At 45.4% G+C, this 144,179-nt stretch overlaps 3 protein-coding genes across 4 annotated transcripts; 1 reads left to right on the top strand and 2 right to left on the bottom strand.

Annotated features, from left to right (window-relative positions):
- Nucleotides 1-35,969: 35,969 nt before the first annotated feature.
- On the bottom strand, nucleotides 35,970-59,394 carry CUNH8orf89 (chromosome unknown C8orf89 homolog). The gene is given in 6 exon segments (XM_052717896.1): nucleotides 35,970-36,391; nucleotides 38,032-38,068; nucleotides 38,070-38,088; nucleotides 41,981-42,122; nucleotides 44,570-44,736; nucleotides 59,121-59,394. Coding segments are annotated over 5 exon segments (474 nt in total). The 5' UTR covers nucleotides 44,697-44,736; nucleotides 59,121-59,394; the 3' UTR covers nucleotides 35,970-36,242.
- A 7,846-nt stretch (nucleotides 59,395-67,240) lies between these two features.
- Nucleotides 67,241-70,458, bottom strand: Rpl7 (ribosomal protein L7). Of its 2 annotated transcripts, none has more exons than XM_052715833.1 (7): nucleotides 70,341-70,458; nucleotides 69,542-69,650; nucleotides 69,144-69,310; nucleotides 68,649-68,786; nucleotides 68,448-68,557; nucleotides 67,632-67,841; nucleotides 67,241-67,297 (listed from the first exon to the last, which is right to left on the bottom strand). In XM_052715833.1, the coding sequence occupies exons 1-6, from the start codon at nucleotides 70,352-70,354 to the stop codon at nucleotides 67,633-67,635; spliced, it is 747 nt and encodes a 248-aa protein (XP_052571793.1). In that variant the 5' UTR covers nucleotides 70,355-70,458; the 3' UTR covers nucleotides 67,241-67,297; nucleotide 67,632. The 2 variants fall into 2 exon arrangements, with proteins under 2 accessions (XP_052571793.1, XP_052571792.1); XM_052715832.1 differs by lacking the exon at nucleotides 70,341-70,458 and adding an exon at nucleotides 69,751-69,818.
- Nucleotides 70,459-71,899: 1,441 nt separating this feature from the next.
- Rdh10 (retinol dehydrogenase 10) lies at nucleotides 71,900-99,492 on the top strand. The gene is made up of 6 exons (XM_052715831.1): nucleotides 71,900-72,304; nucleotides 73,797-74,032; nucleotides 94,328-94,426; nucleotides 95,494-95,639; nucleotides 97,930-98,061; nucleotides 98,156-99,492. Exons 1-6 carry the CDS (start codon nucleotides 72,016-72,018, stop codon nucleotides 98,277-98,279), a joined length of 1,026 nt encoding a protein of 341 aa, XP_052571791.1. The 5' UTR covers nucleotides 71,900-72,015; the 3' UTR covers nucleotides 98,280-99,492.
- The last annotated feature ends 44,687 nt before the right edge of the window (nucleotides 99,493-144,179 follow it).

Below are 144,179 nucleotides of genomic sequence, written 5' to 3'. Positions count from 1 at the left end.
GTCTTAGGAGAGGGAAAAATAATAATTTGGGAACCCAGCAGTGGCCTGTATTCCAGCAGAATTCATTTCTTAGGTTTTTGTGACAGATCCTTGGATAGGAGTGCTATGTTTTAGGCTATGTTGAAACCCATGACCCTTTACAGTTGCTGGGTAACAGAAGCACATGGATGGTGTTTGCTACTTTTGTGAAGAAAAAAACCAAAAACAAAACTCACCCCTGCCTCCATATAACTCATCCCATCACTCCCTCATCTCAAATAAAATACTGTTTTGTTTTGAAACAGGGTCTCTCGTGTAGACCAGGATGGTCCTGAACTTTCCATCATCCTTCCTCCACCTCCTGAGTGATGAGATTATAGACGAGCACCATAACATCCAGTTTGTGTGGTATCGGGGATGGAATCCGGGGTTACCTGCAAGGCAAGCACTCTACTAACTGAGCTACATCCCCAACCCTTACAATATCATTCTTGATTCCCTGAAGTTTTTTTTTTCAAAAGTCCAAACATGACAATATTTTTTAACTTCTAAACTTTCTTAACAAGTGTAAGTCTATGTACAATTCAAAGGCCAAATGAAAGAAATGTGAGATTTGTGATTTATTTTTAAAACCCAAAACAACACATTATCAGGGTTAAGGAGAAAGGTCACTACCAACAGAGGAATCTGATGGGCCTTGCTACCATGTTTCTTCAGCCGCATTTCTCTTACTCAACAAAGCGAATCTCCTCTGACTAGCTGGTGGATTTCACAACAACACATGCAGAGACCAAAGCAGGAGTCTGTGCAGGGCAGCCGGTACCCATCAGAGCAGGGCTGTGCGTCTCCTCAGAGGAGGAGTGAAAACCACTTCAAGAGAAGCATCTCTGTGTCTGTGTGTCTGTCTGTCTGTATCTCTGTCTCTCTCTCTCTCTCTCTCTCTCTCTCTCTCTCTCTCTCTCTCTCTCTCTCTCTCTCTCACACACACACACACACACACACACACACACACACACACACTGAAAAGCTTACTAAGATTTCAGTGAGATGTCCCTGCACACAGCACAACAGCAAGATACCAGGAGGGCTCATTCTCATCTTGTGGGATAGGAAAATCAGAATTTCCTTCAAGAAATTTAACTCTCATGAAAAAGAGATGTTCTTGCCCCTGCCTAGCAGTAGCAGGCTTCCACTTGGCATCAGAGAAAAGAACCTGGCCTCAGATTCTAGAAGCAACTAGAAATTCTACTCTGCTGATTGTCAAAGAGAAAGTAGAGTTTCATTATCTCAAATTTAACTTTGGATGAAATAGCCGTGATGGCTAATACGTTCAACTTTACAGTATCTCAAGTCATCTCGGAGATAAACTTCAGGCACTCCTGTGAGGGATCATCTAGATTAGGTTAACTCAGGTAGGAAGACCCACTTTAAACGTGGGTGGCAGGTTGGGGATTTAGCTCAGTGGTAGAATGCTTGCCTAGCAAGCACAAGGCCCTGGGTTTGGTCCTCAGCTCCGAATTAAAAATGTGGGTGGCATCATTCCCTGGGCTCGGGTCCTGAACCAAGTAAAAAGGAGAAAGCAAGCTGAGCATGGGCCTTCAGCACTCTCTGCTTCCTGACTGGATGTAGTGTGACCGGAGCATCCTGTTCCTTCTGCCACACCTTCCCCACCCTGGTTGACTTCCCCACTGGAACTGTCCCCAAATCAACCCTTCCTTCCTTAAGTTTTGTTTTTTTTTTCAAGTATTCTATCAGTCACATAACAAATAACAAATGACTAATAACTAATAACTACCAAATAAAGATTAAAATCACCCTCAAGGGACCAATAAGGGAGTCTTTCTTCTTTGTCCCTGACCACTGCTTCTGTGTCTCCTTCGAGTTCCCTTGTCCCTTCTCCATCCTATGTGCAATGTTAACTGTCCCTGGTTCAATCATGGACAGTGCTCTGTTTGTATCCCATCCTCGGGAATCCCATCCAATCCCAAGACTATCAAATTGAACCTTCACAGGTAAGTTGTCGAATCAGAATTTCCCTGTGTCCTGAGATCGAGTATCTACTCCTGGTGATTAGATGCCAACTCTTGATCTAGAACCTCCCTTTTGACGCCAACACTTGATCTAGATCCTCCCATTTTGCCCCAGCTTAGTTTCTGCTGCTGTGATCAACACCCTGACAAGTTAGCAAAGAAAGGGTCTGCTTTAGATCACAGTTTACAGTCCATCGTTGTGGGGACATTAGGGCAGAAACTTGAAGCATCCAATCACATTACATCTGCAGTCAGGAGCAGAAGGAAATAAACACATGGCTGCTCACTTGTACTCAACCCCTCTATTGTCCAGGATCCAAACCGAGGGGTGGTTCCCACCTCAGTGAAAGCGATCAAGACAATTCCCCACAAGCCAACCTGATTGTCTTCATTTGCTTTCTATTGCTGTGATAAATGCCATAACCAAAAGTGACTTGGAGGAAGAGGACTTATTTTTCACCTCCCAGCTCATAGCCCATCATGAAGGAAAGTCAGTACAGGAATTCAAGGCAGGAACTGAAGCAGACAGTATGGAGGGATGCTACTTACTAGCTTGCTCAGCCTGCTTCCTGGGCTTTTAATGAATATTTTTTCATTTTCTGAAATTAAAATATAATTACATCATTTCCCCTTTTTTTCTTTCCTCCCTTCAAACCCTCCATGCATGCCCCTTCTTCCTTGGCCTCTGTTTCTTTGTTGTTTATATTCCTAATATATAAATACACATGCATGTAATATATAAGATTTCAGGGCTGACTCCTTGGTTACTGGATAACCAATTATGGGGCCCTTCCCTGGAGAAGACTATTTTTTCTGCTCTCAGTATTCCTTAGTTCTCTCTAGTTATTTGTCTAAAGTTGGGATACCTAGTTTTTAGTTACCGTTTTAGTTTTAGTTGTTCTGTGAGGAAACACCATGACCAACGCAACTTATAAATAAAGCATTTACTGGGGGACTTGCTTACAGTTTCAGAGAGTTAGTCCATGATCATCGTGCTGGGAAGCAGGCAGGCATGGCACTTCAGTCGTAGCTAAGAGCTTTACATCCTGATCCACAGGCAGCATGCAGAGAGGGATACTGGGCCTGGTGTGAGCTTTGAAACCTCAGGGATACTCCTCCCCCAACAAGGCCACACCTCCTAATCCTTGGCAAACAGTTCGTCAACTGGCAACTAAACAGACAGATATATGAGCCTATAGGGACCATTCTCATTAAAGTCACCACAGGACATCCATGTCAGTGGGTGTCTTAGTGTCCTTGTTTGGTTCTTGTTTAGGCAGCCTTATTGTTGAGACTTCATGGGTGTAGCTTCCCTGACATTTCTAGAAGACACAGTCTTGTAGCAGACTTCCATCCCTCTGGCTCTGACAACCTTCCTGCCCCCTCTTCCATGATGTCCCCTGAGCCTTAGGTTATGTTGTAGGTGTATCTGTTGGGGCTAAGCATAACACAAGCATGTGTTCCCTGCATTTTGATTGGTTGTGGTTTTCCATGATGGTCTGCATCTGTTGGAGAGAGAAGTTTGTTCAATGAGGGGTGAGAACTATATTTATCCTTGGGTATAAGGATCAGTATTTAGAAGGTAGCTAGAGAGTATGCTGGTCTAGTAAAGCAGGGGTTGTAGTTTCTCATACAAGATCATTAGCCTCAGGGTATTGGCTAGCTTTCCGACACCAGGCATGATTTCCCTCTTATTGAACAGGCCTTGAGTCCAATTAGAGAGCTGTTACTTAGTACCAAGGTATGCACGGCACTGTGTCCCACTTAGGGATATTGTGCCATGCTGGTCATTCCTGGAGTTCACAGGTACCGCAGTCGGGTAGGACCTTAGCTGCATCCCTTCCTTGGACGCCTACAAGGTGCCTTCCAGTACCATGAAAGCTGATCCTCAGGGAGGGGGCTTTTGGGTCAGATCCCCTGGGCCCTGTGTCAGAAGTGCATGGTGTCTTCAGTGACAAGGACTGTCTTTCCACCTCTAGGAGGTAACCAAGGGTCATAGCAACAAAAAGGAGCTTTTCACGTCTGGTTTTGAGGTTTTGGTTAGATGGTTTTGTTAGATGGCTCTTGGGAAGAACATTGTCAGCCCAGATGAGAACATTTCATTTAAACTACATATCTGTACACATAGACTTACATGTATTATATGTGATTTTGGGGTAAATATATAATATCATTCCTTACAAATTTTCAGGCACCCTTACTGTTATTTACCCCTCTGTGTATCCTCTCCTTACTAAGTAAAGTGTCCCCAGAGAACATGTGAGCTGGGCAGTGGTGGCACATTCCTCTAATTCCAGTACTCAGAGGTAGAAGCAGGTGGGTCTCTGAGTTTGAAGCCAACCTGGTCTCCAGAGCCAGATCCAGGGCCACACAATGAAACCTTGCCTCAAAAATCCAAAGAGAGAGAGAAAGAGATAACATGTGAGGTCTGACTGTTTGCGTCCAGGTTGCCTCACTCAATATGTTGTTTTCCAGTCCCATCCATTTATCTGCAAATTTCTTGGTCTCATTTTTCTTTACTGAATAGTGTGCCATAATGCATATTTACCACATTTTCAGTTAAAGGACATTTAGGCCATTTCCATTTCCTAGCTATTGTGACTAGAACAGCTGAGGAAACATCTGTAAGATAGGATGTCCGGTCCTTTGACCATAGGCCAAGGAGTGGGAAAGTTGAGTCACATGGTATATTTATTTTTAGTTTATTGAGAGTTCTCCACATTGGCTTCCTGAGTGGCCAGGCCAGTTTGCAATCCCATCATCAGTGCATGAAGGTTCCCTTCCCTCCAGCATCTGCTGCAATCCCACCATGAGTGAATGAGGGTCCCTTCCTCCAGCATCTGCTGAAATCCCACCATGAGTGCATGAGGGTCCCCTTCCCTCCAGCATCTGCTGCCCATTTCTTTGTTGATCTTCATCAACGTGAATGGAATAAGATGAAATCTCAAAGTTGCTTTGATTTTTCAGCCATCTTTTCATACAACTCAGGACCACCTTCCCGAGGGTGGCACTACCACTCATATCAATCAGTAATCAAGAAAATACCCATAGAATTGTCTGTCTACAGGGAACGGATGGGGCCATTTTCTCAGTTGAGGTTCTTCATACCATTACCTTGTGTCCATGTTGATGGAAAACCAACCAGGACACTGATCTAGACAGTCCCTCACTGAGGCTCTCTTTTGTGGTGATTCTGGGTCATGTCAAAACTAAGAGTTAAAACTAACCACCACACGCGTCTAGCCTAGAACCTCGGCTCCACATTCTCTCCAGGTCTGTTTTCCTACCGGTAGTATTCAGTCCCGCGCCCAAGAGTCATTAGCTTTTCCTGCCCCTCATTCCTTTCATCAGTCCTTCGTTAAGTACTCTTAGTTTGCCTTTAAAATGTGCCCCGGGGCTGGGGACGTAACTTGGTTTTAGAATGCTTGTCTGCCATGCCCAAGACACTGGGTTTGATCCCCGGTACCCCATAAACTGGGAGGGGTATATACATGTGTCATCTAACACTCAGGAGATGGAGGCAAGAGCATCAGAAATTCAAAGCCACTCAGGACTACACAGCAAGTTCAAGGCTAACCAGGATACATCAGACCCTGTCTCAATAAATAAAACATGCCCCAACTCTTCCCTTCTCCTCTTGTACCATCTAGTCCAGACTGCCATCCTGTCATAACCAAACTCCTGCCTTTCTAGCCCCTCCTCCCACTCTGCCTCCCTAGAATGCATTTCCCGTGAAACAGCCAGAGGCAGCTTTTGAAAATATGAATCAGATAATATCCTTTTGTGGCTTGAAGCCTTCCAGCAGGTTCTGTTTCCACTTAGGTTGATGGATGCCATAAGAGAACACAGATCCCCAGAATGAAAAAAAAATAGCAGGGCATTTGCAAAATTGTGGTTCTCCAAGCTCACCAAACAATTGAAGCCACAAGGCAACCAAGTACCCTGAACTCCAAAGGCTGGTAAGCCTAAGAGAGAGGGGGCTCAAATAGCATTTCACCTTTGGCCATGAACAGAATGAAGAGTTGGCTGCCATGCCATTCTATGATCTAAATTTTAACAGGGTGGTTGTTTTTTGTTGTTTATTTGTTTTTTGTTGTGTTTTGTTTTGTGTTTTGTTTTGTTTTTTGCTTGTTTATTTTGAGACAAGGTCTCACTATGTAGTCCGGGTGGACCCAAAACTCATTCAGTTTAAGACTAATGGCAACCCTCCTGCCTCAGCCTCCTAAATTCTAGGATTACAGGCATGAGGCACTATCTTGAATTAACATAAAAGTCAGTGTCAGTGGGTGTAGCTAGAGTTTTCCTGCCTGGCCCACAGTCAGGACAAATCTCTCTCACCTGCCACTCCCACAGCTGCTCAAACCCAACCAAGTAAACACAGAGACTTATATTGGTTACAAACTGTATGGCCGTGGCAGGCTTCTTGCTAACTGTTCTTACAGCTTAAATTAATCCATTTCCATAAATCTATACCTTGCCACATGGCTCGTGGCTTACCGGCATCTTCACATGCTGTTTCTCATCATGGCGGCTGGCAGTGTCTCTCTGACTCAGCCTTCCACTTCCCAGCTTTATTCTCCTCCTTGTCCCGCCTACACTTCCTGCCTAGCTAATGGCCAATCAGTGTTTTATTTATTGACTAATCAGCAACACATTTACCATACAGAACATCCCACAGCAGGTGGGTGTCAGTTTGAAATAAGTAGAGTCACCAGATGCAATGGATGGGAGCTGTGCTCCGCTGAAAGCTCTTCCCCATTGACCTCTCTCAGATGCCCATAGGAAAGGTGCAGCAAGAGTCAGAGACCAGTGGACAGTTCAGTGGGACAGACAGACCCGAAGCCCAACTACAGCCAACATCGTCAGACTGGATCTTCTTCACAAAGTAAGACCCAAACATGTGCAACTTAGAAAGACATTTTATGAAATGTGTTTGGATCTTCATTCACAAAGAGACATCAGTTCTTTCTACCATGTGGATTGCGGGCATCAAACCCAGGTCTCCAGACTTGGTGGCAGGTGCTTTTACCCACTACACCATCTCACCTGCTTTTGTAGGTTGAGTAAAGTGGTTTCTAAACGTCACTACAGTCTTACTGTTTGCTTGTCCAGTTAATCATTGAACAAGGCCAAAAAGGATATGAAAAGGTTGATGAAATATTACCTCTCCCTTGATAGCTCTTAGAACAACAAAACAAAACAAAATGATAAGGTAAGTGTCGGCAAGAGTGTGGAGGAAAAGGAACTTTTCTATACTATTGATTTGAAAGAAGGCTGGAATTGCCATTAAAGAAAGAAGTATGGATATTGCTCAGAAAATTTAAAAGTACCAGATGACCCAGCATCACTGACTGGCATACAACCCAAGAAAGCAAAGGTTGCCCGTCACAGAACTGTGACTACAGTGTTCATTTCAGACAGGATGTAGAAGCCGCCTAACCGTCCACTGGTAGATAAATGCATAACAAGTCATGAAGAACGTACCTTACATGGATATATATTTATGCACCTACGTGCCATGTTGTTCTACTTTTGAAAATGAGATCTTGCCATTTCAAACAACATGGATGAAACCGATGGACATTATGTTAGATGAAATAAACCAAATGCAAAAAGAAAAATGGGTTCGGGGAGCAGTGAGCTGGTTCAGAGGGTAAAGGGGCTGAACAAGTCTGACGACAGAGCTTTCATAAAGGAGGAAGGAGAGAACCAATCCCACAAAGCTGTCCTCTGACATCCACATGTGCACCTTGCCTGTGTACACACACACACACACACACACAGAGATAGTGATAAATTTTTACAAAAGTCTAGGAGAAATATTGGGGGTTTTTGTTGTTGGTTTTTTAAGATTTATTTATTTACCGTGTATATAGTATGCCTGTACACCAGAAGAAGGCACCAGATCTCATTATAGATGGTTGTGAGCTATCATGTGGGTGCTGGGAATTGAACTCAGGACCTCTGGAAGAGCTGCCAATGCTCTTAACCCCTGAGCCATCTCTCCAGCCCAAGGAGAAAATACTGTATCATCTCCCTTATTTGAATAAACTAAATAGTAGGCTCAAAACGTAAGAACAGAAAGTAGATAGTTGCTTACCAGGATAGAGTAGGAGAGCGGGGGCTGAGAAGGTATATCAAAGGGTTCAAAGTCGCACTTATGAGTAATTCTAAAGTTTAATATAGCAAGGGTACATAAATAACCATGCTGCATGGGGGGAAGGAGGGAGGGAGGGAGGGAGGGAGGGGTTTACTGTAGAAATTTCAAGAATTTAGGAAAAGCAGAGAATTTGAAAAGGCAACTTAGAAAGCCAGCCCTGCGTGACCTCCGCACTCACGTAAGGCTTCAATAACCAAGACACTGTGGTATCGGTGTCACACACAAAGTGATCAGTGGCTGTGAATGCAAGATCCAGTGACGGACTCATACAGATGTACACAACTGATTGTCGACACAGGTGCAAGGTGGGGAAAGAGAATCTTTTCAACGCATGGCGCTGGAGCTGCTTACTTTCTTTTATCCCTTCTGCTGTCGCTAATTCACTTCCTCTTCCCAACTCATCCCCTTTCTGGTTCCGTGACAGCACAGTAACAGGCCCGATCTTGTACAGACCTTGTGCAGATAGCCATGCTCGCTACGAGTTCGAACGTGTACTAGCCCTGTTATTCCTGGAAGTCAGCATTCCATGTCACTCCACTTCACCCCTTCCTCCAGCTCTTGCATTCTTTCTGACCCTTCTTTCATGCTGGCACCCTGCAGGGGGTGACAGAGGTGTCCCATGTACAGCAGGGCACTCAGCAGTCATTCATTCTCAGGACTCTGGCCGGTTATCTGTCTCTGCACTTGCCAGTGAGCACTGCAGAAAGAAGGTTCTCTGAGCAGAGCCGTCAGTGGCGCCAAACTATCAACCCAGGTGTTCAGGAGGCGATCTGATGGGCACACCGTGTCCGTTTAGCAAACGGGCAGCAGTGGCTTTCCCCCACTAGAGCTTATGACCTCCCTAGCCACAGGCTCTGACTGCTTTAGAGAACCAAACCTAAATTCCCTCTGAGAGCAGTTGATCACCCAGAGCAGACCTGCCATGACAGCACCAGTGCGCACATCTGGACCAGTAGTTGGTGCTGTTGCATAGAGTCCGCAGCTGAGGAAGACAGTTCTCCCCAACAGGCTTCATAGGATGTTCAAACACTCTGAGGGTTAACCAGCTGGGAACAAGCCTGTCCTAGCTTGAGTTCTCTTTGCCCTGCAGCCAGGGTTTGTGGTGTCTTCAGAAATAGTTTCTTACCGTTTAAGTTTAGTGGGCCACCAACACCATGGCAAGAGCCTGTAGTGTTTGGGGGACTCAGAGGCCTTCCTGATCAACAACTCATATGGAGGTGGCCTGCCCATACACTGGGATTTTAATTTAATAACCTGTGGCCTCTGACTCAGCTTCATTCCACCCACTGAGGAGCCTCTATTCAAGCTCTCTTTTAAAGAATTATTTTTGCATTGGCTTACCAATGATCACATTTCCTGGCATCCTTTTCAGGCATCATTACTTTTGATTGACCCTCCTATCCCTCCTGGGCCCCATCCTCCTGCCTCCTCTCTCTGCTAAAGCTTTTCTACCTCTGGTATTCCTCCTTCAATTTTCCTGTCACACGCATCCCACTGCCTGTTAAGGAATCTTTTTCCCTTCTCCTGAGCTCCTTTCTAGTTTCTCTGGCTCTACAAAATCTCCCACATAAATGCATATGCATAAATGTAAAAATATGGGATAGACATATGAGGGAGAAATATAATGTTTGTCTTTCTGAGCAGGGGCTACCTCATTTAGTTTAATATTTTCCAATCCCATCCATTTCCTAGAAATTGCATAATTTCATTGTTCTTTATGGCTGAATTAAATTCCGTTGTGTAGATGTACTACATTTTCATTATATGTTCATCAGTGGACGGACATGTAGGCTGACTCCACATCCTTGATACTGAGAACAGAGCCACAATAAACACTGATGAGCAGGGATCTCAGTGGTAGAACACACAGTCTTTTGGGTTTATGCCCAGAAGTGCTATAGCTGTATCTTGTGGAAGTTCTGTTTTTCGTTCTTTGGGAAACCTCCATGATGATTTCCCAAAGATGGTTTCCATAGGGACTGCACTGATTCTATTCCCACCAACAGTGAGTGTTCTGCTTCCCCCACCCTGGCCAGCATATGCTGCCGTTTTTTTTTTTTTTTCTTGCTGACAGGTATTCTAACTGGAGTGAGATAGAATCTCACTGTACTTTAATTCACATTTCCCCAATGGCTAAGGATGCTGAACACACACATGTAGCTAGAGTTTTCCTGCCTGGCCCACAGTCAGGATAAATCTCTGCCACCCGCCAGTCCCACAACCGCTCAGACCCAACCAAGTAAACACAGAGACTTATATTGGTTTCAAACTGTATGGCCGTGGCAGGCTTCTTGCTAACTGTTCTTACAGCTTAAATTAATCCATTTCTATAAATCTATACCTTGCCACATGGCTTGTGGCTTACCGGTACTTTACATCTTCCTTGTCCTGATGGCGGCTGGCAGTGTCTCCCTCACCCAGCTTCCTGTTCTCTCAATTCTCCTCTCTCTTAGTCCCACCTATACTTCCTGCCTGGCCACTGACCAATCAGTGATTTATTCATTGACCAATCAGCAACACATTTGACAAACAGACCATCCCACAGCACACGCACACACATAATATATGTCTGTCTGTCTGTCTGTCTATTCTGTCCCATTGATCTACAGAACATCTAGGCTGGTTTTATTACTGAGGCTCTGAAGTATAACTTTGTGCTCCATGTGAATTTTAAGATTTTTCTCTATTTCTGTAGAGTGATTTTTTTATTTTTATTAAAATCCCATTGACACTGTAGATAGATTTAGGTAAGATAGCTATTTTCACAGTATTGCCATCTCAATCCATGAGCGTGGGAGGTCTTCCCATCTTCTGGTATCTACACCAGCTTTCTTCTTCAGTATTTTAAAGTTTGTGTCATGGAGACCTTTCACTTCCTTGGTGTCTTATTCCATGTCCTATTGCTGTGAAAAGACTCTGTGACCATGGCAACTCCTAGAAAATAAACCATTAATTGGGGCTTGCTTATAGTTTCAGAGGTTTAACCCATCATCATCAAGGCAGGATGCATGATGGCACATAGGCAGGCAGCAGGAAGGAAGAGACGCTGGGCCTGACTTGGGCTCTTGAAACCTCAAAGCCCACCCCTACCCCTAGTGACACACTTCCTCCAACATGGCCATCTATTTCAGTAAGGTCCCACCTCCTAATCATTTCAAATTGTGTCACTCCCTGTGACCAAGCATTCAAATTTATGAACCTATGGGGGCCGTTTTTATTCAAACTACCATGCTTAGTTAGATTTATTGCAAAGTATTTTTTGAGATTATTGTAAATGGAATTGTTTCCTTCATTTCTTTCTCAATATGTCATTGATAAATAGAAAAGCTACTGATATTTCTATGTTAATGCTGTGTCTTGCATCTTTGCTAAAAATATTCACCAACTCTAAGATTTGGGGGGGGGGAGTCTTTAGAGTCTCTGATGTATAGGACCATATCATTTGCAAATGAAGACATTTTGACTCCCTTTCCTAATTGCATTCTCTTTATGGTTTGCTTAAAAGAATGTGTTTGGATAGGGTGTTCTGTAGATGTTCATTTTGTCTCAATAGTTCTCTGTTTACTTTGTGTCAGGATGACCTGTCTGTTGGTGATAGTAGATTACCACAGTCACTCACTATTACTGTGTTGGGGTTACTCTGTGACAGCCTATCTAGTAGTATCTGTTTTATGATAGTGAGTGCACCTGTGTTCAAGGGATAGATGCTTATAACTATAACGTCCTTTTGACGGATTGTTCTCTTAGTATTAAGTGACCTTCTCTATCTCTCCTGACTAATTTTGGTCTGAAATACATATTTTGTCAAATATTAGAATAGTGACACCTGCTAGTTTCCACTTCAATTTGCTTGGAACACCTTTCCTATCCTCTCACCCACTAGTGTCTGTCTTTGATGATGAGTCATCACTGTCAGAAACAGCATGAATCCTTTTTGTCTTTGTCTTGATCTGTACTCTTTTTTGAGACAGGGTTTCAGTCTATGTCTTTTGATTGGGGAACTAAGGTCATTAATATTCAGAGTTATTATTGGAAGGTGAATAATATTTCCTGTTATTTCATTGATTTTGTAGTGTTTGATATTTTCCTGATTCTCGTTTATTTACCTATTGACCTAGCACTTTTTTCCGCTAGCCTCTTTAATACATCTATAATTCTCTTCAGCCCAAAGAATTCCTCTCAGTATCTTCTGTAGAGCTGGACTGGTGGCCATAAATTCCTTATCCTTCATCATGGAATCTCTGTATTTCTCCATCAGTATGACAAGCAGTTTCTCGGAGTGCAGTGGTTTGACTGGGCAGCTGTGTGTGGTCTTTAGTCTTTCAGAACTTGAAATGCATCATTAACGCCATTCTGGCTTCTAAAGTTTCTCCTGAAAGATTAGCTGTTGTTCTCATGGGCCTGCCTTTCTATGTGGTGTTCTTATGTTTAATGTTCTCACTGTCGGTTTTCGCACATTTTCTTTGGTCTATTCATTTAGTGTTTTAACTATAATGTGGCACAAGGAGTGCGGTGGTTTGAATGAGAACGGCCCCCAGAGGTTCACATATTTGAATACTTGGTCCCCAGTTAAGAAAACTGTTTGGGGCCGGGCGGTGGTGGCGCACGCCTTTAATCCCAGCACTCGGGAGGCAGAGCCAGGCGGATCTCTGTGAGTTCGAGACCAGCCTGGGCTACCAAGTGAGTTCCAGGAAAAGGCGCAAAGCTACACAGAGAAACCCTGTCTCGAAAAACCAAAAAAAAAAAAAAAAAAAAAAAAAAAAAAAAAAAAAAAAGAAAACTGTTTGGGAAGAATTAGGAGGCATGACCTTGTTGGAGGAGGTGTGCCAATGGAGTTGGGCTTTGGGATTTCAAAAGCCCATGCCAGGCACAGTCTGTCTCTCTATCTCTCTGTCTCTGTCTCTCTGTTTCTTTCTGTCTCTCTGTCTCTCTCTTTGTCTCTCTGTCTCTGCCTACAACTTATGGATCAGGTTGTAAGCTCCTAACTACTGTCCAGCATCATGCCTGCCTGCCTACAGCCACATTCTCCACCATGATGGCCATGGACTAGCTCTCTGTAACTGCAAGCAAGCCCCCTACTAAATGCTTTCTTTTATAAAAGCTGCCTTGGTCATGATGTCTCATACTGAAAATATTTTCTATGCTTTTAGCATGGAGTTCTTTTCTTTCTTTTATGATCATAAGTCATCAATTTGGTCTTTTTGGTGGCATCCTCCAATTTTTTCATGTTCCATTCATTTTGGGGTTTTGTTTTGTTGTTGTTTATTATATTATTACTGTGTGTGTGTGGAGGCAGGCTTGTGCCACAGCTCATGTGTGGAGGTCAAGGACAACTGTGAGAACTTAGTTCTCTGCTTCTGGACTTGAGGCAGCGCTGCTCTGTGTACCGTACTCCAGACTGTCTGGCCCATGAGCTTCTGGACAATTCTCCCATCCCTGCCTCTCATCATAGGAGTTCTGGGATTACAGATGCGTGCCACTACATCCATAGGATCTGGGACTCAAACTCAGGTCATCAAGCCTGCTCAGCAAGCGCTTGTAACTGATGAATCACCTTGCTGGCCCTTATTCATTTTTTTAAATTTCTATTATTGTTCTTCATCAAATGTATCAATTCCTCTTCCTTGTCTTCAAGATCTGATAGTTTGTTCTCCCCATGATCAATTCTGATTTTTATTTCTTTATACGTCATTCTGATTCTTCCTCCTCTCTCCCACTCTCCAGCCCCTGTGGGTTCTCTTCCTTCCCTAAATAGTTCCCGCCATTGGTGAAATTATTAAGGCCACTCCACATAGTTAAAAGGGAGGTTTATTTTGTGGGGTAACTCACAAGTGAAGGGATAGTTTACAGGGTCTGGGAAAGACGCAGCGCACTCCAGCGGTGTTCTCTGGAGAACTCTGCTCGGTCTGCCTCCAGCGTCCAGGGTCCAGGGACCAAGAGAGCCAGCACATCGGGATCTCAGGTCTTCAGCATCCTCTCTCAGCCCTGCCTTGTAGGCGTGACCGTTACCGAAGCCTCAATGGGGGTTGGGACTTCCAGATCAAAGCTGGAATGGCTACCCACTACACCCCACTCTGCTTTTTATTCTATTACTCTTTCTTCTGGCCCCCTCTCTACCTTCATAACCTACACACACACACACACACACACACACACACACACACACACACACACACACACTTTTAAATCTAAATTATGCATATGAGTGGGAACACGTGTTTTTCCAGCTTATTCCATCCCACATAATGATTTCTAGTCTATTCTTTGTTGTGATTTCATTTTTCTTTATGGTTGAATAAAATTCTGAATTTTATTTCTCTATTCATCTGCCAGTGTGAAGAGGACCCTGCAGATGTCTAGGGCAGGGAAGTGAACCACAAAGAATTAAGAATGAAAACTCAGTTCTAATTGACTTCGTCAACCTGGACCAGACTTGGGAGTCTGATGCCAGGAGGTTCATTGTCAGCATATTTAAAACATAGTACGATTTTGGGGGAAGTTTCCAGGCAACAATCATTTCAATTCTAGGTGCACAATAAAGCTTAAGGGGTGACTACATAGAAACTCCTTTGCAAAGTACATATAACCATGGGGTGTCGGGGATGGTTCTGTAGCACCCTAGAATCTAGTGTGGTCTCTGACCATGATAGCATAGAAATCATCAAGCTATAAAGTACATGTGACATCTTCCCTAAGGATAGGTGCTATTAACTGGGAGCTAAAGATAAAGGTCTAGGAAGGGAGAGTCTGGAATAAACATATTGGAGAATTTGAGTGAGGTCTGCCTCTACAGCAAAAGGTGGGTATGATGTGCTGCCACAGATAACAAAAAAAGGTCAACAGGTAGCTAACAATATCCACTCCCAGCCTTCTGGATGGAAAACGGTATTCTTCCTTTGAGGAGAGGCCCCTGTGTGTTTTTTCCTGGCTCCCTAGTGCCCTGAGGGCACAAGGACCTCTGTGCCCCCAACACCAGTGGGTAGCTGGGCTGGTTCAATTTCCTGGCTACTGTATGGCAGTCCTATTCTGCGTTTCTTGAGAAATGTCCATGCTGATTTCCACAGTGACTGCAAGTTTGCATCCGCAGTGAAAAGGGCCTTCTTCCTCAGTATTCACTGCCATTCACTTTCTTTCTTGTTTTCTTTTCTTTTAAACATACTTTAAACCTTGTCTGCATGCTCTGGCTGCAGCTGAACTTCTTATACATGCATCAGAGAAGTCAGCCTTTGAGTCACTTATCACTGTCCTCTCTCCTCGTCACCGGTCCCATCTTCTAACACACAAGGGTCTCCAAACATTAACTCCCCTCCCAAGTCCTCTGCCTTCAGGTAGCACTGGTAAAGGATACAACACTTACCCTTTAGCCAGGTCTACCTCTTAATATTTCAAATCTTCTCCCCTGACCGATCCTGGAATAGTCCCCATCTCACTCTTGATTGAGACCCTAAAGGAGTTACTACCTTATCCTATACGTATACATGATGGCAGCTCCTTCCTACATGAAGGAGTATGCAAAGCAGGATACACTATCACTTCAGACATTGTAGTGGTTGAGGCACAGGGCCTTCCAGCCCAAACCACAAACTAACAGGCCCAATTAATAGCTCTTACATCTTTCAACTAGCAAAGGGACAGTCCCTAAGCCTTTATACAGACTCCAGGTGTGCTTTTCACGTTCTCTTGTCACATGCAGCTACTTGGAAGGAACGTGGCCTACTAACAACAAAAGGAGGATTCATAACCAACTCAGACCAAATTACGGCCCTACTAGAGGTTTCTCATCTTCCCACAGCCATAGGAACTGTCCACTGGCGATCGCACCAAACAAACAATTCCATTATTTCCAAGGGAAACTGAGCTCATGAGACAGCTAGAGCTGAGGCTCTTGGTCCCTCTCCCATGGCACAAGACATTATCATTTTATAACCCACATTTTCATTACTATCCCCAGACACTCAACAAATTCTATCTTATCTGCACCAGATCTTTCACCTTACTAGCCAGGCTTTGTTTTACTTTATTGAAAACCTATTTTTAGCCTACCTCTGAGAATCTATTCTATCTAAAGATTATTGCTGCTTCTCACTGGAGGCAGCCATCCTCTTTGAGTCTTCATTCCCAATAAATCTCTTGAATGACATTTGTTGTGTGGTGTGACATTTTCGTGGGAGTGGAGCGCAGCTGTAATAACTTTCACTGGAGCATAACAGAACTGTAACACTTTCTCTGGGGAAATTTTCCCCCAGCTGAGCAGAGCTGTACTACTTCCCCGGACCTGAGCAGAGCTGTAACACTTCCCCGGACCTGAGCAGAGCTGTAACACTTCCCTGGACCTGAGCAGAGCTGTAACACTTCCCTGGACCTGAGCAGAGCTGTAACACTTCCCTGGACCTGAGCAGAGCTGTAACATTTCTCCAGAGCTGGAGTAGAACAGAGCTGTAACAGTTTCACTGGGGAACCCCTCCCCTGCCTGAACAGAGTTCTTACACTTGCATTGGGGAAACCTTTCCCTGGAGCGGAGCTGGAAGCTACTATACTTACAGTGATTTTGTGGTATTCCTTGGCTCCCATACCTTTCCATATGAGCTGCAATACTAACAGTTTTTTTCCTGAGCATTTATTGTCATTTGTTTTCTTTTTAACATAACTTTTTATTGATTCTTTGGGAATTTCAGATTATGCACCCCAATCCCACTCATTTCCCAGTCCCTCCATATCTGCCTTTCACCCTTGCAATCCCAAAAAATAAAATATTAATTAAAAAAAAAACACTTTGATCCTCTGTCTTTCACGCCTCTCCACCACCTCTTCATTTGTCTTCGTGGCATTGGGAGCTTCAGTGGACATGCAGTATACCCTTTTGTCCAAGCAGCTTTACTTGCAAATGTTCATCGAATGAGTTGTTGGTCTGGTTCAAGGCCTCTGGCTTCTGGTACACCATCAGTACTTGACCCTCACTGAAACTCCTCTTGAGTCTCCTGCTGTTGCCTGAGTCATGGAGATCCTGTGGCTGTGGTTCCACAGGACCAGTCCCTTCATAGGTTCCAGCTGCCCTATACCAATATCTACCCCATCTATGACTGGCTGGAGAGGATCATTTGTTTTCTTGATGATGACAATTCTGACTGGAGTAAGATGGAATCTCAAAGCAATTTTAAAAATAAAATGTACTCAAAGCCAAAGAAAGAATAAGTGGGCAGAGGCAGGTGGATCTCTATGAGTTAGAGTCCAGTTTGATCCACAGAATGGGTTTCAGGACAGCCAAGGCTGCCTCAAAAAACGAACAACAACAACAAAAAAAAAGAATAAATAAAATACAGTTTCATCAAAATCACACACACACACACACACACACACACACACACACACACACACACACACAGAATTTCTTCAACATCAAAGGAATGTTATGATTTTTGACTTCAGTTTAATTTGAAAAGAAAAATGTAGAGAACTGAACTGAATCTCTTGCATCTTTGTGTGTAGGATATACCTAAGGACTAGAAAACAGACTGAAGTCAATTCAAAATTATCTAGAGTCATCATCCACAGGTTGTTCAGAAAGAACCAAAGTGCACTCTTCTGTTTTCTTTCTCAAGAAAAGGTTTCTCTGTGTACCCCTGACTATCCTAGGGCTCACTTTGTAGACCAGGCTGGCCTCAAACTCACCAAGATCTGCCTGCCTCTGCCTCTAAGTATATGTTTTTTAAATTATTTGTGATTTGCATTTGGCTTTCAACACTAACATCATTTGAAAGTTCTGCTTGTCTGTCAATATATGACAAACAGCTGTGATGTCTCTCAGTCACCATTTCCTCATTTCCACATGAGCAAACAGGATCTGGATTTGTTTCACAGTCTCATCTCTCAACGAAATCAAAACCTGACTGATGAGTTTGCTGGCAAATCTTTAATGTGGTGGACACTACCTTCTGTTGGTTTTTTTTATACCAAGTTTTGTTTGTATTCTTTGTCTGTTTGTGTGTGCATGTGTTGGGAGACGGGGCACACAGGTCATGGAGCACTTGTGGGGGTCAGAGGACAGCTTGCTGGAGTGGGTTCTCATCTTCCACCGTGCAGATCTAGAAAACCAAACTCAGTTATTTGGGCTTGGTGGCAGTCGCCTCCACCAGCTGAGCCATCTCAGCGGCCTCTTTGGCTTAGCCTTTAACCACATCTCTCTTCATTCACTGTGAGTGCCTACAAGGCAGATCAGGTTTTCCCTGGAATACTTCATGGAGACCACCTGCTGCCAAGTCCAGAAACAGACCACAGATCCTACCCTCTCAGATGCTGGGGGATTATTTGCTATGCCGTGGATGCAGCAAGGCAGTGTTTCAGAGCCCTGGCTTTGGAAGAGGAGAATGTGAGTCTGAATCCCAGCTCTGCCACTCACATGTTGTGTGAGCTTGTGCAAGTGACCTGACCTTTCTTAACCACATCTACAATATCAATGCCATATTTACATTTATCTCATTGGGCTAGTGGGAAATTAGATTAGATAATAGATATAAAGTATTTTGCATCTCACTAACATGGTGAGATGCAAATATATGTATAATAATATGTTATTATATTATAACTTAATGAAGAGAAAAATTTGATTGCAGAGTTTTTATTATAATTCACTTCTGTTTGTATTTATAACAAAAGTACATATGATTAATTACCATAGCTTTCTTTTTTTGTTGTTTTGTTTTGTTTTTTCGAGACAGGGTTTCTCTATGTAGTTTTGGTGCCTGTCCTGGATCTTGCTCTGTAGAACAGGCTGGCCTCAAACTCACAGAGATTCACCTGGCTCTGCCTCCCGAGATTAAGGGGATTAAAGGCATGCACTACCACTACCCGGCTACCATAGTTTTCAACAGAATTATCAACAGACATTTCTAACATCACATTTTGTTTAGGTCACTCAGTGCCATAGCTTGCAGAAAAGAAGAAGTAAATAATTATTTAGCTGAAATAGGTCTTAATTTAGCCTAGAGAAGGACTAGAAAGGATCTTCACAAATGAGAAGAATTAGTTCTTGAATTAGCTTATCAGTTATTTTTGTCAGGTGGTGCTTAGATGTCTATAAAAATTATTTTATTTTTATAGCATTTTATTTATAATTTCTTTACACTATGGAAGATCTTCAAAGAGCCAGATATAGTGGCTCACCTTTCTGATTCCAGTGCCCAGGAAACTGAGGCAGGAGGACTATAAGGGTGAAGCTAGTCTGAGCTACATGGTAAGAGTCCCTCAAAAAAAAAAGTATAAAACCAACAGCACACCCCCTATCATTTTATGACAGATAGAACAAAATTAAATTTTAATCAGTAGTGGTGTGAGCAGCACCCGCTGTAGAGTGGACAGTGTGAATTGATGTGCTCTTGCCCCTTTGTGCTTCTCTGTATGCACATCATGACATTTGTATGCACACACAGAGACAGAAAGAGGGCTCAGAGGAGATGCAAGCACCCAGGAGTCAGACCATTACTTTTAACCAAACCCATGAAACCTTAGTGCAACAGAGCCTTCTAGACTAGGTCTTTAGATGTGCAGAGGCTGCTGGGCCCATCATTGCTTGAATTAGACACCCATCTTACCACTGGCAACTTCTGGATCCTGTTCCTCCATGTTCAGAGGTAAAGAGGTGTTTTGACACCCCTCCTAACAGTTCGGAATGTATGTTTGGCTAAGAGACTTGTTCTCACACCACAATGCCTTGGAGAATGAACCCTTTTCTTTGGGGTTCAAGAAATAGATCTTTTTCAAACTCTTGGGCTGTTATTATGAAGCACGTCCCAGATGAAAGCCAGCGAGCTAGGCAACCTGTGGTTCCCTCTCTCAGTCCCCTGGCTCTTCCCCGCCTTCAGATGGAGTTAGGTGTCAGGAACCCAAGGCTGTGCAGAATTCAGCATCTGTGAAGACTGGGTGGGATGCAGCACAGAGCACGCGGGTATCCCAGCCATGTTCTCATGACCCAGTCACTTTGAGGAAGCCTCACTGGCTAATGAAGAACAGGGCTGACCCTTCAACCTGACGAATTCAAATGCAATTTGTCATCCCATGTCCAATGAATCTGGCTGTGTGTAATCATCAAGAGTATGAAAGAGGAGCATTGAGAAACCAGAGGCACAAAGTGGCGGCAAACGCACAGCGATGTGCAAGTACCAAATTCCTCTTCCAAGTCATGAACAGCCCTGCGGTTCCTTGGGCTGTGTGGACTCCACTGACACAAACAGGTCAAATGGGAGCTTCTCCCTAGGGTTTGGAATGTTTCTCAAGTTTGTTTGCTATTTTCTCCTTCTTCCACTCACCATTAAGCCCTGTGGTCCAGTTACTATGCTCCCTTAGTGACCATGGAAGGAGAAGGTTTGAACCGCAGCAACCTCTCTCTAGTTACTGAAGCTTCTTTCTGAGAGGCCTTCCCAGCAGACCCGGAGCCAGGACAGAGCATGTCCCCTGCAGAGACTCTGAGAAGTGGGTCATATCGTCCACATATCTCGAACTGTCTAAGGACATAGCCTGCTGGCTCCAGAAGCTATTCTTTTTGCATCCAGAGAGTTACTGACTGCCTCACATGACTCAAAAGAAAAATAAAATCCTTGCTAATCGCCATGGCTCAACCTGCAATCACAGATACTTGACAGTTCTACATGTCCATTGGAAATCTGTCAACTGTGACAGATTCAGAGCATCCTCACACATTGCTGCAGATAATATACCACAGTGTGCGTGTGTGTGTGTGTGTGTGTGTGTGTGTGTGTGTGTGTGTGTGTGTGTGTGTAAGCATTGTATGCATATGAATGTGCTTGAATAAGTGCATGTGGAGGCCAGATGTTGACATCAGTGTCTGCCTCAGCTGTTATGAAGCAGAGCACTCCCGAACATCGCTGCAAATAATCTAACCAGTGGTTTCTTTTGAGTGTGTATGGGGGGGCGGGGCGTCCTTTGTGTGTATGCATGAATGTGTGTGACCATGTGATTGTGGAGGTCTGATGTCAAATCCAGTGTATTCTTCATCTGTTCTCTGCCGTATTTTTTGAGACAGCTTTCAATGAAACGGGAGCTCACTGTTGTGCTAGGAGGGTTTGGCAGTATCAGGAACCTGCCTGTCTCCGGCCCTGTTGCACCAGAGCTACAAGCGTGCTGCCACACCCAGCTTGTCTGTGGGTACTAAGATCTGAACTCAGGTCCTCATGCTGTATAGACAAGCATGTTATTGACTGAGCCTCTCCTCAATCCCAAGTAATCCACCAGTAGGTTCTTTTGCACAAACACAATTACTGATGGACATCACCTGGATGGCTAGAGCAAGAAACAGAGACCTATGGATTTGACCCATTTTATCTTTTTTTCTCTTGATGCATTTTAAAATGTCTTCCCTTACAAGGTGAAGAAGATGCTCAAAGATCTCAGCTGAGCGTGCCAGAAACACTTCAGACACCACAGTGAGTTTTTATCTTAGTCAGGGTTTCTATTGCTGTGATAAACACCATGACCACAAATAACTTGGGAGGAAAAGGTTTATTTTATCTTACATTTCCAGGTCAGGGTAGGAACTCAAGCCGAGCAGGATCCTGGAGGCAGGAGCTGATGCTGAAGCCATGGAGGGGTGCTGCTTAGTGGCTTGCTCCTCATGGCTTGTTCACCCTGCTTTGTTATAGAACCCAGGACCACCTGCCCAGGGGTAACACTGCCCACAGTGAGCTGGGCCTTCCCTCATCAATCAAGAAAATGTACCATAGGGTTACCCACAGGTCCATTTGGTGGCAGCATTTTAACTGCCACCAAATTTAACATTTTAACCAATTTAACTTCCCTCTTCCAAACCATATCTTGTGTCAAGGTGACATAAAACCAGCCAGCACAGTTGTCATTAATCTTCTTTACAGACAAAAGGAGCACCAGCACCTCCTAGGGGTTCTACTCTAGTGGAGATGTATTCGATAAAGTCTTCCAGCAGTGGTTCTCAACCTTCCTAATGCGGTGACCCTTTAACACAGTTCCTCATGCTCTGGTGACCTCCAAGCATAAAATTATTTTTGTTGCTACTTCATAACTGTAATTTCTACTGTTATGAATCATAATCTGTTTTATGATGGTCTTAGGTGACCCCTGTGAAAGCATCATCCGAGCTCGGGGTTGCAATCCACAGGTTGAGAACCACTGTTCTAGTCTAATAGAACTGATAGGACGGATATATATTGCACAGGTTTGTTATTTGATTAGCTTACATGGCCCAACACTGACTGTCCACATGCTAGAGAGGCTGGAATATTATGGCTGTAAAATTAATAGTTTAAAGTTAAATACTAGACCAGGACTAGATTAGTGCTTGAGAGACTGAAACAAGATTAAGGGTTCAAGGCCAGCTGGGCTGCATAGCAAAACCCAACCTCAAAAAAAAAAAATATCTAGGGCCAGAAAGACGACTCAGCAGATAAAGATGCTTGCTGTCAAGTCTGATGACCAGAGTTCAGTCCCCAGGACCCATGTGGGAAAAGCAGAGAACCAGCTCCTACATGTCATTCTCTTGCAAGTGTGTGCTATCAGGCCCTGCTTTTTAATGTGGACTGTGAGGATCCAACTTGGGTCCTCATGTGTGCATAGAAAGCACATTCCCTCAGCCACCTCTCCAGGCCTGCATTAACCATTAAGTGGGTTATGTTTGCATCTATAATCCTGGTGTTTTGTTTAGGGCTGACTTCTCTTTTGCTTCCTTTTCTTGACTTTACTCCTGAAATTCCAACAAAAAGGCAAAACAAACAAACAAAAGACCCTGAAGCTTTATATAAAAGGGAAGAAGCCTGATGCATGTAGCTCTTCTAGCAGCTACCACAGAAATTTTGAGTGGAGAGAGATGCCCGGATCTTGGACTTTGCTTTCTGCAGCTACAGTGGGAGGCAGGCAGCAGAATCCGGCTGGCAGTTGGATGGAAGGCACTAACCCCTCCCTAAAAAGAATGGAGGTTCTTCTGCCTCTAAGTTCAGGTTTTCCTCAACCTTATAAAGACCAAACAGAACTTCTCCTGCCTTGAGACCTGATGACTGCCAAACTCTAACTGGATCTGAGCTATTTGCCTTACCATGCTCTATGATGCTCTATGCCATGTTATGATTCAGTAAGAATGCTTCACTAGATACTGAGCTGATTCTCCGACTGTCTTTCTGATCTCCAGAATGGTGAGTCAAATAAATGTCTGTTCCTTATAAAGTACCTGATCTTGGGTATTTTGTTCTAGCAACAGAAAATAGACTGAGACCGAAGACTTTGGCAGGTGAATTCTGGGAGTTCTGAATCAATCAAGTCATATAGCACTGTCATATATATATAGAATGGAGTTTTGAAATGTCGGTTAGAATGCAGATTAACCATATGGGCTTTGAGGTCAAATCCTTACTCTGAAAATTGCTAGTTGTTTAACTTTGGTCATCTGGAATATGAAGAGGTAAAAAAAAAATCACTTGAATAATAGTACCTATTTCTCAGGGGTATTGGGAGACTGATATCCTTCATGCAGCATTGGCTGCATGGTATTTAATTTTTTAAAAAACCCTTCAAGATGACTCTACCCCACCTCTCAGGAATTGAACAAAACCTTTGGAGTATCAAAGGTAGGGTAAGAGCAAAAAAAAAGAAAAAAGCCACATGAATAAGAGTGTAACTCAAGAGGGGCTGATGGGCCACTTTCACTCCATTCCTGTAGGGCTGGGTGGGATTCAATTACCAAGCCTTGGTTTTGTGTCCCTTCTAAGCAGAAAGGATGTAATTTTCCCAAGATGAAAGAAGATTGGTGCCTGCTGATAACAAAGACTATGACAGACCACCTCGGCGTGTCTGTGGCTTCCCAGACCATCCTCAGGAATTCAGATTAAGGGATCTGCTGCACAGGGGTGGTGCTGGAGTCTGCTAGTGACAGTTATGAGCATTCCAGCACTCACTTTGCTAGACTGGCAGCTATGGTTTCTTAAATTGCCTAGCAGTCTATAATTTCACTCACTTTGAAGTTTAATTAAAATGTTAACATAGCCCCCTACATTAGTCATTTTTATAGTTCATAGATGATTTATTTCAGTGTGTGTGTGTGTGTGTGTGTGTGTGTGTGTGTGTGTGTGTGTGTGTGCCTGTGTAGGTGGGGTACACAGACATAGACAGTCATGCTAGCATAAGCCCCAGGCCAATATAAGACATAACAAAGAAGGAGATCAACTGTTCTTAGAAATAGCATCCAAGGTTGACCTCTGGCCTCTGGACACACATACACACACACACACACACACACACACACACACTTGTTTCCATACACACTTACAACACATACACACAGTGATCAATGCAGCTGGGTGTGATAGCTGAGGGATGTAATCTTAGCACTCAAGAGGGTGAGACAGGAGGATTATCACAAATTTGAGGACAGCCTGAGCTACACAGCAAAACCATATCTTATGAAAAAAAATGTTTTTGGTATTTTAAGACAGGGTTTCTCTATGTGGCTCTGGCTGTCCTGGAACTTACCCTGTAGACCAAGCTGACCTTGAACTTAGAGAGATCCAATTGCCTCTACCTCCCAGGTGCTGGGATTAAAGGTGTGCACCACCACTGCCTGGCATGAAAATAAATTTTTGAAGACAAAAATAGTTAAGATGAGCAGGTATGATGGCATATGCCTGTAATACATCTGGGGAGGTGAGGCAGGAGGTCTGTTCCCCTCTCTCTCTCTCTCTCTCTCTCTCTCTCTCTCTCTCTCTCTCTCTCTCTCTCACACACACACACACACACACACACACACACACACACACACACCATAAGCTAAGCTAGAGAGGTGGCTCAGTGGTCAGTGGCTAAGAACACTGGCTGCTCTCATGGTGAGCTCTCATAGAATGTCTGGGTTCAGTTCCCAGCACCCACATGGTGGTTCACAACTCTCTGTAACTCCAGTTCCAGGGAATCTGAGGCCGTTTTCAGACCTCTGCAGGTACTGGGCATATATATGGTGCACAGACTTACATTTAGCCATTCATACAAATTTATAAATGGAATGATAGTTAAGATTATAAATGTTATGTTTTACATACATTTTCATAATAAAATTTTTTAAAGGTGTCAGTCATGTGCTATGTGATCTTAGCACTAGGGAGGCAGGGGCTGGAGAATCAAAAGTTTAAGGCTATCCTCAGCTACATAGTGAGTTCAAAACCAGCCTGGATTAAATGAAACACTATTTCAAAATTTAAAAAAAATTACAGAAACATGATTTATATTTGGGGAAGGAAGTTTTTTGAAACTATTTTAAGCACATGTGCAAATTGTCTAATTTATAAATCAAGTTGTAAAATTATTTAATCTGCTAAAAGTATATTTCTATTAGATGAAATCCTATTCATGAGCCAAAGCTGATGTTGTTCTGTTCTTCGGTCCTCTTAGTTGTCATCAAAACAATACCCAGAAAGCCCAGGCCTTAAGTCTGTCAGCCACATCAGAAACTGTCAGCTCAGGCTAGGGTCCCTGAGGAGTCATCTTACCACAGCCAGACTTTGGTCTCTTTTCATGTGCACAGTGCTGAAGTTTTTACTCAGGTTCGTAGAGTTAGGGGGAAATGCAGGCAGGCTCTAGTTTCAGATAAAAACATAACATGAGCAAAGCCCTCTGGATGAGTCAAAACGCATCCTCCCAACACATACCTAGTTGGAGTCCATGTCAACTTCTGTTCCAAGAACTGTAAATTGCGCCTGTGGCTGGGAACGCATTCATTTTCTTTGTTTAGCTTAATACCCCGTGGGATCATCAGGTACCAATGCCATGCCCATAGTTCTCTAAACAGACACATCCATCAGGGTACAGGCTATAAGCATTTTGGAAACGCCATACATTAAGAAGCAAGAACTACTGGAGGAATCACAAATATTTATTGTAAAGCATGTCTCAACTCCGTTCTGCTCAGCGCTGCCTGCTGACATCAGTTACACAACACTCAGAGCCCGTTCAAGGAGGAACCCGTTCTTCATGTTTCCAAATGCAGAAAACTGCCCTTTGCCAGATAGTCTCTGGTCCCGGGTCTCTCTGTGCGTTCAGCTCTGTGTTCAGCGGCTGGTTCTTGTGGAGATCATCACTCAGGCTTCACCGTGGACAGACTTTCAACTGGAGCTGGCTGGTGGGAGACACTGGCAGGAGGTAGAAAGAGTCGGGGATTTATCGGCTCAGTGAGGCACTATCTCTAGTAACCCTCTTAACGACAGCTCTCCTCTAGAACACCAGTTGCACTGGGTCAGCTGACACTGTCTCTTTCTTCTTTGACTCTTTGGCCCAGGGAGTAGTAACAACTTTCTGTTCCTTATTCTCTGGATATGTCCAGTCTTATATGATTCTTAGTAACTCTGTCCATAACCCCTCTTCATTTGAGTCATTTCCTAACAGGAGCTTTACCAAACATGACCACGCCACATTCTTTTCAAAATTGTTTCATTATATCCCCTCCCACCCCACCAGTGTCTGTGTGTGTGTGTGTGTGTGTGTGTGTGTGTGTGTGTGTGTGTGTGTGTGTGTTACAGCACCATGGTATCTATGAGAAGCAACTTTCTGGAGCTCTGTCCCGGGATCAAACTCGGATCATCAGGCTTGGAGACAGGGCCCTTTATCCACTCAGCCATCTCACTGGCTCCAGGCCATTTTCTTTGTCCACCCTTAGATGCATGGATTTATTCTCTACATAAACTTTTTGTTCCTCTGTGCACATGTATGGTAGATACTGCCATGTGCTCTCAGAAAACCTCACTGGAGCGTGTGTGCTCCAGTTGCTTACAATGCCTGCTGCAGAGCCCCTCTCCAGGAATTTCTCTCAGAAGACAGCCACTTTGTTCAGGGTCTCACCCCTCAAGAACAGTTCACATCCAATGATCCAAAAATTGATTGGTGTCAGTTGGACAGCGGTTTTATAGGTGAACTCTCCTTGTTTCAGGATGAGACAGTACTAAGGAGATTTTCAGCTCCCAGGGTCCTTGTGGAATCGATGAGCCATCCTTCCCCAAGGCTGTCCTGGCACATCATTTTCCTTCTCCGGCTAAGTGCAATGAGTGACAGCACCCCCATAAACGTCCTGGACACTCAGCTCCAACTTGGAGTCTGGCTCTTCAGTAACTCTATCCTTAGACGGTGCTGAGTAAAAACCAGAAAATGGTCTCCCGTGCCGCTAGTCTTCGAAGACCACACCTGTCAGCCAAGAGCAGGTCTCCTTCTGCCAGGTGCTAACCAAAGGCCGCCCGCTGACTTCGCCTTCTTGGGTCTCCCAGCTCTTCCTTGCTCCTCAGAAAGCCCGCTAGTGGGTCCTGTGTTCACGCTACACAGAGTTCAGTGTCTCATCTGAACTGCGTCGTCATCAATGGACTTCCAGCTCCGATATTTGGTGAAAAATAATAGAACTTTTCTCAGCCCACACCATGTGTTAAGCATAATAGAACATATTGAGAATACAGCAATAAACAATCATTAGTATCTGCCTTTGAGGAGTTCAAATCCCAGACATACCACAGGCTCTTTAAAAGACCTGAGAAGAGCCGGGCGGTGGTGGCGCACGCCTTTAATCCCAGCACTCGGGAGGCAGAGCCAGGCGGATCGCTGTGAGTTCAAGGCCAGCCTGGGCTACCAAGTGAGTTCCAGGAAAGGTGCAAAGCTACACAGAGAAACCCTGTCTCGAAAAACCAAAAAAAAAAAAAAAAAAAAAAAGACCTGAGAAGTGACCAGAAAGGGAGAAAGAGGGTGGAAAGCGAATAGTAATGCCTGAAAGTATTCTCCTCTTTGCTCATAAAAGGAGGAGAGCTCTATCAAATGCCCCTTTATTAGTCAAGAAAGATAACAATGACAGTTCTCACTGGCTTGGCTACAGGGAGGTTATAGAAAGCTTGACCAGGGCATTTTCAGTGACGTGATTGGAATGGGTTGAAAGAGAAAGGGAGTTGGGTCAGAGAAGCAGAGGCCCTGTACAGACCACACATTGGAGGAGGTTTGCTGTAAAGGGGAAGAGATGCAGTAGTGCATCCCAGGGGCTGTGTGTGTGTGTGTGTGTGTGTGTGTGTGTGTGTGTGTGTGTGCTTGCTCAAGACGGATGCAGTAGTGCATCCCAGGGGCTGTGTGTGTGTGCTTGCCCTTGCACTGAGTTTTTATACTGACAGAAATAATTAAGAGGGGAAACTGTGGGGCTGGGAAGATGGATTAAGAGCGTTTACTGCTCTTGCAGAGGACCTGTATTCAGCTTCCAGCACCCACATGGTGGTTTACAACCCCCTGTGTACTCCAGTTCTTCCTGGCTTCCACAGGTTCCTGCACAAACATGGTGCACATACACTTAAGCAGGTACGCGCGCACACACACACACACACACACACACACACACACACACACACACTTTTTTACATTTTTTTCTTTTTCTTCTTTTTTTTTTTTTTTTTTTTTTTTGAGAGACAGAGTTTCTCTGTGTAGCCCTGGCTGTCCTGGAACTCACTCTGTGGACCAGGCTGGCCCTGAACTCCCGGAGATCCACCTGCCTCTGCCTCCCAAGTGCTGCCACCTCTCAGGGATAAATCTTAAAGTAGGAGATGGTGATAGTTTAGGAATACAACTCCTGGAGATAAACTAGAAATGCAGACGGTGTTTCCTCCAGATTATGGATCACATAGACAAGCACAGGGCCAGATGGTCTCTATCTAGTTTGCTTTAGAAATAAAACAAGAAAGGTCATAATCTTGGAATGAGAGGTTAAGGAAGGCAATCACTTGTAGGGATGGTGTGAGAAGAAGGGAGCTGACTAGGGATTATACAGTTGGATTGTTGTGAAGATTCAGTAAGACAAAAGATGAAAAGCATTTTGCACAGTATTCTGTGCATAATGAGCATGCAAAAAAAAAGAACAGTACTTATTAAATCAACCTGGTAATGATCAAGATGCCTCTGAAGAGGCATCCACAGGAAAATATGTTAACTAACCCTCGAGGCAGGGAATTAAAATCTGATCTTAACGAGGGAAAGAGGAACATGCTAGCAATCGCTTAATGAACAGTATGTGCTAAACCATTCTACAATTAGGAATAAATTAGCCAATGCCTTTTTTGTAAATAGTTTTATTGGCACACAATCATACCTATTAATTGACAGTTTTCTTGCTGTAATGTCACGAGTTCAGTGGTTGCATTGAGACTGGATGGCTCGTCAACCCTACAGTACTTACTGTCTCCACTTCAAAAAAAGTAGATTGCTAATCTCCGACACAGAATTAGATAAAGAGTGATTGTAGACCTAAAAAACACATAAATTGAAAACAGTAATGATATCATTACAGAATTAAAATTAGAAACAGCGAGGAAGCAGAGCTGGAGGCTAGATTGCTGACCTAGAACAATGCTAAGATAATCAACAATGAATGGGATGGAAAAGCCCACAGATTAAAGCAATCAGAAAGAAAATCGAAAATATTCACAAATTCCTTTTCTCCCTCTGCAGATATTTAGAACAGATGAAAGTGATCCCAAATAAGGATATTTTGTGCCTGTCGGGGAAAAGGGGGACTTAAAACCACAGAACAGAAAGAGTTAAAATTTCATGGCTGCAGGAGAAGATTTCCCCAAATGAAGAAAGGATTGAATCTGGGACCTTGAAACAGTCCACCATTCGTCAGGGGACTTTGCTCTGAGACTTGCTACAGCGAACTATTCTTACTTAGCTTTAAGAACCAAGAAAGTCTTCAGACACCCAGGCAAAAGTGACAGATAGGGTACAAGAGATTCGAGGAGGTCATTGACTCCTTATGGGGAGTCTGACGTGGTGTTATATGCCTGTAATCCCAGCACTTGGGAAGCTGAGGCAGGAGGATCGTGGGTCAAGGTCAGCCTGAAACACACACACACACACACACACACACACACACACACACACACACACACACACACACACACACACCCCGAGCATTCTGGGAAATCACCAGTGTTAATATTCTGATCCCGCCCCTTGGGGCAGCCCTGAGTCCTGACATAGAAGCCTCTTCTTAAGGAAACACTCCGCCCCTTTCTCTCCTTCTTTTCCCCCTACGAGGTGTGCATCCCTCCCTCCCTCCCTCCCTCCCTCCCTCCCTCTCTCCCTCCCTCTCTTTCTCTGTGTCCCCCCCACCCCCGCTACGAGGTGTGCATCCCTCCCTCCCTCCCTCCCTCCCTCCCTCTCTCTCTGTGTCCCCCCCCCCCCCCCCGCGCGTCTCTCTACCTCTGTATCTCTCTGTTATAATAAACTCTCCACGTGGATCAGCGTCTGGGTTGTGTCTCCCTGGCAGCCGCCACTGCCGCCATGTGCACATGGCACCCAGCCCGCGCTGCATCTGCCCAGCATGTTTCCCTGCTCGCCCGGACAGTACTGTGGTAACTCCCAAAGCGGCATCTGAAGGAAGGAGGCAGAGGGATCGTACTGGGAAACTTGCTGATTTATGCCAGGGAGGGGAATCCCTGAGAGAGTCTCCGTGGGAGAGCATGCTTCTTCATGCATACAAAACTGAGAGAGAATTTAGTATTTTAACAATTAGAAGAACACTTCACTGTCGTTGTGGAAGAAGATTAAGTCAGAGTGACTCCTTGTAGTGTTCCATTGAGAGCCTGACCTGAAACATATCAACAACTTGAGGGATCTCAACAGTCCCTAAAGGAACAGCCAGCAATCCCCTCAGGAGCCCAGGGGCTTCCCTCCAGATTTCCCAGCCAGCAGCTAACAGCACAGGAAGACAAGGAAACAACACCCATGGAGTTCTGGAGGAGAGAACAATGCTTGAGGAAGAAAAGGGCTTATTTCGGTCTCTAAATATTTTCCATAATTTCTCAACCTAAGAAGAGTATTTCTCTTACCTAGCTACACACACACACACACACACACACACACACACACACACACACACACACACACACGGTGCACACACACTCATGCCAGCACACACATATACACATAAATATAATAAATAATAAGTGGAAGAGGGGAGAATGTGATGATTTAGGGCTTCAACTGCTAGAGAGAAAATGGAGAGGCAAAGGAGTTCTCTTCAGAATGTGTATGGGCGATCACAAGGGCAGGGACAGTTTTTCAAAATTACCCATGTCCAAGGGGGCACCCCAAACCAATTGGCTCACACTCCGGGATGGTGCCCGAATGAGCGTAGCTCTCCAAAGTTCACCCAGTGACCCTGAGTGTAGGAGATGCTGACACAGGCCACTTACAGAAAAGGTGGTCCATCCAATACCCTGAGTGTAGGACATGCTAAGGCAGGGCTATTGAAATGGTCCATAATCAGCATCCTTAGCATCACCTGGGGTAGCCTTTTTGCATCAGAGACACTCAATCCCACTGCCACAGGAATCTGGAGTGTAAGAAGTTCTCTGGGAGATTTGGACCCATGTGTCAGTTTGAAAGTCCTCACAGAAGGATCTTTTAGAAATGAAGTCTTAAACCGGGCGGTGGTGGCACACGCCTTTAATCCCAGCACTTGGGAGGCAGAGCCAGGTGGATCTCTGTGAGTTCAAGGCCAACCTGGGCTACAGAGTGAGATCCAGGAAAGGCGCAAAGCTACACAGAGAAACCCTGTCTCGAAAAAACCAAAAAAAAAAAAAAAAAAGAAAGAAATGAAGACTTAGCTGGGTGGGGGTGGTGCACACACCTGTAATCCCAGTATTTGGGGGCAAAGGCAGGTAGATCTCTGTAAGTTCAAATCCATCATGGTCTATATAGTGAGTTTCAGGCCAGCTAGGGCTACACAGTAAGACCCTGTATCAGAGAGAGAGAGAGAGAGAGAGAGAAGGCAGGGAGGGAAGGAGGGAAGGAAATAAATTCAATTAACATAACCACTCTAAATCCAAGATATTTCATCTGGAGAAAGCATTGTTTTTTAGTGAATATGTTTACTGGGAAATCAAAATTACATATGAGGAATCTGCTGGATTTTAAAAGGAATAAAGAAAAGAAACTGAGTCTTCTTAGAAAAATAATTTGGAATCTTCGTTGACTAGAAATTTTTCCTCCAATGGAGTGTAAAGAACTTTGTTCTTGGGCTGGAGAGATAATGAAAAGGTTAAAAGCACGTACTGCTCTGCCGGAGGACCAGAGTTTGCTTCCCAGCACCCAGGTCAGGTGCCTGCAACGCCAGCTCCAGGGATCCATCACTCTCTTCCGGTGTCCTTGGGCACTGACCTCACATAAGCATAATATACACACACACCATACTTAAACCCTTAAATGAACTGTTTTCTCAACTCCACTTTCCATCCTAAACATTATCATAAGGTTCAGGTCCTCAAGGTTGGAAATGGTGCCGCTTACTCTGGAGGGAGTTTCCAAATCACAAGGACAAAACACTTAACGTTCATGGTGCCTGCAGTATTAGAAGTGAGTCTCTAGGAGCTGGAGAGATGGCTCAGCAGTTAAGAGAATTTGTTGCTCTTGCAGAGGACCAGGAGTTCTGTTCCCAGCACTCACATCGGGGATCACAACCATCTGGGACTTCAGGTCCAGAGGCTCCAAGGCCCTCTTCTGGCCTCCTAGGGCATTACACACAGATGGTGCCCAGCTATACATGGAGGCAAAACATCCATATGCATTAAAACTAAATCTTTTTTTTTTTTTTTTCAATTTGGTTCTGATCCTTCTCTAAGTCCTTGGTTTGTCCAACTTGGATGTGCCTTGTGCTTTCTGTGTTCTAAATACATACTAGTTTTCCTCAAAGTTTTATCAAGTACAAAAGGTAAATGTGGCCGGGCGATGGTGGTGCACACGCCTTTAATCCCAGCACTCAGGAGGCAGAGGCAGACAGATCTCTGTGAGTTCGAGGCCAGCCTGGGCTACAGAGTGAGTTCCAGGACAGGCTCCAACGCTACACAGAGAAACCCTGTCTCGAAAAACAAAACAAAATGAAAAACAAACAAGAAAAAAGTAAATGTGATCTAAAGTAGTAGAGTCTGTAATTTTTTTTCAGCCTAATGAACCTGTTTCCTCATATGCTAATGGTACATGCCATTATCCCCTGCACTTGGGGAGGTAAAGGATGAAAAAATCAGGAATTCAAGGTCATCCTCCAACCTCATTTCAAGTTTGAGGCCAGCCTGAGCTACATGAGACCTTGTCTCAAAACAAACAGCAAGAAAATATTTAATAAAAATCATAAGCTAAATTGGATTCTAAGGCTAAACAAGTGACCAACTACTATTAGTCCATCTCATTTGTTAAAAAGAAATAATAGAGGCTGGAGAGAGCTCAGTGGATAAGCATGCTTGCTATTCTTCAAGTGGACCTGCGTTTGGTACCAAGCACCCATGTCGGATGGCTAACAACTATATGTAACTCCAGCTCCAGAGGATCCAATGCCCTCTTCTGTCCTCCAAAGACTCCTGCTCACATGTGGCATAACTCCCCTACAGTCCCTATAATAAATAAAAACAAATCTTTTTTAAAAATTACCAAAATATTCCACTCTGGAACTGGCTTAAGTTGAATTCTTTCCTAGGGAGATAGGGTGGTGCGGACATAGTATCTATGTAAGCCATCCCAGCTTCCCATTCCACAGGCATGAATCCGTGATATCATATTGTCATGATTTGAGACAGCTATTTTTGTCATACCCTAAATTTTAATCAATTAAACCATGACTATATATGTTATATATTTATAATATTTAATATAATATATACTATCAGCTAAATTTGAGGTTGGTTGATTGATCGACCACATAGTTGTAGTATTTGGCTATATTTATTACTATAGTTCACTACATCTGCTGTGATAAAAGGATGGTCCTGTTGGCCTCTGGCAGGAAGAGGATACTCAAACCATTGTGATGTGTCTTTTGGTATGATAAGTTGAAGATTTTTTTAAATTATTATTCCTAAGAGTTTATGTATATGAACTAGACCCTAGGTGGGTAGAATCCCAGTTCTCCCACTTCCTAACTCGAGACTCTCTAGATACTTGTTGGAAGTGTGGTGTTTTGAATAGGACTGGCTCCCATAGGCTCAAATATTTGAATGTTCCATCTTCAGGGAAGCAGAGTTCCCTGAGAAAGGTTAGGAGGTGTGGCCTTGTTGGAGTCAGTGTGTCACTTGGGGTGGGCATGGCTTGTGTCTCTTTGGGCTTCAGAAGCCCAAGCCAGGCATAGTGGCTCCCTCTTCCTGCTGCTGGTGGATTTGGATGTAGAACTGTCAACTACCTCTCCAGCACCATGCCCACCTGTGTGCCACCATTATTCCCACCATGACAGTAATGGACCAAGCTCTGACTGTAAGCCAGCCCTGGTTAAATGCTTTCTTTCCTAAGAGTTGCTGCGGTCGTGGTGTCTCTTCACAGCAACAGGACCCTAAGGACAAGAAGAGTACCTGAAAATTCAGACTCTCCTTTCTCGTTTCTCTGGGGTTTCTGGCAACTTTGGACTCATATAGCACAAAGGACTGAAGCTAGGCATCCAGGCCTTTCAAGTAGGTTTACTACAGCCTCTGCTTGATGGGGTCACACAACTTGGAACTGGCCTGGAGCCTGCAGGCACGTGAATTCATGATGCCTGCTCTGTATGCAGTACGTGTGCCATCCCCAAGTGGACAGTATGCCTTGGCTCATGTTTTCTCGGCTTTCTAGAACAGGCTGTCTTCCATGGGTCCCATATTGAAGGCTCATTTCCAACACTATGTCTTCCACAGGCCCTCTCTGACTGAGGACTACTGCCTGGTCTCTAAACTCCTAGGAGACTCAGTGTTCTGCACTCTCCAGGGCCAGCTGTCAGCGTCCTAGATTTTCGTGTAAAACCTTCCAGTGTGCAAACACTAGCAACTAACTTGAAGTCAGTTCATGTGTGGGCCAAAAATAATTAGAAGCTCAAACTGAAGCTGGCTTCATGGGAGCACGTGTCTCCATTCCTCAGGCTTCTGGAGAAGGGTTTCTCTCTTGAGTTAGACTTTCTTCTCCATGAAGATGGAGTAAGCTTTTCCTCCTCCTCCTTTCCCCTCCCAGATCTGTCTATCTACATTGTGGAGAGACTCTGTTCCGCCTGGTAGGAAAGGTCCTGAGGTGACAGGTGACCGAGGGTAGTGGGTACTACCTGCGTGTGTTCACCTGCTCCGTTCTAAAGCTCAGCACTGGGAGGTCCATTGTTGTCTCCCAAACAAAGGCAGGATTACCCACCCAGACTTCATCAGCAAACAAAGACAAGACTTTCCTCTTTATCTGGTTGAATAGTTTCCACACAGGAAAAAACCCTTTCATTGACCCTTTCTTTAAATAAAAACAAGTTTTTATTTTATGTGGATGTATGCCACAGCTGTGGAGGTGCCTGCCTTTGGAGGGAGTCAGATCCCCTGGACATGGAGCTACAGATGATTGGGAGCAGCCTGGTGTGAGGCCGGGCTTGGGCCTCTGGAAGAGCGGCGAGCATTCTTGCCAGCTACTGGTGCCTTCTAACGCCAACAACACTTACTTCCCTTTAATCTGTTTTCTTTGGTTGTTTGGTTGTTTTGAGACAGAGCCTCACTCTGTAATCCAGACTCAAAAATCCTTTGGCCTGAGCCTCCTGAATGATGGAGTTTCAGATGCATGACACCATCCCTGGATTCTTCTTGAATCTTCTGTGACAACTAGTGAGGTCCATTGGAAAGATAAGTCTCAAAAGCATTTATCAAATTAGATCAAAAGACATATAAATGTGCTTAAAACTTGTACAATATAACTTCTATCATGCATATATTTGCATAATTCAAATGTTTTTTATGGAATTTAGATCAGTGGGCAGAAAACTGAACTAGCACACACAGAGATTTGGGTTCAATACCTAGTACCATCTTTATTTAAAAAGTAAAATCATTCCATTTTAATAATAAAATATCCATTTTCAAGAAAAAAGTAAAATAAAAGATGAAACGCCATGTTCAACAAAATACAAATTATTCCATATATAACATAAAATATTTATTTGCTATTTACATTTCCATTTGTATTATTATATCACATATCAAAAGAGAATGAAAGAAAGAAAAAGAAACACGGCAAATGTGAGCCACGGCCCGGGGAGAAAGCATGGCGTGTCGTGGGACCCATCAGCAGTCTCGGAGATCTCGCTTCTTGCCTCGCTTGGCCTTCTTGTGTGTTTCCTGGCGAATAGTGTCATATTCCAATATGGCCATTCTGGAAAGTCTCTGTAGAAACTGAGAGGGCGCTCCTGTGAAAGGGTCACTGAAGACAGAACCTGTGAGAGAGAAAGTCAGCTCTCACAACTCAATTCAGCATGCACTGTATATGATGAGGGAGTGAGGTTCCTTCCACTGATGCCCATGAAACCCTACCGAGTCTTTGCAGGCACACCTGGAACACCTGGAACTTTCCAGAAAGGCTAATGCCTACTTCTGACACAACTAAAGAATGGAAAACTTTTGAGTATATGGCTCAAGAAACTTTATCACTAATTTTGGTTACCAATTACTTCAAGAAAATGTTAAGAGCCTATTACAGGGCTCAAACACCAGCCAGATGTGTCTATTCTGTCACGTGCCATACGCATTGCCTCAGACACTATACCTCCAAAATCTAACAAGTACAGGGAGGAGGCCAGTAAATGCAGACGCCTGAATTCCGAGAAAGTTCCCTACAATCTTGTAGATGTAATTAAGTTACCTGACTCAGCAGAGGTTTTGATGTCTACTCTCAAAAAACAAATTTCTAATCAAGTATATCAGAAGTGAGAAACTGGGAATGTCTGATTCTAAAGTAGCAAAGGACAGACTCCCCTCCAGATATGGTAGAAATACTCAGCAGTGCTATGGAAAGAAACTGATTTAAGAGTCAGGGGTTTTTTTTGGCGGCGGTGTGGTGGGGGGGGGGGGCGCTAGAGAGATGGCTCAGAGGTTAAGAGTACTGACTGGTCTTCCAGAGGTCCTGAGTTCAATTCCCAGTAACCACAATGGTGGCTCACAACCATCTGTAATGAGATCTAGTGCCCTCTTCTGGCCTGCAGGCATATATGCGGGCAGAACACTGTAAACACTGTATACATAATAAAAAAAATAAATAAAGAGTCAGTTTGGGGCTCTAAACAATTGCAATACAGATAGTTGCTGTAGTGAAATGTGTTCAGTACACAGAAGAAATTAATTTAAAAAAGAATAGAAGATAAGGATAGTGGGGCCTGGAGAGATGGCTCAGCAGTTTAGAGCACTGGCTGCTCTTCCAGAGGACCCAGGTTGATTCCCAGGACATGGGAGCTCACAACTGTCAATAACTCCAGTTCCAGGGGGATCCTCGAATGCCCTCTTCTGGACGCTTAGTGCACTACACACATGGTTCACAGTACTACTACACAGGCAATCAAAGCACCATATACATAAAACAATAGTTGTTTTTTTTAAAAAGATAAGGATAGCATGGAACTTTCTGGGAAGGTGGTAAAGGGTTCAGTACTACATTCACATTTTAGTCTGTGGTAAGGAGCAGGTGTTTCTGAAATAGGGGGGGGGTAGCGTGATTAAGCGTCAAGGCTGCATGCTTCTTGTTGCAGTGTTGAATGACTTTAAAACTCAAAAATTTAAAATAAGGTAGCCAGCTTGAAGGCTACTAAGTGGCCCAGGTGAGCTATGTTTCGAGGCTGGTCTGGGTCCTGAGACGACAGAGCGTGTGTAATGAACCTCAAACCCCCCTAAATTTACAGACTAAGCAAAGCTTAACAGAAGCATTAGCAAGCGAGGCATGCAACCGGGTGCTTTGTAATGGCAGTACTCGGGGGACTGGGGCAGGAGGATAACTGTGAGCTTGAGGCCAGCCTTGGGCTATGCAGGAAAACCCTGTTCAAAAAAGCAGAGGTGTGGGGGAGCAGGCAATGGAACAATGGAGTACCTTTTGACTTCTCCTGAAGGGCTGGCACGGTGCACGGGCTCCTTGGTCTTCTTAATCCTAAAGATTACGGATGGTCATAAAAATGGCATATAGTGACCCACAGGCTGTTGACTTTGAAAGACACAAGAGGCAAATAGCATAGCCTCAGTCACACTGACTGGCTTCTTACGTTTTGTGTGGCTCAGTTTGTTTCTGTGCGGGGACAAGTCCCATACTCCTGCATCTGGTAAGCCCACGATGTGTCCCACTAAAACTCACCTTGTCAAATGATATCACATGGGGACAAAAATCAGTGGCACAGGGAGAGAAACAACTCCACCATCGTTAACCCCAACAGTGGGAATGAACCAACCCAACGGTAGATTTCCTGATACATTTCGCCAGTAGCTAGGCACTGAGTGTAATTCTTCACAGGCGTCTGTGATAACTGTAAGTAGTCAGGACAGCAGCTACACTAATGTGTCTGGATGTGTTAGATGCAGATGCCCGGATCCCATATTTTTGCACTTTTTCTCATCAGTTACCATGATCTGAACTTTTGCTATAATTCTGCACCTAAAGGAATAGACTGGCATAACAAATTACTAGGGGAAATGGGTAAAGAATTGTAAAGATTCCACATTTCATATAACTATGGTAAACTTTAATCTTTCACCTCCTATGATGCTATTGTCAGTTACATTCCTTGGTGTGTTTGTGAGAATCACTGAAAATTTCTGTTCCTCATTAAGAACATTTGAGAAAAGATTAGACATTTACCAGAGTTTTGGAGTCAAATATTCACACATTGGGGGGCCAAAAAGAAGGTAAGAAACTGCACAAAACAAAATAAATGGAGTATTTCCCAAGTATTTGCCAAGATTGTTCTTTCACAGAACGATATGACAACATGCAGAGAGGAATAACACATACAAGGCAACTTGGTGCATCCTCACTGGAGTGGCTGAACTCAAGGCATTTCAATGAAAGGCAAGGAAAACAGCGAACATTTACCATTTGCCTAGAGTTCACAGACACCATGTCACTTAGTCCCCACCACTCCTCTTTATATTATGAAGAACACTAGCCAGACTGTGACGAAATGTACTCAGATTATTCTTCACCAAGAATCAGATTCACAGCTGTCAATGGAAAATGTCAGAAGTGATTTCCTGAACAGCCTGATCACAAACGATAACCAACATCAGCTGAAGTAGGAAAGAAGGTAAAGATTCTCTTTCACTATCTCTATTTCTGCCTTCTCTTTTTGAGATTATTGTCTCATGTAGTTCATGTAACTGTATAACTGAGGATGACTTTGAACTTCTGAATGCCCCTGCCTCTACCTCCTGAGTACTGGGATGGCAGGATGCTCTACCAAAGTTTATGCAGTGCTGGGTATCAACTCAGGACTTCAGGCTTGGTAGGCAAATACTCTACCAACTGTACTAGATCCCCAGCCCCGCCTTTTACATTTTGATTCTAGAAAATCTGTTTCAGAAAAATATTGAAAGTGCTGACAAACGCTATATGTTTCCTTGTGACATTATTTACCAAATCAAAGATGTCACAGGAACTTACAAGTCTAAAGTAGGAAATGGTTGGGTAAACCACAGAGCAATGTATGGACAATAGTGTGGCTAGCAAGTCTATGTAAAGTGAAGATTATATGACATGGTAAGTATCAAGCTCAGCAGTTGGGGGGGTGGGGGGAATCGCTGGGTTTGGATATTTTTTTGTTGTGATTTCTTGTGTTTTGTTTTGTTGAGACAGGGTCTCAGTATGAAACCCTTGTTGGCCTGGAATTCACTTTGTAGACCAGGCTGGACTTGAACTCACAGACACTTGCCTACTTTGGTGATGTGATTAAAGTCTTGTACCATGATGTCCTGGCCAATAATAACTCTTAAAAAGCATAATAAGGGGCTGGATAGCTAAGAGCAAAGAGTGTTCCTCCCCAAACTTACATCAATCTGTGGGTTGCCAACACTTCTGGCCTCTTTGGGCACCTGAACTCATGTGCGCGTGAGTGTGTGTTCCTACAAACAGTCTTTGGGGAAAGGGGCAGAATGAAAAGTACAGAGACACTAAAATCACAACTAAAATAAAATCCATGAAAATGAAGTATAGAAAAATACCCTAGGCTGGGGCAGTGGTGGCACACGCCTTTAATCCCAGCACTTGGGAGGCAGAGCCAGGCAAATCTCTGTGAGTTCGAGGCCAGCCTGGGCTACCAAGTGAGTTTCCAGGAAAAAGCGCAAAGCTACACAGAGAAACCCTGTTTCAGAAAAAAAAAAAAAGAAAGAAAGAAAAGAAAAGAAAGAAAGAAAAACAGAAAAAACACCCTAAATTGTGTTTCTTTTTTGTGTTTCTTTTTTTCTCCAAATTTTCTGTAAACTTGAAAAATTTCCCCATCATCTAGATAGATATCTTCCAGTATTTTTTCAATTTATTTATTTATTTGGATATAAGGTTTCCCCACATGTCTCATCTGTGAGAGAACTCACTAAGTGACTGAGCAAAATTTGGGACTCCCCTGACTCGCCTGAGTTCTAATATTACAGGCATAAGCCAGGGAGACTGGCTGACTTCTCAATAGTATCTTCTAGTTACCTACTTATGTTGCCACAGTTAAGTTTGAGAGTACTTAACAGCAATCTGATCTGGTAAACTTAAGAAAGAAAGCTGAGAGCTGGAGAGATTGGCCCAGCAGTGAAGAGCACTCGCTGTTCTTGTAAGAGGACCTAGATTTGGTTCCCAGCACCAATATGGCAGCTTACAACTGTCTGTAACTCTAATTCCAGGGAATCTGACTTTATCTCCTGGCTTCTTCAGTCATGCATGTAGTACACAGACGTACATGCAGGGGAAACATGCACACATATAAAATAAAAATATTTTTTAAAGAAATAGAGTTAGGTGTGATCCACATGCCTTTAGTCCCAGAACTTGACAGAGTATCAGGGGTTCACAGAATATTCTGCTCCACTGTGAGTTGAAGGCCAGCCTGGGCTACATGAGGCCACGTCTCAAACAAAATAACAAAGCTAAGGCCGGGAATGTGGCTCAGTGGTAGATTGCTAGCCTAGCATTCACAAAGCCCTGGCCTCAATCTCCAGCAGCTCAAAACCAAACAGTACCAGGCATGGTGACACACACCTTTAATCCCAGAACTTGGAAGGTAAAGGCTGGCAGATCTCTGTGAGTTCAAGGCCAGCCTGGTCTACAGAGTGAGTTCCAAGCCAGTCAGGGCTACACAGTGAGACCCCATTTAAAAACAATTGAAAAAAAGAAATCTAAAATCCCAGTCTTGTATGCTGTCTGTGGGTAAATGATTATAGTTTTTTGTAGTAGCAAGGTCATACAAAACTGTGTGCCAGGTATGGTGATTTGTGCCTATAACAAACCAAAAAACCCACCCAGATATATATCTGTATATTGTATACCTCCTTCAAAAAAGTTACAACTCAGATAATGTTTCTTTTCTATAAGACGAGCAAATGAACAAGAGCTAGTCTGTGGTGGCTAATCTCGGTTCTCAGCAACCTTAACTGCGTGTGTGTCTGATCCCCTGGAGATGGAATTACATGAGGCTGTCCATGTAAAGCGCCTAAAGAAGGTACTAAAAGTCAAACTCTAGTCCCCAGAAGAGCAGTGCACACACCTAACCTCTGACCCACCTCTCGAGGCTGGCTTTGTCCCTGCCTTATCCTCCAAGAGTGAAACAGTGAAAGGCGCATGCCTTTAATCCACCACTCAGGGACACAGAGCCAGGCAGATCTCTGTAAGTTTGAGACCAGCCTGGTCTACAGAACTAGTTCCAGGACAGCCAAAGATACAGAGAAACTCTGTCTCGGGGGGGGGGGGGGGGGGGGGGGGGGAAGAACTCTTCTTTGATTAGTATGTCAGAGTTATCTTTACTTACAAATAAATACTCAACCAAGGGAGTCAGATGATTCAGGTCACCTACCTGATTGGAGGGATCTCCGTCTCAGCATGCAGCAGGTGCTTATGAATCTCGAGTGTAGTTGAATTTAAGTTCTTTGGGCAACTTGGCAATTCTGGCAAATACGGCATTTTGAGACATTCTTTGGGCTCTTCTAGACCAAATGCTATGGGGCGTTGTGATAAAAAAAAATCACAATTCTCTTGGTTAAATGCACACTTCTTCTACCACTTACTAAAATGCATAGTATTGCAAAGGAAATCGGGCACAGAGGAAAGAGCAGGAAGCTGCTGCCATTTGCTCTCCCAGGAGAATGACTGTCAAATGCAGCCAGACTGACCACGGGGAGGAGGAGACTTAGAGGGTGGATAAGAATGGGAACAAGGAGAATCAGGCATGTTGCCTCATGCCTGCAATCCCCAGTGCTGGGGAAGCTGAGGCAGGAGGATTGTAAGTTCAAGGCCAGCCTGGGCAATTTAGTGACACTGGGTCTGAAAATAAAAAGCACAAAGGGATTGGAAAGCAGCTCAGTAACAGGGCTTGCCAAGTGTGTGCGAGGCTCTAGGTTCTGCCCCCAGAATCCTATCTGCCCTTCCCCAAAAAAACAAAGATATGAGCAGTAGCAGCAAAAGAAAAGGTGTCCAGCTGCTCCACTGACTCGTCTGTTTCATTTAATTAGAGTCCACAGAATATTTAGATAAAATCACTTTCAATATGTCCTGCTTTTGTGTAAATAACCACAAAGCAGAAATTATATGATCTGAAATCCTACCCTTAGCATCGATTTGAATTGAATTTTCTCTCCACGAAATTCATACCAAATCCATAAAAACCAACACAAAGTGTCCAGATTGCTCCCACTGACTCCACAGGTTTTTTTAATTGTTTTGTTTGGGTTTTAGGGTTGGTTGGTTGGTTGGTTGGTTGGTTGGTTGGTTGGTTTGGTTGGTTGGTTGGTTGGTTGGTTGGTCGGGATTTTAATCGAGACAAGGTCTATGTAGCTCAGGCTGGTTTTGAACTTGCAACAATTTCCCTGCCTCCCAAGAGCTGGAATCACAAGTATGCTCAACTATACTTGGCTTTAGTTGTTTTCTTTTCTTTTTCTTTCTTTTTTTTTTCACGTGGGTGGGAGTGTGGGGGTGTTTGCCTGTGTGGAGGTCCAAGATTTACTTGGGTTCCTTCATCAATCCTTTTCACTTCACGTACTAAGGCAGAACCCAGAAGAACCCAGAGCTGTCAAGTTAAACTAGTTTGTTCTGGTAATTACCACTCTCTTCTCTGGTGTGCTGGATTACAGGAGGGCTGCCATTCCTACGGACCTGTTCATGTGTTCTGGGGACCTGAACAAGTGTTTTACTGGATGAGTTCTTTCCTCATCCCCAAGTTAAGAAATCAAAACACGGCCGGGCGGTGGTGGCGCACGCCTTTAATCCCAGCACTTGGGAGGCAGAGGCAGGCGGATCTTTGTGAGTTCGAGGCCAGCCTGGTCTACAGAGCTAGATCCAGGAAAGGCGCAAAGCTGCACAAAGAAACCCTGTCTGGAAAATCAAAAAAAAAAAAAAAAAAGAAAAAAGAAAGAAAGAAAGAAAAGAAATCAAAACAGGGGCTGGAGAGATGGCCCAGAGGTTTAGAGCACTGGCTGCTCTTCCAGGGAAGAGGGTTCCTTTCCTAGCACCCACATGGCAGCTCACAACTGTCTGTAGCTGCAGTTCCAATGGATCCTACATCCTTTTCTGGCCTCCGCGGGTACCAGCTACCACCTGCTACACAGACATACATGCAGGCAAACACTCATATACATAAAACACAAATAATAAACACATCTTAAAAAGAAATAAAAACGCCGGGCGGTGGTGGCGCACGCCTTTAATCCCAGCACTCGGGAGGCAGAGCCAGGTGGATCTCTGTGAGTTCGAGGCCAGCCTGGACTACCAAGTGAGTTCCAGGAAAGGCGCAAAGCTACACAGAGAAACCCTGTCTCGAAAAACCAAAAAAAAAAAAAAAAAAAGAAATAAAAACAAAGGCATTAAACAGAAAAGGTAGATTAAGAGGCTAAAAGCTTAAAGGTGACAGTGGCGCAAGCCTGAAACCCTAGCACTTGGGAGGTGGCCACAGGTAGATGAGGAATTAAAAGACCAGCCTAGACTACAAGTTCAGGAGTAGCCTGAGGTATGTAAAACCCTGTTAGAAAGAAAAATAGCAGAAAAAAGGTAACTGTTTGAAATCTATAGCTGAACATTGTAGTGCATGCTTATAGCACCAGAACTTGAGATGCAGAAGCAAGAGGATTTCAAAGATTCAAGGTGAGCTCAGACTACGTGGCAAGTCCCAGGCCAGGACAGCATAGAGAGGCTGCCTCAAAACAATTGAAAAATGTAAGTAATAAATAAAACAATTTTAAAACATAAGTAAATAAATAAAATGTGTTTCCATTGCTCACAGAATATTAATCTTAACTTGCTTCCCCTTCCCCTTCCATAAACTTAATATACTAGCCCAATATAAATGTCTAGGAGTTCCATAATGTCTCTTGACTGCTTAAGGGAGAATCGGATGTAAATCCCAGGCATCCCTTCTGTTTCTCCAAGAGAATTACAACTGAAATGAAGTTACCTTTCCTCATCTTCTGGGTTTCCAAAACTGCTTTTCTCCAACTACTCTCAAACAGAAAACAGTTGTCCAAGGAATGTCTACTGACTTTGGAAGCCTCAAATTTGATCTCAGGAGATAGTATTGCCATTTTCTCTTCCTTCAGTAGCCCGGATGAGAAGGACACGCTGCTACTGGGCAGGGGAAGCAAGAACACAGGCATTTCTTGTAAATATCTTTTCTCATATTACCGTGAAGACTAAATATTAACACACATTTACTATAATGTGGAAATATGCATTTTGGGGGGTTTATTTTGCTTATTGAAAGTCTCACTATACAGCACTTGACTAGGTTGGAACTCACTATGTAGACCAGGCTGGCCTTGAACTCACAGAGATATGGCTGCCTCTGCCTTGAAATGCTAGGATTAAAGCTGTGTGCCAACATGCCCAGCATAGTCTTGGGATTTGAAAGCTAGAGAGTTTTAAGAATAAAGTTTGCTATGTTTTAAGCATTTAAATGAATGTTTTCATTTGGTTGGCATTTTGAGACAGGGTCTCAACTTAGGCTAAAGAGAACTCTGCAAGGATGGCCTTGAACTTCCGATCTTCCTGCCTCTGCCTCCCCAGAGCTGGGATAAGAGGAAGATACTACCACTCCCAGTATTTTGATATCCTTGGAACCTCATAAGTGCTTTTGATGTCATAGGATGTGGCCAAAGAGGCGAAGGCCAAAGGAGACCACTCTCTGAGTGACAACCATGAAAATGACCTTAAATGAAGCATGAAGTCACTGACAGTTTCCAAACTCCTCAAAGACGTTCAGTTCTCCAGGCATGTTGGCACACACCTTTAATTCCAGCACCCGGGAAGGAGAGATAAGCCAATCTCTGTGAGTTTGAGGCCAGCCTGGTCCACATGGTCCACATAGGGAGTTTCTGGACAGCTGGATCAACATAGTGAGAGTCTGGCTCAAAAAAAAAAAAAAAAAGACTCTTAGAATCACAATCCAGACTCCATTCTAAGAATTTCCTTTTTATATACAGAGCGAACCGGATAACTTTCAGCTTCCAGCCAGCCTCCTGCTCCCTTTCAACAGCCCAGGAAGTGAGGCAGAGACTTAAGGCTGCTTTCTTCCGGTGGCGGAGGGAAGACAGGGATGCTCAGATGGACTTCCGAACATCTCATACTGGAACGGCCTCCTTGAGGCATTTTATCCTGCTAAAATGTTCTTAAAACTGGATTTTTCGCCGGGCGGTGGTGGCGCACGCCTTTAATCCCAACACTCGGGAGGCAGAGGCAGGCGGGTTTCTGTGAGTTCGAGGCCAGCCTGGTCTCCAAAGCGAGTACCAGGAAAGGCGCAAAGCTACACAGAGAAACCCTGTCTCGAAAAACCAAAAAAAAAAAAAACTGGATTTTTCTAGAACATCCACACACTAAATACATGAAGACCCATTACACTAATCTCTAATCTCTAAATCTATGTTTGACATTTTTTATGATAAAAGTTTGTTTGAAAGTCCACATTTGAGAACCTGGTATTGTGGTGAAAAGCTTTAATCCTAGCACTTGGGAGGCAGAGGCAAGCTGGGAAATTCAAAGCCAGATTGGTCTATATAGCGAGCTCTAGGACAGCCAGGAAAAGAGAGAGAGAGAGAGAGAGAGAGAGAGAGAGAGAGAGAGAGAGAGACTGTCCACACAATGTAAACTGTAATCCCAGGAGTGGAGAGGTAGGAGAATGGGAACCTTAGGGTCATCCTTGGCTGGCTTGAAGCCAGCGTGGGTGGTATAAGACTGTCTCCAAAAAGCTTTTTTTTTTTTTTTTTTAATAAAGAAAGAGAAATAAATTTAAAAATACAAACTGAAAAATAATAATCCAAATTTGCAAATATCTACAACTTCAAGAATGTATTGGTATAATAAAAAACAAAACACTAGCCAGGCATGGTGACATACACCTTTAATCCCTGCACTTGGGAAGCAGAGACAGGTGGGTCTCTGTGAGTTCAAGGCCAACTAGGTCTATTTAGAGAGATCCTATCTCAAAAATAAAAAACAAAACAAACAAACAAAAAAAAACACCCTGCACATTCCACACCACACATGTGGAGGTCAGAGAAATATCTGTGGGAATTGGTTCTTTCCTTCCATTTTGTGGATCTCTGGTATCAAATTTAGGTTATTAGGCACCTTTATCTGCTAAGCTGTTTTACTGGCCCAAACCAAATGCTTTTTCTGATGTTTCTCATAAACACAATCTCTACCAAGGCAGGCAAGCAGAGGAAATAGATTGATGCCCTAGGATCCCCATTTGCTTTGGGGTTATACACATACATCCTCTTGTAATAAGACAGTAACTGACTTCCTTCCCTTGCATATAACTACACACACACACCCTCTCCAAACAATGCATCTAGTGACTTCAGAAGCCACCCCACCCCCAACCCCCACACATACTCCCACCTCAGAAGTTTTCAAATTTGGACAGTTTTGTTCAGGTGTATTCCCAATGTATCTGGTATGAAGACAGAAAGGCCAGTCAGACCTGAACTAGTTTTGGGTGCATGCATAGTAAGGCAAAAACTGTCTTCTAGTAACTTTACAGGAAGGATCCACTATTTACCATCTTATGCTTATGCATAATTGGGTGTGTATATGATTAAAATCAGACGCATTGTGAGGAAGGACATGCCCAATGGAGAAGTCATTACATAATCTACCAATCAAAATAGATAACCATCAAGAAAAGCCCTTCAGTAACCAACTCCTTAAAAGGAAGCTCAGAACAACAGTCAGGGCCTTTGTCACTCATGTTGTACCATGTCAGTCTTGACAGAGTTTACTCCTACAGCTTACACTGCTGCTTTGCTCTGAAGAACGTCATCTCACTTTTGAAAATATGTCTGAGCTCTTATGTTCCATTCTTGGATAAGAGGCCAAGAACTTGGAATCACCTGACCCAGGCTTAATATGATGGTCTTTATTCATCCATTTCCTGCAAATGACATCATTTCATCTTCTGTACATCTGGCTAACATTCCAATGGGCCACATTTCCTTTATTCATTCAGCCACTGCTAGGCTCCCAGGCTGATTCAGTAACCTGGCTGAATGCATAGTGCCATAATCAGCAGAGCATTGCAGGTATCTTTAGTGTATGATGGCTTTGATTCCTTCAGTTATACGCCAGGTATGGGTGAATAGGGGGAGCAAATGCATCCCTGTATGAGTGAGCATTCATGACATGAGCACAGCCATGTCAAGGACCCTAATACCTCCGACCTATGGGAATGGCAAGGCCTTCCCCAGATCCCTGTCTGGATGCTGACCATGTGTGCCGCAGAATGCTTCTTCATCCTGGATGACTGAAGCCTGAGACCACTTCCCTGCAGAGACCTCCTACTGAGATCAGCTAATCTACCCATTCAGCTGTAAATACCAGTAGCTGCTGATTTGTCTCACATAGCCCACCCCATCCCAGTCCTGTCTGTAGTTTCTTCATTCACTGTTACCCCAGTAAGGTCAATCATCCCAGAGCTGTGCCGATCATGGAAGGTAGATACTGTAGTAGTTCTATTTTAAGTTTATTGAAAAATTCCTGGCAAACCTGTTGGATTTCTGCTGTACTATAATATCTTGCTTTTCACCTCTATCAGTTTATATCTTCTCTCTTTCTTTTGGCTAGCTTGTCTAAGGGTTTGTCAGTCTTGTTAGCCCACTCGCAGAACCAGCTCCCTGTCTTACTGGTTCTTTGTATTGTACTCCTGGCCTCCACTGCACTGAGTTCAACTCTGGATCTGTATTCCTCCTTTCATTCTACTGGTTTGGGGTTGTTCTTGTTTTTCTAAGACCCTGAGATGCATCATCAAGCTATCTGAGAACTCTGTCTTTTTAATGTAGGCTCTCAAGCTGTACATTTCTCAGAACTGCCTTTGCTGCATCTCACACGCTCTGGTAGAATGTGTCTACATTTTAAATTTTAATCTAGTAGCTTTTACATTTTTCTCCTTATGTCTTCAATGACCTGCTCACTCTCCAGAAAGGTATTGCTATCTACACGTGTGTTTATGTGGTTTCTGTAGTACAGATTGCTGTTGATTCCTAACTTCATTTCTTTATGATCTGATAAGGTGCCAGGAATTATTTCAAATGTTTTAAATTTCTTTCTTTCTTTTCTTTTTAAGACTATTTATTTATTATGTATACAGCATGTATGACTGCAGGCCAGAAGAGGGCACCAGATCTCATTACAGGTGGTTGTGAGCCACCATGTGGTTGCTGGGAATTGAACTCAGGACCTCTGGAAGAGCAGCCAGTGCTCTTAACCTCTGAGCCATCTCTCCAGCCCCCTTAAATTTCTTAAGACTTGCTTTGTGGCCTAAAAATAACTATTTCAGAGATATATTTTTGAGGAAATTTCCATAAAATATGTGAAAAAATGTGTATGTTGCAGTTTTTGGATGAAGCTTCATAGAGTCTGTTAGCGCCATTCATTTATCATCTATAATTTATAATAATCTATAATCTATCATATAGTTCATCTCTGCAGTTCCTTCAGTGATTCACCTCCCCATGGGGTGTTTCTGGGCCACCAACATATTGGTAAGAATAGGGTATTAAAGTCACTCACTATAACTATACTGGGGCCTCCATGTCTCTTTATGTCCAATAATTTTTGCTTGATTGTGATGTTCTAGTTTTCTGTTTGTTTTGTTTTATAAAATTGGTTACATCAACATTTGGTGCATACATATTTTCACTCATTATATCCTCCTGATGATTTCCCTGTAGTACGATGAAGTGGTCTTGTTTCTTCTAATTTTGCCTTGAAATCTGCTTTATTAAATATGAACACAGTTCATTTTGCTTCCTTCCAGATTCCAATTGCTTGGAGTATTATTTTCCATTCCTTCAGCCTGTGTGTGTGTGTGTGTGTGTGTGTGTGTGTGTGGTGTGTTTCTTACAAGAACAAACAGTTGAAAGTTGTTTTTCAATCTAATTAGCCAATCTATATCTTTTTTTAAAGATTTATTTATTTATTATATATGAGTGTGTAGTAGAATATTTTAAGGTGTGTTACTTTTGTTCCTATTTCATTTGTTTAACTCTGTGAAGCTGTGTTATTGTGCCTGTGTAAAACACCTGATAGTCTAATAAAGAACTAGCCAACAGCAAGGCAGGAGAAAGTATAGGTGGGGCTGGCAGGCAGAGAGAATATATAGAGGGAGAAATCTGGGAGGAGAGATCTAGCAGCCAGAGAAGGAGGACACCAGGGGTCAGCTACCCAGCTATACAACCAGCAACACACAGAGTAAGAGTAAGATTTACAGAAGTAAAAGAGTAGGAAAAGCCCAGAGGCTAAAGATAGATGGGCTAATTTAAAGCTAAGAAAAGCTGGCTAGAAACTAAGCCAAGCTAAGGCTGGGCATTCATAATTAAGAATAAGCCTCCGTGTGTGATTTATTTGAAAGCTGGGTGGCAGCCCCCCCCAAAAAAGAGCAAAACCCTCCAACAATATGAGTGCTTTATCTGCATGTATGACTTTATGCCAGAAGAGGACATCAGATCCCACTACAGATGGTAGTGTAGAGACCCACAGAGGCTTCCTAGTGAGACCTTACTCAGGGTCAGAGAATCTGAGCTTGCTTTACCTAGCAGGGTTAAGTAAGGAGACTTGGCCACAGGCGTGTTTACCAGGTGTTTGAAAGAGTCTATACTTGGCTATACCGTGTGCTTTGATCTTGCAAGGGGGAGGTCTTTTGCCTCTCCCCTTGGCATATTATAAAAAGCCCTTTTGCATAAAGCTCTGGGTGACTGGGTATTGATCCAGGGCCCTCCTGAAGCTATCTTGGGTCTCTGTCTTTCTCCTTGCTGTCTAGGTCTATCTTTCTAACTAATTTTCTAATTCCTCTCTCCTCCACCCAAGAACCCTTCAAAAGGTGGGAGCAGGTTGGAGCTGGACTCTCACAGACTCCCACAGTTGTGAGATACCATATGGGTGCTGGGAATTAACTAGGGTCCTTTGGAAGAACAGCCGGTGTTCTTAAATGCTGAGCAATCTCTCCATCCAGAAGTCTGTATCTTTTAATTAGAGATATAAAACCATTTACACTTAAGGTTATAATATAGAAGTGTGTCCTAGTTCCTATAATTTTTATCTTTCTAATGTTTGATGCCCTTCATTTTTTATTGCTTATCTGTTTTTCTACTGGGATTTATTCTTTCCTGTGCATTCACACTTATAGTTCTCTTCTGAAATGGAACTACAGGAAGTTATGAGCCACCCAACAAAGGTTCTGGGAAGGTAACTTGAGTCCTCTGGAAGAGCAGTGAACACTTAGTGCTGAGCCATCTCTCCAGCCTTTGCTTTTTATTTGGGGGCAGGGTTAAGTTGCTCAGGCTGGTCTTGAACTCACTCTGTAGGCAGATAGGCCTCGAGCCCATGATTTTCCTACTCCAGGTTCTCAATTACTACAGATTCTTTTTCTTTATTCTTGTTTGAATCATTTAACTCATGAACTTTATCCTCAAGCCCCCAAATTCTCCCTTCTTGATTTCCTCTATTGGTGAAGCTTTCCACTGAGTTGTTTTAATTTTGACTTACTCAGCTTTTCTTTCTTTTTTTTTTTTAAGGTGTATTTATGTATTATGTATATAGCATTCTGCCAGCATGTATGCCTACATGCCAGAAGAGGGCACCAGATCTCATTATAGATGGTTGTGAGCCACCACGTGGTTGCTGGGAATTGAACTCAGGACCTCTGCAAGAGCAGCCAGTGCTCTTAACCTCTGAGCTATCTCTCCAGCCCTTACTCAGTTTTTCATTTCTAAAAACCTGTTTGTTTTCTTTTCAAAAATCTATTTGTATTGAACTTCTTGTTTATATCCTATATTATTTTCCTTAATTAGTTCAGGTCCCCCTCCACTTGGAATTCATTGATGTTTTAATTTTTTACATTTTTCATTCGTGTGTGTGTGTGTGTGTGTGTGTGTGTGTGTGTGTGTGTGTGCATATGGAACATGTGTGGAGATCAGAGGATGATTTGCAGGGATCAGTTCTCTCCAGGAATCAAACTCATGTTGTCAGACTTGGCAGCGAGCACCATTACTGCTGAGCCTTATCTCCAGCCTCCACTGGTCTTTTAAACAGTCATTCGGAGGTTTTTAATCCAGCATTTCATCCATTTCAATAACTTTGGAGCCAATTTCTAGAGAATTATGAATTTTCAGAGGAGTCATCTTGCCTGTTTTTTTTCATGTTTCTTGTATTTCCATGTTGGATGGATATATTTCCATTTTTATGGGGTAACCTTTTTAGGAAGAGATTTCCTTTGGTGAGATATCCTACGATGTGAGAATGTTGAAGTGGTGAATATATTTCCTAATGGATTTAATAGTATAATTTCCTGTTCATGTATTGGTTAAGGACTAGTGTATTTTCAAACAGTACATACTATTTAGAAAGCTGAGGGTCCTGCTTTCTCTGAGGTTCCAGAGGAGTGGATCCAGAAGATGTAAACACTGGAATACACGGGGCCCTCCTCCTTCAATTACAGCTCTATCTTGGTAAGAATGTGTGTTCTGAGGATGTGGGTTCAGTCTGTGCTGTGGTCCTTATAGAAGCAGGGTCCATAGACTTTTCAGTTTTCTCTGCCATTGCCAACACTGAGGAGCAGGTCTTCAGCACAACTGTGATCGCTAAAGCAACAACCCTCCATCTTACGCTAGGCATCCATCTCGGTACCCACTGGCTGTCTCTGGCTCCAGTCCCGGAAGATAGATTCCCAGGGACTCTGACTTAGTGACCACCCACTCAGAAATGTACGGTGAAGACCATCTCCTGGTTATGTTGTGACTGACTGCTTCCTGGCTTCTGTAACCTGCTTGTGCAGACATTCAGGTTGCCCAATCTTGGCAGAGCAAAACAACTCTTTTTTCTTTTTTCTTTTTCTTTTTTCCCAAAACAACTCTTAGCTTGCTTGTGCAGATACTCAAGGTCTTCTTGTGGGTTTTGCCTTTAAAAATCCTTCCCTCGACGGGCGGTGGTGGCACACGCCTTTAATCCCAGCACCTGGGAGGCAGAGGCAGAAGGATCTCTATGAGTTCAAGGCCAGCCTGGTCTACAGAGTGAGTTCCAGGACAGGCACCAAAACTACACAGAGAAACCCTGTCTTGAAAAAAAAATCCTTCCCCCAGGGTAGAGAGATGGCTCAGCAGTTAAGAGCACCGGCTGCTCTCCCAGAGGTCCTGAGTTCAATTCCCAGCAACCACAGGGTGGCTCACAACCATCTGTAATGAGATCTGGTGTCCTCTTCTGGCCTGCAGGCATATAAGCAGGCAGAACAGTGTATACATAATAAATAAATCTTGAAATTAAAAAAACAATCCTTCCCCCACCCCCATTCTCCCAGCAATCTTAAATTTATCTCAGAGACGGTTCTCCTGCTAGGAGAAATCAGTAAATCCTTTAATCATGATTAGATTAAATCTACGGCTTTTTTCCCAGGGGTTGGGAACTCCATAATACACACACACACACACACACACACACACACACACACCTCACACATACTCACACACACTCACACACACCACGATTACTTAGAGCCTGGTCCCTGGCTTGGGATTTTTATCATTTCTATTCTTTGAGTTTATGTATTTGCTTAAGTTTGAGCCAAGGAAGGTTATGTGCAGAGCAACACGTACTGACTCTCGGCTGGGCTGGGTGTGGACCCTCAGCAGCACAAACACAACATCCACACAGCACTCTCCAAACACTGTGGGAAGGAGAAAACCAAAACAGTAACAGCACATAACAGTGAGCCAGACACAGAAATACAGTAATGACCAAGCACCAACTACAGCACCCACAACTCTAAGAACCACAGCAACTGAAAAATGGTGGAGAAGTAGTGTAAACCAAAGGATTAGCATAACGATTACATTTTGTTATGATAAAAGGTTGTTAGAGGGAAGGGGCTGGGGAGATGGCCCAGCGGTTAAGAGCACTGACTGTTCTTCCAGAGGACCCGGGTTCAATTCCCAGCAACCACATGGCAGCTCACAACTGTCTGTAACTTCAGTCTTAGGGTACTAAAACACCAATGTACACAAAATAAGTAAGTTATTTAAAAAACAAAGAGAGTGAGAAAAGCAAAAATTTTAATCAAAACATAAAAATAGGGGAAAAGTGGAAGTGAAAGGCTTGATCTTGTTGAGGGATGGAGGAAAGAGAGACAGAGGAGAGGCGATTTCAGCAGGAGAGGAAGAGAAGGGTAACGGGAGAATAAAAAGAAAAATACTTGCACTTATATGGAATACACACACACACACACACACACACACACACACACACACACACACACACACACACACACACTCCAGTTAACCAGTCAGCACATACAAAAAGCGAACACACCCCGAGGTTAAAAAAACCGGAATGGTCATGCAGGGAAGGACAGTTGTTCACTCTGCCAGTCCGCACTTCTTCCCACCTCTTCTTCGACTTTGAGCTCCTAGGAAAGAAGCATGCTGGGGGACAGACATGCTTCTCTTTTTTCAGGATCTGCTTGCTGGGACCTTCTCAAGATGGCTCCCACTGCAGCGCCCCCTTGCGCTCTGAGAAGCCTTGCACTTCTCCAGCGGCCGCACACAGGGCAGCAAGACACCCTCTTTATGCTGACTCCTGTGTGTGCCAACTCCTCAGCACATCTCCCCGTTGCCTCTCTGTTGCTACTCTCAGGAGTGTTGCTGGGCCCAGAGGGGCTCAGAACTGCTGCTGTACACAAATATGCCATTAACTGCATTTGCGTGTCTCCTGATTGTGGTTAATTTCTTTACATCACTTGTAACTTTTCAAGCGTGACTTGGAGAGGCGCTGCCTCCAGGAGTCAACTGTTGCTTAAGCAATGGATACTTTGCTAAACAGAGAAGTTTCCCACTGACCGCTGCCTGGCCTGGGGTTTCAGAGTTACAGGCACAATCAAGCAATCTTCTTGGGCTGCAGTCTCTAACTATGTAGCAGTGGGAATTCTGGCCCCAGGGCTGAGCTGGTCTAGCTTAGAAGCTCCACCCCTCAGCAGCTCACTTTCTTAGCATGGCTCAGATAGATGGCAAGTTTTCTAGCAGCTTTCACAGGTCAATGGCAGTTTGCAGTTTGTCTTCTCATGGCACTTAGGAAACTCTTTGTCAAAGAGGGATATGCTAGTATGAATTTAGTCTCACATGCTCTTCCTTCCCACGTGACGTCAGGGTTCAGTGATGAGATCGGTGCCCCTTTCCCTGAAATTAACTTCTGTAGCCATTAACTATAGATGAATGAATAAAGCAGAGGAAGTCAGTGTGACTTCCAAGATTAAGTCATAAAAATACAATACAATTGCCGCCTGGATCACTGAGGAAACACTCGTGAAACTTAACCACCACTTGTGTGCTAGCTGGATTTAGATAACAGTGAAGTGCTACTTAAGGCACTTAAGGCAGAGCCTGGGTTCTAAAAACTGGAAGAAAGCTGCCTGTTGATAAATACACCTGCCTTGGGATTGTTACAATGTGAGCAAGAACAACTTCTATTTATAAAAGTAAACAGCATATTGGGATCTGTATGTCACCATAGCTGGAAAACTGCTAAAACAAGTGATTTTCTTTTTCTTTCCTTTGTTTGTTTTGGGGTTTTTTTTGGGGTGGTGGTGGCTTTTTTTAGAGACTGGGTTTCTCTGTGTTGTTTTGGTGCCTGTCCTGAATCTTACTCTGTAGATCAGGCTGGCCTTGAACTCACAGAGATCTGCCTGGCTTTGCCTCCCCAGTGTTGGGATTAAAGGTGTGTGCCATTGCTGCCCGGCCCTTTTCGTTTCTTTCTTTCTTTCTTTCTGTTTTTTTTTTTTTTTTTTTATACAAGATCTGTCTTACTATGTCACCCAGGATTGCAGAAAAATTCACACACCTCCTACCCAGCCTCTCCAGTCCTGGGATTACAGGTGTGCATTGCTACCCTGCTAGGAAGCTACTAAAACAGTCTAGTGAGAATGTAATTGACAATGGACTGAATACTGACATTCTGACCGGGAAGAGGGAGTTAAAGGTGACTGTGGCTGTTAACTGGGCACAAGAACCTGACCAATACAGAGTCCAAAGAGACTGAGCTGGAGTGGAGGTTGACAGGTGATGAGAAACACTGTTTTACAGAAAACAAGTACAGAAGGGTATCCAGCGGACATACACAACCTGGAACCACTCAGTAGAAACTGGGGGTAACTGGTTTGGAGACAAAAGGTTAAAAACTATCTATTTACAGATGAGAAGTAAGGCGTCACTAAAGTTGGCAGAGGAGATTTGAGAGAGAGAAGAAAGTCGGAATAGTTTTTAAGATATATGTGGGGTACGAAGACAAAGAAAAGGAGGAGGAGTGATTAGAGAGACAGACAACCCAGAGCATCATGGAGACAAGGGGCCATATCTGAGTGGACAGGAGTTAGTGTGGAGAAAGACATAATACGTACGCCTCCAACTACCCAATTGCCCTGGTATGCCCCCCATACCAGGCCTAGGTTTTAAGGCTCCACTTGATGGGACCAAATAGGTCTGAGGTTTAGGCCTGAGGAAGAAGTTGCTGGAGATGGACGGGTTCTTAGGGATGGACCTATGCCTGTCTTCAGCTCTCTGCCTTCTGCCTCAGGCTCAGGAGAAATTGACTGAAGCTAACCAAAAGTTGGGCTTGCTGCGTGAGTCACTGGAACAAGGCTTTGAAGCCTATAAAACCCAGCATTAGAGTAAAGTGAACCCGGCTTTTAGTCTCCACTTTGCCTTCTGATAGTTACAAACTCATAGGGTCATGCCTCTGCCTCTCATAAGGGGACAAAGACTGAATTTCTAAAACACCTTTGAGCATCAGGCAGTAACATGTAATAAGCACTCTGCGAACAGAAACTATGATTTTAGTTATTTTTAAATAATAATAAGTATTTTTCCCTCACCACAGCCTGCTGATACAAAGGTAAACCTGCATGATGGTACAGTTATAATTGGGAGGTAATAGGAAGAGGATCAGTTCAAGCGACATAGTGAGTTCAAGGCTAGCCTGGATGACATGATACTGTCACACACACACACACACACACACAAAGAAAGAAAATGCAAATCAATACAACCTTTTTAAAAGCAAAATTCTGTCAAAAATTTTAATGTACATACATCTGACTCAGTAGTTCTGTTTCTTTACTCCCTCCCCCCACCATGTATGTGGCAGAGAGTGGGGAGGTCACATATGCCACAGCATGCATGTGGAGGCCAGAGGACTGCCCTGTGGAGTTGGTCCTCTCTTTCCTCTGTGAGTTTGGACATCAGGACATCAAGGTTGTGCTGGAAATGTCTTCACTTGCTGAGCCATTTCCCAGTCCCCACCCGACCCGTAGAAAAATGTTCACTGTTGTGTGTAGCATGAATCTTCTTTTTTAAAGATGTATTTATTTATTTTGTATACAGTATGTATGACTACAGGTCAGAAGACGGCACCAGATCTCATTACAGGTGATTGTGAGCCATGTGGTTGCTGGGAATTGAACTCAGGACCTCCGGAAGAACACTCAGTGCTCTTAACCTCTGAGCCATCTCTCCAGCCCCCTGTAGCAAAAATCTTAAGAGGTCTTATTAATAAAAAACAAACCTGGAGCCAGGTATTGAGGTGATCGCTGGAAGATCAGAGAAGCAGAACAAGCCACAGCTATCTCACCTGGCCAATTCCTCAACTGATCCCGTTTCTTCAGACTGGAAGCCTCTGAGTCCTCATCCAGAATGAATCTCAGCTGAACTGTGCTGCTCAAAAGCCTAAAAGCTTAACCAGCTCTAGTTCCTGGTTCTCACACCTTAAATACCTTTCTGCCATCACTTCCTGGGATTAAAGGCATGAGTCACCATGCCTGGCTGTTTCCAGTGTGGCCTTGAACTCAGACGGATCTCTGCCTCTCGAATGCTAGGATTAAAGGCGTGTGCTACCACTGCCTAACCCCTATGTTTAATATTATGGCTGTTCTGTTCTTAGACTCCAGATAAGTTTATTAGGGTGTACAGTATTTTGGGGAACACAATATCACCACAGTTGTGTTGTTTGTAAAAAGGGAAAAATGGGAACCATTCTCAATTGGGATTGTATAGGTTCTACCATCCATGGCCAAAACCAAAGTTAAAACGGTGGAAGACAGAAGAACACTAAATGTATTAAAAAGTAAAGGAAGTGGTAGCAAATAAGGAAAACTTTGGGTCCTTCTCACATCTCTGCTGAGTCAACAAGAAGCCCTAATATGCCATAATGTAATTTCAAAATCACAGATAACTTTTTAAAAAGGCAACAACAAAAGTCTTATGAAACATTCTTGTTATAGAATATTATTTTAAGGTGTTACTTTTGTTTGTGCTGTGGAACATTTGCTTTAATGATGCAAAGATGTGTTGCCTTTTTTTATGTTGCATTTGTTTAACTCGGTGAAGCTGTGTTAATTTGCCTGCCTAAAACACTGGATGGTCTAATAAAGAACTGAATGGCTAATAGTGAGGCAGGAGAAAGGAAAGGCAGGGCTGGCAGGCAGAGAGAATATGAGGAGAAATCTGGAAAGAGAAAAAAGGAAATAAAGAAAAAAGAGGATGCCAGGGGCCAGCCACCCAGTCAGCCATGGAGTAAGAGTGAAAAGTAAGATTTACAGAAGTAAGAGAAAGGGAAAAGCCCAGAGGCAAAAGTTTGGTGGGATAATTAAAGAAAAGTTGGCTAGAAACTAAACCAAACTAAGGCCAGACATTTATAATTAAGAATAAGTCTCCGTGTGTTATTTATTGGGAGCTGGGTGGTAGGCCCCACCAAAAGGCAAAAACAACCAACAACATGTTGGTGTACCAACATGGGGCTAAAGTAAAAGAAAACCCAACGTTATTCTAACAGTTAATTAACAGGGACTACACATGCACACGTGCATATAATCCAAGACCTGGGGTTCTTTTGCTTCTCCGAGCACAATGGCCTAAGACCATTTGTTTGCCAAGTTGTTTGCATTTGTCCCTATGGTTTCTCTGACGTTTATGATTCCAAAAAGGCTGGACAACCAATGTGGGCAACCAGTACATAAAACAGTCTACCTGCCCAGCACAATTATTTCCTAGTATCTTCAGATTCTAGTGAAAATAAAAAAATACACCCACAAATATGAGCACATCGGAAATTATACAAGACAGGGCTGGCAACGTAGGGAGTTCTGGTCCATTTAGTTGAGACTATGCAGGAGAAAGGGGGACACATCTCTGCTCCCAACCTTAGGTTTAAGCTCTGGAAGAAGTGGAGGGCAAGCCTGGAAGGGTGTGTCCAGTATTAAGAATACTCAGGGTTTCTTCCTCACTTCCTGCCATCTTACTCCACAAGTGGAGCATGCTTGGTCAGGTCCCCATGCCCAAGCCATCCTGCCGAAGTGCCTCGAGAGCAGCTTTGGAGTGGCCCACGTGGCTCTCTAGGAGACGTTCAGTTAGTTTCTCCTTAGAGGGAAGGAGCCCTTCCTGCCTCCAGCCTGGAGCCCCGACTCGACTCCCTGAACTCACCGTCCCCGCAGCTGCACCGAGGAGATGGGCTTCTTCAGGTGCCGGACCCAAGGCACCAAAGTGTGCTGCTCGGCCAGCGGGGGCAGCGGGCAGCGTGGGAGCCAGCGGCGGCCTGGCTCGGACCCGAGCCCTCGGCCCAGGCCAGCGGTGTCGCGGGACTGTCCGCCGCGGCGGGGCGGGGCGGCCCGCAGCCTGCTCGCACTGGCACCACTCTCCGGGCGAGCATGCTCAGCGGCCGGCAGCCCGGCGACGCTCGGAGCGCGGCCGCCGCTCGGCACGGCCCGGTCCTGCCGGAGCCAGCGAGCGCTTGCAGCCGTGGCCCCGCCTGCCCGGTGCGCCGTTGGTTGCTAGGCGCCGGTAGCCTGGGGCCGCCCCACTGAGCTCGGCGGGTACAGCAGCTAAAGGACCTAGCGACAGGGTACCGGGCCAGGGTGGATGCTGGGATGGCTAGGAGAGCAGGAAAAGGACATGGCGTCAGGGTACCAAGCCAGGGTGGATGCCCGGATGGTTAGGAGACCGTTTACACTGTTGCTGCCTCTGGGTCACTGCTGAGTGGAGAGCTATGCCGTCTAACACTCTTCCTAGGGTAGGAGAGAGAATGGACCGTTGGATAAAGTGGGGAGTTTGGCTTCTTAGGCCGCTGGCACATCGGCTGATATCAGCCTCATTTTTCAGATTCAGAGTAACTAGACTCTTTCAAGTATTTTGTGAAAAGGGTGTCCTTTCCCTACCTTGGAAATCTAGCACCTGCACCTACTCAGTAAGATTTCAATGTCTCACTGCTCAACACACAGGATAACAGTCCTCAGGTCCTCTGGTTAAGAAAGCTAACTCAAATTAGACCCGGACTGTAATACTAAGGTAGATAAAGCTAACCCCTCATCTGAAACTAGGCTCAGTGGAGCTGGGCATTTAGACTTTTTGGTGGATACTTTTCTTAGCACGTACAAGGCTCTGGGTTTGGTGCTTAGCACCACATAAAAGAGGGCATGGTGGCATATGCTCTGTAATCCCAAACCCTGTGGTCGAGGCAGGAGGATCAGTTCAAGGTCATCATGAGTTCAAGGCCAGTCTAGGATACATGAGATCCTGTCTCCAATAAACACATGTGTATACTTTATATAAATAAAAGTATTGGCAAAAAAAAAAAGCTAATGAGACATATAGAAGACTGGGCTGCATATTAACTTAAGGGAAGAATTTAATGGGTAGAAATTAAGAGAAAACATGTCTGAGTCCATTTCAAAACCAATTACAAATTCAGTTCCCGGGTTGCAAAGTGGAGAATCACATAGAAGAGATGATATGGATCAAACAATATACCAAGATTCAAATGTTTCTTTCACGTGTCCTTTTGGCTCCTGCACCATACAAACTCTGCCTTTCCCCAACTGCTCTTTTCTGGGTATCTAAAAATCTCCCTTAAACGTTTTTGCTTGTTTTCTTAAAGTTCTATTGCTAAGAAGTCCAAGATCCAAGGGAAGGCAGGGTCAGTGTTTGATAAGGGCACAGTCCCTTCTTTCAAGAAGGCACCTGGAACACTGCATGCTCCAGAAAGACAAATGTCAAATGGGGAGGGGCAAAAAGAGATCTATCATATTGCCCCCAGCCAATTTATACGGCACTGATCCCATCCGTGAGGACAAAGCTCTCAACCTAACCACCACAAGGTACAATCTTGTACTTCTTGATGTTGTTGAGCATTAAGTTTCAACATGAACACAAACATTCAAAACACAGAGGGAAACAGAGGGAGCCAAGTCTAGAAAATGTACCTCATACTATTTGCCAATGACATCATAAAATCCAGAAAGGCCACATTATTTTACAGTTTTACCATCTCTCTTTGAAGTCTTTTAAAGTGTGTGTGTCTCCATGTCCACGCACATGTGCGTATGTCTGAGTGCAGGCATGTTTGTTGGTCAGAGAACAAGCATGGCTGTTGCCCCCCTTGTTTGAGACAAGGTCTGTGCTGTCCACACCAGACTAGCTGGCCCTGAGCATCTGTGGATTATTCTAACTGCCTCCCATCTCCCCTTAGGAGCAAAGGTATGGCAGACATACTCAATCCCGACCAGGTTTATGTAGCTGGAGAATTTTGCTCCAGCTCCCACTGCCAAGTCCTGCCAGTTCCGGAGCCCACTTATAAAACAAACACACAGACTCTTACATTATTTAAACTGCTTGGCCATTAGCTCAGGCCTATCATTGTCTAGCTCTCACTCTTATATTCAGCCCATTTCTATTAATCTTTACTTTGCCACGTGGCTCGTGGCTTACCGGTACTTTACGTCTTCCTTGTCTTGGCGGTGGCTCCAGCCAGTCCCCCTTTCCTTCCTCCTTCCTCAATTCTCCTCTCTCCTGTCCCGCCTATACTTCCTGCCTGGTCACTGGCCAATCAGTGCTTTATTTATATAAAGCGATATCCACAGCAGGTTTACATGCGTTCTGCCGCTTCCAGACCTCACACTTGGGCAGCAGGTAATTAACCCAGAGCCATCTCCCCAGCACAAGCCTGTCCACATCCCAGTCAGAAGAACTGACAAAGGGCAAAATGTGAAAATAATTCACAGAAAAGTGGCAAACTCACATGTTTACTTAGACTTTTTTTTTTTTTTTTTTTTCCAGAGCTGAGGACCGAACCCAGGGCCTTGCGCCTGCTAGGCAAGTGCTCTACCACTGAGCTAAATCCCCAACCCCTAGACTTTTTAACAGAATGGAAAATGCAATTATATTCTTCTAGCCAAAAAAGGTTTTTCTCATTTGTTTAAAAGCAAAACTATGATGCTATTTAAAAGGTAAAGGGTACCTAATACCTTCCACATACAGTTGGTATAAATATCCTAACAATTACTAACATGTAATGTTTGATGACAAGTTACTCATGGTGCACACCTGTAATTTCAGCATGTGGGAGGGAGACTGAGGGAGGATTTTGAGTTCAAGGCCAAGGCCAATCTGCATTTCACAGCCTTTCTTCTCTCTTTCTCTCTCTCTCTCTCTCTCTCTCTCTCTCTCTCTCTCTCTCTCTCTCTCTCTCTCTCTCTCTCTCCCCTCTCCCTCTCCCTCTCCCTCTCCTTCTCCCTCTCCCTCTCCCTCTCTCTCTCTCTCAAGTCAGAGACGGTGAGATGGATCATCGGGTAGAGATACTTTGCAGGGCCTGATCTGAGTTCCGTCCATCCATGATCCCACAAGATGGCAGGAAAGGAATCGCAGGTGTTTTCCTCTGGCCTCTCCAGGCACACTGTGGTATGTGAATAACATACACATATACAAAATAAATACAATATCTTAACAGTAAATTAGGGGCCAGCAAATGGGTAGAAGTGCTTACGATGCAGGCTTGATGAGTTAAGTTCAATCTCTAGAATTCTCATAAAGGTGAGAAGCAACTCCACAAGATTGTCCTCTTCCCGAGATGTGCGCGTAACACAGTAACTTAAATTTTAATAACTTAATTTAATGGGAAATACTACCTATTAAGACTAAGCAGTCCACAATTATTTCATCTCGTGTCTTGGGGACAGTATCAAAGCGATCTGTACCCCAACTTCCTTTATAAAATTTTCCAATTTCTATAATATGAACTGTGTTCCTGTAACATGCTGTTATGATGTCCCATTACTCCTATATAACTGTCCTACTGTTACATATATATAGTATGTGTATACACACACTTAAACACAGATGCACACTTCATGTTCACCTTATTATCCTCTACCACAAATACCCTACAACCACAATGCGCCAGCTAACTGGAGGCCTGGAATTTCAAATGCTATTGTTCTAAATAAGTTGATTCACTGGATCTTCAGCAGGCACTGGGGACCTCGGCAGTGCTAAGGCAGTCCCAAGGCAGACAGATCTGTCCAGGAGGTGCTGGCAACCTGAGAGCAGTAGGGCCTGTGTTTGAGGGAGACCTGATAGCATTCAAGAATATGGAGTCAGAGAAGTCGTTTGGGGAAGAGAACGAACTGAGGTAGGTAACACTGGATGTTTCAGTGCTCGATCCTGGGACGGGAAATGGCTTTTCTCGGCAAAAAGAAAGTTAGGGGGCTGACACTGGTAACTGGAACTGATGGCTGCTTCAGCAGTTCAGCTTTATCAAGTTTTTTAGAGAAAGATAATCTAGTGTTCACTTGAAGGCAGGAGACTTGGAATCTTCCCACAAAGCTGTATTTCCTATGTATTAACTGTTTTAAACCAAACCAAGTTTATTTTCTCTGTGCACATGCACGTGTGAGGGTCAGAGGACTTCAGGAGTTGGTCGGTCCTCTTCTCCCACTCTGGGGAGCAGACTCAGGCTAGGCAGCATGAGACTCAGCCTGCAGAGCTACCTTGCTGACCCAGCCAAAGGACTACCAGTGTCATGTCTTAATCCCAACAATGCAGAGGAACAAAAAAAGCGTGTGTGCGTGAAATCTCTCTGGGGTGTTGCAAGGAAATGGCTTTTTTCTAACCTCATGTAATTGAACCAAGAAAGACTTGTCAAGTTGACTTCATGAAGGATTTGAACTTTTCCAAGAGTGGCCAAACACCCTTGCTCTGCTTTATAGAGTAGTAGCATCAATTAAAAAAAAAACAAAACAAAAACTAAGACATGCTTGGACAAATGTGGCAGCATTCTAGGTGATGCACCATAACATAAATGTGACAGAAGAAGTAGCTGCCAACAATGCTTAGTAAGAACCCCAGCCACATGCACCGAATGAATTGGTTGGCTTTTGGAAACCAATTATGAACAATTTCACGTTTTCTTTTGAAGTATGTCTTGGTGTTTCTACTGACGTGATAAGCACAATGACCAAAAGCATCATGGGGAGGAAAGGGTTTTCAGGCAGGAACTGATGCAGAGGCCGTGGAAGAATCCTGCTTACCAGGTTACTCAGCCTTTTTAAAATATAAAAACCACCCTGAACCAAGTGCCCCAAGGTGGCACTGCCCACAATGACCTAGGCCTTCCCATATCAATCAAGAAAACGCACCCCAGGCTTACCCAGAAAAGTTTTTAAGATAGAGGATCCCTATTCTCAAAATGACTGGTGTCAAGTTGACAAGAAACTAGCCAGGACATACATTTTCCTTGTTGACTTCAATTGATTGCTAATCTATTTAAAATCTTTAAGTCAGTTAATGAACGTACAGAAAAGGGTGTGTGAAGTGGCTGCAACGCCCTCAGGAACTCTAGTGCTACTCTACAATGGTTAAGCATCAAGCCTTACACTGGTGGCTAGGAGGAGCAACTAAGTCTCAGATGTGCCAAATGCTTCAAAGTTAGACTAGGGACGGGTGTGGGGTGGACCGTGGGCCCTGTGCTTCAGACTCAAGACTACAGCTGACAAGGTAGTTTGGGCATCCCTTTGTGAAATTTCCATGCTCCAAATCCTGGAGCCTGTGAACACCATACAGAACAAGACTGCAGATATATTTAAAGACCTTGAGATGGAGAAATTATCTGGGTTTTTTCCAGTGGCTCGATGTCACAAGGCCCTTAAATAGGGTACAATGAAATGGCTCAGTAGGTAAAGGTGCTTGTCACCAACCCTGATGACCCAAGTTCAATTACTGGTACCTCCATACACACAAAACAGAGGCAAGTTTAATTTTAAATATTTCTATGCATGGGTGGTTTGTAAGTGTTTCATGCTTGATACCCTCTGAGAGGCCCCAAGACTGGAGTTACATACAGATGGTTGTGAGCTGCCACATAAGTGCTGGGAATTAACTAGTGTCCTGTGGAAGAGCAGCCAGGGTTCTTAACCACTGAGTCATCTCATCTATTTTACAAATGAGGGAAGATGTAAAGGTAAAATCAGTTTTCATTTTAAAGGCGATTACTTTCCTTCAGAAGGATTGTGGGTCTGCTGACACCTTGACTGGGATTCCCATCTCCAGACCTGTTTGTCCTGTCTGCTGGATGGATGTGCAAAAGCAGAAGTTATGTTGTTTAGTGTTGGACAAGCTAATTTTGTGTCCAAGCTACACTACCAAGTAAGTAGCTTTTTAGATGACCACAAATACTTAACCGTCATTACCCTATGAGGCTATATACAAGAATTTTCCCCATTTGACAAGGGAGACTTCCTTAAAGCAGAGTGCACTGTCCAATAGCACACATGGAAACTATCAGTCCTCATCTCCAGCTCGGTTTGAGGAAGGGTGCCCTGTATGCCTCTGTGCTGGATACTCCGGACCAGGGGGTACACAAGCTCCTGGGGCCAGGGTGTGTGTGTATGTGTGTGACTCCCATCTTGCTGTAGGAGTGCTGAGATTATGTACCCCATTATACACAGGGATTCCTAACACTCAGGTTGTCTGTCTAGCGTGTGTGCCACAGGTTTTTTTAACCCCCCAAGCTACCTCCCAGGCTCCAGACTTCAGCCCAAATCAGTGTGGAGATGGGTTATGGACCCATCAATTCTCATCCTAAAATTCAGCTACAACCACAAATGACCTGTTAAATGTACTAGGAAACAATGGTTAAGTCCAGCAAGTGCAGAAAACACAGGAAACTGATCCTCGACACCAGTTTATCTGCTTATCTTAGTCACAATGGTTTTCCTGCAGTTCCTTCATCTTCTCACTCACTGGTTCTGTATGTCTGATTTCTACATGCAAACCCATCCCCTAACACATCTGCAGAAAGAATGTAGTCCACTTCTTCATCTCAAGCATTCCTTCACATCAACTTATGCCTAACTTGCCCAGAGATTTCCTAATTTTGGTGATAATGTAGGTTCATATATTCTTAAAAGTACACCAGTTACGATGGTAAGTTTCTGTGAACATATAGCTGCAAACGGTGGTACACACCTATAGTGACAGCACTCAGAAAAGTTAAAGCAGTCTGGACTATATGCGCTCCAGGAAGAGCTATCGAAGACTATCACAAGATAGCTCTAAGATTTTGATAAAGGCCACCACCTACTAGTTTACTGTATTTATGATTCTGATTGCTCAGAGGCCATTCATCACCCTCATTATTCCCCTAAAACTTGGAAACCAAGGAGGCACCAACAGCTGAAATGGGCCGACTTCTCAAGATAGTTGATTGACATGCCAAGACAGACTATAAACTCTGGCTCCACCTGTTCACTAAGACAAACTGAGCAAGGGGCATGGCTCACTTCTCAGCTCACAAGAGCCTTTTAACTCCACTCACAAGCACACAGATGAGCTTTCATACATCTTTTTTGAGACCAGGTCTCATTATGTACCTTTAGCTGGCACAAATTCACCTGTCTCTGAAGTGCTGGGATTCAAAGTGTGTAGCATCACATCCAGATTAATTAAGTCATCTATTTGACAATACACTCAAGACTTTTGGTACAACTAATGAAGACCAGAAAACATTTACTGTGTGATATATTACATTCTGAGGTAGGTAGTTAATAGCTGCTGGGTGAGGGGGAGTCATATCCCTTAGTGGTATAACTACTGGTAAACTGCCTTCCGTGAGGGCACATAACTCTACATTCTGTGTGCATACAGGCACCCGAATTAAACGCAGTAGCAACACACACAAAAAGACATGAAAGTACAAGGATCTACGATAAAGGGGTTTAGTGTGAGGGGATGAGACATCACACGTTAAAAAAAAAAAAGCTTTTAGGTTCTGTTCACCAATCTCACGGTAACTGCTTAAGATGCTCTGAAATAATGTCTATATATATTTAAAATATACACTAAAAAGTACTTTTAACTCATGCACTTAAGATCAAAAGCTAAAAATATCAAGATGGAAGGGCTAGAGATGGCTCAGCAGTTAAAAGCAGTGGTTGTTCTTCCAGAGGTGGGAGCCTCGGCACCCACATGCAGGCAAAGCATCCATACACATAAAAACTAAAAATTAAAACAAGATGGGATACAAAAAGAAAAATGTATTCAGCTGTAGGCTGCCAGGAAAGCCAAAGCTGGAGACATGGAACTTGAGCAGTAAATGTCTAGCACACCAAACTTTCCTAGAAACCACAAATGCTTATCAAGTTTGACTCATTTAGCATAACTTAAAAGTAAAAAACATAACACAACTGTTGATCTGACTTAATTTTTCATATTCTAGAATTTACTACTAGTGGTAGGCCTGAGGCAGGCCAACAAAGACTCCAACACATTTCAGCTTGCCAGATGTGACTGTTTATTAACTGACCAGATTACAAAAATACCACGGGCAACACCTGAAAGGGAAAAACACACACACATTAGAGACTACCCTCCACGCTACAAGTCAACATCAGCTGTAAAGGATCATACTTCACTCAAGGCAGACAGATTCCCCCATATTAAAACTCAACAACACACCCAGTCAACATTTACCAGAAACCATTCAAGATTACAGGGCCTCCCTTAAAACTATTTCTCAGCCAGGCACAGTGGCACACACCTTCAATCCCGACACTTGCAAGGAAGAAGCAGGCAGATCTCTGAGCTCTAGGCCAGCCTGGTCTATACACTAAATTTCAGGACAGCCAGAAATATGTAGAGATCCTGTCTCAATATACCATCTCTCACCTTAGTTCATCCGTCTAATAAGCCTGTTTATCTGGTCCTCCCTGTTGCCAGCATCTCCACCTTCCACAAAATGGGTTGTCTTTTTCTTCATTCCGCCTCGTGGAGAAGATAATTTGAAAGGCCACAGGAAGTTATTTGCTTCCTTGAAGCGTTTTCCAACTGTATAGATCTCGTGAATCAGATCCTCCATGCAGATGATGCCGTACTTACCTGAAAAAAAAAAAAAATGAGTCTAAGATCACCAAATGTTAAAAAGCACTCAACAAATACCATTATAGGCAGAACTAAATGATCAATCAGATAAAGAAGGACAAGCCAGGCATGGTGGCACACACCTTTAATCCTATCAGTTGGGAGGCAGAGGCAAGTAAATGAGTTCCAGGCCAGCCAGAGACACAGGGAGATGGAGACCTTGTCTCAAAAGTAAAGATGTGAAGCCTCCTTCCATTTATTTTTCTTAAAACCATCAAGGATTTTGGGGATCATGCAAAGATTAGTCACAGAGGCCAGGCAGGGGAAATGGCTCAGGAGATAAAAGAGCTTGCTGCACAAGAGTAGTGACTGGAGTTCACAAACAATGAAGCATCCCCCAAAACAAGAGGAGTCCAGTGGCCTGTGTGTACATGCAGAGACAGGGGATTGTCTAGGTCAGAATGCAACTCTAGTCTCAGTAAGACCTAGCCCCACCATGTAACGCAGTGACATCAACTTTAGGCCTCTACCCACATGTATACAAATAAAAGTAAAAACACAAGTGTGGCCAGAAAATATGGCCTTGGTCTAGCATCAACCCCTACCCCTAAAAGCACGACCTACCAAGAGATCGAGCAATCAGCGAATTATCTGTCAAGGCAATTCTCTTCTTATGGATTTTGCCATAGCCGCGCTTGTAGATGAGCTCATTCACCGACTTCAGGTTGGGGTACCTGAAGTAGGAAAATCAGGAAGTGATCAGTAAGGACACAGCCACTCAAGTATCAAAATTCATGTAACTAACCTACTCAACAGAAAACTCACCCCCAGGCAATGTAGGGTTCCACAATCCTCAGCATGTTGATTGAAGCCTTGTTGAGCTTAACAAAGGTCCCGTTGAAAATCTGACGAAGACGGAGAAGCTGCAACACCTTGCGGACCTTTGGGCTTACACCATTGATACTGCCACAGAAAGAGACCAAAAATGTTCATCCAGCTTTTACTGTAATTTCAAATAATAACAGGAGACTAAGCCACAACAGACTGTACACAGGTCCCAATAAATACTTACCAACTTGCCTCTAGCTTTGAATGCCTATCTCTGTTATCAACAACCTGTGCTGCAGTACTACAGTATATGGTAAACTCTTAGACACCTGTGGACACCTACTCCTACCGTGCCATCACAGTGGACAGCTTAGGTACAGGCCTCACCAACAAACCCTCAACAAATCCCTGGTGCCCCTTTCCAGCTACATCTACAACACTGTCAATGTCTCAGCACCAGTGCTCCCAGAACGTGATTCCAAGTGCACTTACCCTCGGATTCTGATGACAAACGCCAACTTGGGCTCTGCAGGCACGTAGAAGTTTCCGGCTTTCCTTGCCATCCTAGCCATCCTAATCTCGGTCCGGTACATCTGCCTGTACTCCTTGTGATAGTGCTTTGCCTTCTCATAGATAAGCTTCCTCCTGGCCTTTCGCAGCTGAAAGCCAATCAACGTTTATTCACAATTTAGCTCCCAAGCTCAAAGAGCTAGAAAACTGTCTCGCCAGTGTGGGACTTCTTAAAAGACAGATATTCCAGAACGACCCACCGGTCATACGACCACGATACAGCCCCTTTAGCGATCGTTTGTTACAACAAGGAAGCAGATAAACCTTACTAACATCTCACTCCATTCTCAGTCGCGACCAAGGGCCCAAAGTTTACTTACTGTCTTCAGGGCAAACTTCTTCCGAAGGCGCTTCACCTTCAACTCTGCGAAATTCCTTCGCTTCTTCTTGAGGGTTTCTGGCACAGCAGGAACCTTCTTCTTCTTCTCCCTGTCATTAGCAAACAACATTGTTAGGAAGTCCAAGACCTCCCGGTGCTGTATCAAACTCCTCAGGTACTCAGCACTATGGCGGTACAACAGTCACTCACTCTAACCACTGGCATCTCCGCTGTTCTAGCATGTCCTGCTTTAAGGTGCCCATAATCTTCACCTTTAAAACACGCCTTACTTAAAGGCAAGCACATGACACTAAGACGTATGCCTACCCCCGTCATCAGCCCTGGCCTCTAACGCTCAACAGTCACAAAAAGTTGCAAAACCGTACTGCGGGAACTGCTCCCACGCACTTTCAGGGCAAAGGCTCCAGGGCTCTAAAAAGCTACCCTGGTTCAAGTCTCAAGTTCCACATGCGGAAGGTATCGGCCGGTAGGCAGACGCCTAAGGCAACTCTAGCCACCAAGGCACTTAGTTTCAGGGTCCCTCGAAATACACTGCCCCGGAGAATGGGCCTCCGCCCAAGTGTCGGGTTCCGCACGCATCCTGCCCTGTCTGCTCCTGGGGCTTCCGAGGCCTCCGCGCCTTGGCCATCCACAGCCCCCTCCTGCTGTCACGCAGCGTCACAAACACTCAGAGAAGTAGGCAGTGGTGCAGGCTACAGTCGGAGACCGGAAAAGGGGAACGAAACGGCTCTACTTTCGGGGATGGAGGAGGATTCCGGAGAAGTGGAGAATCTACTTACGGCACAGCCTCCATGGTTCCAGTCGGAAAAAAAAGAGAGGAAGTTGGCGCATGCGCGCTGTCCCCTTAAAGGACCGCGAGCGCGAAGCCCCAGGACTTATAGCTGTCCTAAGATAAGCCAGAAAAGAATCTAGAATTGAGAGCTCACTTTGCAGGCGCAAAATTAACAACAGTCTGACTTAGTCACTGTCAGTTAACTCCAGGGTAAAACTCACGGGAAAACAAAAGCACTGAAAACATTTTTTTAATGAGCACAACGCTGACACCTTGTCTGCTCGGGGCTTAATTCCCCCAGGTTGCGTTGACAACGTTAGGCTCAGGCTCCGCGGAATCGTTGGACCCAAAAGCCACGTCCATGGATGTGAACTACAAGTCCCAGCATGCATCACTCCCCAGCCCACCGGGCTGGAGGGCGACGTTGACCCGGCCTCTGGGCAGCCTTCTTGGCGTTGATTCCCGTTAGGCTCTCCGGAGTCTAGGGGTTCACGTCCCCAGCGGCTAGCTGAGCTACGAAGTCACTGTCGGCCACCTCCGCGGGCTCTCTGCCGCCCGTGGCCACGCAGCCCTGCAGCCCCCACCTCGGCCGCGCTGCCGAGGGCCTTGTTTCGCCCGCCAGTGGGGCTGTCTTCCGCAGCGCCTGATCGCAGGCCGCGGAGTCCACAGTCCCTCGGCTGGCGAAAGTGGCGAGACCGGCAAAGAGCGATGACCGGACGGTCCGAGGAGGATGGGGGGTGCGCTGGCGACCGCGGGACCCGGCAGGAGCCAGCCGCGGCGACCCACGGCAGGGGGCGTGAGCCGCCGAGAGAGACGCGACGAGGGCGGGAGGCTTCGGCCACGGTCGTGGGAGAGGGGCTTGCCCTGCTCGGTGGGGCGGCCAGCGGGCGGAGGGTGGGAGGCGGGGGAGCGGGGCCGGGGGCGGGGTGCGCCCGGGGACTGGGAGGGCCGAGCGGAGGGAGGGCCGATGCCACTGCAGCGGCCGGCGCTTCCCGGCGGTGGGTTATATAGCGCCGTGTGTGGAGCGATCTCAGAGCCGGCTGAGAGCGCTCCGACTGGCGGGCGTAGCTGCGCGGCGGAGCCCGGTGCCCGAGTGACAGCGGCGCGAGTGCAGGGCAGGGGACCCGAGCCGCGCTGGCAGCTCGAGCGGTTGGCAGCCCTCGCGTGCGCCCCACGAGTCGCCCCTTCCCGGCGCTGCCCGCACCGCACCCTCCCGCAACTTGAGTCAAGTTGACAACTCCGGCGACCCGAGCCACCCGCACGGCGCACCCCTGCCCTGGGAGCAGAGGGAGCCGCTGCAGCGGCGCAGGGGACGATCGGGCGGCGGCGGCGGCGGCGGCGGCGGCTTGGCCATGAGGGCAGCGCGCGTCGCCTAACTCGTGGCTGTCAGCGCCGCTGCAGCGGGACCGGACGGCCGGGCGATACGGGGCAAGCAAGCGGCCGCCAGCAGGAGGCGCCGAGCCGGGCGGCAGGCACAGCCCGTGGCCACCGCCGAGCCCGGGCGGGACTGGCCCCGCGCGCACTTCAGCCCCGCGGCAGTTCGGGGACGGACGGACTCGGGGTGCAGCCTTCGCGTCCCGATCGCGGTGACAAGCGCTCCCGGGGCCAGGAGCTGGGTTGTCTGGCTCGGGGAGAGTGAGGTGGTCACGGTGCTGGGCTCGTGCGGGACCCGGGGCGTCGCGATGAACATCGTGGTGGAGTTCTTCGTGGTCACTTTCAAAGTGCTGTGGGCGTTCGTGCTGGCCGCGGCGCGCTGGCTCGTGCGGCCCAAGGAGAAGAGCGTGGCCGGCCAGGTGTGCCTCATCACCGGCGCGGGCAGCGGCCTGGGCCGCCTCTTTGCTCTGGAGTTTGCCCGGCGCCGGGCGCTGCTGGTTCTCTGGGACATCAACACGCAGAGCAACGAGGAGACCGCAGGCATGGTTCGTCACATCTACCGGGACCTGGAGGCGGCCGACGCCGCTGCTCTGCAAGGTAAAGTGCCCGTGCATTGTTGGGTCAAACCTCCCCGAACCCGGGAGGGTCTCCACACACCCCTGTCATGGGCAGCCCGGCTCTGCAGGAAAAGAACACCCCGCTGGTCTTCTGGAAGGCGAGTGGAATTTGCCCCCTTGATGAGAGAGCACGATTTTCCGTGTTATCGGACTGGAAGTGCGTTAACCCCAGTCATGTAGGAGAGCCTGTTTCTTAGGCACCACGCTGGGGTTTCCTAAACTCTGCGAGTACTGGAAGGCAGGGGGGACCTTGCTACCACCACGGGTTTAGATCCGAAGGCAATCTCCCAGTCTAACTTGCATGTGGCTTGATGGGAAGCTAAAATGTCTTTGGGAAGTTGTCCCCACGATGGACTGAAGCAGTTATCTGTTTCTGTGAGGTCTGAGCAGCTTAGGCTGGAGCTCTTTGGATGGTTTCACTATAACTTTAACTCCGGGAAATTATTACATTGTTTCCCCATCCTTAAGTAAATGCTTTAGTTACCAACCCTAACCGAGAGCGAGTCCCTTCCTCCTGAGAAAGGGCTTCAGTGATTTCTGATCTTTTGTAAACTTCTTTCGTGGTTTTGGGGTACCCCAATCTGCACCTTATGTGCTTAACGACTAGTTAGCATCTGAAAAAAAAATGTAAACCTAAGTGGAGATCATGATCAGCTCTAGATACCGGTCTAGGAAATTTGATGGTGGCTGGATTGCCTTGGGCTCTACTGTCATTTGATACCAAACTTACCAGAACCTGTGTTTTTATGTGAGGTTCAAAATGTTACGTTTTCAAAGCTTGGGTTGAGAGACAACAAATTTGAGCATTTGTGCTCCCTGCCCAAACCTAAGAGAAAGCAATATTCATTTTTAGGAAAGGGATTTTGATTTTATATTGTTTGAACTCCAATGTGGTAAACTTGCATATTAACTTCCAAACTCCATCTGTGAGATTAATTCTTAGGGGAATCAGTTTCAAGACAAACCAGTGACCTCTATTCTTTCATGAGAAACTTCTCATTCATTTCTTGGCTTTGAATGAGTTCCGATTGTTGCTTACAATTTGGATTTGTGAGCCTTGGAGTGACTTTCTGTTTTGAGGGTAGAGCTCTAGCCACTGGCTTCCTCCTCCCCACCCCCGTCTGAAAACAGGAATGTGTAATGTGTGTTATTCTCTGGGCTGAGATCAGTTCTTTGCAGGTGTCTAGCTCCAGCAAGTTGATCCCATGTGGTCTGCTTGTATTGGACTTGCCACAATTACATGACTTTCCCCTAAGCAAGGTTGTCCAGTAAATTGCTGTAATTCCCAAAGACTTTCAGGGGAGGAAGGCAGCTGTAAGCTGAATTATTGGCAAGCATTACAGTGTTAGAAATTTGAAGCTCACTGTAGTGTTGTGGCTTTGTATGATTTTTGTCCTACTGCCTGCCATGTGGCTCACTTTTTGTACCCCTTCTCTCTTCCATTCTCCCCTCATCTGGACTTCGGCTGACAGCTGGGAATGGTGAGGAGGAAATCCTGCCCCCATGTAACTTGCAGGTTTTTACCTACACTTGTGACGTGGGCAAAAGGGAGAATGTCTACCTGACAGCTGAAAGGGTCCGTAAGGAGGTCGGTGAGGTCTCGGTCCTGGTCAATAATGCCGGTGTGGTTTCTGGACATCACCTTCTGGAATGTCCGGATGAGCTCATTGAGAGAACCATGATGGTCAACTGCCACGCACACTTCTGGGTAAATATAAATGTCTTTGTTTTTTATTCCTGGGTCCTCAGTGAGAAGGCAGGGAAAGAAAGACTCGTGTGCCAACGTGAAGCCATTGCACTCCTCCACCTCTCACGGGTCTGTGGTTAGTTGAAGCTGCTCCCCTTCGGTATTCCTCAAGAAGGTAGAACTTGACTGGTGAACTAGTTTGAAAGATTGCTGTAAAAATAACAAGAGGGAGGATAAGCCCTGGCTTTGTTTATTTAGCTTCTGTTGAGTTTATAAAACCCTGGTTCTTATGAATTCATAAAGTCAGGTTAGGCTTCCAAACTACTGCTCAGCCACATTTTAGAAAGTGCCAGAAATTCTGAGATCAGCATCTGTGGTTCACTGGGAGTGGCCAGGCCACCCTAGCAGCTACTTAACATCCACTGGGCCATGCACATTGTTCAGATGGTGGACATCTCAGGATTGTGTCAGCTTATCTGGGGCCTCAAGATGAGTCACCTTGAAAGGACCACGGAGAGGGGAAGGGGATTTATGAGGCTTGGTGAGCCAGGGATTCAAACAATCCTGCAGCATCCAGAGAGAGCGAGGGGTCTTCTGTTCCCAACTTTTTAGCTGAATTGTCAATAAAGGTAGATGAGACACTTGCATGCTGTGTTGATCCATTTTATAGTTTTTTCTTTGTATTTCCCTTATGTAGACAGAAATAATCCAGTAAAGAGAGGTGAGGAGAATTAGGAGGGAGCTCAGTGGTAGAGGGCTAACGGAGCATGTGCAGGGCTGTGGGTTATACCCCTGCACTAAGGGAGAAGGAAGAAAGGGCAAGGAGATAGGATTTTATCCCCCCCCCCCCCCCGCCCCCCCAGGCAGAGATATCTTCTAATAGAACTCAACAAAGAGCCGTTTCTCCTAAATAGGTCACATTAAACCTCATTAATTTTTTAGCAACTGCTTAAAAACTTAATCTGGCTTCCGAAGTGTTCAGGTATTGCTTGTCCAGTACCAAGGCTCTTCTCTGGTCCTGGATGAAGCTTATCCTAATGTTTTATTTGGAAACGTGAGCTTTATATAATTTATTTCCAAGCTTCTGGAAATGAAGATGTGAATAAGCTGAACTCACTCGTTGAGTGAGGAGATCACCGTGTAGTGTTTAGGGGATTGAGCACACACATGTATATGTACATGGGTGTGCAAAACAGTGGGTGTGCAAACAGACAAGACTTTGCTGCTGAAAGAGCAGACATCGAGTGTCACAGAACTGACACGGGCGAGTAAGGCCAACCGAGTGGACTTGGCAGGTCAATTCGTCAGAATCCTGTGTGTTTATAATTCTGCGTTAAAAAAACTCCCCAGGCCAGGCGTGGCCTCAGCTTTAACCTCAGCACCCGGGAGACAGAGGTAGATGGATCTCTATGAGTTCAAGGTTAGCCTGGTCTAATAACATAGTGAGTTTCAGGCCATCCAGGGCTGCCTAGCAAGACCCTGACTCCAAAACAAGCAAACTAAAATAGGATCAGCATTTGATTAGAAAAGAAATTGCCGGAAGAGCAGAGTGTCCGTATTTGAAATCTCTGTGGTTGAGCTGCCACAGAGATTCCAGTTGATTTCAGTTACCTTGTCCGCCTTGAAAACATGCGCATCCATTGGGAGATTAATATTAACCAGACACTGATTTTTTTCCCCTCGATAACCTTGGAGGTGACGCAAGATTTCCTAACTGTGAACTTCAGCCTTCACCAAGCTCCCTCAGGCTTCACCTTCTTGGCTATTCTCGCATAATCATTTTGCTAACTATAAAATTTTAAACGTATCCAGGTTTTTGAAGAACCGCACAGCCTTCAGGTAAGTACGGACCACATAACAGCAGCATATCTTCTTCAGATATGAAATAAGTGTGGATTTAATGTTAAGAAAGACAGTCCACAGCCTCCTGTGAAAGGGTGCAGACTAATCTAGTACAGCATCTGGCTTCTTTCTAACCTAAGGAAGAAATCACACCAACTCTTCCCCTAAACCCAAATTCATGTGCCAAGGGTGAGCTGCACCTTCCTACCCTCTTCGCTGAGCTTTGGGAAGTTGCTTAACTACACAGTTTAGGGAGTTCTTGGAAGCCTGGTTGGTAATGACATCACTTTGTATTAAACTATGGGAGGCTCCTGAATTCTCCAGCTGTTTTTCCTCTAAGCATCTAAACTGAAGAATTTATTTTCAATATTGAGTCAGAAAATTCATTTTAGTGTTGGAATTTCTGACTTCTTGCCAAGACTTCACAAACCTTTGGAGAAGCTGAGAGTTAGCAACTGAAACATAAAAGAAGGCTGCTTTTAATCTTTACGGTGGTTGCTGTGGGGGTTGAAATAGTATTGCTGAGCGCCACTGGAACTCAGCTTCCCTTCTGGTTTTCTTAGTCGAAAATGTTAGTGGTGGCTTTTCCAAGATGTATTGCCTTGGCTTCTACCATTCTTGTTTCAGGAGAAAATAACCAGTGTGTCTTTTGACTGTGCCTGGGCAGGGAAAAGAAGTTGCCCCATCCAGTTAAAATTGTAGATCCGCTGAGCGAAGAGTACATTCAGCTGTTTGGACAGATCCTCTTGAGCCAGACCCTTAAGTAGCCGTCAGTGTCTGTTTTCATAGACTAACAAGTTGTGTGTTGACCCTGACTCAGAGTTCAGGTCTTGTTCACGCAGGCTGAACGAGCCTAACGTGGGGCTTGCAGCTTGGGCGCCCTTTAAGCCTAACGTGGGACTTGCAGCTTGGGTGCCCTGCAAGCCTAACGTGGGACTTGCAGCTTGGGTGCCCTGCAAGCCCCAGCTACTGCTCTTCCTGGCCAGCGCTCCCTCCTGCACTCCTCCTCTTCAGGTCTATTTCAAGATGGTGGTGTGGGCTTCCCTCCCACCCCGCCTTCACCGGTACCTGGGATTCGGGAGCTGTAAGGAGCCTTAGCATTGCCTCTTTCAACACCCTGTTTTCTGGGCTCTGCACATGCTAGATGAGCACTTTACCCCGAGCTCACACCCCCCCCCAGCCTCATCCCTTTTTTTTCCAGTGAAGCTGCAGTTAAATGAATTATGTAAAACTTTTTTTTGTTTTTTTTCCCTTTCCGCTAACTTTTTGTGGCATATATTGTCATTTTGTCCTTTGGTGCATAGTAAGTGCTTTTTGAAATAACTTTGTCTACATTGTGCCTTCCATAACAAAGTTGATGACAGATTGATGGTAGTTTGTTATACCTGACCCCCCACACACACCCCCACACACACCTGGAACTGTATTCTAACTTAGTTAATAAATATTTGATCATATGTAGCGGGCTCTGCTTAAATATTTAGAAGGTAACCTATTCAGAGAGCACTCACATGGGTCCATGCTGTAGGTTCTGAAAGGGGAAACATCATTCTGGACTAACTCAAGCTATCGACTTCAAATCAGAGCTGCCTTCCATTCATTGTCTGTATCTCCTTTTGTTTCCTACCCTCATTTTTCATTCCCCTGCCCCACCTCTGTACTCTTTTTTCCTTAGTGTGCTAAGCCCAGTCCTGGGTGTAAGGCTCAGGCTTTTAAGAAGATAGCTGTTAGTGTACCAGTGTGAATCAAACACACATTGAATCCATGGCAGCCATCATTCATTGTCCCTGTGACTCAGGCCTCAAGAAGAGAGCCTGTATTGCTGTCGCTTCCTGCCTGCTGAGCCACATACACTCCTGCAGGCAGGGAGGCTTTTCCATTAGCTCTCGTGTTTGGCACAGCCCTCTGTCAGCCATGACACCAGCCTTCAGAGTTGGTCTGTCCCTAGCAGATCTTCCAGGGGCCTTCTCTTGGTCTCCACTCAGGAAATGAATGATGTGGGGGGAGGCTTTAGTCAGCCTTGTCTGCTGTGGAATAAGACCACTGAGAACAAGTGCATGCTGGCATCAAAGTCCTTCACATAAATGCTGTCTCAGTGAGAGGCAAGAACTTGAAAACACACTCCATTCTACCAAGTATCGTACTAGCCTGGCCTCCCCACACAGTGACTGCAGTCTCACATTTCCCCAAAATAATTAACTCAGCTTCACTTACTGTTTTTTTCTGGAGAGGAGTAGAGTCTTAGTTCGTTTCTGAGCCAGAGTTTATCTGTAGGTCCTTTTTAACCAAGGAGCTCTGTTTGGCCTTTATCAAAATGGCAAACTGATCTCTTGATTACCCAAAAGAGGAAAGCAGAGGTATTCAACCCCAGGCCTTTTATGTGCAGAAGAAATTCTCCATGGTAAAGGACTAAATCTGTCAGATCGCTAGTCAGTAATTTACTTCTATTGATATGGTAGTCAGACAAGATAATTGGTAGTTAATTAATAGACCACTTAACTTAAAAGGTTTCACAGTTTTAAAATACTAATTACTGAATTCAGCATTTATCTATATCCAAACGTCTAAAGTGTATTTAGTTAAAATCCATCCAAGAAAAGTAAAAGCCCACCAGCTAGATCAGAGTAAGGCGGCACTTAGCGACATTAGTGTGCTACCGCTGTACCTAATGTCTCCAGAATGGTCTCTGGTAATGAATGTTTGAGTTCTTACGTGATGTACTGCCTTTTAATCTTCTATGCTGTGTTCCTGTATTCCCTGACTGGAGAAATCTAGTTTGGCTTAAGCTCTCTTAGGCTTAGAATTTAATAGTTGTTGTTGTTGTTTTCTAAAGTACTCATAAAATTATTTGTCTAATGCTTTCTCCTTCATACTATAATATTATAAAGCTAAATCTTTTATAGAATATCACTTTCCTGTTTTAGAGTAACTGCTGAAAATGTGGAGTTTGTAACCTACTTATAAGTATGCCAGAACTGGCTTCTGTTACCCAGTCCGTGTCCTGTGCGTAACTGTGTGAGAGCACAAGAAATCAAGACAGTGTCTGAGCCGAGGTCCAAGTTGGCATACCTTGTCAGGTTCCTGTGGTAGTTGGAAACTGACGAAACATCTCTTTAGATTGGCCACTGCCTGGAGGCATGTACGACTGTACTTTGTACACAGAAAGAGATCACATGCGTATTGAATTTTGAATTTCTATGTTTGATATATGCTGGGCCCAAATCTGTTGCTCCTAAAAGTCAGATTTTACAACATGATAAAATGTACTTTTCGTTACTGGTGTAAGGTGGGAACAAGATGCTATCTCATATCAAAAGCTCAGCCCCATCTTTAATACAGTGTGATCTGTGCCTGCTTATCAGACTTATTTAGGAAACACTGCTGGGTGGCCAGTTCCTTCACTTCTCAGCTGTCTGGACAATGAATTAGCAGTGCTCCCTCATTGCCTGATTGATACTAAGGGAAGCCTGTGTTCTCGCAGAATATGGCCTTCATCACCTCCTCGACATGCAAAGGTGTAGGCACCTGCTCCCCTTCCTCCACCCTTAACATACTGGCTCCTTAGTGTTGTGTGCTCACACCAGTTCTCACTGTGTGTCTATCTAACTGGGTGATCAGTCTCCGTTGCCTAACTGATTTGTTGGCCATTAGCAAGCTCATGCGACTCTCTCTTGGCTGGCCCCGTGTTCCTGTGAGGATGCTAAGCTAACTCCCTCTTTACTCCTTTCTCCTGGCGAAGTCACCAAGCTTGACAGCACTTGTCTAGCCTGTGCCCATCCATGAGCCACCAAGTCCTCGTTGAACAAATTTCCACTTCATCCTCATGCCCCTGTCACCTCTCACCTGGACTCTAAAGAGCCTCCAGACTTCTTTCCTGTGTCGATTTGCTGCCCAACCCAGGTTATCTAAACAGTGTTGAGTTTGAAATATGCCACTGAAAGCCTTGTGTGACTTTCTTGCTTACAGTGGGAAGTCGAAGGTCATTAGCATGGTGTCTTGAACGGTCCAAAACTGATTATCATCTGTCTTCCCAGTTCAACACCTTTTCTGTCCCCTGGTACTCTCTCAGTCTCAGCTGGACCAGATGCCTCACTGTCCTGAGAGCCCTGGGTAGCCATGCTTCACTGAAGTGCTTCTGCCACTTGAGAAGAATTTGTTTTATTGGGAGACAACAAAAGTCAAATCGTGTTTTTCAGAAAATGTCAAATATGATGGCTTATGCCTGTAATCCCAAATTTTAGGAGACTGAGGCAGGATTGTCGTGAATTAGATGCAGTCTGGGCTGCAGAGTGACTCCATGTCTCAGAGAGACAGACAGATGCACGTCACACCTGTGAAAGAGAAACAACGCCAAGTAGTGTCTTTATCTATAAGATGGAGGCCCTCATAGACAGTCCCCAAATTCTCGGTTCAAGGAATGGCCCCTTGTTGTTTGATCCCACGTGACTTGTGCTGTTTATCTCCATTCCTTGAAGCAAAGTTGGTATTTATTCTCTGTGCCTAAGAGTTTCTCTACCCAGGGCTTTCTTCATTATCTGCCCAAGTAGAAATTAATCTAGAAGACGTGTAGAGTGGGGCACTCTTTAACCCACGCTGATGCCCACACTGAGTGGCTTTTTCAGAAAGGCTGAATGGAGAGTGCCCTCGGCACAGTTTGTAGCCATTCACAGGACTGGTTCCTGGGGAGCGGGAGGAGCCACAAATGCCACAGTTAAACATACAGCCGCCCACAGTCTCTCGCTTTATTCTTTCCCCTTAAATTTGTTTGTGGTCCAGTTGTTTGTGAGCCATTCAAGACCTTTGCAAATTCCAATGGGTTGATTCTGTGACCTTAGTGAATTAATTTTCTGACAGTCAGAAAATTACCGGCAGCACTTTAATAATCTTACTTGAGAATTAGAAGAGTTTTAAGTAGGAGTCCCTTTTATTTAAGGCTTTTCTTGGGATAAGGGATATAAATAATAGCAGAGTCACCTAAATTTCTGCCTCAGTTCTTTCAGAAACTAAAAGGAAGCCTCTTGAGTGGAGGCAAACGGCCGGCTTGCCTTTCCTCAGATCCTGCTTTGTGGGTGAATTTGCAGAGGCCATGCTTCGTTTATTTACTTGTTTTTGTTCTGTTCAGTGATAAGCAGGAGGCAGGTGACTGTGGTACACATGGCCGCTGGCCTTGAGAAAGTCCGTTTCACTGGAAGTCCAGAAACAAGAACAACCCTTGATCAGAAACATGAAAGTTCCACAATAACCATATGATAAGGTCAAAACAGAAGCAAAATATGGATATAAAATTACCTTTGGGCTAAATATATATGAGAAACTTAAATAAAATTTGTGTTTAGACTTGAGTTCCACCCCCAGGACATCACATTTAGCATATGCAAATATGGAAAAAATCTAAACCCTTCTGGTTCCAGGCATTTTGGATTAGGGAAACAGCCTGTACCCAAGATGTTTTTGGACCCCCAAACTGTACTTTGCTAAAGTTCCACTAGGGGGTGTCATGGCAGGGCAGATTTATATCTTATTTCCTACAAACATAAAACATAACTAGATTTTCTCTAGGAGAAAGGACCCTTTGTTGTTAATCTTTAGAGTATGGAAAAAAAAGAGAGAGAGAGAGAACGTCTTAACAGTCACCAGGAATAGGGATCCACCGCCTGCCTCACTTGAATGAGTTAAATCCAGTGTTTGAGCCTCTAATTCCCAAACTCAGTCTAAAATGTGTTAATCTTGTTTGGATTAATTAGTGATTCCTTATCTCAGAGGGCAATGCAGCATGTTAACTATTCAGAGAGCCTTGCCTTCTGACTTCTGTCTGCCATCCGGAAGCTCCTTTCAGACTGAGTCCGTCCCCTGCCCCTCCCCCCACCGTCCCCCAAGCATAATTAGCAAATAACTCAAGGAATGGGAGCTTGGACTTTTTTCTCTGAACATATAGAGTAGGAAGGTAGCATCAGAAAATGCCCCTCTATTGTGACTTAACCTTGGCTGGCAGAGCATGGCCTCAAGATTTAGTCACACTTCCCGTGGCATACCTGGCCGACCAGTTTCAGTGACCTGGATCTCTGGGTTTGTGCAGGCTTCCACATCCCCACTTTCAAGAAGGATTTCACCCACGGGAATGCGCTTCCTAAGTGTGGACTGTTCATGAATTCCTTTTTTCATTTTCATTGTATTTATCAATTCTCTTAAAACTCAAGTGCACACCTGTCAGGGCCCATTTTCCTAAATGCTTGGAACCTAAAATTAAGTGAACAGGGAGAAGAGGAATCTCCTTTGGAAATCACAGAAGTGTCAACAAATGCAGCTGGAATGTTTAACAAGTGAGGGCCATTACTGGGGGACAGTGAGTGCTGCCACACCAGCCCCTTACAATGACAAGACACTCAGAACAAACTCACATTTGAAAGCCAAACGTTCCTTGGTCTGTGAAGCTTTCTAAGCTCATGCAGATGCTTTTGCTGCTTGCACAAAATGAGGATTTGTTGCTTTTCCTTCAGATACCTTAGTGCTGGAGCTTTTGAATATTAACGAGGTTTGGTTTCTTAGTGTTATTCTAAGCAACAAGGCTCAAAATAACACTTCCCAAATCAGTGTAACTGGGAAAATATTTGTAGTGTAAGTTATGTAAACACATGGGTATTTTGAGGACAAGTGAAACTTAAAATTCAAAGCCTCAATTTTCCCACCTGCAAATTGTAATTAGCATACTGCCCCCTACTGATTTCTCAAGGGTTTTTAAATGGGACGCTTCTAAGGTCTCTTGGGAAAGAAACATAAAGGGTCATTGGTGTGATCAGTTCTTTTAAATACTTCTGCACAGACTTGTAGTAAGGTATTTTTAACCTGTATTCAAGTATTTTGGTTCACATTTAAAACAGTTGTTTTCAGCCCTCAATCCAAAAGGACTGAAGAAAAGAATTAGAAGAGAGGTGTTACTGTGAAGTGTTTCTTCTGCTTCCCAGCATCCTCTGGGATTCTGGAAGAAAGGGGCCAGGCGTGTGAAACAACTGTTCAGCAGTGTGAGCCACAGGCTTCCTCTGGTGCTGACAACCGGGGTTTCAATCCAGAGTCCGGGCTGGTGCTGTGCGGCGGGCAGGGAGGACTGGCAACTATATGTAGTAAGAACCAGGAGGTGCAGGAGCCTGAAGAAAGAAGGAAGCAACCCAGCCGAAACAGACACCACTCAGCCCACACAGCCTGCAAACAGACCCTTAACAAGCCTGCGTCCGTTCACTGTCCTTTCTCTGTGGCATTTGAACACACTGGCAGAGTCTTCATCAACACGGAGCGGCTTTCATTTGAGCAAGCCTGAGTTAAGTAGGACCATTATCCTTTCAGTGGTGGGTAGAGCAGCAGTCTCAAGGTCTCCTGCAAGGCAGGCAGGCAGGCAGGCAGGCAGGCGCTAGGACCCAGACCCTCTGCCGAGAGCTCCAAGTTAGAACGTGTTAAGTACTTGTTCAAAGCTCTTGTACAGTAGATTTTCCTGTGACTCACTTACAGTTTTTGCCCTCTAGTATAATGTAAGAATCTTCAAATGTGATTTTTATTAGCATGATAAGTTTAGCAATAACTTATTAACCCTAGCTAATATCCCCAGAAAGTTTGCTCTATAAATTAGACATGCATGTAAAATTCTAGACTGAAGAATCAATGTCACACTAGAATTTTATTATCAAAGTCCAGCTCCAGGCTTTTCGGTGCCCTTTCTGTGATTTCCCATGTCTATATTGGAGGCGGCCAAGATCTTGGAGAGTCATGTGGTTGCATCCTTGCTCACCCAGCTTCCTTCCTGGTTTATGTCAGCATTGCTAACTGGACCTGAAAGGATGGCTCATGAGAAGGCCTCTTCTACATGGACAGATGAGCAAGGCCCTGTAAGTGCGTGGTGCAAGATTTCAGTCACAGTGGGTTGATTTTGTTTGCTTAGCTCCTGGAAAATGCAAAAACCTTAATTCTGTTTCATAAGTATCTTACGAGATCAGAATTCACATCGCTCTGTAAGGTTTCTCGTTAAAAACCTTAATCGTGGATTTTCAAAATCCTGGAGTTTCCACCAGCTGACTATTGCCGAGGCACCTGACTTGTACAGAAGTAATCTCTTCCTAGGTGGGTTTCTCACAGGCCCATCAGAGCATGGAAGCTGGGCTTGACTTGCTCCAAAGAAAGCTAGGAAGTGGGAGGGCCACTGTCTCAACGGCCCCACCTTCAGAGCATCTGTGGATTTGGAACTCTGTTGTATCTTTGAGACCTTGTTCTAATGGAAATAGGGGCATGCTAGTGCAGAAAATGATCCAAGGCAAAGAGACATACTGTGGACCCCGCCGTCATCTCTCCATACAAGGCACTGGGGCCCTTTAAATGGTGGCACAGTGCTGAACAGAGCAGGTGCCTGCCTTGCTGGTTAACTCGAAGGAGATCCAGAGCAGTGGCAGCACTGGAGTCCAAAGGGCGGCAGTCCCAGCCTCCCCTCGAGAATCTGCATCTGACTAGGCAGTTGTGACTGTCTGAAGAGGAAAGGCTCTTCATTCTAATCTCCCAGCTTTCTCAACCCCCTCCTTCCTTTTTTCTTAAGCTAACCAGCCTGTTAAACTAGGCAAATGGCCTGTGGAACACTGTGGATGGAGCCCACCCTCATCAAGATTTCTTTCTTTAAACAGAAAACAATCTGTGTCTGTCTCAGTCTCTGTCTCTGCGTGTGTGTTCCTGTGTATGAGTGAGTGCAGATGCACACACTCCACAACATACCTGTGTTCCTATGGAGATCAGAGGACAGCCTTGAGTGTCTGTCCTCACCTCCCACCCTGTCCAAGACAGGGTTCTTGTTTGTCATTGGGACTACCATGATGAGTATCTGAACTTCTGAGGGTGCTCCATCTTGCCATAGGAGCTCGGGAATGACAGACACACACTACTGTGCTCAGTTTTACCTAGAGTCTGATGATTCAAACTAGGGTCTTCCCACTTACACAGCAAACAGTTTCTCTCCTGAAACTACCCACCCGAGTCATTTATTACCTATTTTCCAGGCAAAGTCTTGCTATATGGCCTAAGTTAGCCTGGAATTCAGTGTATTCCAGTCTCAGCCTTTCAGTGCTTGGATTCCAGAAAAATACCACCACACCCAGCTAGGTTTATTTTTTTAATTTAGGTTCAGATCTAGGGTACGAAAGGGCAAGTCTAGGGTGTCCTTGTTCCCTTGTCTGTCCAAGTCACTGTTGCCCTCTGCTGTAAGCTGAGTGGCAGCAAATGAAGAGCTGTGTTCTTCCTGCTTAGAACTGAACCTTGAGCTCTGGCCATGGTTTGCCCGTGTTGCTCTGCTTGAGCCCCAGCGCCCAGCCCAGGGCCCTGGCACCTTGGGACCGTTCAGGATTGTTGACTGACCGAAGGGGGGCGGGTGTCACATATACTTGCTGTGCTCAAAAGGACATTTTCTCATTCAGAGTTCACAGTTTAATAATAGCATTTGGGGTAGGTTAGCTGGAGCTGACTAATGTGATTACTGCAACCTTCCTGTTACCTTGTAGTGTCGTTCTTGTTGAGGGAGGAAGCTCAGTAGTAAAACACTTAGTGTGCACACCTCGTGTGCATGGCATGGAACTCCAGCATCACACATGCACGCACACACACACACACACACACACACACTCTTTAATATTGTTCAATTCCCAGATGTATTTTTGCCCTTCCCAAAGAGATTTCTTAGTTGTAAAGTAGTAGTGTAAAGCTATAGAAACTAAACGTGATGGGATATTGAGCACAAAAATTTGTAGGTTTTTTTTTTCAGCACAGAATGTATTCCTAACCTTAAGAGAAAATCATTCTGGTTGTATATAGAACTTGTTTTACTGATGGCCATGTTCCTTAGAGAATGGCTTTTAAGGCTTTGCCTTCATGGGGCATGGGCAACCTTTGGAGACATTTTTTCCTGTCGGCTTGGTGGAATTGGCATCGGGTGAAGAGGAGAGGCGTGCTGCATCAGCATCCTGAGGTGCCCCCAAGACACCAAACTTCCCGGTGGTCTGGAGTCTGTGACGTTCAGCTGTAGCACCAGATCCCATGTTGCTACTTACCACAGGCACCTGGGGAATATACTGGGCCTGGTTTGCCCCTTGGGAATTCTGGGATAGCTGGTGGTATGTGGCCTGGACATCAAGAGAAGAACTTCCCAGATATATGTTTTATAGGAAAAGGTGGTTTCTGTAATTCCAAAAGTTCCTTAAGAGTCGCAAGTGTTTTATCTTTGTGTTTTTAGCCTCACCTAACTCAGCACAGGTAGCGTACATTTTTCAGGAGTTAACCCCTTGATTACACTTACCCCATGTTGAATAAAGAAGTCTTTTTAAAGTCTTGTTGTAAGCACATTAGAAAGCAGAGAGGAATTTGAACTATTTATACTTGTGAATTACAAGGGCTGATGGTCATGGGGCCTCTGAAACAGGCCAGAGACTTCCTGCTACAAGCAGCGGCTGAGCTGGCATGGGTGTGCTTGTGCCTTCTGGATGGGGTTCCTGGTCACTAGTGCACAACCACAGTGTCTGCCCTTCAGAGGCTCTGTCTTAATTATGGTTTCTGGGAAGGGGTACAAGTATGAGACATGGGGTTTGGCAACAACCTGCCACTCCTCAGGCGATAGGGCTGCAATTTTCTGAGCTATTTTCATTATTCCATACGAGTTATTAAATAGGTGAGGGGCCCGAGCTTGAGTGCTCTGGACCTCTCCTTTGATCATCTAGGGAGCAGCGGGGAGCAGAGGAGAAACAGCATTTCAAAACCCATGGTCATTGTTTCTCTTAACACATGGAACTGCCACAGACTCAAGTAAAACAGAAAAAAATGACAAGTGTTTCTCCCAGACAGTTTGTCGTTTTTAATAGATAAAAGGTATGGATGCACGTTAAACTATGTGAAAAGGTGCAGCCACAACAACAAATAAATATTTAACGAGTCGATGTTTTACTGATCACCAGATGCTGGCAGCTGCAGTAATAGAGCTGATGCCCTATTGAGTCATTTACGAGAAGCTTAGGGAAGAAATGGTGCAGTGTGGACCTGTGTGAGTGCTAGGTGCTGAGGGAGGAAGGAGAATTGTGACTGTCAAGCATAAATCCTGGAGGTCTCCTTTTGTATCACAAATGAGTTCTGTCAAGCCACGGAGAGGAAGGTTAAGTAACTGGCAGTCAGGACTTGTGACTTCTGGGTTCCGAAGATCAGTGCACTTTCCTAGCAGATGGTCTTGTCACCTCCTTCCTGATCTCTCTGTACAGCAGGCCCTGCATGGTAAGGGAATGTTGGAATCACAGCTCCTGCCCTGGGCTACATTCATCCCGTCTTTAACAGTGGGAAGACAAGTTAATGAAGCATTTATTTTTGCTGAATAACTAATGGTGTCATCATCTAGGTGTTCATTTGAAAAGCTGAGCTTTTATTAGCTTCTTGGTTGCAGGGCAACTGTAGGGAGTCTTCTTGTGCATGTGTGTCAAGTATTAACTGCTGATGCTGTTCAGCTTTAAACCATTCCCTATAGCTTCATGGTCACAAGTGTCTTAAAGGCCAGGAAGTGCAGCTCCAATACAAATGTGACTCTTGTGACATTTTTCAAACACCCCCCCCCCCCCCCCCCCCCCCCCCGCATTTAAAACAAATGTTGTGTCTCAATTTAATGGAAATTAAGTGGTGTTAAGGCTAAGAGGATAGGAGTTCCAGGCTCCAGTGCCTTGGGGCTCTGTGCACAAGTATTCAGAGACCTTTCTGCCTCTGCAAATGTCCCAGCTGGGACAAGGAGCACAGGCTCTCGGCAGCTCCATGAACAGCAGGATCTGTCAGCTGCATTGAGAGAATTCATCAGTACATTCCCAGCAAATATACCTTATCTCTCAGCTAAAAGTATGTTTGTAATAAATGTTGCTTTAACTAAATAGCACTTGTCTATGGCCAAAGTGATATCTTCAGATCTGTAAAATTCAAGGTATTTAGCCATTCATTCCTTACATAGAGTTACGTGTCAGCGTGTGTACTCTTTGAGCATATTAGTGATTGATCCTATTAATCTTCTAAACAATTAGCTCTATTTGTAGTGCCTTAAAAAGTTTTCTCCAGGGGCTGGGGAGACGGCTCAGTTGGTAAAGTGCTTTGAAGGACCCAAGGTTAATGCCCACCATGCGCATAACACAGGCCAGGTATGGTGTCCATTTGTCATCCCAGCACTGGGAAGATGGAGACAGGTGGATCCCTGAAGCTCACTGGCTGACCAGTGTAGCCTTATCCTTGAGTCCCAGGTCCCTGGGAGGGGCCTTATCCAAAGGGGGAAAAGGTAGATGGCTAAGGAGTGACTCCTATCTCTGGCAGGCACACACACGCGCGCACACACACACACATACACACACACACACACACACACACACACACACACACACACACACACACACACACAAAAGAGATATGCACCCACACAGATACACATATACAAAAAGTTTTCACAGTTGAATCAGTTTTCCAGGAGCAGTGACAGGCCTCACAGAGGAGTGCCACCAGGTTCCATGATGGTCTTGTAAATAAGCAGAATGTTGTTTTGTGAGCCTGATAAAGACTCTGGTAGCAACACAGGTAGACTGAGCAAAATACAAGGAAAGATATTTGCTACTGAGGGGACATAACATTCCATGTGTGAAATATTTGCTCAGTGGATTCTCGGTGGTATTCCTCCTCCTCCTCCTTCTCCTCCTCCTCCTGCTCCTGCTCCTCCTCCTGCTCCTCCTCCTGCTGCTCCTCTTTCTCCTGCTCCTCCTTTTCCTCTTTAGTTTTTCCTTCCCTAACTTGTATATCATGCTGTCATTTGGAGATAGGAAAACCCTTAACTATGTATGTCAGAGCTGTTGATCCATTTCCCACAGTAATATAATTCATGATCCCGTTGGGCAATGAGCCTCTACTCATCTTTGAATATTCAACTGAGACACAATACTCTGAAATATTTTTTTAAGATAGCTTTTCTGAAGTTGTTCATAGAATGGTCTGGCAAATGTATAAAAATGTAGTGTGAAACCTTTTTTTTCTGTTGAGAGTAATTAATTTTCCCCTTAGTGTCTGTGAACCTGAAATAGCTCAGATCAGTGAAACACGTTCTGCTTGTCTCCCCTGCACCTCCACGGTGCCTCTCCACATCTCTGAAGTTAGACTTTCCCGGGTCCCACGTTCTCCACATCCTTTGTTGAACCTGATTGGTTGTGACACTGCAGGCCCCATGCTGCCCAGTCTGTCATTAAGGGCACCCGGAGCAGTCTGGACAGCGGGCTGTTGGAAGTTAATTCGGTGTAAACGTAGCTTTCAAAGGCTCCTCGAGCTGCAGCATGCAGTGTCCCTCTGTCCCTCTGCAGCCACTTGCTTCTCTGTTAGGCAGGCCCTGCGCAGAGTGTCAATGTGACCCTGCAGTCCCTTCCAGAGTGCTCAGAGCTTGAAGCGGGACCCCGAGGAACTGTGCAGATAGTAACATAGAACGCCACTTTCTCGTTCGTTCTTTTCCTTTCTAATCTCACCACTGTCCTTAGCTGCCCTCAGATTGAGGTGTTGGAGACTTGGAATAAAGTTAATCACAGATTATTGAAGCCCTCTCTTCACACTTTACAGCCTGAGTCAGTTATTGAAGAGTTTTCGTTTTTACAAATGGCAGGGAGGGCACAAACACTAAACAGGCCTAGGTCCTTTCCAACTGTAAGTCCTCTGTTTCTTAGACACGTGAACAAGATAAAGCAGAGTACAGTTGTCTGAATTTAAGTCAGGACCTAGGAAACCTTACCAACCACTGTGGGCATCAGCTAACGAGCCCAACCAGCTCCCTGGCCTGAAGACCCTGTCTAGATTCTGGTCTCTCCAGTTGACTTAACACAGGCTTGGTGGTCAGTGCACTTCCCGATTACCCCTTTCAGATCGCACATGCCGCACATGCTGGAGTTCCTACCTGAAGTCACTTAGGTGTGAGGCTCCGATTTGCCCTGTGTGTTCTTCTAATGACTCTTTGAGACAGAGGTGACGATCGTGAACCTTAGCTTGAACTGACTGGTGTCATGGCAACTAGCACTTCACCTTTTGCTGGTCTCCACCTCACACATGCTACAATATTTGTGCACATTAATAATTCATTGCCAAGTGCCAGATTTCTTTGTGCTGTCAAGCTGTGTCAAGGACGGAATACTCTATGCTATCTCAGATGTCATCTAGCCGACTGTTGAGGGCAAGAAGAGTCAGAAAGGAAAACTAGTCGGCTTGCTCTAGAAAATTCCTGAAAATGCCGTATTTCCTAGTCACCCATTTGCAGTATTTTTCTAACAAAGTAAGAGGCAAAGTTTATTTAATAGCGTACCTCAGACCTCAGGCGAGTGTGCTTGTGGCAAGCTGTAGTTGCCCATATTCCTTCAGGCAGCAGGGCAGTAAATAATAGCCTCAGTGCGCAGTCACCTGTCCTTGACTTCAGCGGGGCCAGGGGCACAGGCTTCAGGGACACTGGAGAGATCCTGATGTGGATACCAGTCACCTCAGGCTTGTCACTGCTTAGCAAAGCGTAAGGCAGGGGACCTGCAGGCTGTGTGGCCTCAGATGGCCTTACCTCCTAGTGTCCACAGAAAATTATAGTGGGTGTATTATACCCATTATATATAGGAGTGTAGTGCCTTATAGCTTCACCTCCAATTGGACACTTTCTAAATAAAAATATGGGCTTTTGTCTTAAAATGTCAAATACACAAAGGCACATTCCATTTCCTTCATACAGAGGTTTGTGCCTCTGTATGAGCAAAGAAGTCATGTGCTTCAAATGGAATATTGACCACCGTTACTTTAAAAACTAAGACTAAAAAGAGGTTCGTAACTGAACAAAAGACCCCTCCCTATACCATATACTAGCCACTCATTCTCTCCAGCAGTGTTGGTAGTGCACACATAAAGACTAATTATATGGCCATGTTTGGATTGTTTTATTTCTGCCCCCTGTCTTAAACACAAAGTAGCTTCGCTTTCCAGATGACATTGCTGGTGAGTGAGATGGTCCAGGGACACCAGAGCAAAATTAGATCCAAATCCCATTGTTTTGACACTGTGTACCAACTGTCTCTGTGAAAGGTAGACTCAAACTGACTTAGATTTGATGCACAGGTGAGTACAGAATTCTGCTCAAAGACAGGAGTGCAGGAATGGGACACCAGCTCTTGGCTTACTAACTACTGCTTGGCCAGATCATTACATGGTACCTGCAGATAGTAGATGTTGAGGGAATACCTGTCAAGTAGCTACGTTGATATCACCAGACTCCTTCCTGGAGGGAGGAGGGGACCTTAATCAGTTTCAGGACTCTGCAACAAATTGCAGTTGAAATCTACTTGGGAACTTGTCACCTGCCTTTGTTCTGTGCTGGGGATCTGGGTTAGTCGCTTAACACCTGTAGACAGGATCGTAGCTCAGAAAGCCTGGTCCTCATCAGGATCTCACCTACCCTGGTGTATGGGTTTTCAGTCAGCAGTTGCCGAACACAGTCACCTAAGCAAGAAGACCAAGATCTTACTGGCATTTTAGACTGTGCAGTTTCTTAGCATATAATGTCAAGTCCTTGTACTTACCTACATTAAGAACTTTTAAAACAAAAAAGTTAAAAGGCACTAAATTTATCCCTGTCTTTCAACACTAGGCAAACTTAATATAGACGATCCCTCCAACTCAGAACGGTTTGACTTGGGCTCCTTTGACTTTGTGATGATTTGAAATGGTAATATGCTCAGAAGGATTTGTGCCTTGAATTTTTATCTTTCCCCGGCCTAGCATTAGATGCTGCAGTCGATCTGTGCTTGTGCTCAGCTATAGACTTACACAAGTGGTCTGAGCACACTTGGAGTGGGCCAAGATAAGCTGGAGTGTTCAGTAGATTTGGTATTGGAAATGCCCTTTCAGCTTACAGTGAGTTTATAGGTTGGCTCATAAGTCCCTAGGAAGGACCGCAGATGAGCATTAAGAATACATTCTCCTGGAGCTGGGGCAATGCTCAATTGATAAGGTGCTTGCTGTACAAGCGTAAGAACTTGACTTGGATTCCCAGCACCCACAAAGAGTCCAAGTATGGTGGTGTGAATCCAAGCCTGCTGCAGCTTGCGGGGACACAGATGGATCCCTGGCATTCACCACTCAGCCTGTCCAGCCAATCGGTGAGCTTCTGACAGTGAGAGACCCTGTCTCAAAATCCAAGGTGGGAAAGCAATAGAGGAGAATACCTGATGTTGCCCTCTGGCCTCTGCATGCACCCGTGTGCACCTTAACTCCCACTTACACGCACACATACGCACACATACGTACGTACACACAAGTTTTCTGACCTCTGCATGCACCCGTGTGCACCTTAACCCCACACATGTGCATACAGAAAACAGTTACACATACACAGTTTTTAAATGAGCAAAGCTAAAATATAAGCTTTAGGCCTTCAGCTAATCTTAACTAGACATTTAGAAGACTTCATACTTCAGGATGTATTTTCTCCTTTAGTTTGGAGTGTATGTGCTCCTCTGTAAATTACATTTCAGCTCTATGCTGTAACAACCACATATAAGTTATAGAGCCTAAAGTCGGGCCTTTAACTGGCCTGGAGCACCAGCTCTTTTGTGGTATCAGGTTGACCAAGGTAATTATTAGTATGTATTTGCCCTGCTCCTGTTTACTGCTACAAAGAAACACAATAGAACCAAAACATTGGTGTTCCTGACAGCAACAGTGTGCCGGCCCCATGTGGTGTGAGAGGGATTCTGCCCCAGTATTTTAAGACTGATGGATCTATGTCTCTGAGCTTGTCTGGGACAGCCAGACAAGTATAAAGCAAGCAGAATGAAAACACTGTAAAATATATAATAATCTCTGAGGGTGAATGATATACACTATACAACTTTAAGAAATGTAGATAAAGTCAAGTTGGTCTAGAATAATATTAAATAGCATGACCTGGGGCTGTATTTTGAGTGGCATGCATGCTATATAATGCTTTGGGTTCAATCACTGATATCATATACACGAAGACCAAAATACCTTAAAGAATTATAGGGATTTTAAAAATTAGTGAAGATATTATTGGAGATTTTAGTGATAAGGAACATTTGAAAATCATCTAAAAACTAGGTAAATGAGTAATTAATATTACACTTTGGTTTATATAGGACAGGAATGAGGGCAGATAAAAGTCAGCTTGGTATGGGTTTTAAACGAACCCAAACAAACGGGATGTGGTTTGGGGGATGGGGTGCTATGTGACGATCCAGGAGACAGTCTGGCAAGACCCTGAGATGCTTGGTGAAGAGTCATCTGGCAGCTGTTCTATGAATTGGGGCATGGAAAGCTTCAAAATTAATGGACTACTGTTCTTGATCTTGTCCACATGAGTTATCCAAACACTAGAAATGCATGCTCAGAGCCTGATACCTTAGCAGGAGAGTGTCTGAAATGGAACGCAGCTCTTCTCCAAGGAGGCTGTGCAGTGTTTTGTCTTTTAAGTTCATAAATCATGGGGACTGGTGCTGGCGGTAGACCATAACTCAACCATGGACAGATTGCTCTTCACTGCTTTCTTTTAAGAAGCAGGTTATAAAACTGTTGGGAGCCTGGTGGGATGGTTTATAGATCATCTTAAGTAATTCGAAGGATCTTTTTGTTTAAATACAGCCTGTGTCTTGGAGACAGGAGGCAGTGGTTTAGTAAGAAGCGCATGCCCCCTCTGATTTTGCCACCTTGTTGTGGGCCTGCTCTATTATCTGCTACCCTGAGTGGGTGGATGTCTACCTTTGTGGGAGAGACCCTGCAGGTGCCCCACAGTGGACTGTGATCCTTCAGTGCTACAGTGTCCCGTCAGTGCAGCAGTCACATCATGACACTATTTTCCACTAAAATGGGTCTGTACTTTACCAATGCTTATGTTCTAAAATACCTCACCTCCTGCTAATCTACTTTGACTGTAAACCTTGGGTACTGTTACCAAGACGGCTCTTCATTCATGGGTCTGTCACCTTGGAAACATTGTCGTGAGGAAACCAACAGTATGGGGCACCTGCTTGTGGGTAGGCAGGCAGTTGCTCATAGACCAGAACACAGCTGAACCAGGGCATGAGCATGAGAAGGCTTCTGACCCAGGAGTGGTTCAGATTAGCAGATCGCTATCACTTGAAAGGTGATAAAGAGCCTTCTCCTAATGACTTTCTTTTCATCTCTGGACGTCAGCCCCCAAAGCTCTTGGGTTATAGCTTTGTGGGTCACAGCTTATAATATGCCTAGCAGGGCAATGATAAGGTGCTAAGTTAGCCAGACACTTAAAGGAGCGTCTCTTTGTGATAGATGGAAGATGTTTCCAGATGAACTGGGAAATGTAATTTTTACAGCTTGGAGATTGTTCTGTGATCTGGGCTTTAGAGGAGATGTGGCCTGTCAATTCTAAAGCTTGCATCTTGCTTCTTTCAGACCACCAAGGCCTTTCTTCCGACGATGCTGGAGATTAATCATGGCCACATTGTGACGGTCGCCAGCTCCCTGGGACTGTTCAGCACTGCTGGAGTTGAGGTTTGTCAGCTCCAAAGCATTTTCTTCATTCCCACAGTTTGTCTTGCAGTGAACACATCACAAGAGACCTGTTTCCACACCTTCTGGTCAGCCAGCGGTGTTTCCCTCTAACGCAGGACCAGCTGTGGAGGAGGGGTCCTCCTCCTCGGCCGTAAAATTACCGGGACCAATTTACCAAGTTGTCACAGCATAGAGGGGGACAGGCCAGTGCTCACAGAGCCCATTTTCATTAGCAGCCTTGCTGGATGGTAGAAGGCACAGGGTCGAGAATGGACCCATGGAGTGTCATGGCAGTGTGGGGAGAACAGATATGTGAGGTCAAAGGCTCCCATTCTGTTTTGGTCCACCTGCCAAAAGTGAGCTGCCTGCTGCTCGTTCAGTAGATGAGGTGCTTATGGCCAGGGGCAGGTGCTGTATAATTGTGTAGAACTGGGCTTCTTAACCCGTTCTCAACTGTGTTCAGATTATAAAACAGCTGCACACATTGTTCCCTAAGACTTGGCTTACAGATGCCTAGAAAATTGAAAACAGCACTTCTTGCAAATATGCCAATATTTCTGTATCATGTGCTCTTGAGTTCTAGTTGAAGTTCAGAAGATGTGGTGGCTCTTGCTGTTTTAACTTTAGATCATAATAGCTTATAGCCCAAGTTAACTTGGCTTTGTTCTCCTTGTGTTAACATAAACAAACAGGTTTTTCAGTCTCCTTCACTAGACAAGAGACCATTTGTAAAGTTTCCAGGCACTTCAAAGGGAAGCTCCCTGCATTTTTTCACTGCAGCCTTTTAGCTTTCATAGGACCCTTTGCAGTGACTTCCCCCAAAGTAACATGATGCTTGGTTGATGTGGCAAAAAGCCTTCTTCTGTCTCTGTGATTGCCTGAAAAATGTTGCTGCTTTTCTGAACCACATCTGTAGAGGTCCTTTAAGACAACAGCTTCCTTCTCTTACTTCATTACCTATAACCTTCTGTAATGAACATCTAACTAAACGGGACCAGGAGGCTGCAGATCAGTTGGGAACATGTACGTAGACTCAGCATTTCTGTTCTCTCTCTCATCTTGCTCAGGATTACTGTGCCAGTAAATTTGGAGTTGTGGGTTTTCACGAATCTCTGAGCCATGAGCTAAAGGCTGCTGAAAAGGATGGAATTAAAACAACTTTGGTTTGCCCTTACCTTGTAGACACAGGCATGTTCAGAGGCTGCCGAATCAGGTCAGTGGAAACCCATCTTCTTACTGATATGTGCTGATATATTGTGTACCCTAATAAAATTTACCTGAAGATCAGGGAACAGAACAAGCCACTAGATAGAGACCAGGCAGTGGAGGCACACACCTTTAATCCTAGCGCTCCAGACTGATCTCTGTGCGTTCAAAGCCACCTTGGACTACATGAGATTGACTCAGTCTAGGAGAGAAAACAGAGCCAGGCAGTGGAGGCACACACCTTTAATCCTAGCACTCGGGAGGCAGAGATCCGTCTGGATTTCTACATGAAATTGACTCAATCTAGGAGAGAAAACAGAGCCAGGCAGTGGTGGCACACACCTTTAATCCCAGGAAGGGATGGCTGGGCAGAGAAAGCTACATAAGACATGAGGAGACAGGAACTAAAGGTTTTTTGGCTGAGGAACCCCTTTCAGCTAGAGGCTCTTTCGGCTGGAGCCCTCTCAGGCTGAGGAGCTGGTAAGGGAAGAGGTGGTGGCCATGGCTTGCTCTGCTTCTCTGATCTTTCAGCTTTCACCCCAATATCTGGCTTGGGATTTTTTATTGAAAGACAGTTTAGCAATTCGTGTTACACTGATACAAGAGTAACATTAGGAAGATGTGTGGGGTTGATGTTCAGTCACTTTAACTGTCAGTAGACGATCAGCCGGAGCTGAGTGGTGGCACATGTCTGTAATCCCACAGCACTTCTTGAGGGGCAGGGGCAGGAAAATTGTCCCAAGTTGGAGACCAGACTAGTCTACATGGTGAATTCCAGGCCAGCCAGGGCTACATAGTGAGACCTAGCTAAGTGACGGAAGTTCTCCAGTTAAGGTCCCCGTAACGTGGATATATAAGATTGACAAGTGAGGGTTTGATGCCATGCTGGGATTAATTCTGAGTATCAGACAGGAATGGGCTTCTCTCGATCTTCCGGGAGGACGTAAAATACCCAGGATTTTTCTTAGAAGTTACATCGTTAAGAGTTATTTCATTTCTCTACTATTAGTGTTGGCAGATGATGGCTCCAGGAGAAAAGTCCTTAATGTGACTTTGACCTGGATATAAAACAGTGTCACCGTCACAAAGGATTAACATGCCTTCTTTTCTAAAAAGACTGAATGTCACGCTACAGATTTGAAAGTTTTTTCTTTTCTCTAGCAAGTGTATATAGCTAGACTCAACACAATAAGATGAAGTTATTTAGAGCTACTAACAATAAAATGGAATCCTCTCACACTTGAGAAGGAATATAAATACCTAACCATTGGGTTTTACCTGACAGGCTTTCAACAGAGTAAACACAACCATGAATGAGCAGGGACACTTGCTGACATGGAGAGCTGTGCTTGGGTGAATTTGCAAGGCAAAGGACAATAGGCAAGTCCCCCTGTTTGTTGGGGACTGTTCTTAATGAGCCAAACAAGTGATGGAGAGTGGTTTGAGTCATTGCAGTCTCCTGCTGGCGCTGAGTCTAGACTGAGAAATTAGCTCTAGGGCCTGGGATGTGGCTCAGTGTTGGAGCATGTGCTTAGCATGTGCAAGGCCAGGGTTTGGTTCCCAGCTCAAAAAGAAAAATGAGAGAGAGACAAGAAATTGAATTCTGGGTCTGCCTCTCATCCTTGCCTATACCTGTGTTGTGCCTGTGTGCCTGTGGTGTGTGAGTTTGGCTCTACATGGAAACCTGTTGCTGAGGGTCCTGGTTTCCACTTAGCAGAGTGGCAGGTGCAGAGGTCCAAAGCCGTGATAAGACAATGAGTGGTAAGAAAGAAGTGGCTGTGTGAAGTATTTAACATGCGATTTACCGTATTAAAATGAAGGTGGGTTCTTAGACTATAGCTCAGCAGGCCTTGGCCAGCCTCGTGAAGTGTGGCTCTGGCAGTTTCATACTAGAAAAGGCAGCAGAGTTGCTTCTGCACAGTTTTAGCCCTGCCTCGTAGAGAAAGCTACACCGCTTGATAGAGTTTAATGTTTGTGATAACATGTACCTCCTTTTCTATTCAAAGAAAGCATCAGAATGATTTGAAATGCATCTTATAAAGCATCTCAACAACCTAATCTCATTTTACAGAAAAGCCAACTTATTTTGCTTATTTTTCTCCTAATTTATTTACTAGATGATAAAAATGAAGTGTGTTTATAGTAGGAAAATGTGAGGCAAAACAAAAATACCATGAAGGAAACAAAATGTTCAGAAAATCTTGTCCCTCAGTTCACATCACAGTATTTTGCTGTATTGTTTTCAGTCTTCCATATTGTGTTAATTCTGAATTTTCTTTTTTAATATAAAATTCCAGAAAAGAAATCGAGCCCTTTTTGCCCCCTCTGAAACCTGATTACTGTGTGAAGCAGGCCATGAAGGCCATCCTCACTGACCAGCCCATGATCTGCACCCCCCGCCTCATGTACATCGTGACCTTCATGAAGAGGTAAGTGAGGGGCCCTGCCCTGCCCTGCCCGCCCCCCGACCTGAGGGAATGCATGGCCTGCCATTTGCTAACTAACTCTGCCTTTCCTTTGCAGCATCCTTCCTTTCGAAGCAGTTGTGTGCATGTATCGATTTCTAGGAGCCGACAAGTGTATGTATCCCTTTATTGCTCAAAGAAAACAAGCCACAAACAATAATGAAGCAAAAAATGGAATCTAAGAGTGCTTTGTATGGAGTGCCCTTTCTGTCAGGGTGGTTCAGTCCATGCACATCAGCAGTACTGACAGCCTCTGGATTCTAACCCCACGTCAACTTTTTTTTCTAATCAACTTTTTAAAAAATAATAAAATGTAAATTAACTGACTAGGGTGCTTGAAAAATGTGAGCTTGGGTTTTTGCCAATGGGGCCTTTTTTAGACAGGGCCCTAAAAATGAGTCCAGTATTTAGACAAGCACTATGTGACATCATTATTTTTTTAATGAACAGAAAGTCTAGAAATGATGACTACAGTGTGTTTCATGTGTATGATTCTTCTGAATTCCCACAGAATTCACTCATTCATTCATGATCGTGAAAGTCTAGCCAGCTGGTCCCCTTGTGCGTTTAAGGACTGACAGTGCTGTGTTTTGTCTTGGGTTCTGGGTTCCACTCATGCAAGTGTGGGTGGCTTGCTCATGGTGTCTGGGGGTTTAGCTCTGATAAAGGGGACTTTCTGATGTCAATTTGAGATCAGTACTGACTGAACATCACAACCAAGGCCAGAGGGTCTCTCTCTTACACTACTATGACTGAAATATTAGATGATTTTTAAATTCGATCCCTGAAATACTAAATAGAATGTTTAGAGACCTGATTAATCAAAAAGATTGTAAATTTTCTACTTGTGAATTTTGCTGCATATAGAAAGTGCCCTTTCCTGGGGGCGGGGGGGGGGGGGGGGGGGCTTCAGAGTCGTGTTTGGGAGAGGGGGACCTTGTCGACAGAACACAGCAGCTCTACAAAGAAACTTTCTGAAAATGGGAATTTCTGCATTAAAAAGTACCCATGTTTGTGCCAACTCTTGATTAGTGTGGGGAACAAATCTTGTATGGAATATTGTGGAAGGCTGTAAAGATTTCTTTGAAAGGTTTATTCACATTGTAGAACAGCAAATGACATTTTTACAGTATTTTTTTGTAAAGCAAACTATTTTGTGCCTTGAATTTGGTATATGTGTATTAGTGAAACATTGTAAAAGTGAATCTCTACCTCTGTATCTACATGTGTACCATCCTCTTGTAAATGACTATGAACTATTATGTGATTGCTTTTGTTTGTTTGTTTTAGGATGTCTTGTTTAAAAAGTGACCAATGTTTAAGGCTGTTAAAATAAGCCTACTTTTACTAATCGGGAGGTTTTCTAAAGGACTAATTAAATACTTACATAACTGACTGTGTGGTTAGTAACTGTCGGCAACATTATAAAGAAAAGCATTGTGGGTTTTTCCCCTCCTATCCTCTCCTGAGTTACTTAAAGAAAAATGTTTGGATGGGGTCACACTTGGGGTGGGTTTCGTGAACTCCGATCTCAGTGCCACCGTCTACCTGTAGTAGGTACTTACTTCATCAAGAGCTTGCTTACAGATGGGAAGAGAAAACCCTATTGCCTGCATCAGTGTGGGTGTGTCACTGTTCAGGGTCCCATGTTCTGGAACGGCCCTGGCTTGTACATTTGGATCTCTTCTCTTCTCTTCTCTTCTCTTCTCTTCTCTTCTCTTCTCTTCTCTTCTCTTCTCTTCTCTTCTTCTCTTCCCTCCTCTCTCTCTCTCTCTCTCTCTCTCTCTCTCTCTCTCTCTCTCTCTCTCTCTCTCTTCTCTCTCTCTCGATATTTCCAGTGTTACTCTGTGCAGCCAGACCAGGCTGGCCTCAAACTCAGAGAGATCCTCCTACCTCTGCCTCCCTAGTGCTGGGATTAAAGGCGTGCGCCACCACCCCAGGCCGAACTTCTCTTTATGAATGACAGCCAACTACGCCTTGAGGCATTGTAGCAGTGAATTTACTGGCTGCTGCTTAATTTTCAGTTATGGATTTAAATAAGTGCTTTGAAGTAGTGTTCTAACAATGTTGGGTGAGACAGCTATTTTTAAGTTATCAAGGTCTTTTCCCAGCTGCCTAGGGTATGCAAAACCATCCTGGAGAAGTTTCTGCTAATTTAATAGCCTGTTCATCAGCCTTAAAGCCAAGGATAATCCTTGTCACATTTCATTTTGTTCTCATGTGTTGGATCTAATCTATTTCATTTTTCTTTGGTTTTCTTTTATAAAGTGTCATCTCCAAGTTCAATAAACCTAATTCATTTAACTTTTCTGTCTCTCCATGTCCCATCCCAGTTTAATTACTTCTGGGCTAACTCACATTGTGCACCTGTCTTTCCCGTGGCTGAGCCAGTCTGGAAGGGACTAGTGTTGAGGGCAGGTTGAGAACTGCGGGGTCCCCCTTGCTGGATGTCTTCACCTAGCACCATATTCAAGTAGTGACTAGTGTGTACGGGTGCACCTCTGTACATCTGCACTGTGCTTCCTCAACACGAACTCTTCTGGGCAGGCCCCCATGCTTCCATGGATCACTTCTGTGACTGGCTGGCTGGTCATCTGTACCCAAGCCCCACCCCCACCCCCATTCCCTCCCCCACTTGCACTTTGACAGTAATGCTGACTCTTGAGTTCTCTTTGCTGTCATCAGGCGGTTCATGTGAGTGCTGGGGCCACAGGGCTCAAGGCCGACCTCCTGGGGAGCCCCACTTCTGTCTCTAGCCAGCACTAACCCTGTCTTCTCTAACTTTTCCACTCGTTTAAGGATAATCATATTGAGTAGGACTCAGAAATCAAAAGTTTCAAAGCTGACAAAGATGAATTCTAACTACTGTCACCCCCTTGATCTACTGGGTCTGCTGCTCTGTCATAGAAGATTAGATTGCCTTGACAGGATTGAGCTACATAAAGCCAGCCTGTGTGTGTGTGTGTGTGTGTGTGTGTGTGTGTGTGTGTGTGTGTGTGTGCATGTGTGTGTGTGCGCATGCATGTGTGTGTGTGAAGTACCCTGTTTCTTTGAAAGACTCTACCTTTCTAATTTTCCCAAGTTAAAAAAAAAGTGAAATGCCATTTTCTCTTCTCCTCTCCTCCCTCTCTCTCCTCCCTCCCTCTCTCTCTCTCTCTCTCTCAATTTGTTTTTTCAAGATAGGGTTTCTCTGTCCTGAAACTCACTCTGTAGACTCTGGCCTCAAACTCAAAGATCTGCTTGCTTCTGCCTTCCAAATGCTGGGATTAAAGACATGTTCTACCACCATCTAGCAAAAAAATCTTTTTGGGTTGTGTCCTGGATATCACCCTGTAGACCAGGCGGGCCTTGAACTCACAGAGATCCGCCTGCCTCTGCCTCCCAAGTGCTGGGATTAAAGGTGTGTGCCACCACCGCCCGGCTGTGAAGTGCCTTTTTCGAAGATTGTTTTCCAACTAGCAGAAATTATTCTAAATTGATGCTGACCTGGATCTTGGATATATGTTTTGCTTCCAATAAAATATAAAATCGGTGGGGATTAGGGAGACCGGTAAGCCCTTTCTGTGCCAAATGCATTGCCCACACTGCACCTACGTACAAAGATGAGTGGGGAAAATCAAAGCTGTAAGGGCCAGAAGTGGCCAGGTCGCACAGAGGCCACGCATATCCACAGAAAGCATGTACACCAGGCATCTGCACCAGGGCCTCGGTTTACAGTTCATTTCAACGCCAGTACCTTTGTTTACACGTGGCAGGCATGAAGCCTCAGACTATAGTGAGGTCTCAGCAAAGTGGGGAGAGGAGAAGTGTCAGTTGACATAGAGTTGGTAGCACTCCAGGAAGTCCCAGAAGTCAACAAATTCATTGTGGCTCAAACAGAACATAGGGAAAAAGTGGCCTCCACTCTCTAAGAAGTTCCCATCTTGAGAATAGCCATCCTTCTGGGTGGGAACCAGCTCCTTTTGATATGGGAAGAAAGTGAAATACTCGAACTGATGGAATCTGCCAGGCTTCTGTGGATTCCTGAGACGCCAGAAGTGAGCAGACGCTGGGCAGACACTACAGTAACCAGGCCAATGGAGAACGGCTGTCTGTAAGTCGGGGCAGTGAGAACAGATCTCGGGTTGAACTGCGCAGATTTAACTTGCCAGCTCTTGGGGCTGAAGAGCAGCATGCTACCCACAAGGAGTCAAGGGGTTTTCAGTGGAAAGAGGAGGCTCCACACAGCTTTAAAAATTACATTTTTGGGGTGTGCCTGGCAGTGTAAGCCCATATAATCTTGAGAGGCTGGGGCAGGGGGAGCAAAAGTTGTAGCCCGCCTGTGCTACAGAGTGAGTTCAAGGCCATCCTGTGCAGTTTAGTGGGCTCCTGTCTCAGTAGGAAATGGCTGAGTATATGGCTCAGTGGCAGAGCACTTGCCTTAGCACATACATGGCTCTGGGTTCCAACCCCAGTACTGGGAGGAGAGAAGGAAGTTATGTTTGGGATGCAGCGTGCTCGTCATTGACCTATAACTGGACATGGGCCCTGCCCTTGGGAAGGAGATTGTTCCTGGGACTCTAGAGTCATAGAAGCTGTGAAACAGACAACCCCAGCTGTGGGGAGGTGAGAAAAGAAGAGATCTGGGGACCCAGCTTGGCAGCAGGTCATAAAAGCTGACAGACTGAGGTTTGGAACTTCCTCTCCCAAGGTAAAACCCAACTAGAAACAGCATCCTCCTGCCTGGACCCAATCTCTAGCCTGAGTCACACTTCAGAAACCTCATTTTGTCCCAAGAAACAGTGTGTGTGGCCAGCCCTGGGGCAGGGGCCCACAAGGTTGAAGAACGGTGTTAGCAGATTGCACATGGTGTCTTTAACCTTCCACTTGGGTTTCTAGTAACTGAATCTGTTGTTAAAACACCAAAGGAAATTTCCTTGCTAAGTGAAGCCTGGAAGCTGTTGTTCTCTGGCAGGAACTGCTTCAATGTGCAGTCAGTGTTTCATGAGAACCCAGGGGGAAAACAAAATACATCTCAAGATTCGCCAAATAGATACATGGTGACTTAAATGCACTCTTTATGTGACCAAGCATGGAACAGAGGCAGCTTCTATCAGTTTGCTCACAGCAGCGAGTTCCTATCTGGTCCCTGAAACATTATCCTCACTGGGGCCAAGACCTGCCAGAGGCAGGGCCCAGATCCAGATGTGTGTGCCTGCCCTCCAGAGAATGCCAAGGCAGAGCGTTTGGGGCCTCGGCTCTGCTCCTACATACTCTCAGCTCTTCCTGGGTTCACAGTTACTTAGGGATGGCAGAGCACTGGAACGTCTCATGACCTGTCTCTCAGAGGACGCTGAAGGACACATGGCCCCACCTTCCAGCAAGTCCTGCGTCCCAGGGTGTATTTCCCATTGCTCTTTTTCCATAGAGAACTTAACATACTGCCTTCCAGGAGCTCCTACCAACCTTTTTAGCTGTGGCTGTTGAAATCTTTGTTACCATGAGCCAAAAGCAAGAGTCTTGATTAGCAAGAAAAACAAAGCATCCTCCGCCCAGATTCGAAGCTTGAGGTTTTGCTGTCAGGGTGATTGAAACCATGCTGCAGGGAGAGATGTGTATGCCTGCAGCCAAGAAAAATGCCCCCTTCCCTTGCCCATACATCCTGGGTGGTCCACCTAGACTCCACTGCAGGCCTCCCCCTAGAGAAGAGCCAGGGGCCTAGCTCCTTCACCTCAGCCCCCCACCCTCCCCACCCTCCCCACCCTCCCCACCCTCCCCACCCTGACACCCACATGTGCAAGCCTGCCCTGTCTTCAGTCAGCCTATCTCATTCCAAGCCTGAGTGGTCCAGGTGCCTGTTGGACAGGTGATCATCCTAGGCCCAACATGGACACGTTATGTGTGTCAGCAGCAAGGCATCCTGTAGAGTTGTGCTGAAACAGACTGAAACGTGTCCTCCAAGAAGATGCAATGAAGTCCTGAAAGTGTACCCAGGTGTGGAAATAGTATATCTGCAGGAGGAACCAAGATGAGACCATATTGGATCAGAGTAGCCCTAAATGCTGTCACTGGTATCCTTACCAAAAGAGATTTGGAGGGTGAGGGATGCAGTCCAGTGGGTAGAGAGCTTGCCTAGTATATACAAAAGCCATGGGTACCATCCCTAGCACAGCATGAAACCAGGTGTGGCATACACCTATAATTTCATGGGGAGGCAGGAAGATCAGAAATTCAAGACCAACCTCTGCTACATAGTGAGTTCAAGGCCATCCTGGGGTATATGAGACCCTGTCTCAAAAGAAGATAGAGCCGGGCGGTGGTGGTGCACGCCTTTAATCCCAGCACTCGGGAGGCAGAGCCAGGTGGATCTCTGTGAGTTCGAGGCCAGCCTGGGCTGCCAAGTGAGTTCCAGGAAAGGCACAAAGCTACACAGAGAAACCCTGTCTCGAAAAACAAAAAACAAAAAAAAGAAGAAGAAGAAGAGAGAGAGGGGTAGGGTAGGGAGGTGCAGGGGGAAGTGACAGCAGGCAGAGGCCATGACACAAAGCTAGAAACAGAGGGTGTATACCAAGTACCAGGGCTAGGAGAAAGGTGTAGAGGACTGTCTCTTAGCAGAAAGAGCCAAGCAGCTGAAACTCTAATTCCGGTGGCCAGCCTCCAGAATTGTAGAAGAATAGACCCTTGTTATTTCAGTTTTTCAGTGCTGGGATGGAACCCAGGACACTGCGTGTGGAGGCAGGTACGCGATCATTGAGCTGATCCCCAGCCTGACTCCTCTCATTTTAAGCTGCTCAGACTGAAATGCTTTTCCCGAAAACTCAACCTCAGCGTCTGCTGTCAGTTTGAACGCGAATCCTGCTTTGCCTGTGCCTGACCAGATGCTCGGGCCTCGTCTTCACGTTCTTCTGTCTCAGTTCCTTTGTGTACACATTGGGAATAATGGCAGGCCCTCTGTCAAGAGTGCTGAGGATAGGGGAGGGTGCGCAGAGTGGACTTGAATGGTGCCCCCACACCTTGTACTCTCTCTTTGTTATCTGTCTGTCTATCTATCTATCTATCTCACTCTATTTATTGAGACAGGGTTTCTCTGTGTAGCCCTGGCTGTCCTGGATCTCACTCTGCAGACCAGGCTGGCCTCAAACTCAGCGATCTGCCTGCTTCTGCCTCCCAAGTGCTGGGATTAAAGGTATGTGCCACCACTGCCTGGAATACATTTTTCTTTTCCTTCCTTCCTTCTTTCTTTCTTTCTCCCTTCTTCCTTCCTTTTTCTTTTTCTTTCTTTTTTTTTTCTTTTTGAGACAGAGTCTTACTATGTAGACCAGGCTGACCTCAGACTCACAGAGATCACCTGCCTCTGCCTCCTGAACACTGGGACTAAAGGTATGAGCTGCCACCCTGGCCTTCCTTGTATACTTTCAATAGATCGAGCTAGACTGAAACAATGAAGCCACCCTTACTCAGCTTTGTATCTACAAAGGAGCAACTGCGCATGCTCACCTAACAGCAGGCAGGAGGGGCAATGGCAGGCAGGAGTCACACCCCAGTCCCTGTTTCTAGCGTTGTTTTGTTTCGGATGGCATGTGCCTGTTCTCTGATATTGTCTGGGTACCAGACATTCAGTCCTGTTTCTGACACTCCCCCAGAATGAGCACAGATGCCACAGTAAGTGGTTCAGTAACAAAACACTGCCCCTATTCCAGATGCCAGCTGCAAAAGGGGTCCCCAGGCTACTCGCCTAGCTGATTACAAATTCAGGAGCTCCCATAACCCCTCTCGGGGCCACTAATTCCCTCAAATGGCACAGAACTCAGGAAAACACTGTAGTATTTCTGGTTTGTCATGGGAAAATGCAAATGAACTGTGAGCTAGACAATATGCAAGGCAAGGGGTCCGGGAAAGGGTGTAGGTCCACACCCTCCTCAGGAACACGGTGTGTGTGCTCAACAACCTAGAACTCTCCACCTTCTTAGAGTCCTCGGGGCTTCTTTTGGTCATTGGTTTTCATTGTTCTGCCCTGTGTTGCCTTGTCTTTCTTTGAGACAGGCATGGTAGTGTTATTCTTGTAGCCTGAAGCTGGCCTGAAACTTGCACTATAGCCAAGGCTGGCCCTGAACTTCTGATCCTCAGGCCTTCACCTCCAGAGTGCTAGGATTGAACACCTTCATCATCACACCCAAAGAGCAGTTCAAGAGGTTTTGTTTTGTTTTGTTTTGTTTTTACAGGTGGGTAGAGAGGAATACTTCTTTTCTCCCTAGCAGAGGCAGGAAGCAGAGGCAGGTGGATCTTTTTGAGTTTGAGGCCAGCCTGGTCTACAGAGTGAGATCCAGGATAGCCAGGGCTATATGGGGACTCTGTATCAAACTAAATAAATAAATAAACAGTAGAGTAAAGATGTTTTATCTAGGCTTTTGTTATGTGGTTACTCAAACCATTGGCCACTCCTGGATGGATTCCATTTCCTCTTCTTGCCCCAGAGTAGGATGGTGGTTAAAACTCCCTTCACCCTCTAAGAGAAAACGTGAACCTCGGCACGTGCCCAATCTCCATTAGCATAAACTCAGATATGATTGAAAGAGGTGCCTTATGCATAAAAAGAAAAACTGCTGCCTCCTTAGAAACTAAGTATTAGAGCTCTGTGCTGGGAACTGAAGACAAAGCTCAGTATGTTTGGGGTGGCATTTGATTTTTTTATGTGTGTGTGTGCGTGCACACAGCATGGTACACATGTCCAAATAAGTTTTATTATACTCTAACTACTCTGCTGGAATTAATTACTGTGCACCTAAAGACATGGCCTCTCTTGTTTATCTCAGGGGGCTTGGTCCTAGCACTGCACAGAGCCAAATACACAGTACATGTTCAACAAATATGGCCTGGGCTCCTCTGCATTCTTCAGATACCTACAGTCTATGATCTAGAAATAGGACCATGTCAGCATCTGCCTTAAAGGAACTTCCCACGTCTCCTGCATATGGTTTCCCTCGGGTCCATTGCTTCCAAGGAGCTGCTAGAAGGAAGAAATCCGTGATATGTAGACTCTAAAGGCCTTGGCTCTCACCAGTCTCTCCTGGGTGCAGAGTTAGAGAAAGCCAGAGAAGTTGGTGAGGTCCTGCCAAGGCCAATCAGATCAAACAGGGAAAGCCTTCCCAAGCCCTCACGCTATCTGGCATTTAAGAGAATAAAACAGAAATTAGGCAGACAGAGAGAAACCTATAAAACCGCTTGGCTGGAAGTGACAACGAAAGCTTGTCTCCGAGGGAAGAAGGAGTGGAAGTCTGGTGTCTGCAGCCTGCTGCTTCATTTCCGCCCTGTGTGCTCCGCCTTCAGAGCCGGCTGGCCATTGTCAGGTTTTCTGAGACGGAAGGCAGGATGTTGAGGGTCTTGGAAAAGCCCCCGGAACTGCACCTGAGGCGCTTTCCTCCTGAGGGTTCTGGAGCCCAAGTCACTGCCCTCACATTCCTGGAGGCCTGAGAGCCAGGAAACGCACGATGTGGCCAGGGAGTGAAGAAATGAATATGGCTGTCATGGAAGGAGCTGGATGCAGCAAAAGCTGCAGCTCAGGGGAGATTCCCTAACCACAGATCCTCCAGCTGCTCCACTTCCTGTGCTCCACCGCCTGGATTGTGTCTCTGGAGACCTTCCCCTGGCCAGCTGAAAACCCGGGAACCATGTCCCTTACCTGCAGCGCACACAGCGTGGAGCTCAAGTGAACTCAGGAGAGCCGGGACTGCAAAGCCCTAGAACAGAACTTTTGGGAAAGAGTTTCACTCAGTCATCAGAGGGTTTATTTGAGTGAGCCACAGATTAGGAAGTTTGTTTGTCTGAGACCTTTCTGTTTATTCTCCACGAGGGAGTGTCAGTTTGAAATAGCTCATCGTGGAAAGGAAGAGGTATTTTATGGACTGATGGGATACTAAGTGACTTTGGAGAGCGGTGAGATGTCACCTAAAACGGAGAGGATGAAGTTTAGAGCAGAACCTGCCTGTCAGCTTGCTAAGTGCTCTGGCTGCATAGGTTTGCAGTCCCAGGTTTGTAATCAGCCTTATTGCTTCTAGCATTTTCTCTTTGTTTCACACCCCTAAAATCCCCTCCTGGGAGGCAGGAAAATATGAGAGAGAGAGAGAGAGAGAGAGAGAGAGAGAGAGAGAGAGAGAGAGAGAGAGAGAGAAGACAGACAGGCATAGAGACAGTCAGAGAGAGAGAGAAGAAGAAAAAAAGGAAAAGGAGAAGAGGAAGAGGAGGAGAAGGAGATGTGGTGGTCCACATTTTCCATGTCAAATGAAACCTATAAACCTATTTGGGGGAGCATATCCCAGTCTTAAAAAAGCCATGGAAAAGACTAGAATGCTCCACCATGTTGGCAGGAACAGAAAGTGAGCTAGCCCTTTAAAACTTACAAACGAGCCAGGCTTGTTGGTGTATGTCTATGATCCCAGTATTTGGGGCATAAAAGCAGAAGGCTCTTGAGATCAAGACCAGCCTGAACTGTGTAGAGAGATGTGGTCTCAAAAACACGAAGTAAACGAAAATAAAACCAGAAATTGCATGTGAGCCAGCAGTTCCGAGTAGATGCCCCTCCCCTCAAAACCGAACGTGCTCTCAACATGTACACTCATTTTTGTAGCAGATCCCACACAACAGCTAGTATGTGAAAGCGGCCGAGGCAAACACAGCAGAAATACCCAGGAATGTCAGGCAACCTAAACGGGTAAAGAAGTGAGGGCTGGAGACACGGCTCCGTGGGTGAAGTTGACCCCAAGAGCACGAAGTGTGAAGAACCGAGTCTGTGTCCCCGGCACCCATGGAAAAGGCCAGTCAGGGCAAACAGCCGGGGATCTGGGGACTGCAGCCTCTAAGTCCAGTGCTGGCTGCTATGGACAGGAAGGCCTCCGGGCTTTGCTGGTCAGCTGCTGCTGCCAGAAGGAGGTTAGTCAGGCACGCATGGTGTATATCTGTGGTCCCAGCTATTTGGGAGACTGAGGCAGGAGGATCCTCGAGTTCCATAGGCTGAAGACAGCCTGAGCAACATAACAAGACTATGTTTGATAATCCTCCTCATTGTCATCATAATATATACTCTAACATGGATGAACCTGGAGGGCCTTTGTGCACCACGTAACACAAACCAGTTACAAAAGGGTCACACTACATTATGATTCCTTTTTTGTTGTTTTGTTTTGTTGTTTTTCCAGACAGAGTTTGTCTGTGTAGCTTTGGAGCCTGTCCTGAATCTCACTCTGTAGACCAGGCTGGCCTTGAACTCACAGAGATCCACCTGCCTCTGCCTCCTGAGTGTTGGGATTAAAGGCGTGCGCCACCACCGCCCGGCTTATGATTCCATTTATATGAAACACCTAGAATTTTTGCAACCATTGAGGTAGATAAGGGTTTGTGAGAGCTGGGGGAGGGGAGGGCGATATTGTTTAATAGGTCCAGTGCTCCAGTGTGGGAGATGGAGAGCGCCTGGACGTTGGCTCCATAGTGACGTTTATTTTAAATTGTTAAGATGGCAAATGTTACCAAGGCGACAAAATGTGAATTTTACTACATCTTTATTCTTTTTTTTTTTAGGTTCATAGGGATTGAATGCAGGGTGTTGTGCATATTAAGTGTATACTCTAGCATTGCTCTTCCAGCCAAAATAGCATTTTTATTTTAAGAGCTAAGGATCTCTATGTTGCCTAGGATGGCCCTGCACTCCATACTCATGTGATCCTTCTGCCCCAACAAAAACTATAGACAGCCACCACCACACTTGACCACCGCAAAGTGACTTGAAGTTCTGGTGGATATAGCCACGGATATGTGTAAAATTCTAGACTTGCCTGGCTTGTTTGGGACATTTAAGTACTCACAGCTCATGTTCTCCAAAGCCAATGCCACCCTCGCCTGTGTATGACAAGAAAGGAAGAACCCACAGGACAGACACACAGCCCTTAAGCCAGGCCTTGCTGCCCAGCCAGCCCAGCCAAAGTAAGTGAGCCCCAGGTCAGTGAGAGATCTTCTCCCTGGCAGCTCCTGAAGAACCACAGCGGGGTTGACCTGGCCTCCGCACATACAAGTACACACACATACATGCACTTGCACACACTAACATGCACACGTACACACACACACAATTGACAGGGTAGGCTAGGCGCTTAGGCACTGAGGGACAAGAACACATCAGGGTCTTCATGCTTAGGAAGGTGCTTCCCAATGGGAATGATCTGGCTGGCCTCCGGTAGATGGAAATGGAGAATCAATCAGTCTCCTAAATTCTCCTGATTTCCCCCTCCGTAGCAGATGGCCTAAGGCCTGAGAAGCCACAAGGCTGGGGTGCTGGTAGGCACCCGGGAGCTTGGAGGCAGCCTGCAGAGCCCAGTGTGGCTCCTGAACAGCCAAGCAGTAACCCTAAAGCAGGAACTGAGGCCACACAAAGTCACAGACCCCTATTCCAGTCTGGAATTTGATGCCAATGATCCCTGGTAGGAACCAGGACACCCTGGACTGTATCCTCAGTAACTCCTATAAGCCTGAGCAACACAGCCCAGGCTTCTATGGACTCTGATTGCCTTCCTGAGGAATATCAGTTGGAAGCCTGTATATTGCTTTTTGGAATATGCCAGGTGCAGTTGTTCTGGCAATAGTCCAGAACAATAGTTGGAACTCCACGGTTGCTCCTGGTGTCCCCAGTACTAACAGTCATGGGGATTTTGGTTTTTGCATTATGCCTTTACCTTGTACATTTTTAAATTTACTTTAGTTCCATTTTATTTTTTTATAGTGCTGGAGACTAAAAATGCTAGGCAAGTGTTCTACCACTGTGCTACATACCTAGCCTACCTTGTCAATTGTGTGTGTGCATGCGCGCGCGTGCAAGTGTGCTCATGTTTATGTAGGAGAGGTGCATGTTAGTGTGTGCAGGTGCATATACGTGTGTGTGTACTTGTATGTGTGGAGGCCAGGTCAACCCTCATGTGGTTCTTCAGGAGCTGTCAGGGAGAAGATCTCTCACTGACCTTGGACTCACTTAATTTGGCTGGGGTAGCTGGGCAGCAAGCCCTGGGGTGTATACGTCTCCACCTCCTTCACAGTGGCGTTAAAAGCATCTGCCACCGGGCTTGGTCCAAGTCCTTATGCTTCAATAGCAAGCATCTCCCCAGCCCAACAACGTCAGCTTTTAATTATATATCTCTCCCTTCATTTTTCACTCCCACTTACATGCCTTCCTCCACCTCCACTGTTAGCATTCTACACTCAGGACCTCCCCAGGGATCCCTGGACTCTGGCCAGGCATTCTTACCATTTCCCTAACTCCAACTGTGGCTCCCGAATGCACTCAGCTCAGGTTTTACCCCCTCCACAGGGCCCCAGGATTATCTGGCTGAAAGTGCCCCCTCCTGCTCGGCACTGACTCTCAAGAGGGGGAGACTCCCTGTTCACATGACAGCTAACAGGAGTCTTAGCTGCTTCATCTTTACAGCCTCCTCCCAGCACCAGAGCCCGGGAACTCACACATAATTTGTGCTGGGAAAATAGGAATTTAAAGCACATCAGCACTCATCCCTCAAATGCTAAACAACCTAATTAAAATAAGGAGAGGAGAATTGAATAGACATATCTTTAAAGAAGGTACATAAATGCTCAATGGGCCATCTTCAAGATCTCAACATCTCAGTCGTTAGAGAAATGGAACTCAAAACCGCAACAAGGCATCATTTTGCACCCTCTAGGACGGCTCTGATGACACTTTTGTTACCTTCCACTGCCATCGCTTGCCCCTCCCCCACCCCCACCCCCACAACATTTTTTAACAGGAAACAAATGCTGATGAGAACCTGGGGACCCTGGAACACTCTCCCTTGCTTCTCTAGGTTCAATTATATGAAATGTCCAGAAGAAACAAATTCACAGGACAGAAAGGAGATGGATGGTATAATTCCTGTAGAAAACAATTTGGAAGCTCCTGAAAAATTAAACACAGAATTACCATGTGAACTAGGAATTCCTCTCCTAGGTAAGTTTATACTCTAAAGAAGTAAAAATAATTTAGACCTGAGTATGGTGGCACACACATGTAATTATCAGCACTTAGGATTCTAAGGCAGGAATTTGAGTACATAATAAGAACCTATCTCAAAATAAATAAACAAAAATTGAAAATAAATAAAATAAGTATTCAAACAAAAACATATACATGAATGTTCATAGAAGTCCTGGTCCAGATGTTTAAGAAGTAAAGACAATCCAAATGGACATCAAAGGATGAATGGATAAACAACTGTGGTATATCCATACAATGGAATATTATTTGACCACTAAAAAGGAATGAAGCGTTGTACACGATATAACAAGATAAGCTTTGAAAACACTGTGTGAAGTGAAAGAAGCCAGTCCTAACATACCAGATAGATGACTTCACTTTTATGAAATGTTCAGGAGAGGCAAATGTATAGGCACAGAAAGCTCAGTAGTTGCTTGAGACTGAGGGTGTCCTGTAGGGAGAGTAGAGTGGTAGTTACAGGGAACCAAGTCTGTCTTTGGGTTGGGGAAGTGACCTGGAACTAACCATGGTGGTGGGTGTACATAACTTCAGATACTGAAAATCGTTAAACCACACATATCAAGGTGGTAAATTGTATGATGTGTAAAATGAGATTCCAATAGAGCTCTTTAAATAAAAAGAATATATGGAAAAAAGTAAACAAACATGTATAATCAACTTAAACACACATTGCTATTTAGTGTGTGTGTGTCTGCGTGTGTGTGCCTTCATGCCACATCTCTGGTATGAAGGTCTGGATTTGGTTTTCTCCTCCTACCATGGTCCTGGGGATTGAACTCAGGTCATCAGGCTTGGTGGCAGGTGCCTTTACCAGCTGAGCCGTTTTGCCAGCCCTTAATAAACTTTTAACAGTCAAATGTTGCATTAATGGGTGGGAATACCCCAAGGGCTGTGAGGTGCCACCATTTAAGATTTGCAAAGATCTAACATCAAGCCTACAAACCGAGAGGCTGGACATACCTTAGGGTTCCCTGGGCCCCGTGGGGAGACTGGATGCTAGCCGGTGCCTTCTGTGCAGGTGGCTTGAGTGTTTTGTTTTGTTTTTCATTTTCTTATTCATTTTACATACCAACTACAGATGCCCCTCTCATCCATCCTCCCGGTCCCCCACCCCCGGGGCTTGAGTGTTCTTTAACAACTACAATAAATGATGATAAAAATGCTGTTACTTTCTTTGTGAAAAGAAGTGAAAGAGGCATAGAGTTAATAGGTATCTCAGGCTCAAGGCTATTCACGCCCTTAGGGTGCAGTGGAAGCTTTTGCATTTCTTTCTGGGAAATACCGAGACTCTTTATGTGTTGAGAATCTTGGCACTAGTGAGGGAGGAGGTGATTGGGCATCAAAGGGCAGAGCACTAACTGCACGAAGAGCCAAACAAACCATGATGGCAGGAAGAGTATCCACCAAGTTACCAAGCCTTTGGGGATTTGGTCATCATTTGTGGACAGTTAAAGAAAGGCCCCTTAGCCTAGCATGGCGGCACACACCTTTAATCCCAGCACTCAGGAGGCAAAGGCAGATGGATCTCTGAGTTCGAGGTCAGCCTGGTTTACAGAGTGAGTTCCAAGATAGACAGGGCTACATGAGAAACCCTGTCTTGAAAAACAAAACAAAACAAAAAGGAAAGTTGCTGGGGGGAGGGGGGTGGGGGGGCAGTGGCAGGGTGCAGAAGGAAGACGGAAGACAGACAGGCAACAGGAGATGATGGCACTGGAGAATGGCTGTCCTGCAGCCACAGGCAACCACAGAGCAGTGAAAGAGGCATTGCGGGAGCTGGGGCCTGGAGCTCAGTCATGGCGCACTTGCCTAGACAGCACAAGGCCCTGGGTTTGATCCCTAGGACCTCAGAATGAAAAACAAACAAATATTCTGTGTAGGGCTATTGAAGCTATTCATCCCTTTAAAAAATAACCAGACTGGCTCTGCTCAGGAGTGCAGGAGACAGAAACCACAGCTTAGAAAATCCTGCAGGGAAGGTTCAGTGAGTGAATGCTCAGCCTTACTGACAATCAGAGAAATGCAATTTAAAACCAGAGAGGAGAGAGAGAGAGAGAGAGAGAGAGAGAGAGAGAGAGAGAGAGAGAGAGAGAGAGAGAGAGAGAGAGAGAGGAGAGTTTCACGTCTATCAAAGTCTGACAGTCAGAATGGTTCTCTGGGGTGTGGAGGGAGAGACATTCCCATCATTGCTGGTGGGAGTATCTGACCTCCCACTCTGCAAAGATGCACGCATGTGCTACGTTATCCAGCCACCCACTCCTACAAAGAATGCCTGGAGAAGGGTTCACACGTGCACCCTAGAGGATGTGGCAAGACCGTCTCTCCAGTATGCTTGTGTAGATAAAATGGAAGCAACCTTCCCATCAAGAGGAGGATGGACCCATTATGGCATGTTCATTCAGAAAGCCAAGAAAGAAGGAATGAACTGTTTGTGTATAAACCAATATACTGCTGAATACCAAAAGCAAACGGCCAAGGGCTACATTATATGATGTCATTTATTTACAATCCAGAAGATGTAGGACTGTTTTGTTGACAATGGATGCACTTATTAAAGAAAAATACCTATGTGCTAAGTATAGCTCCAATGGTCAGACTCAGAGGACGAGCTGAGGAGGGCTGAGTGTGTTAGGGCATTGGCTATCAAATGCCTCACTTTTTACTTAGCTATTTATTTTGCTTTTGAGACAGGGCTTCTCTGTGTAGCTCTGGCTGTCCTGGAACTCACTCTGTAGCCCAGGCTGGCCCTGAACTCAGAGATCTGCCTGGCCATTTGTCTTACTTTTAAATACACAGGCAAAAACAATAAAAGGCACCATCCAGTGTTCTTTATACTCTCCTTCTTTGCATGATTGAAATACTCCATAGTTTTCTAAAATTAAAAAGGTAAAGGAGAAAGAAGGAAGGAAGTTAGGGAGGCAAGAAAGAAGAGGAAGGGAGGGAGGGAGGGAGGGAGGGAGGGAGGGAGGGAGGGAGGGAGGCAGGACAGAGCACTTTGGGTGTGGTGACACATCTCTGTAATTCCAGCATAAGCAAGGCCGAGGGCTCCATAGTGAGAACTTATCTCAAAGAAACAAAATAAAATAAATAAAAGACAGAGAGTGGGGGATGTAGAGGTCTGTTGTGCTCGCCTTCTGTAACTCCTAAGAGGGGAAAAATGTTCTTGGGTTCACGAGGTTTGAAGAGGCTCCCCGACCCCCTCACTTGCACAGCAGGAAAGTATTTCCAGATCCGGGGAACACAGAGAAAGAGGTCCTTGCCCCCCTCGCCTTGCCAGGACAGCTTCTTAGGACTGGGGTGTCGGAGAGACCTGTGCCAGAGGCACGGCTTGCGTCTGTGCCCTCAGCGTGGCAACGAGGCAGTCTGTGAGTTCTGGGCTCCAGGTCAACCTCCAGCATGACCTTTGTGTTCTGAACGTGGAGCTAAACAAAGCCATTAGAGAGATGTAGAGTCCACCTGGGTGTCACTCAATAGCTTAGCGCTGTGGCCCCACTAGACAGGAGTAATGCACAGGGCGAGGAATACGAGGAGCAGATTCCAACCAGAATTAGGCAATAAATAAACACATCAAAGATATTTGAGGAGAGAGCGAGAGAGGGGGACAGAGAGAGAGAGAGAGAGAGAGAGAGAGGCAGAGAGAGACAGAGAAAATCTCAGAACAGATGGAACACTTAGGCAGTGTTGAGCCCTAGAGATTCCAGCCCCTCCACAGACATGGAGTTTCTGTTACAGTGATTCCTCTTGTCTGTGCCTGTCACAAGAGAAACGGAATCTTCCACATTGCCTCCATCTCCGAGGTAGAAAAAGCAAGTTGCTGGGGTTGACCTGTTTCCTCTGAGCGTAAGTGTCTGTTGACCTTGGGAAGAGTTCAGATGGAGTGAGCACTTTTCTACGCGATTTAGCAGCGGTCTGTGTATACTGGGCATTTTCAGTGTCTGCCATGTTTAAAAGGAGTCAGTATTAAAGAATTTAATATATGAGCCTCATGATTCCAGTTTAAAATGTGTAATTGAGTAATTGTTTAGATTTGTGATTTTACTAGATTTGTAAACAATATTGGAATGTTTATGAGTACTTGAGATGTACTGTATTTTAAAGTGTAATTTATTGTCCTTATTAGAGTTGTTTAAGTGTTTGGGAATGTTCTGATTGTTAAGCATTTGAAGTCCTTATAAATAAAGTCAAATATACTACATTTATAAATTCACTTTAAAATATATAAGGGGATTTAATTAAGTGAAACATAAAATGTCCCCTCAAAGCAATTTTTAAGATTTAAGTTCATAAATAAAATGAAAGTTGTTAGTTAAAGTTAAAAGTTTAAAGAAAATGAAGAGTTCTTTCCCCCAGTGTATTAATTAAATACATTGAGTACAATTTTCGTGTGTGCAAATGCACACATTTATGCGTGGTTGTATGTGCACCCCGTGTGGAAATGTCAGGGGTCTTCCTCAGTCACTCTATACTTGTTTTTCTTTCCTTTTTTCCCCTTTCGTCTTCCTTTTCTTTCCTTCTTTTTTCTTTTTGATACAGGTCTTATTAATTAAAACAAACCCAAGGTCAGTTATTGGGGTAAATGCTGGAAGATCAGAGAAGCAGAACAAGCCACAGCCACCTCACCTCGCAGTTCCTCAGCTGATCCTGTTTCCTCAGACTGGAAGCCTCTGAGTCCTCATCCAAATGGATCTCAGCTGAACTGCTGCTCAAAAGCCTAAAAGCTTAACCAACCTAGTTCCTGGTCCTCACGCCTTATATACCTTTCTGCTTTCTGCCATCACTTCCTGGGATTAAAGGCGTGAGTCACCATGCCTGGCTGTTTCCAGTGTGGCTTTGAACTCACAGAGATCCAGATGGATCTCTGCCTCCCAAGTGATAGGATTAAAGGTGTGTGTGCCACCATTTTCTGGCCTCTATGTCTGTCTAGTGGCTGTTCTGTTCTCTGACCCCAGATAAGTTTATTAGGGTGCACGATATATTGGGAAACACATTATCACCATACCCGAGGCTTATCAACTTTGGCTAGACTGACTAGCCGTAACCCTCCAGGGCTCCACCTGTCTCTGCCTCCCCAGCACTGGGATTACAAGCTACAACACCTAATGATTGAACTCAGGTTCTCACCCTTGCACAAAAAGCAATTTGGCTACTGAGCCACCTTCCCAGCCCTAAATATGATTTCTAAAATCTGTCCTCAAACAGAAATTCTTCTGCACACAGAGCTCCTCTCAGGGAATATTTTAAAAAACCAACTCATGCCAGCAAAACACCTTCTAGGTATAGCAGAGGGGGTCTCCCAGGGGCCCCTGATTGAGAAGCAAGGGATACCCAAACTGCTCACATCCCTCAAGACATAATCATAGGAAAAAGCTGTTGTATGATATTTTGTTTGTGTTCTGATGAATAAAGCTTGCCTGGAGATCAGAGGGTGGAGCTAGCCACTAGTAAACCATAGAGACCAGGCTGTGGTGGCACACACCTTTAATCCCAGCGCCTGAAAGGAGGAAGCAGGAATATAAATTGGGTGGAGACAGGATCTCTGGGGGGGGGGGGGGCATTCAGTCTCAGGATTCGTAGAGGTAAGAAGTCTAGTGACGCCGGGCAGTGGTGGTGCATGCCTTTAATCCCAGCACTTGGGAGGCAGAGCCAGGCGGATCTCTGTGAGTTTGAGGCCAGCCTGGGCTACAGAGTGAGATCCAGGAGAGGCACCAAAGCTACACAGAGAAACCCTGTCTCAAAAAAAACAAAAACAAAAACAAAACAAAACAAAAAAGTCTAGTGGCTGCTGCTCTGCTTCTCTGATCTCCAGGCAAGCTTTATTTGTCAGAACACAAATCAAATATCATACACAAAAAGTTCCATGGAATTCCTTCCCTCCCTCCTTCCCTCCCTCCCTCCCTCCTTCCCTCCCTCTCTTCCTCTCTTCCTCCCTTCCTCCTTCTCTCCCCATACTATTTCTCTCTTTTTTAAAGTTAGTTCTCACCATGTTATTCAGGCTAGTCTCCAATTCCTAAGCTCAAGCAATCCTCCTGCCTCAGCCTCCTGATTATCTGGGACTATAGGCACACACCAAGATACCTATCAGTTTATAGAAATTTTTTTTGCATCTTTTAACTATAAAAGTTTTCTAATACCCCCCAAAAAAGTAAAAAAAAAAAAAAAAAAAAAAAAAAACAACAAAACAAAAAAACAAAGCCAAGGCTGGAGAGATGGCTCATCAGGTAAGGGTGCTTGCTGCTCTTCAGAAAACCCAAGTTTGGTTCCTAGCAGCCAAGACGGAGAATTGGACCTGCCTTTAACTCCAGCACCAGGGAGGTGTGACACCCTCTTCTGGCCTCTGCAGGTGTTGCACTCACATTCACAAGCACACATTAAAAAGCCATAATTTTATTTTTAAAGACAAAGCATACAATACAGTGAATACCACCTAGCTCCTGCGGCTGTCAACTGACCATAGTACGGGCATACTTCTCCCTAACTAGGCCAACACTCCCTCCTCTTCTCATATTTCTCCCTCTTTCTCAGTGTTTCAGAGGAATGTGCATATGTCTCAAAATGCTTCAGTATTTAAATCTCCTGAAACATATTGCCAGAATCTCATATCACAGCATTAGCAACTTCCTGACATCCTTTATATTATAACACACACTGTAGTGTGTCAGATGATAGGGTTTTTTGTTCTTCTGAGCTTGGTTTATTTAGTTGGCATTGTGTATTTAGATACAGGGCTTGGGGTGTACCTCAGTGGTAGAGTACTTGCCTAACATGTACAAGGCTCTGGGTTCTATCCTCAACACCACAAGAAAAAAAAAAACATCAATACTGAGAGTAGCACTAATCTCTGGGTATAAACATAAATGGAAGGCAGTTGGACAACATTTAGTAAAACAATAATAGTGGTTGGTGCCCCTGGAGTCTATGACCTCCGGAACCAGGGTGTGCATTCTGTCCTATGAAGCAAGCCTCGAATCCAGGCACAGCACTGTGGCCCCAGCATGCACAGCTTTCCTGGCTGATCAGTATTCTAGCAGTCCTAACGCAGGGACTCACAACTGGTAAAAATGGTGAGACTCAGTAACTGTGAATGCTTAACCCCAAGTGGGCACCCGTATTTCCCCCTTAACCAAGGCTCAGGGATCATCACGTACAAGGGGGTGGGAGGTGTGTAAGAGCCCGGGGGTGGGAAGACATACTGTGAGTGCTCTCTTCTGGACACTGCATGGCTGTTGCTCTCACGAACCCACAGCAGTTATGGTTACCTGTGCAAGATCAAGCCAACGAAAGCAGCCAACATTCCAGCAGGCAGCTAAATGAACTCAGTGAATTATGGGAACAAGAATCAAAGGACACGAAGGGAGGAAGGCTGTGGGGGGAGGGGCAGTTGGAGGTGGAATGATCAAGATACAGTGTTCGCATGTATGAAACTGCCTAAGAACAAATGAAAGTTATTCTCTCAAAGGAGAGGTGATGGAGAGATGGCTCAGCAGTAGTATTGCTCCTCTGGGGGACCTGAATTTGAATCCCAGCACCCACACCAGGTGGCTCCCAACTGCCTGTAACTCCAGCTCCAGGGGGTCCAATACCTCGGGCCCTGCAGGCACCTGTATTTCGTGTATGCATATCCATATAAAGACACACATGTATACATATGATTTAAAATAATAAAAATAAAGGAAAAAAAGGCTTTCTTAAGAAGGAAAAGCCGGCCAAGGCAGTGGTGGCACACACCTTTAATCCCAGAACTTGGGAGGCAGAGGCAGGGGGATCTCTGTGAGTTCAAGGCTGGCCTGGTCTGCAAAGTGAATTCCAGCACAGCCAGGGCTCCACAAAAAAAAACCTTGTTTCAGAAAACAAGACAAAACAAGGAAAAGCCTATAACCCAGGTGGACTTGGTTAGATGGTGTGTCCAAGACTGCACTCTACAGGGAAATGTCTCTGGAGAGCAGAAGCTTCCACTCATCTTTCCCTCCATAGCTGGGGTGTGGGATTGCCTGCCTGGCTCTTTTATCTTCAGGCATGGCACAGGCTTTGGAGGCCATCCTCTGTGTGAGACAGGAAGGCTGAAGACGAGGAGGGGGATCACAGAGTCAAAGCCAGCCGGGGGTTGGGCTGAGGGAGCATGCAATGCCAAGTACATGCTTGTTCAGCATTTTACACATTGCTGTAGTTTCTAGGCTTTGCCTATATAGATGATGAAGAATTTTTTTCCTTGTCTTTGTTTGGAAAACGGATCTCACTGTAGCCCAAACTGGCCTCCAACTCATAGCAATCCTCTGGCCTCAGCCTCCTAAACACTGGGATGGCAGACCATCACGCCTGGCCAAATGATGTTTTTAAAAACTACATTCCAAGCAAGGATCATGCACTTCATGCCTCTTGAGTTGCTTGCCTTGCTGCTGTGATAAATAAAATACCCTGACAAAAGCATTTTATGGGAGAAATGGTTTGTTTCATGGTTCAAGGTACATCATGACCAAGAAGGAACAGCAGCAGGAGAGGGCAGTACTGGTCATGTGGCAGCCATCTTCAGGAAGCAGAGAGTAATAAATGCTGATGGTCAGCCAGCTTGCTTTCTCCTTTTTTATTCATTAATTTTTAACTTTATGTGTATGGGTGTTTTGCCTGTGTGTGTATATGCACACCACAAGCATGCAGTACCTGTGGAGGCCAGAAGAGGGCGGCGAATCCCCCAGAGCAGGAGCCACAGATGGTTGTGAGCTGCTGTGGAAGCAGCGGGAACTGTGTGGGTACTGGGAACTGAAGCTAGGTCCCCTGCAAGAGCAGCAAGTGCTTTTAACCGCTGAGTCGTCTCTCTAGCCCTAAATTTCTCATTTTTAATCCAGTGTAGGACCCAACCCAGGAAATGCTGCTGCCCACAGTTGAAGCAGGTCTTCTCACCTCAGTTAAGCTAGTCTAGATAACCCCTGGACAATAAGCTCGGTGGTGATTCCAGGTCCTGTCAAACTGACCATCAGAATTAACCATCACACTTCCTAATATTATTTTAAATGAGAGCAGTCCTTCACCTTTATAGTCATTTTCATAAAGCCAGCATGCTTTCAATGGCCAGGCCAAGTGACTTGAAGAGTCCAAATTCTGAATTTGCTTGTTTTTCTCCATGGTATCATTTTAACCAGTTCCTGATTTTCTTACCAAGTAGATGTTAGGCCAAGTGGCTTGTTTATGTTAAGGTTAAACATTTTTAGTGGAAACAAAAAGCAAAAACCTTCCTGTGTGAACTGAATACTGAATGACTTCATGAGGCACGAAATGCCCTGCTACAAAGGTGGGATGCTTGATAAGTGTCTAGAACATAGCAGATAAGTATCATGGAATCCATTTCATAGATGAGGGCTGGAGGCACCCACACTTCCAGCTGACTTCAAGTAACCTGATTTATGATGGACAGAAGTGGCACTCAAACCCAGGCCCTTTGGTTAGGTATCCGGTCTCTTTCCCTTCACTATTCAAAACTGGGCCTTCTTAAGGATCACAGGTGATCTGTGTACCATTTATTCACTTACGAGCTCATTCAGCAGACCTTCAAGGACAGACAGCCTGCTGTGAGATGGCCATGCACTGTTCCGGGCCCTGCATGGACAGCCCTGAGGAAAACCTTGCAGGAGGCAAGATAGAAGGCAAGCCATGGAGAACTCGAGAAGGTGCTAAGCAAAGGGAGCAGCCAGCCTGAGATCGTTCTGAGGCAGGAGCATGCTCCGCATATGTGAGGCACTTCAAGAGGCAGTCCCTACAGCCCCCAGTCCCAAGCCTAACGAAGACAGATATGCAGCCCAGGGAATCCACAAGCAGGTATGAAGATATGCGAACACATTCCTTTGCTTCTTTGAGAGTTCATATGGAGGGCCCCACTTACATGGCCAGAGGCACATGCATGAGCTAACCTGTCCAAAAGGTCTGCTCGAGGCTGGATTACAGAATATGGGCAGGGAAGACAAACAAACAAAAACCAGTTCTCTAGAGCTAGAATTTGGTCAAAGAGTAAATGAAGGAAGATAAAACAGTAGAGCAGAGGAGATGTACACAGATTTGTAGTCGGGCCCAACTATCCATACAGGATCTGGGCTGCCATCCCCTGAGGCCTGAAGGCCTCTCTGTGAAGTGCCCACCACGGTGGCGTCTGTCTGCTCCAATTTAGTCTGCAGCTTCTTGTCACCAGAGGTTCCAGCCTGAGAGGAGGGGGAAGTAAGGGAGAGAGAGAGGGAGGAAAGGGAAGGAGGTGGGGGTGGAGAGGGGAGGGAGGGAAGAGAGAAAAAGGCCCACTGGAAGCGGAAACATACGCCTCCTAGGATGGCACCAGTGAGTGGGCCCTTACTGAGGGCGGAGTAGCCCACACAGTGGCAATATCTGGTGATCCAAGGCAGGAAAGGCCTGGGCTTTCCTGCCTTGCAGACTCACAGCCCACAGGAGCCTGGCAGGTCCGATGGGCATGTTGACAGTGCTCTGGAATGTCTTCCAGGAGAGGAGGGAGTTTGAGCCTGCGGACGGACGTGCCCAGGAATCCTCCTGCCCTGCTTGTGGGTGCTGCATGCTGGGTTTCCACCCCAATCTGTTGAACTGGGAAGCATGGGAACATCTACTTCAAGACCCATGGAATCCGTCAGAACTGGCCCGATACCATGCTGACCACAGACACAGCCATCAGACCCATCATGCAAATGAAGGTCAGCAACAAGAAGGCCCCAGGTTTGAGCCTGGCGCTCCTCTGCTGCCGGCTGAAAGGGGTCCTTGGGTGACTATCCTGCCCTACTGTGAGCAGGAAGAGCCCTCACAGCCAGGGCATTACCCTGAGTACCCCCTTTCCACCCCTGCAGTCCATTCAGTATCTGGCATCTTTGCTACAAGTATGGTTTCCATCTTGGGCCTGTATAAAAGCTTCTCCCATCTCACTGTACCTGCCTTTCTGACGGCTACACTAGCGTATTTTAAACCTGCCTTGATTTGTGACTTTCTTTGTTCTGTAGAACTATAAAAACTTTATGAAACTGCTTCCACATTGGAACATGGAATTTGGAGTAGCCTAAATCTGTGTTCCTAGCCATGGTTACTCAAAATGGCTCCAGGATAACCTATCTCTTATCCCCCCACAGAGAAAAGAGTGATTTCCAGTGGGCTGTGCTTCCACGGCACTAGGGAGGCCTGAGTTCAATCCTAGCACTACAAAGAAAAAAAAAAAAAGAATAAAACTGAAGTGATTTTGGTTCATTGTACCTAGGGGAAAAAAGGCTTCAAAGGGGATAGTTCAAGTAAAAATTCAAAGGAATATTCTTCACCTAAATTAAGAGCTTTTCTGTCTAATGTGTTTCAGACCCAAAATGAGAACATGATGGAATCCCAGGTTGGATAGAGGAAACCATGGTTGGAAATGGGCAAGGTCAAGGTGGATTCTGGAATGCTCAGCGATGCTAGCCCAGCTGCATGCCACGGGGTCTCGGTGAGGTCAGAGATGGAGGGGGTGAGCTGGAGAGAGGAAAACCACCCCCTTGGCGTTACCCTGGCAGCTGCGGTGTGGTGAAGGAGGTGGGTCCACCTTTCCTAACTCCACCTCTCCCACTCTGTTCCCAGCCCCTTTAAAAGCCTTCATCAAAGTCTTGCTCCGACACAAATGTGCCATCATACGAAGACATGCTTTTTTGCTTTGAAGACTGGCACAAACAACAGAGATGAGTCCTTATGTAGTTCAAATGGAGATAGTTCATCCATAAAGACCTCCAAGGAGATTGAGAACAGGGCAGAAGAACACACAGGCGCTAAAGGCCATGTCCACAGGGAGCTGAAATACAGCATGCCTCTGATGGCACCAGACAGCCCTTCCTGAGTGCTGGCATCAGGTATTAGTTCATCTCATCTAATGACTCTGTGGGACAGTCACTGTTATTAAAGGCAGCTGCAGACAAGGAGTCAAGTCAGACCCTTGGACTGCTGCAACCCAAGGACACAGCTCAATGTAAACCCACAAGTCCTCACTCTCAGCTACTCCACTGTCTAATACATCTTCAGTCTGAGCCAGGTGCCACTGATCCTGTTTGACACAGGACAGTGGGCACACCCAGAGGTCAAGCAGGACCCAGGCAGGGAGCCCCGCATCCTGGCTATGAAGGGCAAGGGGAAGGGAAGCTTGCATTCTCTAAAGACATTTCCTTGTATTGTCCAAGGCCATTAAACCAACATCTGCCTGGGATTCCACAACTCAGTGTGCGGGAAGAAGCTAAGTCATCAGGGAAATGCAAATCAAGACCAAAGTGAGATGATGCCCGTCTGCACTGCTCCTCTTAGACAGTACAGTGTGTGCTGGAGTTCCTTTGAGGAGCAGGGCCCATGGGAAATTAAATGCATTTATGGAATTGGTTTATATGACTGGAACCTGGGTTGACCAGCAATAGCTGTCTGAACACTGGAGAAGTAGAGAGCCTTGTAGTAGCCCCAGGAAGTTGAAGCCTCGGAAGAGCAGCAGTGATGCAATCCCAGTCCCAGGCTGCAGGCCCGGGGCTCCCCCAAGTCCTGCTGGTACCTGTGCCAGGAAAGGCTGAGGAAGCTTTCGGTGCTCCCGCCCAGGAGGAGCAGAACCTCACTAAACTAAGTATCACCCTCTGGCTGTCCCTCTCTTCTATTCCGCTGGGGACCCCAGCCTATTGGATGGATCTGCCCACGATCAGGGTGGGTCTCTCATCCTTAAAGACTGTCCTATCTGTCAGGCATCTCTGGGAACTCCCTCACAGACACACCCAGAGATATGCTTTAGTCTGGGCATCTCAATCCAGTCAGGTTGACACTAAGACTGTCACAGCTATGGCCAAACCCAAACCAACAAAAACTCCAGAAACTAAGTATCATCTGAGTGTGGAGAGACTGGAGCTCTCCCTGTTGCTGGTGGGAATGTAAAATGCAGCAGCCTCATTTGGGAGCAGGCTGTCGAGTTTTCATAGAACCCAGAAATTCCTAACATACCCCAAAGAATCCGAGGAGTGATGCTAAAGCAAAAACACTCACTCACAGTTGCCTTCCTTTGTCTGAATCGTCGCTCTCCACGATTTCAGGTACCCAGTGTCAATCTCGATGGGAAACACTGGATGAAAAATTCCAGAAGTAAACAATTGAGAAGTTTTAATTTTTTTTTTCATTTTTCTTTTTTGAGACAGGGTTTTCTGTAGTTTTGGTGCCTGTCTTGGATCTCGCTCTGCAGACCAGGCTGGCCTTGAACTCACAGAGATCCACCTGGCTCCGCCTCCCGAGTGCTGGGATTAAAGGCGTGCGCCACCACTGCCCAGCGAGAAGTTTTAAATTTTTATCCTGTTCAGTCTGGCTCGGGACACAAATCTTCCTCTGACCCAGCATACACATGCAGTGTATACTCCCATCCCTTTAGTTCAATAACCCTTATGTAGCAGCCTTAAACTAAGGCATGCTGCTGACTCCATTCATCTCCTCTCACACCAAAGGTGCACATTACTTCTCATCCACCTTAATACAAAATTATTTCAAGGGACGAAGAGAAATTACACTATTTTTCTCTCGCTTGCTTCTCAAGATACTGTGACAAAACACTGACAAAAACCAGCTTGGGGGAGGGAAGGATTTATTTGGCTTATGTCATCAAGGGGAGCCAAGACAAGAACACAAGGCAGGAGTCTAGAGGCCAGGATTGAAGCAGAGCCATGGAGGAATACTGCTTACTGGCTTGCTCCCAGACTCATGTTCAGCTATGGTTTCTACACAGCCCAGGCCCACCTGCCTAGGGATGGTACCACCCACAGTGGGCTGGATCCTCCTACATCAATTAGCAGCCATGAAAATGTCCCACAGACACACCCCCAGGCAATTCTGATGGAGGAAAGTCCTCAATTAATATTCCCTCTTCCCAGGTGTGTCAACACCTAAACCATGACACTGCTCTATTTTACCATTAATTATTATTGCTAATCTCTAACTTACTAATTGAACTCTAGCATAGATGATGCACATGTACAAGAAAAAAAAAAAAGTACAGAGTTTGTGGAATACCTCCTCTGCAGCTAAGGGGAAAGACACTGTTCATCTTCATAGGGGCACAACCGGAGAGCATCGGAAGGGTGACCACCCAAACGCCCACCAACAGCTGAATAAGTGGGTTATCCGTAGGTGGTCTATACATTGGAATACTATTTGGCCAGAAAAGGAATGAAGTACTTACAATCGGTACAGTGTGAATAAGCCTCAAAAATATGCTCTGAGTGAGTCAGGTGTGACAACACACTCCTGTAATCCCAGCACTGGGGAGGCAGAGGCGAGAGGATCAGCTTCAACCCTGCAGGAAGCTTGAGACCAGCCTGGATAGCATGAGACCCTGTCTCCAAAAGTAAAACAAATGAAAACACGTTAAGGGGAAGTCAGTCACACACTGTCACACACCACACAAGTCTATGGTGTGAAACATCCAGAGCGGTCAGTTCACAGACAGGAAATGGACCAGTGCTGTCCAGGGACTAGCAGGAGAGGAGCATGCAGAGTATCCGCTTTGGCTGGAGCCCACATGTGCTACATGCACTCCACGGTTCCAGCAGAGTCTCAAGAAAACAGGAGATGCCCAGAGGAAATGGGGGGCAGGGAGGATGCTAGTCCACTGTCTGGCCCTTCCGCGCCCAGTCTGGGTGCTGCCATGATAGGTGGCCCTTTCTACCAATGAAGAAAATGGAGGCACAGACAGCTTTCCAAGTGTCTTAAGGAGTCAGGAAGGAGGCCTGGAATTTGGACTCAGACAGTCCCAAGCCGGAGCTAAGGTGTCTGTCCCCAGGACATTGCGTGTGTCTGACTGTCCAGCCACCCTCCTTCTCTTCCTCTTCTGCCACACCAAATTTTCGAAGGTTTCTTTTTGCTAAGCCCCCTTGCCTGTGGCCAGGTCCTGTGGCTGCCTGGCATCCACTGCTTGCCTCTTCCTCATGCCCAGCCCCCTCTGACGCTCATGTTCTCTTACTCACTAACTGGGAATGCAAGTGGGACCTGATGGGCCCCGCCCTCCGGGAGCTTACTGTTTGGTGGGCAGATAGATGATCAGCAGTGAGTAAGTCCCTGGGAAAGGATGATTCCAAGAAGTGCTGATAGACAGCTAGATAACTCAGGAAGTCAGGGAGGGCTTCCTGGAGGAGAGGAGGCCTGGACTGAGACCCATAAGACAGAAGAGACATTGGGCCTTAGCTGTCCACATAATTAACTTGCAAAGAGGAAAGGGCTATTGTAGCTCAGACGTGAGGGTTCCAGTGCAAGGTCAGGCCAGTCTGATACTTTGAGGCTCTGGTGGGCTCCTGAGCAGCCATGAGGCTAGTGGCAGGAAGGCATAGTGAAGCAGAAGGAGGAGGGACAGGGGAAAGGGTCAGGAATCCTAATAGTCTGAGGCTGTCACATTAACTCCTTCAGGCCCACCATCAGGCAATAGCACTTCCCTATGGACCAAGTCTTTAATTCCTGGGTCTCCAGGAGACCATGCGGACTGTTGACCTTGGATTTCCCCCAACCTGGGATTTCAAACTCCTTCCCAACAATAATTAGAGGTCGTGGGCCAGTTATTCGACCTCACTAAACCTTTTTTGCTCACTCGTAGGCACGGAAATGTCCCAGTATTAGCAATGATGACCTTTGGAAGCTGCTCTTAGAATCACAGGTGCTGCCAGAATGCTTTCCCCCTAAGAAATCCTCTGCTCTGCCTGCTGCCTCCCTTCTCTGGGTGGCGGCTCTTCGCAGCCCAGAGGCTGTGGCACAGTTGACTCTCTGGCTAGATGCAGCTGCTGGGAGCAGTGGTCATGCATGGGTCACTGTGTTTAACTCTCAGGACTCAGAGTGAGAGCTCGTGGTAGTCCTGACCCCAGTAAAATCTCAGATGAATCTGAGGGGCGATGCGGGAGGGGAGCCATCTTGGACTCAGGACTCCATGGCCCACGAGGCTATCCGTAGAGGTTTGATCCAGAGAGAGTGAGTGTGACAGGAAGGAAATTCAAACCAATCAACAATCCTGTTGTACAAGGTCTTTCTTATCTTCTAAACTGAAGTCATTTTGCTTCTCAGTGGAAAAAAAAAACTCCCACAATGGGCCTGTGAAACAACTTAATGGGTAAAGATGCTTGCTGCCAAGGCTGATGACTGAGCTTGATGGAAAGAAAGAATTGATTCCTGTAAGATGTTCTATGACCTCCACACGCATGCAATGTGGCATGCACATGAATGTGCTCGTGTGCACATGCACACACGGGCATACACACACATGTGCACACACACACATGCACGCACAAAAAACAAAAACAAAATAAAAATTGCCAGGTGGTGGCGCACACCTTTAATGTCAGTGTTTGGGAGGCAGAGCCAGGGAGAACTCTCTGAGTCTGAGGCCAGCATTGTCTACATTGCATATTCCAGGCAAGCCAGGGCTCCATACTGTAAGATTTTTCTCTCAAAAAACAAACAATAACAACAAAAAAGGATTAATATAAAAATAAAAGATTTCCACAAATAAGCTAGCTTTACTGTAATTTAAAGAAACATTAGACATGTAGAAGGGGACCCCCAAACTCTCTAGAGGTCAAAAGTTAAAACTAGATGGAGTTGGATAAAGGGCTCAGCTGCTAATAGCTCTTGCAGAGGACCTGGCTTCAGTTTTCAGCATCTCCTCAGGTCCCTTACATCTACCTTTAACTCCAGATCCAGGGGGTTCAGACGCCCTCTTTTGGCCTCTGTAGGCACTGCACTCAGATGCATAAACACACACATCCATGTAGCATATAAATATATGTGCCTAATTTTAAAAATCAGAAAATTATTTTAAAAAGAAAAACACAAAAACTAAAATAAAATAAATATCTCAAGAGTAGTAAAGACAAAAAATAATGTATATGGGGCTGGAGAGATGGCTTCACCATTAAGAGCGCTTCTAGAGGACCTGGGTTCAATTCTCAGCACCCACAGGGCAGTTGATAACCATCTATGTAACTCCAGTTCCAGGGGATCCAATGTCCTTATCCTGGAATCCTTGAGTACAAGGCATACACATGGTGCTCACACATACAGACAGACAAAACATCCATGCACACAAAATAAAAAGTTAGAATAAAAAATGTGTATCTCCATTGACACTTTTTTCACAATTTTTTAATTGATTCTTTGTGAATTGGGGCACATCCTGTGCCCTAATCCCACTCATTTCCTAGTCCTTCCATGCCTGCCCTCCACCCTTGTAACCTCCTCCCAAAAGAAAAATAAAAAGTTAAAAATGAAAAACAAGAAAAACAAACAAACAAAAATCTTACCGTGGAAGCTGTGGTGTGCCACAGTGTGTCACACAGTATATACTTTTGTCCAAATGGCTTTACTTGCAGATGTTCACTGCAGTGGGTCAGGTCTGGTTCCAGGCCTCTGGTTTCTGGTATACCATCGATCTGGACCCTCACCACGACTCCTCTTGGATGTCCTGATGATGCCCTGAGTCATGGAGATCCTGTGGCTATGGTTCCACCGGACCAGTCCCTAAGCACTCTCTATCAGGTCACAGATGGGGTAGATGTTGGGGTGGGCCAACTCAAAGCCCTGGATCTGGGCCTGGGTGGTAGCTGAGTTGGTCAGACCACCCACTTGGCTCTCCTATGCCCACACCACTGGAGCCAGCTCTCCTGTGCCTGCTGGTACCATGATGAGGTGGCTGGTGAGGGGCAGGGCCAGCTCAGCACAGCACTAGGTCATCAATATGTCTTCAGACTGCAGCCCTGACCACAGACATCCCCATGGCCTTAGGTGGTAACACAGGCCACGGACATCAACACCGACCCCAGCTGCTTCAGGGACAGAGACCCAGACATGGCCCTCAGCAGCACGGGCCTAGACATCACCATGGCCTCAGGTGGCAACGCAGACCTCTCACATCAGGCTGGTCCTCATCACCAGTGTCGGGTCTCTACCTGTCTCTGCCTCCTGAATGCTGGGACTAAAGGCACACAACATCGCACCCAGCTTGCATTGAGACTTTCTGTCCGTGGCCGGAAGGATGCAAATTGACCTAGTTTGGTATTCACATCCTTCAATTCTAAGTTCTTACTTCAAGGAAATTCTTTTTAGGAATTATCGAACAAAATGTGATTATGCACAGAAGCCTTTATGATAGCTTTGCCTATAGTAACTGCAGATAATAGCCAACAATCTTTGTGCCCGATAACAAACAGGATCCTATGGATAAATTATGAGAAATCCACACACCAGAATATTACGTAGTTTGTCTTGGGGTTTCTATTGCTGTGAAGAGACACCATGACCATGGCAACTCTTGTAAAGGAAAATATTTAATTGTGGTAGCTTGCTTACAGTTCAGAGGTTCAGCCCATTATCATTATGGTGGGACATGGTGGCAGGAAGGCTGACATGGTACTGGAGAGGTAGCTGAGAGTCCTACAGCTTGCAGGTAACAGGAAATGGTTTGTGACACCGGGCAGTATCTTGAGCATGTATGAGACCTCAAAGCCCGCCCCCACAGTGACACACTTCCTTCAACAAGACCACACCCACTCCAACAAGGCCACACCTCCTAATAGTGCCACTCCCTATGAGCTTATGGGGACCAATTACATTCAAACTACCTCATAGCTCCAAAAACAAAGTGTGACGAATCGCATCTCTAAGCACTGAACAGTAATCCCGATGTGATAAAAGTGTTGGGGGGATGTCATGTTATAAACTGGTGCCGTTCTATCTTGGTATTTGTTCTAGACTGAGTATTCATATCTCTCAGCCTCAAGTTCATATGGTGAGCCCCTCCCCGAGACGTGACAAGGGTAGGAGGTGGGCCTCTGGGAGAAGGTTAGGAAAGGTGGAGCCCTCATGGCCTCTGCCGTACAACTTGGCTCTTGGATGTCCTCCAAAGGCCCATGTGTCAGACCCTCAGCTTCCAGGAAGGAATTTTTAGAAGCAAAGTCCTAGTAGAATGAAGTGGATCATTACATCACACCCTTGAAGAGGATGTTGGGACCTCGGCCCCTCCCCTTCTTTTTTTGTTTCCTAGCTACCCTGGGATGAACCGTTTCCTCCACTGTACCGCCTCTCGTAGGGTCCTGTCCTGTGCCCCACAGCTACCAACAAAAAGGAACTAAGTGACAATGGTCTGAACTCTCTGAACCCCTGAGCTAAAGTGAACCTTTTCTCTTCATAGTTCTCTCTCTCTTTTTTTAAAATTTATTTAGCTTTATTTTATGTGCATTGGTGTGAAGGTGTCAGACCCACTGGAACTAGAGTTACAGACAGTTGTGAGCAGCCATGCGGGTGCTGGGAATTGAACCCAGGTCCTCTGGAAGAGCAGCCAGTGCTCCTAAGTTGTTTCTCTTAAGAATTTTGCCCCAGTGATGGAAAACTGATGAACACACCATCTATGAGGAAGCAGGCCCTCATGGAATCTGCTTCTGATTTGCTATTGGATTTCCAAGCTGATGGAACTGTGAAAAATATTTCTTTTCTTCATAAGCCATTTAGACTATAATCTTTCTGTTACAGTAGCCTAAACAGGCTTAAATACATGGCATCTATAGGTGCAGGGAATTTATGCTACTCTTATTTCTGCGGAAAAATAAAATAAATGTTGTGTTCCATGTAGGCTGTGACGGACCAGCTCCTGGTGAATCAGGTGGCTGCCTCCCTCTGTGGCACCTGGCTGCCCTGCCCACGACCTGAGATGCTGCACCCTGTCCTCATCAAGGTGAGAATCTCAGGTCCACAGCAGAGAAAGTCTTCCCAGCCCAGAGCCGGTCAGACAAGGTGGTGGACACATCCCTCCCTTCTGTGACAGCAGAACAGCATGAATTTGCTCCACACAGGAGGGAGCTGTCCCCAGCAGGAGAGTTAGTGTCCCACCCTCCTAATGGCACTGGGACAGCATGGGTGCAGGATACTACTCCTCCCCTGAGGGCGATTATCCAGCAAACACCAGTTCCTACAATGTCTGATCCCACGGTGCAGATAAGAGAAACATATGTCACTTTAGGTATCACTGGATATCAGTCACCCCCCTGACCACCTTCTCTAGGAGCACAGAGTCCCACAGATGCGAGCTCCAGGCACCAGGCAATGTGAAGCACACCCCGGCTAGCTGAACGCCAAGCGCTGTCTGGATGCACAGGGAACCAAACAGGATGGAGTTTGGAGGACAGTCAGGAGGACCCCTAAGGACAGTCTCACTTCTACTTTAGGCTTCCATCTTAGATATTGTTCAAAGCTCCAGTGCTGAAGGCATGGTCTCCAACCTGTGGCACTGTGGGAAAACCATGGAGCCTTTGGGAAGTGGGCCTCATGGACAGAAGCTGTTCACTAATAGGAGAGTCCAGGCCCTCTCTCCAGGTCTCCTGCCTCACAGACCTGACCAAACCCCTCCTGGAACCTCCCTCCCTTTTGGGTGCTGCTGGGAGGAGCTGACAGACCACCCACTGTTCTCACAAACACCTAAGTCCCCCTTTCCTCTCACCCACAGGGGTCCAAAGCAGCCTGGCTGTGGTCGCACATTAACTAACTCCATTTCTCTATCTGGTGTCTCTGTGACTTCTGTCACGTAGCTCAGATCACATATTAACCATGCCAGCTGCCTCATGGCTTCAGGCTTCTCTCCTCCCTCAGAAATCTTTAAGGATAGGTTCTTTGACTGAAGAAGATTTCTTCAGGACTGCCCTCACCACACACACCTTACTCCTGTACTTGTTGATACGTCTCCTAACCAAGCTCTGAAAACCTAACAGTCATGGAGTCATGCTCTTGAGGGAAACATTGGGGCCCCAGCCCCTTCCTCTGCCATGAGTTCCTGTCATGATCGTCTACATGGCCTGAAGCAATATGGCCAACCCATCATTGTAATGAGGGCTCTGAAACTGTGAGTCAACGCAAACCTTCCTTTTCCTTAAGCTGATGATCTCAAGTAGCTTGTCAGAGACAGAAATCTAACTAACACCCTCCATGCCCACCACAACTCTTCTTCTGTTAGTCTCTGGTAGCGGCTCCTCCATCTTGGAAACACGGTCTTCCCATTGATCTGGAAGCTTTTCACATGATGCACTCTATCAGGCTGACCATACCTAATAAGAGGAGGGCCAGTCTCTCCTCGTCCCAATCCTTTCCCACCAATCCTGATTCCTTGAGTATGAAATCATTCCCTCGGTCCACAGTGGTGCAGAGCCTACTGTGTGCCCAGCTCAGCCATGGGCTCTGGGGAGTGTGGCGTGAACAGCGCTCACTAAATGCATTCTAGGAGGTGAACACGGGCACTACACAAACCAACCAGAGGTCGCGACACTAGGTACTTCCTGGGTTTCTATGGTTTCAACTGTCTTGTCAGTAGCGGAAAAGAAAGAGGACAAAGAGGAGCAAGCAGCACCCCTGTCACCCGCTTCGGTGAGAGCACATCTCAGACACGGATGGGTGGATTGGCGCACCGGGTCCCTCCTGAACACCTCTCTGCACTCAGTTTGATGTTAAGATGTTTCTCACTAAGCATTGCCCTCTAGTAAGAGTCACATGTTCAACCAAAGAAGCAGTAACATGTCCAGACCCAGAAAAACATGATTCTGCCCAGTTTACCAACTGATGGTGGTAACTTGGTTTTTAAAGTGGATTCCCCGGAGAGATTTCAAGGGTTATGCTGACTGTATGAGACTTCCCCATGAGAACGTCAGCAATGTGGACTCCCTCATATGCTGTGCTGTCCATTAACTCAGTCTATGGTGTTCACTAATCCAATACCACGTGTGATGAAGTCCCTACCATGTTCAGGCAGATACTTCATGTCCTGTAACTAGAGCAATGAAATCCAAGCAGTAGTGCTCCTGAAGAGTGACCCATATCTTCTCCGCATACAACACTGAATACCTGTAGAGGATGTTTTGGTGCTGTCTAGCCAAATTTGGGGGCGGGGATGTGATAGAGGGTTGCTTACTATTTTAACTTGGGGTACTATAACAAAATACCTTGCATTGGGTGGCATAAGCAATAGACATTTGTTTCTGAGTTCTGAGGTCTAAAAAATCCAAGATACAGTGTACTGTCTAGTTATATGTCAACTTGACACAAGTTGGAGTCATTTGGGAAGAGGGATTCTCTTATATTTTGGTTGTGAGCCTAGTTTTTAACAGCTGAGTCATCACTCCAATCCAGAAAAGGGACTTTCAATTGAGAAAATGCCTCCATAAGATCTGGCTGTAGGCAAGCCTATGGGACTATTTTAAATTCTTAATTGCTTGATCATTGATCTGGGAGAGCCCAGCCCATTGTGGGTAGCGCCACCCATGGGCTGGTGTTCCCTAATGAAATAAAAAGGCAGGTAGAGTACGTCATGAGCAAGAAGAGCCAGTAAGCAGCATTCCTCCACAGCCTCTGCTTCAGCTCCTGCCTTGAGTTCCTGCCTTGACTTCCCTCACTGATGGACTATGATCTGGACATGTGAGACAAGTTGCCTTTGGTCGTGGTGTTTTATCAAGCAATAGAAACCCTAACTAAGACATGCAGGTATTGAAGAGTGTGGTTCTTGAAGAATCTTCTTCTTGGCATGTAAACATTTTTTCCTGCTTTCCCGTGCATATGAAACAGGTCCATCTTCCTTCTCCTCTGTTCCTCAGCTTGGGGAAGGAGCTCAGAGAAACTAACTAAGCTCCCATTGCTACAGAGAGAGCAGCGGCATTTCCAACACTGCTTTAGACTGTAGCCACCATTGTGATTCTTAAAAAGAAGTCTCTGGTCTCATGTACATGTCCTTTGTGCTTTCAGAGTATGTTTTCCACAGCCCATAACTACACATGTCATAGCTGTGTTCCCATCCTCTTGTGACCCATAGTCACATCAGAATGTAAGCAAAACACTCGTGAAAAGGCCTGGGCCCTTTGGGACCTGGCATCTGCCAACCTCACCTGCCCACATGCTCTTCGCCCTGGCTCATGTGTGTGTGCCTGTGTCGCTCCCAGATGACTCATACAGGGCTTCCTTGGCTGAGAGCTCTTGTTTGCCCACCTGAGAGGCCTGTTATATTCCTCCCATCCAACCAGGAAGGCTCCCCGCTTCATCCCCCTCCAGCCCCAGACAGAGCCGTGATCCACTCTTCCTGAAAGTCACCCTCTGATACACTGCTGACCATTGCCAGTCTCACTCTCTGCCCTCCTCAACAGACACTCCTGGGGACAAGGTCAATCACCGCACCATCTCTAGGACCTTCTCCCCACGCTGGACACAACTTAGACACTCAGTCCGCTGCTGAGGAGACAAGCAGGGGCCTCCAGAGAAGAGGGTTGGTGTGGGACTCTAGAGTTCCTGTTTCTGTCGTAACCACTGTGGAGTTGGGAGTCTGCAATGCTTTGAAGCCAGCAAGAGCTGAACGTGCAAATCTGAAATCCCTCTTCAATTAATGCTGAGCCATTAGCCTTTCCGAAGCTGCCAGGATCTATTAAGCCATTTAACACAACCTCCCACACTCCAGGATTGCTCCCAGGGGCCTTTTTCTCAGGCCTGGACCATCAGAGCATAAATGACTTAAGTGGTGAGCTTTCTTCCCCACCCCCCTGGGAAGCTATCCCATAGAAGCAGACCTTAATGGATCTGAGGCACAGCCAGGGGGGAGTGCTCCAGTACCCACCACTGTCACCCTCAGACATGCTGGTCTGAGGCTCTCAGCCAGGACTGACCTTCTGGGTAACTCAACCATGAAACCATCCTCTGTGGAATGATTAGACTAGTCTCAGGAAAGTCCCAGGCTTAAAGGATGTCCCTCAGCAGTCCACAACCACCTAAAAAACCCCTCATTTATCACTTAATAAATATTTATTAAGTACCTATCAGGTGCCGGCACTTGGGGAATTTCACGGGAATTCTTACAGGTTCATGATTTCAAGCTGACTTGGGTTTTACACTGAGCTCAGAACCAAATTTCTAGCTGGGCATAGTAGCACACGCCTGTAATTTCAACACTTGGTGGGCCAAAGCAGCCTGAGAACGCCCTGGAAAATATATATTCTCTCTGTCTGTCTCTCTGTCTCTCTGTCTCTCTGTCTCTCTGTCTCTCTCTCTCTCTCTCTCACACACACACACACACACACACACACACACCCTGGAACTCAACAAACATCAAACAAATAAAAGTAAACATTCCCTTGAAGGGGAGCCACCAAATTGTCCATCGTCATTCACACCATCCTTCCCAAGGAGACTGCCGAGGAAGAAGGATGCTCCAGAGCTGGGTCCTGATCACTATGACAGGGGTTGGGAGATGAGGAGTAAGTGAGGTGTAGTTGTGCATACCTTGTAATCCCAGAACTGGGGAGGCTGAGGCAGGAGGCTGTGGGTTCAAGACAAGCCCAGGCAGTGTAGGAAGACTCTAAGTCAAAATGAAACCAGCCAAAAGGTAAGGGCAAGGAAGGGAAAGAAGAGCCTGGGCTCACGGGAGGAGGGTGGATGCAGCTCTGCGCTCCTGTTTGGACATGGGCTTTGACCTCTATGAACAAAACTCACTTAGCTGGGGCCAACTCTGCACTTCAACAATGACAATCATACAGCATCCACAGCTGTCATTTATCAGGACCCACCAGGTGCCAGCACTGAACACGTGCTCTGTGGGATATTGTTTTCACACTAATATTAAAGGCCCTGATTTTTAAGATACCGAGGCTTAGAGGGCTCTCTGCTCAAGGTCATACAATTGGTCGACAGATGCAGTGGGATTAGATGAAATCCCAGCACATGTATCTTCAGTACCTATGTTCTACACAGCTAGGCTTAGGATACCCAGGATGCATTCTGTGCCTCCTCTGTACTTCAAGGGGTAACTGAGGTCCCATCCGCTGTGCTTTGACTGTTTATGTCGTTCTAAAATTCCTATAGAAACCTGATTCCCAATGACACAGTAGCCCAGGGTGGGGCCTTTGTGAGAGTCTTCTAAAAGAGACTTCTACAGCATTCTGGAGACTGAGGCCAGAGGACTGCATGTTCCAAGCAAGCTGGGACCTGTCTCAAACACACACATGCACACACACACACACACTCATAAAAATATACACACACATATACATGCACACATATACACACACTCATACATATACATACATACACATGACACATATATACACACATATGCATACACACACACACACACACACACACACACACACACACACACACACACACACACATCTCTTTTTGCTGTTCTAAACCATGAGGGCACAGAGAAAAGGAAGCAGAGAGCATCCCTCATCTGACAACAGAACAGTTGACGCCCTGATCTTGAACTTTCCAGCATCCAGGACTGTGAGAAATAAACTCTTCTGTGAAGCATCCAGTCCGTGGTGTTTTGTTGGAGCAACAGAAATGGACTATCCGAACTTGAGGAACAGGTTGATAAAAGTAAGATAGAGTTACTCTACAGAAACAGACTGTCTCAACCGCAAACTGATGGTCGGTGGACAGAGGAAGACGCTCAGGTGATCAGCCAGGACACCACAGAGATGAAATCAAGGCACGCTCAACTGGCTTGGCCATCTCCCCCTCTACTAGAGAGCAAGTCATGTCCAGCCCACAGGGCTGTTTTCCCACTGGCAGAGGCAGGCGCGTTGGGAATGTTCACAGCGCGATGACGTCAGCCCCCACTACGGTCTAGAGTCTTCTCTTTTCTGAGTGTGGCTCCCCCACATTGTGCTGCTCAGTAGCTGTGGATGCTTGCCTGACCCTGGGTGGCTGAGCTCAGTGTCAGTTAGCAAACCGGAATTGTGAGCATTCATTCCCTGTGAACTCAGGACCTGCCTTCCAGATACACCACTGAGCAGTCTGTGGCACTCGGGGTGGCAGCCTGTGTGACGGTCAGGTCTGGCTCTCCCGAGGCTCCCGCCAGGCCTTCCTTAGATGACCTCAGGCTTGGGCATTGCTCCTCCCATTCTAGGAATCCAGGGCTTTTGAGTCCCTTCCCGGGCAGCTTGCATTCCTCGTGATAACATAGGCATGACCTGTTACCACAGGGCTGGAGGCCAGGGGGCGGGGCTTTCTTCTTCCTTCTCCCCACACCTCTTTTTTTTTTTTTTTTTTAAATTATTATTCTTTTAAGATAGGGTCACTATAACCCAGGCTATCCGGAAACTATGTTAGCCAGGCAGCCCTCGAACTCACAGTTATCCTTCTGCCTCAACCCCTCAAGTGTTGGGATTTCAGGTGTAAACCACCACTTTCGACTTTGGATGTTGACTGCTTAGAAGTGTATAAATCTGATGTCCTTTCTTCAGAGCACCATGGCTGTGGACTCCAAAAGCATTTAAAGCAAATACCTATGTACACACTCTCTGTTAGTCAGGGTTCTCTAAAGGAACAAAACAAAAAGAATGTGTGTGTGTGTGTGTGTGTGTGTGTGTGTGTGTGTGTGTGTGTGTGTGTGTGTGACAAGTTGTCTCACACCTGAGAAGCCGAGAACCAGGTAGTTGCTCAGTCCACAAGGAGGCTGGGTACCTCAGTAATTCCAATTTAGAACCAGAACCCTAGACAGGTCCTGGAGACCCTCGGGTCTGTAGTCCATCCTAGGTGTAGCAGGTTCTGATCGCAGCAAAGGACCCAGCAGCAGCAATGTTCTTGTTGGTTCATTATTGTTCATAAATGAGCCCGGTGTCCAGAGGGAAGGCTGAGCAGGCAAGAGAGAAGGTTCGGTGAGCAAAAGGTGAGGGTAATTCCTCTTGCCATGCCCTCCTTTATCTGGGATACTGCCAAGAAGTTGCTGCCCACACTTGGGGCGCTTTGTCCTCTTTCAAAAGCAATCAGGAAAATTCTTCGGTTGGGCTCCCTACTCAAGTGATTCTAAATTGTGGCAAGTTGACATTAAACCCAACCATCATACAATCTTAACAGATAGACGTGTGTGTGTGTGTGTGTGTGTGTGTGTGTGTGTGTGTGTGTGTGTCCCCTCATGAATGCTAGGCAAGTGCTTTATCAAGGAGCAATGCCCTAGTTCATTGAGTTTATTTTCAAAAACATGATTATAATGCTATGATTACCTCCAACAAAACAAACAATAAAATCTTAATATGATCTAATAGCCAGTCCCAATATTCAGGTTTTCCCGATTGTTCCAGAAGTCTCTTTATGTAACTGGTTGCTGAGGAAGCAAACAAGGGTCATGTGCTGTGTGCACCTGGCTGATCCATCTATTTTAGTCTAAAGTGAGGCTTCTTGAACTCTAGCCACTTGTATCTCCTTTGCTCCAGACATTCTTTGCAGCATCAGGAATCTAGATGTATAGAACAGATGTACAATTCAGACATTTACTAGTTAGAAAGTTACTAAGAAAAACTTAAATGAACAATTCATTAGTAGATATGTAATTTGGTCATTTACTAAAGATGAAAGAAAGTTTGCATGCTGATAAGACGGATGTGCTTATTCATTTCTAGCTAAAGAACTAAATCTTTTAAAGTGGTTTTATTAGCACATATTAATCATACATAATAATGGGTTTCATTATGACATTCTCACACATGTATAGAATGTGTTTGATCATAGTCCACCATTACCCTCTCTTGTCCTTCTTCTGCCTTGGCTGATCCCCTTCCTCTTCCTCACTAGCTCCCTTCTACGTGTGTGTGTGTGTGTGTGTGTGTGTGTGTGTGTGTGTGTGTGTGTGTGTGTGTGTATACATGTGTATGAAGGCCAGACATCAACCCCAGGTGTCTTCTACCCTGTTTTGTTTCTTTGAGACAAGATCTCTCAACTGGAGTTCACCGATTCCACTAGGCTGGATTCCACTAGGCTGGATTCCACTAGGCTGTCTGACCAGTGAGCTCCAGGGATCCACTTGTCCATGCTTCCCCAGGTCTAGGATTACAGGTATGCCCCATCAGTTCACCCTTTCTGTGTGAGTCTTTGATATCAAATTGGAGCCTCATGCTTGCACACCAAACATTTTATCCATGGAGTTATCTTCCAGTCCCTGGGTAACATTTATTTTTATTTTATGTGAATGAGTGGTTTTGTTTTGTTTTGTTTTGTTTTTTGTTTTTCGAGACAGGGTTTCTCTGTGTAGCTTTGAAGCCTGTCCTGGATCTCACTCTGTGGCCCAGGCTGGCCTTGAACTCACAGAGATCCGCCTGGCTCTGCCTCCCGAGTGCTGGGATTAAAGGTGTGCGCCACCGCCGCCCGGCGTGAATGAGTGTCTTGTCTGCAGGTATGTCTGTGTGCCATTTGAGTGTCTGTGGGGGCCAGAGGAGAATGTCAGATCCTGAGATCTGTAGATACAGAGGGCTGTGCTGTCATTACAGACACTGAGAATTGAAACTTGATTCTCTGCAAGAGCAACAAGTGCTCTTACCCACTGAGCCAATTCTCCAGCCCATTGATAACAATTCTTAAAATCAAACACTCTAGTTGAGCAGGGCTGGCGCACGCCTTTAATCCCAGCACTCAGGAGGCAGGAGGATCTCTGCGAGTCTGAGGCCAGCCTGGTCTACAGAGCGAATTCCAAGACAGTCAGGGCTACACAGAGAAATCCTGTGTTGAAAAACCAATAAATAAATAAATCATCCTAACATAATACAAGACAGAGGTATAGTAATTTGATGTTCACATGCAAGAATGATGGTAAGAATTAAAATTTTTCTTTGCATGAAATTAAACCATATGTTTCAATCAGAACAAAAATTCTGTGTGTGAAGGAAAAACACTGCAGTACTGATGTGTGTGTGTGTGTGTGTGTGTGTGTGTGTGTGTGTGTGTGTATGTATGTGTGTGTGTAAGTCAGAAGATACAACATAAAATAGTCTCTAATCCAAGCTGAGTTGTTTGGGGCAGTGTTTGTTGCTTGTAGAGAGATAACATGTGCAGCGTAAAGTCAGGGTGTGGGAATCAACCAAGGCTGTAGTGAAGGTGTGAAACACAACACAGGAGAGCTCTGCCAGAAACATCTCTAATTCCTTATGTTAGGAATCATTTCTGTTGCCAAAACATTCATGTCTCCCCATTCAATAACCATATTTGGTTATCACCCAGTGTGGTGGTTTGAACAAAAATGGCCTCCATAGGGAGTGGCACTATTAGGGGGTGTGGTCTTATTGGAGGAAGTGTGTCACTGTGGAGGTGAGCTTTGAGGTCTCATAGGCTCAAGCTACACCCATTGTGGGACACAATTCACTTCCTGGTGCTTGAAGATCAAGATCTCTCAGCTCCTCCAGGATCATATCTATCTGCATGCATCAGACATCAGACATGTCCCACCATGATGATAATGGACTAAAACTCTAAACTGTAACTTGCCACCTCCAATGAAATGTTTTCCTGTATTAGAGTTGCCGTGGTCATGGTGTCTCTTCACAGCAATAGAAGCCCTAACTGAGACACGCAGTCTAAGAGACTGGGATCTAAAGCCACTGTCTTTTCTTCTCATTCTAAATCCATTTAGTCATTGTAGAAAACAAGTGATTTCTATACTGGCAGAATTTCCCCACATTCTAGCATTGCTCAACTAATTCTGCTGTGCTCAGAACTTTTTACATACTGTGAAATTGGAGGTAGAGCAGTGCTGTCCAATGGAAATAAAATTCTAGCCCCATATTTAATTTTAAACATCTCAGCAGCCACATTTAAAAAGTTAACCAGGGCCGGGCAGTGGTGGCGCACGCCTTTAATCCCAGCACTCGGGAGGCAGAGCCAGGTGGATCTCTGTGAGTTCGAGGCCAGCTTGGGGTACCAAGCGAGTCCCAGGAAAGGCGCAAAGCTACACAGAGAAACCCTGTCTCGAAAAACGAAAAAAAAAAACAAAAACAAAAACAAAAAGTTAACCAGGTGAAATTACTTTTAAAAAATATTTAAGTAAAAAAAAGTGTGTGTGTGTGTGTGTGTGTGTGTGTGTGTGTGTGTGTGTGTCTGTCTGTCTGTCTGTCTGTCTGTGTATGAGTAAAGGTGCCCTCAGAGTCTAGAAGAGGGCATTGGATCCCCTGGATCTGGATTATAGAGGTTGTGAATTCCACCATAGGTCCACTATAAGGATCTTAACCACTGAATCATCTCTTTAACTCTGAAATTACTTTCAATGCTATGTTTAATTTAATGTAAAATAACCAAAATGTTATCAGTTCAAAATGTGATTGATATTAAAATTATAAACAAGCCAGGTGGCAGTAGCACACACCTTTAATCCCAGCACTCTGGAGGCAGAGGCAGGTGGATCTCTGTGAGTTTGAGGCTAGCCTGGTCTACAGTGTGAGTTCCAGGATAGCCAGGGTTACACAGAGAAACTCTGTCTCAAAAGAAAACAAAGCAAAAAATTATATTTTTGTTCATCTTTACATTATTCAAAATCAAATATGCATTAGCTGTTCAAAGGGTTGCCCAATGAGACTATCACATTTCGAGTGTTTGAGGGACACCACGGCTATCACATTGAACGGCACAGTGCTGGAGACACGGTGTGGTGGTTACTTTCTGTTGCTCTGATGAACCATGACCCAGGCAACCTGTAAAAGGAACGGTTATTCGGGCTTACAGTTCCAGCAGAAGAGTCCATAACGGTGAAGAAGGCAAGGCAGGCCGCTGGAGCAGGAAGGCCTCATCTTCCACCACAAACATGCAGCAGAAAGAGTGAACTGGAAGGGGGGGGAGGTTATAGACTCCAAAGCCCACCGACCCCCTCCCCCATGATATGCTTCTTCCAGCAAGGCTGCACCATCTCCCCTAACAGCACCACTCACTGGGGGGCTGCCTATGGGGGACATTTCCATTCAAACCACCACACAGGGATTCCATTAAAACTTCATTAGTATCACTAGTGTGTGCAGGCCGGTGGGGGGGGGGGGGGGACGGGACGACGGGACGGACCGGGTGTCACACATTTGCATGTGGAGGTCACACAACAACCTTCAGGCATGGGTGTTCTCCTTCTACCATGGATTCTGGGGACTGACCTGAGGTCATCAGAGTTGCCTGCTGACCCATCTATCTCACTGCCTCTGTTGAAAACACTTTCTATGCAAAGAACACGCCACAGCATTTGCTGCTGCTATTGAAGTTCCTCCCCACCCCCACTTTGAAAGACATGGCATGTCATCACACTTTCCAGGCTTGGCCTGAACGCTGGGAATCAGAGGTCCTCCTCCCTCAGCCTCCTGATGACTGGGGTGCGGCTGGTCGTGCACCTGGCTGAGGCTGCTGTGCGGGAGTTCTCTAAACTGGGCATGGTAGTTTATACCTGTAATTCCAGCTAATCAGGGGAGAGGGCAGTAGGGTCGAAAGCTCAAGGCCATTCTAGACACCGTACAGAGATACTGTTTCAAACACAGTCACACCAAAACCAGCAATAAAAGACAGTTCCCTGTCACCCTTTCTTGTTTTAAAGTTCCCTTCTCCAAATAGTTAGCATCCACTGATAATCACTTCTAAAGCCAACATTTGAGCAGAGATTGTAAAACCATCGTTTTCTAATTCCACAATCCTCCTGCATTTGTTAGAGAACAGTTAGGTTTTTTTAGACAGAACTTCACTATGGCATCTAGGCTGATCTTGAACTCAAAATCTTCCTGACTCAGTCTCCAGAATGCTGTGATTACAGGTGTATGCTTCCATTTCCGGCGTGGACTTTTACATTAAGATGAGCTCCACCTTATCAGCTCTTCAGTTATTCTGAAATACAGTTCACCCAGAATGGTGGGATGTAGCTAGAGTTTTCCTGCCTGGCCCACAGTCAGTCTCCAGCAACAGTGGGATATATGTTTATTCTTTCCTGTCAATTTTCTGAGAAATATGTTATCATCCCAACAACTCATAACAATAAACAACAGTGAAAATTTCCCTCGTGAGTGTAGTATCATGTGTGTAGGAAGGGGAGAGGCATGCCACGGACAACTCCCATCACTTGGAGTCCCAGGATCAAATCCAGGTGGCCAGGCTTGTGCACTAAGTGCCTTGCTGAGCCATCAGGCCCACTGAATTTTGGTTGTTGCAGTCCTGAGAATCCAGCTCATTGCCTCAAACATGTTAGGCAAACACTCTACCACTGAGCTACACCCCAGGCCATCTAGGCACCTCTGAGAACTACCTGAAGAATGTGAGTTGGAAGGAGCAA

Source organism: Peromyscus californicus, unplaced genomic scaffold (assembly GCF_007827085.1).
Source record: "Peromyscus californicus insignis strain IS unplaced genomic scaffold, ASM782708v3 Scaffold_5__1_contigs__length_169319896, whole genome shotgun sequence".
NCBI classification, from domain to species: Eukaryota; Metazoa; Chordata; class Mammalia; order Rodentia; family Cricetidae; genus Peromyscus; species Peromyscus californicus.
The sequence above is the reverse complement of the archived record's forward strand: the minus strand, read 5'-3'. Positions and strand labels throughout refer to the sequence as shown.

Excerpts from the sequence above, each read along its gene's own strand:
- Rdh10 (XM_052715831.1), top strand. The coding sequence starts at position 72,016 with ATGAACATCGTGGTGGAGTTCTTCGTGGTCACTTTCAAAGTGCTGTGG. Across the intron at positions 74,033-94,327 it reads ACTGCCACGCACACTTCTGG|ACCACCAAGGCCTTTCTTCC; the intron begins GTAAATATAAAT and ends TGCTTCTTTCAG. Across the intron at positions 94,427-95,493 it reads TCAGCACTGCTGGAGTTGAG|GATTACTGTGCCAGTAAATT; the intron begins GTTTGTCAGCTC and ends CATCTTGCTCAG.
- Rpl7 (XM_052715832.1), bottom strand. The coding sequence starts at position 69,803 with ATGGGCACCTTAAAGCAGGACATGCTAGAACAGCGGAGATGCCAGTGG. Across the intron at positions 68,787-69,143 it reads TTTGTCATCAGAATCCGAGG|TATCAATGGTGTAAGCCCAA; the intron begins GTAAGTGCACTT and ends TTTCTGTGGCAG. Across the intron at positions 68,558-68,648 it reads GAACCCTACATTGCCTGGGG|GTACCCCAACCTGAAGTCGG; the intron begins GTGAGTTTTCTG and ends TTCCTACTTCAG.